The 123,373-nt window shown below is 38.5% G+C and overlaps 14 protein-coding genes and 2 long non-coding RNA genes across 25 annotated transcripts; 10 read left to right on the forward strand and 6 right to left on the reverse strand.

The window, feature by feature from the left end:
• Positions 1-1,378: 1,378 nt before the first annotated feature.
• Positions 1,379-2,767, forward strand: LOC137940033 (heavy metal-associated isoprenylated plant protein 47-like). The gene is made up of 3 exons (XM_068784934.1): positions 1,379-1,421; positions 1,530-1,608; positions 2,407-2,767. Exons 1-3 carry the CDS (start codon positions 1,416-1,418, stop codon positions 2,565-2,567), a joined length of 246 nt encoding a protein of 81 aa, XP_068641035.1. The 5' UTR covers positions 1,379-1,415; the 3' UTR covers positions 2,568-2,767.
• A 4,602-nt stretch (positions 2,768-7,369) lies between these two features.
• LOC137942221 (heavy metal-associated isoprenylated plant protein 46-like) lies at positions 7,370-8,247 on the forward strand. The gene is made up of 3 exons (XM_068787925.1): positions 7,370-7,439; positions 7,551-7,629; positions 7,763-8,247. Exons 1-3 carry the CDS (start codon positions 7,434-7,436, stop codon positions 8,056-8,058), a joined length of 381 nt encoding a protein of 126 aa, XP_068644026.1. The 5' UTR covers positions 7,370-7,433; the 3' UTR covers positions 8,059-8,247.
• A 4,306-nt stretch (positions 8,248-12,553) lies between these two features.
• LOC137941564 (uncharacterized) lies at positions 12,554-19,516 on the reverse strand. Of its 6 annotated transcripts, XM_068787029.1 has the most exons (7): positions 19,408-19,516; positions 18,670-18,787; positions 17,873-17,931; positions 17,601-17,723; positions 13,829-14,024; positions 13,215-13,234; positions 12,554-12,994 (listed from the first exon to the last, which is right to left on the reverse strand). In XM_068787029.1, exons 4-7 carry the CDS (start codon positions 17,714-17,716, stop codon positions 12,964-12,966), a joined length of 363 nt encoding a protein of 120 aa, XP_068643130.1. In that variant the 5' UTR covers positions 17,717-17,723; positions 17,873-17,931; positions 18,670-18,787; positions 19,408-19,516; the 3' UTR covers positions 12,554-12,963. The 6 variants fall into 6 exon arrangements, with proteins under 6 accessions (XP_068643130.1, XP_068643127.1, XP_068643128.1 ...); XM_068787026.1 differs by lacking the exon at positions 17,873-17,931; XM_068787027.1 differs by lacking the exon at positions 17,873-17,931 and having other exon boundaries at positions 19,404-19,516.
• Positions 19,517-20,013: 497 nt separating this feature from the next.
• LOC137940819 (protein STRICTOSIDINE SYNTHASE-LIKE 10-like) lies at positions 20,014-21,224 on the forward strand. Its single transcript, XM_068785943.1, has 3 exons — positions 20,014-20,261; positions 20,364-20,633; positions 20,744-21,224. The coding sequence occupies exons 1-3, from the start codon at positions 20,014-20,016 to the stop codon at positions 21,222-21,224; spliced, it is 999 nt and encodes a 332-aa protein (XP_068642044.1).
• A 7,443-nt stretch (positions 21,225-28,667) lies between these two features.
• Positions 28,668-31,660, forward strand: LOC137940250 (BTB/POZ domain-containing protein At1g55760). Its single transcript, XM_068785198.1, has 4 exons — positions 28,668-29,073; positions 29,515-29,660; positions 30,093-30,211; positions 30,829-31,660. The coding sequence occupies exons 1-4, from the start codon at positions 28,955-28,957 to the stop codon at positions 31,429-31,431; spliced, it is 987 nt and encodes a 328-aa protein (XP_068641299.1). The 5' UTR covers positions 28,668-28,954; the 3' UTR covers positions 31,432-31,660.
• A 668-nt stretch (positions 31,661-32,328) lies between these two features.
• On the reverse strand, positions 32,329-36,410 carry LOC137940820 (subtilisin-like protease SBT5.3). Its single transcript, XM_068785944.1, has 11 exons — positions 36,333-36,410; positions 35,682-35,791; positions 35,487-35,584; positions 35,188-35,352; positions 34,868-34,973; positions 34,022-34,562; positions 33,817-33,911; positions 33,476-33,721; positions 33,273-33,387; positions 32,955-33,168; positions 32,329-32,858 (listed from the first exon to the last, which is right to left on the reverse strand). Exons 1-11 carry the CDS (start codon positions 36,408-36,410, stop codon positions 32,329-32,331), a joined length of 2,298 nt encoding a protein of 765 aa, XP_068642045.1.
• A 577-nt stretch (positions 36,411-36,987) lies between these two features.
• LOC137940268 (uncharacterized) lies at positions 36,988-37,425 on the reverse strand. The gene is made up of 2 exons (XR_011110312.1): positions 37,344-37,425; positions 36,988-37,264 (listed from the first exon to the last, which is right to left on the reverse strand). It is a non-coding gene; the product is annotated as an uncharacterized lncRNA (long non-coding RNA).
• A 554-nt stretch (positions 37,426-37,979) lies between these two features.
• LOC137942127 (uncharacterized) lies at positions 37,980-47,232 on the forward strand. 3 transcript variants are annotated; one of them, XR_011110480.1, is made up of 6 exons: positions 38,150-38,248; positions 38,583-38,671; positions 38,792-38,905; positions 41,911-42,060; positions 46,844-46,919; positions 47,002-47,232. It is a non-coding gene; the product is annotated as an uncharacterized lncRNA (long non-coding RNA). The 3 variants fall into 3 exon arrangements; XR_011110479.1 differs by lacking the exon at positions 38,150-38,248 and adding an exon at positions 37,980-38,041 and having other exon boundaries at positions 46,844-47,232; XR_011110478.1 differs by having other exon boundaries at positions 46,844-47,232.
• A 1,288-nt stretch (positions 47,233-48,520) lies between these two features.
• LOC137940821 (subtilisin-like protease SBT5.3) lies at positions 48,521-53,071 on the forward strand. The gene is made up of 11 exons (XM_068785946.1): positions 48,521-48,697; positions 48,969-49,078; positions 49,181-49,278; positions 49,406-49,570; positions 50,140-50,245; positions 50,795-51,335; positions 51,503-51,597; positions 51,695-51,940; positions 52,034-52,148; positions 52,242-52,455; positions 52,545-53,071. Exons 1-11 carry the CDS (start codon positions 48,521-48,523, stop codon positions 53,069-53,071), a joined length of 2,394 nt encoding a protein of 797 aa, XP_068642047.1.
• A 4,001-nt stretch (positions 53,072-57,072) lies between these two features.
• On the reverse strand, positions 57,073-64,544 carry LOC137941094 (protein DNA-DAMAGE INDUCIBLE 1). The gene is made up of 16 exons (XM_068786346.1): positions 64,297-64,544; positions 64,041-64,073; positions 63,812-63,936; positions 63,552-63,660; positions 63,204-63,320; positions 63,010-63,075; positions 62,654-62,716; positions 62,530-62,574; positions 61,151-61,212; positions 59,171-59,264; positions 58,959-59,051; positions 58,809-58,878; positions 58,535-58,611; positions 58,315-58,357; positions 58,130-58,155; positions 57,073-57,401 (listed from the first exon to the last, which is right to left on the reverse strand). Exons 1-16 carry the CDS (start codon positions 64,360-64,362, stop codon positions 57,273-57,275), a joined length of 1,218 nt encoding a protein of 405 aa, XP_068642447.1. The 5' UTR covers positions 64,363-64,544; the 3' UTR covers positions 57,073-57,272.
• A 10,151-nt stretch (positions 64,545-74,695) lies between these two features.
• LOC137940822 (probable galactinol--sucrose galactosyltransferase 2) lies at positions 74,696-79,278 on the forward strand. Its single transcript, XM_068785947.1, has 14 exons — positions 74,696-74,988; positions 75,655-75,914; positions 76,091-76,181; positions 76,313-76,361; positions 76,469-76,560; positions 76,847-76,954; positions 77,054-77,164; positions 77,243-77,653; positions 77,747-77,888; positions 77,961-78,028; positions 78,111-78,245; positions 78,331-78,548; positions 78,721-78,809; positions 78,903-79,278. Exons 1-14 carry the CDS (start codon positions 74,696-74,698, stop codon positions 79,188-79,190), a joined length of 2,355 nt encoding a protein of 784 aa, XP_068642048.1. The 3' UTR covers positions 79,191-79,278.
• Positions 79,279-79,701: 423 nt separating this feature from the next.
• On the reverse strand, positions 79,702-82,851 carry LOC137941534 (cytochrome P450 724B1-like). The gene is made up of 9 exons (XM_068786988.1): positions 82,617-82,851; positions 81,957-82,281; positions 81,636-81,788; positions 81,283-81,522; positions 81,106-81,192; positions 80,874-80,952; positions 80,596-80,702; positions 80,351-80,475; positions 79,702-79,951 (listed from the first exon to the last, which is right to left on the reverse strand). Exons 1-9 carry the CDS (start codon positions 82,826-82,828, stop codon positions 79,765-79,767), a joined length of 1,515 nt encoding a protein of 504 aa, XP_068643089.1. The 5' UTR covers positions 82,829-82,851; the 3' UTR covers positions 79,702-79,764.
• Positions 82,852-87,730: 4,879 nt separating this feature from the next.
• Positions 87,731-99,786, forward strand: LOC137940966 (general transcription and DNA repair factor IIH subunit TFB1-1-like). Of its 2 annotated transcripts, XM_068786103.1 has the most exons (20): positions 87,731-88,005; positions 89,276-89,354; positions 89,744-89,799; positions 89,983-90,046; positions 90,296-90,437; positions 91,272-91,347; positions 91,782-91,877; positions 92,155-92,199; positions 94,640-94,696; positions 95,402-95,557; positions 95,661-95,726; positions 95,853-95,976; positions 96,264-96,320; positions 96,892-97,016; positions 97,091-97,282; positions 97,518-97,628; positions 97,942-98,019; positions 99,320-99,367; positions 99,438-99,506; positions 99,581-99,786. In XM_068786103.1, exons 1-20 carry the CDS (start codon positions 87,931-87,933, stop codon positions 99,659-99,661), a joined length of 1,797 nt encoding a protein of 598 aa, XP_068642204.1. In that variant the 5' UTR covers positions 87,731-87,930; the 3' UTR covers positions 99,662-99,786. The 2 variants fall into 2 exon arrangements, with proteins under 2 accessions (XP_068642204.1, XP_068642205.1); XM_068786104.1 differs by lacking the exons at positions 99,320-99,367; positions 99,438-99,506; positions 99,581-99,786 and adding an exon at positions 98,108-98,229.
• An 817-nt stretch (positions 99,787-100,603) lies between these two features.
• On the reverse strand, positions 100,604-101,410 carry LOC137942021 (uncharacterized). The gene has a single exon (XM_068787687.1). The coding sequence runs from the start codon at positions 100,990-100,992 to the stop codon at positions 100,786-100,788; it is 207 nt and encodes a 68-aa protein (XP_068643788.1). The 5' UTR covers positions 100,993-101,410; the 3' UTR covers positions 100,604-100,785.
• A 756-nt stretch (positions 101,411-102,166) lies between these two features.
• LOC137941879 (chlorophyll a-b binding protein CP24 10A, chloroplastic-like) lies at positions 102,167-103,661 on the forward strand. Its single transcript, XM_068787486.1, has 2 exons — positions 102,167-102,440; positions 102,858-103,661. The coding sequence occupies exons 1-2, from the start codon at positions 102,217-102,219 to the stop codon at positions 103,405-103,407; spliced, it is 774 nt and encodes a 257-aa protein (XP_068643587.1). The 5' UTR covers positions 102,167-102,216; the 3' UTR covers positions 103,408-103,661.
• A 3,725-nt stretch (positions 103,662-107,386) lies between these two features.
• LOC137940392 (enhancer of mRNA-decapping protein 4-like) lies at positions 107,387-120,579 on the forward strand. 2 transcript variants are annotated; one of them, XM_068785428.1, is made up of 12 exons: positions 107,387-108,364; positions 109,463-109,512; positions 109,601-109,757; positions 109,851-110,069; positions 111,304-111,432; positions 113,783-115,273; positions 115,981-116,340; positions 116,427-116,546; positions 116,931-117,101; positions 117,284-117,433; positions 119,136-119,261; positions 120,000-120,579. In XM_068785428.1, exons 1-12 carry the CDS (start codon positions 107,642-107,644, stop codon positions 120,318-120,320), a joined length of 4,017 nt encoding a protein of 1,338 aa, XP_068641529.1. In that variant the 5' UTR covers positions 107,387-107,641; the 3' UTR covers positions 120,321-120,579. The 2 variants fall into 2 exon arrangements, with proteins under 2 accessions (XP_068641529.1, XP_068641530.1); XM_068785429.1 differs by lacking the exon at positions 107,387-108,364 and adding an exon at positions 108,970-109,012.
• Positions 120,580-123,373: the final 2,794 nt, after the last annotated feature.

The raw sequence follows: 123,373 nt of genomic DNA on the forward strand, positions 1-123,373 counted from the left end.
TGATGACACAAGAGATGACATATACGAGATGATGACATTGTAGCTAATGTGGCAGATTCAATTTTTGATAACTTTTAATCATGAGCGGTTTGAGTTAAGCTTTGGTTCGATTTAATTTAACTTTAATTCGAGAATTAGTTAATAAATCGAGCTTGAGTGAACTCGAACCGATTTCTTCCTTTTCGATCTTCTTCCTCGCCGACAATTACCTCGATGGAAGAGGAGCCCGAGGTAAAACCTATCTTCCCATTTTCCCGAACAAAGATCGAAGCTAGAGAAGACGAATTTTTTTTCCTACCCGAGGTGTCTCCTGCTTTGCACTCCAAGTGCAGCACCAACGCATTTCCGTGTCGGGTCTGTACCTGATTATTAAGCCGAACGGGTGTCTGGTGCCTCATTATAACCCAGGGAATTCGGGATTCAACAGCAGCGACCAGCGAGTTCACGAGCAAGCATAAATGGCCCATTTCCGATTTCTTCCTCTAACAACAAAAATTTTGTCGCAAAAACCAAAGAAAATGGAAATTTTTAAAATTTTCCAAACCTAGGGCATCTGCGGAAAAATAAAAAAGTTGAGCTTGAAATTTTTTCCTACAACACCATCGCACTGCCGTGTCGGGTCTTTACCCGATTATTAAGCCGAATGGGTGTCTGTGCCCGATTATTAATTAGGTATATAAAATATAAAAAAATGTATAATATGAATTAAAATATAACCAAATTAATTTTAAGTAAATATTTTAATAGGTTATTCTCCTTTAGAATATAAATAAAAAATCTTTATTTACGCTTGTAGTCTTAAAAATAATAAAATTACCCTTCACTTTATGGGCCAAATATTTTGTAGAGTGTATAAATAATTTTATGTTAAGATTAATATACAGAGGTTATACCCAATTTTATGTTTAGGTCGTACTCAATTTTATGTAAAAAATATATATAATTTTATATACAACTTATTTGACATATATGCTATCCCACGAGTCACGTGTCGGTGTCTTGAATCTCAAGTATGGGAGCAGGTGGGGCGTTTGGCGGATGAGGATTGTCAAAGAGTCGTTGCCATCCAATTTGTCCAAAATAAACAAATTACAGCCACTCAACTTTGAAATCGTCCCACCGTGGAAATTTCAGGTCCGAGGTCTTTAAAAAAATTCCAGCGTGTGAAATCGTCCCACCATTTTCTTGCCTTGTTAACATCTCCTCGAGTCGCCTTGATCAAAGTCGTCTTCGCCGGGGGTCGGGCCCAGGGCTCAAGTCAAGGTCGTCGCAGGGGGCGGGCCCAGGGCACAAGCAAGAGAACATCAAGAAACAGCGGCGATGCTGTATATATTTTCTACAAGGTTAATAGGCATGCATATCTAGAGATTGGGAAGAATCCTCCTGATCTGCTGCTACTGCTCAAGGCTCGGAAGATGAAGGTATCTCTTTTTCATGCTTTCTTTCTTTGTGTAGTGAATTCAATTGCGAAAGATTACTAGGTTAATCTAAGCTTCTATTCGTGTTGAATTCGCTTCTTGATTTTACAGAAAAAGATAGTCATGACGGTGCAGATGAACTGCGAAAAATGCCGGGCCAAGGCTAGGAAAGTTGCGGCAGGAGCAGAAGGTATGCATGCCAAATTGCTCTACTTGCATTCGCGGTTATTGCCTTCTATTTTCCTCTTCCAGTACAAGTGTTGAGACGTCGCGATGCTGCAGCTTCAGTTTAAGATTACATCGATGGTCTCAGCCATAGGGATATAAATCTAGTAAACCCTCCGTAGAGCATTGCTCTAGGCATCTAATGCCCTTCTTCTCTGATTGCGATCTTACTTGTCCCATCTTCTCTTCTTCTTAGCGGCTTTCCCTGCACTCTCTCTCTCTCTCTCTCTCTCTCTCTCTCTCTCTCTCTCTCTCTCTCTCTGTCTCTCTCTCTTCCGTTTCCTCGTTTGCCTCCTAAGAAAATATATCTTGTCCCATCTGTGGGGCAATGAGCAATCCACAGCGAAGATGATAACCTGATACGGTGGTTTACCCAAGTGATTGGAGAAGTCACTTGTCCCGATTGTTGTAGTACCCTTCACTTCAGACTCTTTTGGAGAAGTCCTCCATTGATACCACTTGTTCTTATCCTTCGAATACATCATTGTAACCTGGATCAGAATTTTTCTTTTTACTCTAATCAAATCTCTGAAAGTTTCTGTTTTATATATCCAAACACCAAGACATCTATTTTATAAACTTTCAAATGCTGATATGTGATTTGAGTTTGGAAAATTTCTCGTTACTCTGGACCACATGATCTTCGAAAATATTGGGATAAGATTCAGTCCACCTTCTCATCGCAGACGAGACATCCATAGTAAAGAATTTAAATGTTTGATTTCATCGTCGAGTGTAATTTACTGATAAAACTTCTCCGCAGGGGTGGACGCAGTGGCAATCGAAGGGAAGGACAAAGAGATGGTGGTGGTGGTCGGTGAAAACGTAGACATCATCAGCCTTGTAAAACTGATGAGAAAGAATGTGGGAAACACAGTCCTACTCACTGTTGCAGACGTGAAGCCAACCTCGAAAAGTGGATGAAACCCCGAGACAGTTTACGGTGAGAACCCAAGCTTATGTACAATCCATGTGAGAGGGTTAGAGAGTGATGCGGGTGGCCTGCCTTTTGTTCATTTACTGGTTCTTTCTCGTTTTAGCACTAGTATCAGAATTTTCCCAGAGTATGTACTGTCATGGTTCATGTGATTAGACGACGTTCCCTAAAAACTTCTTTATGTCAAGTATTTTTCTGGTAAAATTTTATGGGAATTTTACCAAAATACCGTTTTTAAACAACTTATTTATGAAAATAACGAAGACCACAAATTATTTACAAAACTACCGAACTTTGACCGGTCCACTGTATATGTGGACAGTCAAAGGTGACACGTAAGCTTTGACTACTTACGTGTCGCTCCATCATCAGAGTGATGCTGTAGATGAACACATAGACTGCCACGTCATTATTATTGACACGTCATTTGCCACGTCATTATATGATAAAATTTTGAATAAATTTAAAAAAAAATAAAAAATCACATACACTTTTTATTAGCTTATATCTAAAATAAAAAATTATTTTAAAAAATTTAATAAATAATTAAAAAATTAACTCTTACTTATTTAACACCATTTAATATCAATTAAAATATTTATTAATTAAAAAAATTATCGTTACACTTTTTATTTCTTCATATTTTACAAAATAAAATAAAATAAGTAAATAAATTAGATTTAAAATATTTATAAATTAAAAAAATACAAAAAAAAATATTTTAGAGTTTAAAAATACAATTTATTTGTATATTTTTATCACCTTATTTACGAAATAATAATATTTTCAAATTTTAAATATTTATAAATTTAAAAAATCTTACTCTTAAGCCTTACCCATATATTATCGATTTAAAATATTTAAAATTTTAAAAAAATATACAAAAAAACTATTTTAGAGTTTAAAAATATAATTTATTTGTATATTTTTATCACCTTATTAATAAAATAATATTTAAAAATTTTAAATATTTATAAATAAAAATAATCTAACTCTTACCCATTTACTATAGATTTAAAATATTTATAAATAATTTTTATTTTATTTTTAAGTCTTACCCATATATTATCTATTTAAAATATTTATAAATAGAAAAAAATTTACTCTTAAATCTTACCCATATATTATCCATTTAAAATATTTATAAATTAAAAAAATATACAAAAAAGTTGTTTTAGTGTTTAAAAATATAATTTATTTGTATACTTTTTATCACCTTATTTACAAAATAATAAATTATTAAAAAATATATTATTTAATTAAAAATCTTACAAAACTTTACAATAATTTTAATTTGGCAAAAATTTTATTAACATAAAATCAGAAATTAAACAGTAAATCACATAAAAATCAATACAGTAATTAAACACCTAAATTCAAATTAACATTATAATTAAATACAATAATTCTATTCGATTAACAAAAACCTTAAAAAATCACCCTGTTTCGAGAGAAGGGCCGGCGAGAGGACGAACAAAGGGGAGGGGAACAGAGAGAAAGAACGTCGGCGGCGAGAGGATGAACAGAGGGGAACGGAGAAAAAGAACGAGCGATACGAAGAAAGAGTGCTTGAGCGGAGGGCGTCGAGGGCGAGGCCGAGTGGCGGCAACAGGGGCGAGGTCGAGGCCGAGGCAGAGCAGCGGCAGCGGGGACGAGGCCGAGGCAGAGCAGCGACCGCAGGCGAGCGGCGGCAACAGGGGAGGCGAGCGGCAACAGGGGAGGTGAGCGGCGGCAGCGGGGACGAGGCCGAGGCAGAGCAGCGGCCGCAGGCGAGCGGCGGCAACAGGGGAGGCGAGCGGCAACAGGGGAGGTGAGCGGCGGCAGCGGGGACGAGGCCGAGGCAGAGCAGCGGCCGCAGGCGAGCGGCGGCAACAGGGGAGGCGAGCGGCAACAGGGGAGATGAGCGGCAACAGGGGAGGCGGCAGAAGGCGAGCGACGAGAGGAGAGCAGCCGAGACGAGAGGCGAGGAGAAAATCGTGGAAGAGAGAATTAAAAACATATGCGAGGCTGACGTGGCACATGTTTACGTGGCCATTGATGACATGGCAAAAAGAAAACAATAAAAATGATATGGTAAGTTACGTGGCAGATGATGTGTCCATAATGATGACGTGGCAGACTCTGAGTTTTCGCTTTGATGATGGGGTGACACGTAAGCAGTCAAAGCTTACGTGTCGCCTTTGACTGTCCACATATACAGTGGACCGGTCAAAGTTCGGTAGTTTTGTAAATAATTTATGGTCTTCGTTATTTTCATAAATAAGTTGTTTAAAAATAGTATTTTGGTAAAATTCCCAAATTTTATTTCATTTTAACACCTGATCCAAGCCAGCAGCTATTTTAAAATTCAACATTTGCTTCTTTGAATTTAGCTCTGTCAAATTCAATTTTAATTTCTTAAGAATTTATTTATTTTTGACTCGGTTCCACTGCCCATGTAACAATCACAATGAAGCTTCCTTCATCACAACAAAAGAATCTGGAAGGTTCCTTCCTGACCAAGAAATTCAAGGCACATATGTGACAACATCCTAACTGTTGCGTCTTAGAATTGGAAACTGGACTCGCCCATCGATAGATTTGACACATTCTTTCATCTTTGAGAAAGAACGTGAAGTCCACGCGGAAGCAGAATCAACCTCTGCGACTTAGACTTTTACTAGATGCAGAAAAAACGGAAAATGTTTCTGGCTTTATTGTCATGAGTCACGACGACGACGACTACAAGTATGTATAAGTACGAATGGATCTTTCTTTTGCAGCAAGCAACACAGTGACGCGTCGCAGGGGATGGACCCGGTTAAGTTTCTTGGCATCTGCTGATTTTCTTGTCGGCGGAAGCTTCCGTGGGTGGATAAATAGAGGTAAATACAAAAACTTTTGACACGACCTCGAGGGGCATTAGAAAGCAGAACTTCAGAAGCCTGGACAGCTCTCCATGAAGGTATGTCTATCATTGGATCTTGGTAAAAAAAGATTACGAGAACTCAACTCATGGTTTGATTGCTTACTGCAAAAACTGGTGATCAGAGCTCAGATAAATGACCTGAAGAGCAGATCAAATATCTAGAAGATAGCTGTAGGTGTACCAGGTAAACACAATTCTTGGGAAAGGAAAAGTACCCATCGAATTGATTCACCCATTAACCCGAAGCCTCCCTGGCTCCCCAAAACTCCTGAAGTCAGTACTGAGTTTCTTCTTTACCACCCGATTAGCAAATTCTCTTCTAACAGCCAGTGTGGGTTTTACAGGGGTTATATCGGTTGCAATACAAGGGAAAGACGGAGTTCAAATAATCGTAATTGGCGAGGAAGTCGATGTAGGAGAAGAAGACGGAAAGAAGTGAGAAAACTAAGCAAAATATGGGATCTTGAATTACTTCATGCATCCAGCAAAATACCTTATATTTTCACCGTTGTTGCAAATAGAGTTATTTCTTGGCAAAGTCACAAATCCCTTTTATTTGGTTGCAAATTCCTACATTTCCACCTTCACGAAATCCCATCTTTTTCTTTTTGTAAAACTAGTTATTTTTAACTAACAAAAGAAGATCTTTCCCACAAAAATGTCGAAAGAAGAGAAGATTTTACCTTTTTAATGAAGAAGCTCAAACAAGAAACAGAGATACAAATTAGTCTTAGAGATTTTTTCCTTTTTTTTTTTTTTTTTTTTTCAGAAAGAAGACAAAAGTCTCGATGGCTTGGAAACGTAGAGAGGATGACCGGCCAATGGATGAGCCGCCCCTCTGGCCTAGTTAAAGATAAAGAGAAGAAGAAGGGGGAACAAGCCCCAGCGTTGCTCCGCTCGCAGAAAGATGGGGATGGGAGGGTACTCTTCCATCCACATCCTCTGTAGTTGTGATGAGAGTGGCTGCTCATCACTCTCGTTCTTTGAAAGGACAGATGAAAAGGTACTCTCCCTCTTTCGATTGAAATTATAAGTGGCCATGGAGAGCTCTGACCCTAACCAGTCCCTATCCGGAAAGACAGTGGCTGTGCCGTGGGGAGCTCTGAACTTGCTTATACTCTGTACTTCCTACTCCTGGATCTTTCAGAACCACATTATAGTAAAGGAACTTTTTGTTTGGTTAAGAAAATTTTTGATGTTTCCTGACCTCTTTTGCTTTTACTGGTGGCGCCATAGGAATCGTGGAAGGGAGCGTTATCTAGAATCCAAGCATTCTAAGAATGAAGACTTCATTTTAACCTCTTTTGGGTTTAAATCAAGAAACACAAGTTCCTAATAGTCGGTACATTCCTGCAAATCCAAACTTTCGCCCCAATGTGTTCTATCTCGGCCCCAGGCCATGTAAACGGCAGGAAAAAGTAATTAGCATTTCGAGTCAGTCTGGCTAAAGCTTTTGACTGTGTTATATAACCCGATCTAGATAAAGCTGGTAGTCAAAAGATGGGAAAATGATGTACTGGTATACGGAAGGGAGGCTCCACCGGGTCGTCACGGAGTAAAAGTCCTCCCGCTCCGGCAGGAAAATCAATGTTTTACCAGTTCAGCACTTTTGCAATTCCACGCGGAATCGGAATCAACCACTCTCTAGTCCGAGCTGAAGATTCATGCACTGGTGACGACGAAGACAAAAGGACTGCTTGCGTCATCATCTGCGTCCACGTAGCAAACACCCCGACGCGTCTCAGGGAACCTAGTTAGGTTTCCTCGCACCTGCTCACTTCTTGTCGCAACTCGTTCACCCTTTTGCTCGTGGAAGCGGATCGGGTGGTGGTGTATAAATAGAGGTAAATACAAGCACTTCCTTCCAAGGCGATTACGGAGGTCAGCAGAGAGCAAAGTTTCAGAGGCCCCAATACATCAGAATTTACCTCTGACAGCTCTCACCATGAAGGTATGTCCATAAGTTCTGGTTGGTGCATTCAGTTTAAAAGTGGTGGATTAGAACTTGATAAGATATTGCACGAATTCAACTCATCTGACTAAATGCTTTGATTTCTTACAGCAAAAGATGGTGATCAGAGCTCAGATGACTGACACGAAGGAGAGATCAAAGGCTATGAAGATCGCTGTAGGTGTACCAGGTAAACACAGTTCTTGGGAAGGAAAATTTATCAAAAGCCACCTCAAAACCCCTTTATGTCAGTGTTGAGTTTCTTCTTTACCATGCGTTTAACAAATCGGCTTCGACTCTAACTTCCAGCGTGGGTTTTGCAGGGGTTATATCTGTAGGAATAGAAGGGAAAGACAAAGACCAAATGGTCGTCATAGGCGAGGAAGTCGATGTGGTCGGATTGACGAGATTAGTGCGGAAAAAGATGTGTTTTGCAGAACTGGTGAGCGTTTCAGTGATAGAGGAGAAGAAAGAGGAGAAAAAAGTGGCCAGCACCGCTGAAATAGTAGCTTTGCCGGCGCCATGGACATACCCTGCGAACTGGAGCCACCCAGCAAACATACAATTATCAGTTTCAGATTACCCCGCAAAATACGATGATACCTGTTCCATAATGTGAAGAAAACAGATTCAGTTTGATGGCACGGCAGCAGCTTATGGGATCAAAGGAGATTTCTTTTCTATGAACAGTTTGGTTTAGTTTTTTATCAGCTTTAATTCTCTCCACCTCCATTTCACAAATAACCTCCAGATCCCAGTGCTCTCAAACGATTCAAAAGTTTTTGAATAGTCGTTCTTTGACTTGTATTCAAACAATTAGAATCACAAATTGATAATCATAAGTTACCTAATTTTATAATCTTCTTATTTGACTCGGCGTCAACGGTGACCCCAAAGTCAAAGTCCGTTTGGGTCAAGTTTTTAGTCCATAGTCATTCATCTACTATGCCGCCGCGGAATCTAGAATGTAGATTTCACATTCGATGACTTAGTATGCAGATTAGTAATCTACTCCCAAAGTATTTTCATTCACTATGTTTTGCATTGCCAAATAACATTTACAGATAACCATAAAGACCAATTATAATGCTGCCACATAGGGATTTACTCAACAACTCAATTGATTACAAAAACCTAATTTACAATAGTATACCCTCACAAAGATTTATAACAACAAACGGCACATACAAGTTGGACCCACAAATGGATTTTTTAAGATTTACAATAGTACACTCACAAAGATTTAGCTACCACATTCTGCTTCTTACTCTTCTAACTGATTAAGTTGCCACCCAGAAAGACATGATAGCCTATAGTTATTTTTTCGTCTAGCTTTGACCCAACATAGTCTGCATCAAAGAAAACCTCAATTTTTAAATGACCATTATTTTTAAAGAAAAAAACCCCGGAAGAATCTCAAAATCCTCTAAACTTCTTTGAGATGAATCTTTTGTGGGTGTTCCATAAATGGGTTTACTACACTCACTGCAAAAGATAAATTTGGGCATGAAATTGTGGCATATATAAGTTTTCCAACCAATATATTCTACAATGTTTTATCATTAAATTATACATTTTGGTCATCATGCAAATTGAGTCCAAATTCTATCGGAATATCTACCAGCTTAGCCTCCAATAATCCAAACTCATGTAACATATCGGTTATATACTTTCTTTGAGATAACACCAATCCTTCTTTACTTCTTGCAACTTTGACACCCAAGAAATCTTTCAATGCCCCAAGTCTTTAGCTTGAAAATAAGTAACAAGTAGCTTTTCAACATCTTCAATTCCAGGGGTATCACTACCAGACAGTACAATATTATCCACATATACAAGTAAAACTATGATCCTCAAAGGCCTTTTCATGACAAATAGTGAATGATCGCAGTGGCTCCTAGAAAAATCCATAGACAACAATATTTGGTTAAAATTTTCAACCAAGCACGAAAACTGTGTTTTAGGCCATAGATTGTTTTTTTTTTTTTTTTTTTTTTCAGTCAACATACCTAGTGCATCTCCCCCTAAGCAACATACCCGAGAAGTTGCTCCATGTAAACTTCTTCTTCAAAGTTACCATTGAAAAAGACATTCGTTAAGTCTAACTGGCATAAAGATCAACCCTGAGTAACAACAATAGATACCATAATGCATACCGAAGACGGTCGAGCAATTGGAGAAAAGGTTTCTAAAACATCTATACCATAAGTTTGTGTGTATCCATTGGCCATCCGATGAGTTATACCTTTCAACTGTGACATCAACTTTGTATTTAACTGTATACACCCATCTATAGCTAACCATTGTAACACTTGGAGGTAACTCACATAACTGCTAGGTTCCTCGCTCTAACAGAGCAGCCATCTCAGCATCCATGGCTTGCTTACATTGTGGAGATGACATAGCATTCTACAATAAAGAATGAAAAGTGCAAGCAGAAATATACAATGCAAAATTTATGTAGTTGTCAGACAAATATTATATGACACAAAATGAGATAACGGATGACACGTACCTTTCTAAAATCCTTTCCTTAAAACAATGGGTAGGTTTAGATCACTTATCTTAGGATCCTTAGACGGAGACCAATCATGGTCAAATATGAGAGAGGAAGTCGTGAGCTGAGAAGGATTCACATGTCAACACTGATATACCTGCAACGGTTTCTCAACAATGGTTTTGCATAGGTCTAAGACAATCATCAACCAGCAAGGAAATAACTAACTAATGAACTGGAAAAGAAGATGGCACATCAAAGGAAGTAGTAGACTAAAAAAAAAAAGTATCCTCAATATGACATCTGCGGATACAAATGTTTTCAAGTAGGTGAACAAAATATTTGAATCCCTTTTGTGTACGATAGTACCATAGAAAGACACTTAACTACACAAGGAGATAACTTTGGATGATCCCATAACAAGTGAAGCAAACACATCCAAAGACACAACTAACAACAATGGAGTTGAATGCAACATAATTTGAATGAGAATTTTACCGTCAAGGATAGATGAAAGCATCCTATTGATCAAGTAGCATGCAATAAGCATTACATCACCTCAATAGTGTTTTGGAACCTTCATATGCAACATTATAATGCGAGTTTCTTCTAGTAGATGACGATTTTTACACTCTGCGACTCCATTTTGTTGCAGAGTAGACACACAAGAGGTTTGATAAATGATCCCTTAATTTTGACAAAAACTAACAAACTTATAATTTTTAAATTCAAGAACATAGTCAGTACACAGAATATGAATAGAGGCTAAAAACGGATTCTTTATTTCATTGTAAAAAAGTTTAAATACATCAAAAGCTTCGGACTTCTCCCAAAGTAAGTAAACCCACATACACCTACTGAAATCATCAATAAATGAAATAAAGTACCTACAACCAAACAGACTTGTTAACGTCTAAATGAATAACCTCAAATAGTTGACTTGTCTTATGATGTGAGGTTGGAAAGGAGTTTCAGTGATGCTTACCCAACTAATACGACTCGCATTGAAAAGTAGGACCGGAAGGAAATTATGGAAAGACTTGAATCAATTTTACCAATGAAGGATGACCTATTTGCATATGCCACATACAATAAGGTAATAGATGTATGAAGTACGTGTAGTGTATTATTTGGCAGGTGACTCTCCAAATAATAAAAGTAATATGTGTGGAGTCAATCGTGCTCTTCGTCACGAGGTCCTAAAATTGGCAATGAGTAGGATAAAACGTCAAAAAATAATTCATAGACTTAATTAATTGGTTAACAATGTGTGCAGATTTAAGAAAAATTTATGAACTAGTAAAGCGGACTGAGGAGACAAGAAGGATACAAGGATAACAGTACCAACACCCTGAACAAAGAAAATAGATTTTACTTATTTTATATGTAATGACACTTTCATGTTAGAAAACAAGGATAACATACCTGACATGTGAGTAATAGCTCTAGAATCAATGACCCAGGTAGGAGAAGAGGACACATGAAGATAGCAGTAGGAGTAGAAGCATGAACCATGGATGTCAAAGATGAACCAAATAATAATTGAACGAGATGCTGCATAATCTGTTGTTGTTGTTGAAACAGATGTTGTACCACATCAACTTCCACTGAAGGGACAAGAGCAACAATCTTTGATGTTGTTCCATGGTCTCATGACCAATAGAGTTTGCCTGGGAAAGCTTTCCAAATTTTATCCAGCACCTATCAGAGTAATGGTTATTTCGTCCACAATGAACACACTTCCTCTCGGAATTACCATCACCTTCGCCTGAACTATCTCTACTTCTACCTCTCCCAGAATCTGTTCGGCCTTGAGATGAGTTTGTCAGACTAGGACTAGGGCCCAAAGTATTAAGTACAACAACATCAGTCAACTTACTCCCTTTTTTTTCTTTTTTGGATACCAAAGTTGTTTATGCCTCACAATTATATTAAAAGTAGTAGGTAACGAAGGTACCTCTTCTGAAGCTAGGATTTGTACCTTAATGATACCAAACTCACCACCTAGACCATCAAGAAACTTTGCCACCAATAGTTGGTTCTGTTGTTTCCTTAATTCCTATTCATCCATAGTGAATGGATGATACAAATTAATTTCCTATCACAGTTCCACAAATGCACTGTATTATTATGTAATTGTTTTGTTACCCGTTTTTAGACCAAAAAAATTGGTATACAATTATAAACTCCGGATAAGTTGCTCTCTTGAGCATACAAATACTCCGAAAAAACCCACATAGCCTTTGTAGTTTCACAATGCATCACTTGATTCTCAAAGTTTAATCAATATTGTTGACAATCTAAGTCATAACTTGGTTATCTTCAGTTTCCAATCATCATCAGTTGTTGGGACTGGAGGATCGTCTCAGATATAGTTTATCCTACTTCTGCCATTCAAGAACATTCTCACTTATCTAGCCCAATTGAGATAATTTGGTCTTGTCAACTTTTCGGATATCATAATCATATAATCTTTACCATTAGATCCACCCATTTCTCTAAACAATACATAAACAATTAGTAAAGATTCACAAATGGTGCTCCAGATTAGTAAGCTGGCATTTTTTAAGGTTAATAGTTTGATCTTTTGGACTGAATCTTGGCAAACTAATCACTTCATTAAATCCATCATAGACACAGAAAAATGTGATCAGATAGTTAAAAAAGGGTTTTATGAGTACTACTTGTAACAGGGGGAGTGACTGAGGTGGTAATTGAGGTACGAGAATTAAGAGTTAAAAAACTGTGATAAAGATGCAAAGATCTAAAACGAAAGGAATGATTTGTACCATCCCACTCAGAACTGATTCAATAATCGTCTGATGTGATTGTGAAGATTCAGGAAGTTTGATCCTCATAAAACAAAGAGAAATGAGGAAAATATAAGAGAGAATCAACCCCAAAAACTTTGTAAATGACGATAAAGGTAATCACTCCCATCTTCAGTATCAAACCGTCTGAGTCCTTAAGAAAATGCATGGCCGAGAATTCAAAGTGAATCCCACTTCTTACAACCTTGAGACATCCTCAGAAGATGTGCACAATATCATAAGCGAAACTGTCTTACGTTAAGGATCCAAATTCAAACAATCAACTCAGTGCAATACAGTAGTGCATATTGTTCCATGACAGTTAAAGGACAGGAAGGTGAAACCAACCAAAATTTTGATTATAAATGACCTCCTTAACGTCAATATAAAGTGATGAATAAAATGGACTATTTTACTGGTGGATTTCGTATAATCTAATTATGTTGCTTAAAGAATCGAAAAGGATACGTCCAGAACAGCACGAACGACTGCAGAACACCACAAAAAGATGCAAGTAGTTTCAGTCAGCAAAAACTAAAATAGGGCAAGTTGTGTGAAATAAATAACTTTCAAATAAAAGGAAAGAGCACTACTTTCTGCATATATTCAAACAATATCAAGAAACTCATCTAAAGTAGAAAGTGGATCTCTCAGATATAAGAAACACATTTGCATAACATGGCAGATGCCCTTGAAGATCTACTAAATGTCCTCATTCGAAAGTATATTATTGCAAGTTTATTTAGATCTTAGTGCAAGTGAAGCATAGTCGGGTCTTTAAAGTTGCACCTCAAAAGGACTACAAAGTAACCTCAAAATTGTGTTTTTGGTAGAAATGGAGGAGACATCAGACAAAACTTGGAAGCTCATTTTATTTTTCATGTAATTAAAATGAGAATATAGAAACTCTCCATGATGATCCTAATTCCTAATAGCAACTAAGAGGACATGGATATCCACATGATGATACATTTTAGTAATTCTGCACAATGAAAATGACAAACTACAGAGGCAAAAAGCATCATAAAAATAGCTCCATGGAGAGCAAGCTAAGAAAACACCATGACAGTTGGATGTCATACCAGGAGCCCACCAAGAAAGCCTTCAAACACAATTCGGTTCCAATAATCAAAATATGAATTGATGGAGAATTTTGCCTTCGCAGCAAGTCCCAAGGAAGTCATGGCCATAATAAGGAAATAGACAACAAAGGCCATGAAACCAGTAAGTCCCAGAATTCCCGCAACCACTCCACCAATGATTGATAAAAAAGTCCGGCTGAAGTCAGGAAATCATATTAAAGCATATAAATAATCAAAAGTAACACACACCAACAACAATTTAAAGCAAAAACTAAAAATAATTGTCACTACACATTAGCTAGTTATTTCTGTTGATGGCCACCTTGAATAGGACCATAAAAAACGACAAGGTTAGGAACACAGTCTTATGCCCCCGAGGGGCAAGAGGTCCATCCTTCTCATTTTAATAGGAAGGACAACCTAGGGCTGTCAATACAAATATGGTAACTTCTGCTGCAGCGTTTGTACACATTCCCCAACATACGGACCTTCCAACCTCTGACTTCCCTCATTTTTCCCTTACTTTTCTTGTCTTTTCAATGATTTTGCACATTTTCTTAGACATTAAAATTATTGTTATTAAAAGTACTTTATGATACCCTCTCAGTCCAACAGGTTTTAACCAAACACATCATCTCACATCAATCCAGACCATCTTGCCATTAGATCTTGTCTGGTTAATCTGATAAATCATTGGCATTCCAGAGTTAGCACCAATCGCTTTTGAGACAGACATCTCAAGTCTCAAAATGTCACAAAAATCATGAGAGAATGACTCCCTACCCTAATGTGCTGGCTTCCTGTGGTGTACAGCTCATGTAAAAACTAAATGCTAGCATTCTTCTTGCAAGAAGTGCTTATTGCATGGCAAGCAACTGCCATGTAACGTAAACTGCTGTATGTGCAGCTTTGGAGATGAATTCAGATGGCCACCTTTTACTCACTGCCCCTCTCCCTCAGAATTTGGTCTCAATTTGCACATGAGTTGATTTTCAGTTTATTCATGCCTACTTTTGATTGGTCACATGCTTTCTGGGATCCACCCAAGAGGTTATACTCTTTGTTTGTCCACCTCTCCATCTTCACTTCAAATATAAGGCTTGGGAAGAAAGGTTGATGCTTTTGGAATAAAGGAGCTTTTTCCTTCAGGGCTTCCCATGGGAATATTCATAGGTTTTCTCTCTATTGTTTTGAGGAAGTTTGAGGGAAAATTCATTAAAGGAAGAGAAGATCAACAGGTTTTTATTTTTTTTCGTTTTTGAGAAAGTGTGAGGGAATTCATTAAAGGCAGAGAAGATCTGTACGTTTTCTGTAGGAGCTTTTGGCAACATTCTGTATTGCACAGAAAAGGAATCTCAAGGCGGGGATTAGACGCTACCATAGCTCCAAAAAATTGAATGTCAACAACAACTATCTTGCTAATTTAACCTATGCCAAAATTCAACCACAATGGAAACTTGTTGATATATAAATTTAGGTTATAGCCCTCCTAAGTGGTTCGTCATTTTGGGATACAATCAAGTTATCAGAACTAGTTTGAAACTAAGCCCATTAGCTTGTTTGTTCTGTACCCCATCTGTACAATCCACATCGCTAGCCCATCTCTCTCTTTTCTCAGGCCTGGACATGGAAGGAGTGTGTTAGGATAAGTAAAAAGTCACACTTCTGAAAATGGTTTGAGAGCCTGTTAATGTAAAAGGTTGGCCTACAGGTCTCGTAAGTAGCTAGTCATTTGAGATGGAAGCAGATCCACTCTTAACACAGGAAAAAAGGAAGCTCAAGCAGGGGATTGGTACCTTCCTTTTGTTAAAGGAAAGCACTTTGTTTACTACTATCAAAGGAAGCAATTGGGTCCAGTAAGTGCAAGGATCATTCACCATTTTGTTCCAAAAAAATTAAAAAAATTGAATGTCAACAGGTATTCTCTCGCCAATTTTGCCTTTATGCTTGTAAGGCGCAATCCAAAACCACACAAGCACTCTCCTTCTCTTTCTTGAAAAATGGCGAAGGATATACGTGATACACGAGACAGGAGATCTCAGATTACAAAGGGAAGAAGGTCCCATGACTAGATGTTCCTGGAAAACTCCCTTTGTAGCCAGAAAATAGGAAAGGCTATTTGCTGATCTTGGTATATGTCTCCACTCAATCTGCCATGTGGAGGAGAAATCTATAATTTCATCAAACATGTAGCCTAGCCTCATGGATGTGTAGCTTTCCCAGCTGCCCATGAGGTTACGTTTGCTGAGCCCCCCTCTATGATGAGGGGATCAGGATTGGTTCTGTGCTGCTATTCTTATGCCATAGATCATCTGTGCAATCACTGTCCCCAAGGGGACCTGAGTAGAGAAAGAGAATTAATCCATTGTGATCTTTCAAGCTTCCCCCAAAGCCTGCTGGACCTGACTTTCCAACAGATGAACTGTCAAAATTTAACTTCCTCCACCCTTGTGGATGAGGTTTCCATTCCACAATTACGGGGGGTGGGTTATTCCACAATTACAGGGTGTGGGTTGTCATGGAAGTTATGATGGTCTTCCAATGTCTTCTTATGGTGGAGCTTGGGAAGGGTGGTATGTGATAAAGAGTTGAGGCCCAAAGTAGTATTAAATGGATGGATGACTCTATAACATGTCCTTGGAGCTGCTTGAGTGCTGGAATGTCTCTTCTTACTTCCTAACACAAAGGAACAGTAGCTAATGATGTCTTCTAAAGAATATTTCCATATTTGGAAAGAAGGAATAAATAGTTCTATTGAACAAACTTCGTAGAGGTTTTGGAAAGCAGATAGGAATATTTAATAGCATGTGATGGATGTTTTTCTTCCTTTTCTCCACTCTCCTTCTCTTGCTCCTCAAGAACAATCGGTTCAATTTAAGGCTGAGGCTTAGTGCCTCCAGAAGTGGTTGATTTTTCAAGAGTATTGGAGGATAAAAAAGTTCTACCAGTCTAACATTGTACATATGCTCCATACCTCAGGCTAGTTGTCTAAGAGTGAGAGATGTTCTGTGTGAGAGAAACTTTAAAAAATCCTATACTTATTAGTTGAGAAAAAACCTCCTAATTGTTACTAGTCATGTTCAACTTTAACATGGTATAAGAACCAATCCAAGCCCATGTAGCTCTTGGGTTTGTACTTTGTGGCCCACGTATTGCTCTCCATATCTAAAGCCAAGTTCTCAATTTAAGCATTGGTGGATACAAAAGTCCAATCCATAGTTGTACATGTGCTCCACATCGCAACTAGTTGTCTGAGAGCGAGTTTTGCATAGTGGGAGAATAGTCTCACATTTGTTTAGGCTTGAAAAACCTATGATTATAAGTTAGGAAGAGATTTCAAAGTTCCAATAATCATTTTGGGAGGAACCAGCCCAACTTTAACACACAGGAATAATCTAAAACAGGAAATAGATGGACCAAAATCTTGATGAGATTATTAATGAAATTTTGGATAGGGGACTAGCCGTTTACAAATCAAATGTTCCTCAAGAAGCTAAAAAGAAAAGATGAAATGGCTTTCCAGAAACTCTCTTGATGTTTATAACCTAAATAAATTTATAGCCCTGTGCATTGTTATTTCCATTATTTAAGCATTTCCTCTCCTTTAACAGAAGTTTGCAAACCATCTAATGAAGAGCTTGAGAGTGTCCTCGATGTATGACAAGTTGAAAATAAATCTTTTTGTTTTCATTTAGTTCCACACTTTGCAATAATTAAAAGGATTTGAATATATCTTATTTATATAATAAACAGTAGACTGGTAGAAACAAACCTGTAGTAGATAACTTTTAAGTTACTTTGTAAATTCTCAGTGCTGAAGATCGGGAGATCATTGCCAGATTCACTGGATTTTTTCACAGAAGAGCCTGAATCCTCATTAGTCGCCATGAGTTATCTGCATGAGACATTTGTTGTGATACTCTCCATACAGCTCAGTTCAAAGCTCAACAGAAAAGAAAGTAAATAACATTAATGAATTGGAAAAAGTGGACTCTCCTCAAAGCCGCATGACACCGTTGCATAAGTCGGAAGCAAAATATTCACCTTTTGCTTAGTATCTAAATTAGTAAAGGAGTGCCAGTTTTGTACACTAGTAAGGAAGCCTGTCCAATGGGCGGGTGATAAGAAAGATAAATCTAAGTAATGAAGAAAGTAAAACCCAAGATAAAAGAAACCTACCAATTTTTGCAATGATAGAAAGACCTTCACAGAGGGATGGCTATAGCCACCAAACTATGTTAAGGGAAGAACATAATTGATAGAAAACAGAGGTGTACATAAGTTTGAGGTGAATCGATGATTTCACAGGGAGCACAATATGAGCATTTTTTCATAGCTGTACCGGTTCATGGTCTCTTTTTCCAATCTAAGCTTTAACGAATAAATTTCAGTTAAAAACAGCAAGCTGCACAAAGTCTCCATATCCTATTAAGTGTTTGGCCAAGAAGTAACGCAGAATTGCCAAAAAAATTAACATTTAATGAACATAAACTTCAATAAGAACGTCACAAAGCCCTGTTACAGAACTTCAAGAAAAACCAAAGAAAAAAAAAGTCCCAAAAGCCTTTATTATGATCCACAACAGGGAAAAAAACAAATAGATAGAAGATAAGTCATGAAAAGCAATAAAAAATCGTTTCAGGGAAATAATTCGAGAAGAATAAAGAAACAGAGCAACATCAACTGGAAATCTTACAACCAACAGAAACAAACTAACCTATGAAATTACCCTTTCAAATTACTCTCTCAGAAAAATTAAAAGAAAAACCATTTGAAAAGAGGCAAACCGAAAAGAGTTTCTGAAAGGAAAAAAAAAAAAAGATAGTGGAATATAAGACTACCTAGAAATGAGCTTCCGCTGCAGAGCAAGTCGGCAAACACCGAATCCAAGCCTCGTCCGTCTGCCCGGCTGGCAAGAAAGACAACAACCCGGAGACGAGATTCCGCTGCAAAGCAATTCTGCAAACGCAAAGCAAGTCGGCAACCCAGATGAGAAACGGAGACCCAACAGAAACGGAGAAATAGGGATTGAGCTTACAATTTGAGAGACCGAAGGAAAAGAAAAAAGTAAAACAAAATCGAACAGGAAGGAGAAGATCGTAGAAATGAGAAGCAGATGAGAGAATTTTTCTCTTATTCTGCTATTAATTATGTATAATTACCCAGCTCTCCAATAAAAATAATTCCGAAGTCTGGGACAAATAAAACAGCAAAATAAAACGAAACCATTCTGTTAAATCAGTGAGAAGTTAACACAGATGTGGGACTTTGATATAGGGAATGGCTGCTCAGCTAAGAACTGAAGTACGAATAATAGATCCGTCTTCAAGCATTAATTTAGAATCTTTTTCAAACTGGCATAACTAACATATTGAATTCGAGAAGAAGAAAAAAATGAATTCATAAACGTAGATTAGAAAATAAAAATAACTAACAAAGGCAGAAAGCGGCAAATTCAGCAACCACACTGGAGAGCATCTACGGCTCTACGGTGCAAAGCTTAATAAGTTAAAAGTCCCATCCACGGGGCTTTAGTTTAATAAATCAAAAATGATAAAAAGATAAAAAAACTGACCGACCTAGTCTGTCGAGCTCGAATCTTCACCAAAGCTGTCGCAAAGCATGGGTTCGGAGATGGCGCCGGAACAGGCTCGGAGACGACGAGGGCAATTAGGAGGAAGCGGCACAGTTCACAAGTCCGCTTGCTGTCGCTCCCAAAATTAGCCCCCTTAAATGTTATTGTTACTAAAATACCCCTACTCCGGGTTGGCCCATTTGAACAAGATGGAAACCCTGGATCAAACCACTTGGCCCGTTCGAATGAAATCCTTGCAACCCATTCGCTGTGCTTGTTGGCTCCCAAAACTGGTCAAACTTCAAAGAGCGAAATTACTATTTTCCCATCGCCACGAAGGTTCCGACTGACTTTCTAAGAACAGGAAATTTTTACATCTTCCGCCCCTTCCTTAAACAGAGGGTGCAGCATCAGAAATTTAGATAGTAATGACCGACTCGTGATCTAATTCATAATTTTACTTCCAAGTTACTTTCCAAACTTATACTCGTCCTTCTTCCACTAGGATTAATATTTTCAGAGCACCGCACCTATATAACTGCCGCAGAGCTGCTTCTTATTACTTCAAAACCATCTTACTCCTTCGTTTCTTCATCACTTCTCATTAGCCATGGCGATAGCATCTTCTAAACCTGTCCTTCAGTTCTTCTTTGTCCTCTTCGTCACCACCTTGTCTCGCTCCCACGCACAAGAAGCGCGCTATCATCGTCTGAACTTCACCGGTGCAGTTGGGCCGGAGAGCGTTGTGTTCGATAATGCCGGAGGAGGACCCTACACCGGTGTGTCCGACGGCCGCATTCTCAAGTGGGACGGCTCAGCTAACAGATGGGAGGAATTTGCAGTCCCTTCCCCAAACAGGTAACAAATAACTCTCTTTTATTTTGTTTGATCATATTTTTTCTTCTGTCTGATCTTTTTATTTATATATATGATAGAAACTCATTAACGTTGATTCTTTAGGCGGAGAGAGATCTGTGATAACTCAGATGACCCCGAATTAGAAGCAGAATGTGGAAGGCCACTGGGGTTGCAGTTTAACAGAGCAACCGGTGATTTGTACATAGCCGATGCCTATCACGGGCTTCTGGTAGTCGGTCCCAAAGGCGGAGTTGCGACCCCAGAGGTGGTCAATGTCGAAGGCAACCCACTTGGATTTGTCGACGGAGTAGACATCAACCAAGAGACTGGCATGGTCTATTTCACAGACGCAAGCACCGTCTTCCAGAGAAAGTAATTCCTTGACTACTGTTGTATAGTTAGTTTGTTTCTTTTAAACAGGAGTTGTAGTTAATTAGCTAATTGCATTGTTTAACGTCTTCTTCTTCTTCTTCTTCTTCCAGGGACAATAGTATGGTTGTTTCGACCGGTGATCGAACAGGGAGGTTAATTTCCTACAATCCCATCACGAAAGAAGTGAAAGTTCTTCTAAGAGGATTACCCTTCCCCAACGGAGTGGCCATGAACAAAAACAACAGTTTCCTTCTCATAAGCCAGACGTCTACTGTGAGCATCATGAGGTATTGGCTCGAAGGTCCTCGACTCGGATCCTACGAATTCTTTGCATGCGTGCCGGGCTACCCAGACAACATACGGAGGAATACGGCAGGAGACTTCTGGGTCGCGGTCGCTAAAGGCACGATGGTTACTCCAGGAGATGGAACAGTGGTGGGGATAAAATTTGATGAACAAAGCCGTCCTTTAGAGGTGATCGGGGACAAGCAGGCCGGCGGCATCGTCTCCGTAAGCGAAGTCCATGAGATTAATGGTACTATGTGGATCGGCTCTGTCGACGTTCCGTTCCTTGGTTCTTATACGCAGTAGACAATATTAGAGTAGACATGAACACATTACTACTTTTTCTTTTTCCTTGTAAGCAGTGGGTGAATTTATTTTTCTTTTTGTTCGCAATCAGAGCTTTCCTTGATTTTTTATTGGATTTACCATCATGAATATAAAATCTGTAAAATTTTCTATTTTTTAAGTGCAACTATGTGCAAGTGGAGTTTCCATTTTACTTTCTTCGGAAAATTAAGTTTAGTGAACGATGGGAGCTGGGATGTCCCTAAAACAAAAAGAAACCCTACATATAGATCTAGAAAATTTAAGAGCACCATTCCAGTATAAGATCTCGATGAGCAACAGGGTTCTTTCACAATAAACAGCATTTCCAGACTTCAACTATGAAAGCAATTGCAAGTAAGATTAGTCTTTCCAGGTGAAAGTTTTAGTGGCAACTCGTATGGGATACGATCATTACAATAGGGTTATTAGTTCATGAAGTCAAAAGCCTCCATTTATATTAAACCTTGGCTCCGTTTCTCCATGCACACTCTCTCCTTCTTCCTCCTCTACCTCTCTCTAAACCCTCTCGCCTTGCTCAGCGTCCATACCCCATGCCCATGGAATCCCCTTCCATTAGGAAGTAGATTATTTAAATATAAATTTTTAATTTACTAAGTTTTATTAATATAAATAATTTTTTATCAATAAATAAAATAATAGTAATTTAGTTCATAATTTTTATATAACCAAATTTGTGTTATATATTATTTCAAATTTAAATTTATTTTATTCACAGCTTAAATTTTGTTGTATTTGATCTTTTAAATTTTATACCAAGCACTAAACAATGATCAATAAATATTTATTGAAATAATATAAATTATAAATATTTAATAAAAATATCTACTAAATTACTTTCATAAATTGATCAAAATTTTAATTTATTAAATTAAATTAATTTTCTAAGTAAATAAAATAGTGATTAATATAGTTTATAATTATTTATTAACCTAAAGTTAATTAATTTAATTGATTTAATTGTTAATTAAATTCATAATTAATTGATCCATCACCCAAGCATTCTTATCTTTAAAAAATTTAAGTGCTCAATACATAAATTTTAAATAATATATATTTTAAAAAGATTTTTTGGAATTTTTATTTAGTGGTATCAAATGTGCATGAGTCCCCATTTATTATCTTTCTAAGAAATCCATTTATTAACATTTTCTTAGATATGTTCTATATAATCTCACTAATAAAATAAATAGCATCGATTTTGACTACGGCATTTCTACTGTTCCAAAGAGATGAAATTTTCAGGACACACGACGAGCTTCACGTGGAAGGCCTGAAGGAGGTTCTGTCACGCCTTCCGGGGACAAGGTACTCTTTCGGCGAAGATGTGCGCCGTATGCCAACAGGTCTGGAGAAAGGAAGTCTTCTCGGTTGTACGACGCGTGGCCTTCATTAGATCATCAGGCTGCAGTCATCCGAGTTAGCCATATCTGACTCCTTTCCGTAGGAAATTTTCCGCCAAACCGACATTTTCAATCTTCAAACCGACCTAATCCACTCTGATTAAGGACAGGTTTGGATGGCTCGCGACACGGCTCTAATTGGTGTGCCCACCGGGACTCTTGCTGATGCTCTCCAGGCTTCTCTCTTCGACGACCACTAACAGAAAGCAACGAACGCACGGGGAGCCCACCGGGGATGCTTGCAGATGCCGCTCCCTCACACTAACGGTAGAGACGAAGACTGCGAGAGCCACGGTACTGTAACAAGTCCAGCAAGCCGACGTATGCTCTCTACCTATTCGATTCATTTTCCTCGTTCCACCTAAAAAATTAGGCTCGCTGCGTAACTCACAGAGGTTGCTTCTCTTATTTCTTTTTTTTGACCCGACAACATCGTCCCTTTCGCTGCGACTATTCCACGAGTGCAATGTGAGATTTGGTTGGTATTAGCGTCTTGCCTTGGAACTCCCATGCCCATATATATATATGCAGAGGGTAAGTTGGATGGTACATCGTCCACTTGCCGGGATTTCCTGTATTACCTAGCTTTGGAAAGTTTCTCCTGTTGTAACTGAGGCCCGGAGGAAAGAATTCAAATCGCGTAGTTCCGCAAGTGATCAAGAAGATGAAGGTAATAAGCTATGAATGTGGAACTCTCCTTTAAATTTAGGGATTATGCATATTCTCTTACTCCCCGGGTTTGATTCTATTGCAGCAAAAGATAGTCCTGAAGTTGCAGATGTGTGATCCCAAGACTCGTAGCAAGGCCATGAAAGTTGTAGTTGGTGTTCCAGGTAAAACCTCATTATCCAAGTCTTTTCAAGGTCTCCAAACACAAAGGGATTTTGTTCGCAAGCATTGTGGCGTGTTCACTTCCGAGTGATCATATTTCAGCTTCGGGTCTGTTCATTGTAATTAACTGGTTTTAGTGGCGCTATTGCAGGAGTGCTATCAGCAGCTATTGAAGGCGAGGAGAAAAACAAAATTGTTGTAATTGGGGAGGGAGTCGATTCTATTTATTTGACAACGCTTCTCAGGAAGAACATGGGTTTTACGGAACTCGTTAGTGTCACCCCAATGGACCAGAAGAAGAAGAAGCAGGAGAATGATTACAGATCATATGATGAAACCAAGACCGTTAAACCAACAGTTTGGGCTAACCAAGCTAGTGTTCCACATTATATATACCACGTTCAAGAACCACATAATGACCCTTGTTCTATCATGTGAACTGATACAGATGTTCAACTATCAAGAGAGGCAAGCACAGATCCTGCTCTTCCATTAGTTATGCAGATTGGAATTTGCCATAAAAAAATATAGTTAATCAGGTGGAGAACTCAAATCCTTGCATGTCGATGTTCCAGTTTTATCACAGAAGCCATTGAATCTATCTTCTCAAATCCTTTGAAAGTACTGTTCCAGTTCCTTGTCGCCTTCCTGTGACAAGGAACTCAAATCCTTGCATGTTTATGTTCGATAGTCTATGCACCCAGCGGCGAACAGTAACCTTGGATCAATCTTCTGATAATTGTAAAAGATTGAACTTGATCACTGGAGTAATCAGCTTGTTGACTGTCCCAACAAACAGTAGTGTATATAATCACCTGTACTTCAGTTAAAAAGCAGATCACATTGGAACAGAAAAATCTGTTTCCATCTGCTAAAAGAGTTGTGTGGCAATGGAATTAAAGAAAAACATAAGCACAAGATGTTAAAACTGCTCCTTTTCTGATCGAGCTATCATGAGAGGCAAAAAGAAAACTCGTATTGGAAAAACAGAGAGAACTGCAAGTAATCTTTCTTGTTTCACCCATTTGAATAATGACATTAGAGGAGATATTAATTCATAGCGTGCATTGGCAAGACAAAACTCACGGAAATTGCAGATATTTTAGAAGAAAAATTAGTCACCTGAACCTGCAATATGCATTTCTATTTGGGTCTGCATGGCTCCCCTTATGCCAACTAGGAAGTGTATCAACCTTCTTGACAAGCTTCTTAGATGGCATTCAGGGAGCCAGGCAGATCGATTACAGGTTAGTCATTACTCCATCTGAGCCTTCTGCTTACCGAGAGACTTGCCAAGCCTCTCTACCTACAGAGTCCAGAAAGAAGAGTTTAACGTTACATCTGGGTGTATGATAATCAGATTCAGAGAAATATATACCCAAAAATGAATTACTTAATCACATCCACGCAAACAGTACTTTGCAAAGCTAAAAAAGAAACAGTTTTCGTTGCTGTGTTGAGGATTTCGAGTACAGGGATGTAATGAAACAGGTGTTTTAACAATTACCCATAAAAAAACTGTATCCTGAGATAATTAAACAACAAGAAGCCCCATAAAACTTCATAGAGCTACACTGGGGTGACTGATGAGCCTCCTGAATCAGATTTTTTCTGGTCTAAGCCGAGGCGAAAATAGTTTCTAAATTGAAGCAGTCGACTTGTGCAGTCAGCGACACTGACTTCCCAGACAAGTTATTAAAAATTGCAATAAGATGTAATTGATGCTATTACTGATAACTACACACTTAATGGACCTATCTAAGAATTGAACAACTATCGACTTTTCACAGAGCTTCGAAAAGAAGATAAGCTTGCTGAAACCAGGCCTGCAGTCTATACTCAGCAACGAAAAGAGGATTATCCAGCTGAAACCAGAGAAAACTTAAGATGTAAAGAGAAGAAATTAGCTCAATTGAACTCACAATCTCTTGTTCGCAGCAAAATATGGAGCAAAACTCCGTGCGCTGTGATGCAAGAAGCAGAAGTTTGAGGAAATTGGAGAGACATCGATCCGAAATTGGTCTGTTTCTCTTCGGCTCAGCCCCTCTCCCATTCTCGCCGTATTTCGATAAATGGCTGCAATTTAAAGATTGAAAAAGGAGAAAGTGAAGAAGAGGAAAGACAATAGAAAATCCATGATAGGATGAAAGGCAGCTATTGGAGAAGGGCGGCAGCAGGCCTTTATTTCAACAACATTTGGACGAGTCGAGCCAAAGCAAACCTGGGTTTTGCAGGAAACAGAGTTTGGAGTTTTCTCCCACCGGAAGAAGGTTGGCACTGGCAGTCTGCAGTCTGCAGTCTGCATCTTTATTCAAAATTCCCAATGTTCAGTGTCGAATTCTTTTTTCTTTCACCGACAAGTTGACCGGAATCTGACCGCTTCTGGACGGAGAATGAACGAGAAACGATTAACGATTAACGATTAACGAATTCCTTGACGTCCGTCGGAAGAATATATTTGTCACCAGAGATTTTTTGCAGAAACTTAACAAGAGAGTCAGATGAGAGCTCTCCGTATTCCTACAATCCTCTTCCATCCCCACTCAACGAGCTTCTTATGTGAAATGTATAGAACGAAATAATGTGCTTCCACCAAAAGAAATATTTAAAAAATTTTAAAAAGTGACAAAAGAATAAAGTTATCCTTCTCTTTCGGCTCGGTAGGAAATAGATTTAAATACAGAGGACCGAGGGAGTAAATACTAATTACTGGATGACTTACAGTGGGTCCCAAGAGAACGTGGGAACTGACCACGTGTCTTACAGCGGTCGTGAAGCCGCCGCGAAAACCGGACTTGACTTCCAATTTAAATTGGGTTAGTAATGGTGTCCGCGACTTGACTGCTATCATCACAAGTCAAATCTGTCAAACCAAATTGAAGCTGCTTGCTTCAATTCCAATCGAACCCCTTCGATTCCGTCCCGCAGGTTCAGCCATTTTTGTGTCGCACAAGGCACAACCTAGAGTTTTTACCCGTCGTTGTGGTTCCAGAAAACTTGGTTAGGTCCTCACTTGCTTGCGTTTTTTTGTTTTTGTTTTTTAAAGTTTCAGGTTTCCGAGTCAGGCCACGGAAGAAGAGAGTTAAAAACTTAAAAAAAGAGAGGAATGATGTAAGCGCTTACATGGGATAAGGAATGTAAGCAAAAGTTACAGAAGAAAGTCCGCGACATGTGAACAAGAAATGGAGAAAAGATGGTGATTGGAGTTGAGCTTCCCCAGGCTGCTTGTCTCCATCTTTCAAGTGGGATAAGTGAAGACAGGAAAGGCTGGAGGCTATTGTTTTCACGATTGTTATTTAGTGATTCCTCTGTCCCCTAATGCCAGAGGGATTAGTCGACCGATTCGATTTGAAACTCGCTGGCTAGTTCTGATTTGTATGAACTGGATCACCGGCTTCAATGTTCCAATTTCCAAATCAAACATGACTTTTGACATTACTCAAAAGGTACAATCTGTCGTCTCGTCTCTATGAGATTCATAATTTGAAGCCACGGTCCATGGGCTCTGAAGTGGGGATGAGGCTTTTGGAGCTTTCAAGGGAACAGCTTTGGGTCAAGTTGCCCACATTTGGGCCGTGGGTACAAAATTAGTTCCAGTCAACCATCCCGTAACAGTCGTATAACATCATTAGTTGCGTCGCATTCGACAGATCCGGCGTTAAGTGTGGTGTCAGGTGGCATTCCAGTTGCCCCTTCACCGACGGCACCGTTACTTATTATTGAAATGGCAGCATCGTCAATCGTTCTTAACACCTTTCAAGTACGGAAAGCACTGTACACTTCCCTTCTTTACCCGCTTTCTTTGAAAGATGGCGATTGAAAAGGGATAATTGACCTCTGTAATGAGACTTTCAAAGGGCTGAAGGCTCACCCTTGGTTCAATAATTGTCTTCAAAGTTCAATTCCGGCCCCATTCCTAATGACAACCAATTCGGTGGAAGCCAGATTTGGACTCCACCTGTCCCTGTTCATGTCATTGAAGGGGCCATTACAAAGAGGTGACCTGACCTCCCATAAGCTGCCACTTCAATGGATCCGCCAACGCCACGATTAGTTGTGGCAGTGACAACTGACAATAAAGTCGGGTTTCACTAAGCCGCTGCTCTGACTATTAATCACGGACAAAACAAGGTTTCAACAATTGGATTAATTCAAAGATGTACTTGAATTAGTTGAGCAGCCTCCCACCAAACGCAGACCCTTTGGATATTTATTTAAACAACAAACATCTCAACGTCAAATCAAAGCTATCAACCAAATAGATAGGCTTGCTTTTCTGGCAAGCCATGTGTTCGGACACGTAACCCAAACCCAATTGCTCACCACCAGACCAGAATGAGATTTTAGATCTCCCTTGTTCGGATAATCGGATTCCTTGTCATCAATCATCGAGTCCAACAGAATCTAAGACGATGCAGCTGATGCGGGCCAACCACGTGGCGTTCAGATTTTTTGTATCAAAACTAGGTAGAAAATCAGTGAAAGCGTGGGTGATCGGAAAACAATTTTCTACTAATGAGCAGCAAGTGGGATCATTGCCTGGAGAGAAACGAAGATTGCTTGCAAAGCTGTAGATTGTAGCCAAAAAAGCTTGAAGATTCCGGTTGGGCTGTCCCACGCAGATACGTTTCTTGTTCACTTGGATCTTCATTATCCCTTCTAAACAATGAAAACAAGCCAAAGGAAGGAATACAAACAAGGCCAAGATTCCAAACTTCCCCAATCAATTTGTACAAGACAAAAATCCTCCAACTTTCTTCCCTCGCGAATTATTATTGCCTGAAACACCCCACTCTCGAATCAAACTCGGGAACTGACCCAGTTACTAATACACCCCGAGTCTGATCAGCCCAAATCAAGCCTCATTCCACCTCCAACTCAAACTCAAATCGCTCCTGCAATTAGGATAACATCGGGGCTCTTAGTCAGAGACCATTTGAAATGGCATAATGACCTAAAGGATATTTTTAAGTAGAAATGTTTCAATTGGGACTTATTAGGAATGAAATTCTTACGACGGGCCCACTGGTATGCGGGTATAGCTTTCCCTGATTTTATGCTTTACTTCGAAGCCTTAAAAGCCATTATTTCTTAATTTATCTTTTATAAAATTAAAAGGAAATAATATAAAAACCGAATCCCCTTCTCCCCTTCCAAGTCGACACAGTCTACTCCAAACAAATCAGCTACGCTCTTTCTCTCTCCCCTCAGTAGCGTAAAGCAATCTGAAGACCCTTGCTTGCACAGAACAACCCCCACAATCGAGCAAAGAGGAGAGGCAATAAAGATAAATCGACTAGGGTGGGGGCTTCATCTTGGAAGTCTTAAGGCAGTCGGAATTTTCCATGATTCTTTCGGGGTCGATCAGTGCAAGCAAACCTGGGAAAGCCCGGAGACTTGTTGGATGGCATCTTCGACTGCATCAATGAGATCACGACGGCACTGGCGTTCGCAAGGATGAGCGATAACGCTTACAGAGTAGAGACCACATCCAGACTGGCCCAATGGAGGATCGACAATCTTGCTTCCTGCACTTATCGGAAATCCGATCCTTTCAGAATGGGAAACTGGAATTGGTTAGGCTCTCTCTCTATTTCTATCCCTTTTCCCGATCATTTAATTTCGAACACAACTATAATCATGTTTTCAGTGTTACACAGCACTGGGTTGCTCCTTTCTTTGCCTTTTTCAATTTTAGGGCTTTACTTCCGGCAGTTATCAAGCGTGGAGATACTGTCATGCGATTGATTTTTTGACCATCCTCTGCTTTCCTGAATATATGATCAAGAAATCTCGGAGAGTTCAGTTCTTTGCCATTTTCATTTTTTAACGTTTATCTTTGACTGGGAAGATGCTGTCAATTGATGAAAACTTTTCTGTAGATCATCGGGTGAAGACCTAAAATTCTTGGCCTTTCTTCTTTGCTAATTACTAAATTACAGATGAATTGCTTGAAACGATGCTCGAAACTCTTCAATATGAAGATTAATACCGTTTATGTTTTGATTTCTTGGAAGGTATTTGTCAGTGGAGAAGAATCGGCTGCTCTACGTTAAGCTGTACCCGGTGATATCGAATCTTAATAAAGACCAGCCACCGATCGCATCTTTCTTCGCTCGAGTCCGTTCTTCACTAGGAGAGAGAAGGACTCTAATTCATCCCGGTTCGTTTCCACTTTCCTCTTTCGTCTCTGCTTTCCTATCTATTCTATTTCAACGTTCCAGAACCTCCATCGGGTCGCCCGTGGCGTTTCCAATTTCCAATCCTGGTATTACACTTGGATGTCGATTCTGCCAACTGACGATAGGGGGTCACGATCGGATGGTCGGGATCATTGGTTGAAACTAGTAACTGCTAACAGCCTGACTTGACGTCGTCATTTCGAAAATAGGCCACTTGGATTTTGAAGTATATGGGCCTGTGGACCTCTATGTCAAAAGTCCAACACTTCGGACTCCCAATTCATTTTTGGTGACTTCGAGCTGCTTGGCTCCGGTGATCTGTACTTCAGGGACAGGGCTGCACAATTTTTGTTTAAATTCCAGAATTAATGGATGGAATTTGTGCTAATATCTCTCGTGTTTTTTGAAAGTAGGAATCAAAGACAAACAGCTCAAGAACAACGACGATTTTGTGTGGCCGATTGAGACTCTTCTCGCAGGGAAATTCGTCATCGACATTGAGTTCGTGGATCTGAAAACCGCTAGCACTGACGTAAGCCTCTTGCCCTTACGATTCTTCTTCTTCTTAATTCTCGGATGAAACTGTGATCATTCGTAATTTAGAATAGCAACGTTGAAGATATTTTATTGGAAGGTAGAAAACAAAACACGGTTGTTGACTAAAATTTTTCAGTATCTGTGTTATTTTTTAGTAAGGGAAAATTTGTTTTGATTTTTTTTTATTCTTTTTACCATTAAGAAATGTTAAAAAGAATAAAAAACTTTTAAAAATAAACCCTAAAGTCACTTTACCTTTTACTTTTAATCTTATTTTCATTGGTTATAAAATTAATTTATTTCTAGTGTAAATACGATTTAATTTTCCTTTGTTTATTATAGTGGCACAAATGCAAGAAAACTGGTCAAAATAAAAATTTTCCACAGCACTAACCCGCTTCCAATTGAGGTCAAGTCCAATACCTCTGAGAGGCTGTCATGGGAATTCAGGGCCCAAAGGGTTTTCAGTCAGCATATGTCTCTGAGTATCTTATCATTTTCTCTACCAACCACCTTTTGAAATATATTCTTACTGGATCATCTTCTGGTTTCTAGTTTCTGAATCACCTGCATCTTTCTTAGTAGCAATTTCTTGTGCTTGAATCGAAGCAGGGAAGTGAGCCTTCGTCCATCTGGGCCAAAGGTTTCATCGACTCTCGTTCCAGTGTAACGGCTCTGTCTTCGCTTGGCCGAATGCTATCTGAAGATATCCACACGGACATCACCATTAATGCTTCAGATGGAAGCATCAAGGCTCATCGTTCTGTTCTTGCCACGAGATCACCCGTCTTCAGAAGCATGTTCTCACACAATCTCAAGGAGAAGGAACTGTCCACCATTGAGATCTCCGATATGTCCATTGAATCCTGTCAGGCTTTCCTTAATTACATCTATGGTAACATCCAGCACGAGGAGTTTCTAACTCACAGGCTTGCGCTTCTGAGGGCTGCTGATAAGTACGACATTGATGATCTTAAGGAGGCTTGCCATGATAGCCTTTTGGAAGATATCGACACGAAAAATGTTCTCGAAAGGCTCCAGAATGCATCTCTCTATCGGCTACCTATACTCAAGAGTTGCTGCCTCCGGTACCTCGTCAACTTTGGGAAGATATTCGATATTCGGGATGAATTTAATGCTTTCCTGCAATTTGCTGATAGGGAACTGATTACAGAGGTTTTTCAAGAAGTTTTAGCTGCCTGGAAAGGTTTCTAAAGTTTTAATGAAAACCAAACAAGGAAGAAGAAAAACCGGTTGTTCGTTCATAAACAGTGTGCTGTTTGGTACTTGAATCCCTCTGGTTAGCAGTGAAATCGTCGAAGATGGGTAGCTGAACAGGATTTGTTTTCTATAAAGGAAATTCCTTTTTTTTTTTTTTTTTTTTTGTTGTTGTTGTTGTTGTTTTTTCATCTTCTATCTATCTCATTAAATTTTATATAACCGATGTATAGTTCTGATTGAATGAAAAGACCCACCCAGTGCAAAAACTTCTTCTTGTCTTTGAAATTGCTCAATGTAATGATACTTGGGCCAAATAAGGCAAGAACCAGGAAACGGATCTACCTCCAATAAATACTTGTATCGGTCATGTAATGAATTAAAAAAAAAAAACGAGTGGTAAAAGGAACGAACAGAGAAGACGACCTGATGTTAGTAGGTTGAGTTAAATGGAACCAAACCTGATGAGATTTTCTCCTCATCCTAGTAGGGCAGGGGGATAAGTGAAGTATGTACCAACTACACAAACAATCCAACAGAGAAACAAAGAAAGAGGGATGAATCTGAAGAGCTAAAAAGCAGCCAGCAAGTTACCGTGTCCCCTTTTCCTCTTGCAAGGAGTTTGTCGAAAAGAAATTATTTCCTAATGTCTCTGTAATAAAAATTATTTCGAGAATCACATCTGAGAGTGCAAATTCTATCTTGAGAATCGTTAATAAAAGTCTCTTTTACCTTCAATTATCTGTCTTCAATTTTTTTGTAAGTGTGAGGCTCACTTTTGCAACCCAGAAATAAGATCACTTACACAAATCCCCGCCAAACACCTAACTTAAACTGACTAGAACCCAACAGGAAAATCGAGTATCTGGTCTCAATTGAACTGAGATACGTTTCTCATGAAACCACAATAGGACTTCGCACATAGTGGAGACCGTCGGACCATATGATTCTCCCGTAAACGTAATCACCACCCATCCTCCCATATTTGGGAGCCAGAATCATCTTGTAGCTCTTCTCCTCGCCCATCTTTTCAAACGTCAAGCTCTTCGGTTCAACCGACACAGATACTCCTTCAGGATTCTCCAATCGAAGCTTGTACGTTCCTGGCGTGCCCACATTCTTCAGCGTTCGAGTAACAGTTGTGGATTTACGGAGATTAGGGACAGTGATTGAGGGGTAGTTCATGTCCAGAATACTCCATTTCTCTGGGCATTTGTATCCTTGTTTGATAAAAGAGGCCATCTGGGAGGAGTTGTAGCCATAATTGCATAGGAAATTTAAGTAGTCAGTGGTAGAGATGTCGTAAACAAGGCCGGGATCTTGTGCACGGTTGGGTCGGATGTGACCGCCGCCGTAGCTGAACGGCGTGGCCTTCACTAGAGAAGCGTTTCTCATTGGCTCCATCGCATTATCCCTTGATCTTGCTGTGAATGAGAGACACAAATACAAACTGTAATAAGAAGGGTGAAACGGACGCTAATGTTAGCTTACATTGGAGCCTACGCCGTACTTAAAATCACCTGTTGTCATGATTGCGGAACGCATCATTGAAGGGCTCCAATCTGGGTGAAGTGTTTTGAGAAGTCCCACGACGCCGGCGACGTGAGGACAAGCCATGGACGTGCCAGAATCGAGATTGAAGGCCACTCGCCTGTAGTCAAGGGGATCGGAAGTAGGGTTAGCTACTTCAGAGAAGGCCGCAAGGACTGACACTCCAGGTGCAGTTACATCAGGCTGCAAAAGAGTTATGCTACAGTCAGTAGAGTAAAAGAGGGCACTCGTTGAAATTGTTAGGCAGGAAAAGAGGATTGGCGAGGTATTCCGCTATCGGTGTTTACCTTGAGGATCTCCGGGGTTATGGTGTTTGGACCTTGAGAAGAAAATCCCGCCATGATTGGAGATGGTTTATATCCAAAAGTCGTTCTTACAGGCTCTATAAAAGCGACGGGTGACCTTAAAAAAAGAAGAAATAGAGGAAAATTCATCACTATAAGCATGGTCGAAGTAGGTGATTATGATTAATTGAACAGGGGAGACTGACTTTGTGGAATTGATATAGGCATAAAGATCAAGACCATCTGCATAACTGATGTGCGTAGCAGGGAGGAAGTGTGCGTCAGTGTCCACAGAGTTTCCGGTCTCCTCATCATTGGCAAGGATCATTCCTACGCCGCCAGCGAGCTGAACTGCTAGACCCTTGTCCAGCTTGAAATTCAAACCACGAAGACAAGCCACCACTTTTCCTTTCACCTTCTGCGGGTCGAGGGCACCTATGAAACAAAATTGTCTGGAAAACAAAAGCCGTATATTAGAAATGCGAAAAACACTATAGACATCCTTGATGAGAAAGACAAGAAGATGATTCTTCAGTTAGGTGCTTACGCAGCAGTTGCATTTGCAGTGTCAAGCTTTGCATCAATGGAGTTGATTAAAGGATGATACTTTTGCTGCATGTGCCCGCTTGAAAGACTCTGTCCCTGTGGCTCGACAAAAAACAGGAATCGTAAATACTAGAACAAATAACAAATAACAAAAAAAAAAAAAATCAGAAAGGAGACAAACCAGCGAGGCCTATGAGTGAGATAACCTGGAGTTGTTTGTGATTGCCGAGGTTAGCAGCGGAGGTGAAAGACCTGTCCAAAGTGCTGGCCCCTACAGTGATAATCCAAGGGGCGAGATTGGTGACAGTTCCAGGCGTGGGCCCGTCATTTCCAGCAGCACAAACGACAACGATCCCCTGCTGAACGGCGTGGAAAGACCCGATGGCGATTCCATCTTGGAAATAGGCTTCCGTGTCTCCACCAAGAGAAACGGAGATGACGTCGACGCCGTCATGGATGGCCTGATCGAAGGCCGCAATAATGTCGGTGTCTTCGCAATTCACGTTACCACTAGGTTTTTCGGCCCAACAGACCTTGTAAGATGCGACACGGGCGCGGGGAGAGCCACCCTTGGCGGTGCCGTTGGCATTGCCGAAGATGTTCGCATTGGCAACAAATGCGCCTCCGGCCGTCGACAGAGTGTGGCTCCCATGACCATCTGTATCGCGTGGAACCCGCTCTGAGGCGTTCAGTGGCGAGTCATAGGCTTCGAAGCCCTTGCTGTATGACCTCATTCCGATCAGTTTCCTGCCCACGCATTGCCAAACCGTCAGTCGGAAGTAAAACTGGACAAGGAGGTGCATATTATGGAGTATCGAGAAAATGAGTTTCTTCAACGAGGATACAAACGTAACGAAGCACGCAGACTTCCAGTGGTTCTTGTAATGAAATGGAAACAGAAAACAGCAATAGTCCCATTTAGATAATCGGCCATTTCCAAAAAATTAGCGAAGAAGAAGCAATTGGTCGCTGACTCTTGACATAGAAGTTAAAGAGTAGTCTCGGATCAAAGAGTCTCAAATCGTAACAGCTTCGAGAGGAAGAAAAACAACCTGTTGCAGTGAGTTCCTGTAGAGTCACTCTCACATATTCCTTTCCACCTTGAAGGAATGGGTCCCAGTCCATCATCGCTAAAGCTCTTTGATTCAGGCCACACTCCTGTCCACAGGAAAAATCACCATCAAGATGTGAAAACCGATAGCAATCGAAAGTGCAACAGTAGCTCATACGTTCTTCAATCATTAAATGAGTAAGTTATTGATGAAATTAAGATGTAATCTCGTTGCTTTCCATGGAAGAAGAAGTTGACTTAAATAAAGAAGATTCGAAAGTAAAGCGCACGTCGCCGATGGAAACAACAAAAGCATTATACCAGAATCAATATTGGCAATAATTGTATCTTCGCCAAATCTGGCATTAATCCATATGGAACCAGCTGGAACTGTGCCATCTCTCTCAAGATCCATAAAAGCCCAAGTTCGAGTCGTGTGTAATCTTCTGGTTCTGCTTGCGAAAACTGATACGACATTCGGGTGGCCTACGGATTCAAGGAAGAAGCAGAGATCAGGAAAAGCCAGGGCCGTAAGGCCAAGTTGCCACATGAATTATGGATAAAATAAATATTCATTTTTCTCTTCGAACGACATGATTTTTACAAAAATTTCTTCTTACGTGCAATAGCCTTTGCTTCTTCTTCTTCCAGATACGCAGCAAACCCATTTATATGTTTTGTGTAGGAGTAGATGAGAGCTTCTTGCGCCTTCTCAATGCTGGACGGGATGCAATGGCACATATGAGAATCCGGAGAGCAGGGCGGCAAGGCGCATATGTATATATATATTTATTTATAAGCTCTTCCTTGTTTACCTTCCCAGATATGATCCCAGAAAGCTATGATGTGACTCAGTCGCTTGTTCGTACTCGACTGAAGAAGCTTCAGGACCGTGAGAATGTCCTCCCAGGTAGACTACAAAAGACTGCAACGATCATTAGATGAAAATCAAAATCTCAACGAGAGAAAAGCCAGAAAAGATATGTCAGAACAATGCAGGCGTTACTAAAAATTCAATGTCAATAAAAATAAATTTAGCCTGAAAATGAATTCGTCGCGGGTTACGCGGCTTATACAGTTTCAACTGCTCCGAACCCAGCTCCATGAAGAAAAATGAAAAGAGAAAAACGAAAAGAGAAACATAATGATGAAATTTTTTAGAGAAAGGATTAGAAAGAGTGAGAAGAAAACGAAGTTTGTTTTCTTAGTTGAGTTTCTATTATTTTCGAAGAAATCGTATCTTGAACAAAGGAAAACCCATGATATATTTAAAAAAGATGTGGGACATCACCACAAATAGATCGATCAACTCTTTAAAATGAAAATATTTGATATTTGTCCATCACAACTGAAACTTGTGAATGAAAGATCGTAGAATTGACAACAAGTTAGTAGCTATTGAAAAAAGAAAATGTCAAGATTTGAAGCAGAAAATGAATCAAAACATGAGTTGTTCAATTGCTTGCCTTTTTCAAAGCAAACACTGGCGTCTGGAGCAGAACCAGAGAGAGTAAACAGACAAAGAGAAAACGAGAGAACCCCATATTCGCCACTATTTTTTCTTCCCCCTTCTGTAATCTGTATCTCTCAGAGAAGTTTATTTTGTCACTCCCCACTGTATCATCCAAAGAAGCTTACCCTTTTAGCCCGGAGATAAAAAACCAAAAAACGTTTCTAAAGCCAAAACGGATAGCGTTGGAAGGTTTTGGATTTGCTTGACAAAGCTTGTGTTTACTAGTTATACTCTTCAAAAGAAAAACGATTGGATGATTAAGAGAATGAGGATATCACAGTAGAGTTTTAATGAGTATCAGGAGAAATTAGATAAGAGATTACAGGTTCAAAATTCGGGTTAGAAGATGCCCTCCCGAGATTTACGAGCTTCGTGAGTTGTACTGATAACCAAGAAACCTTCCGCGCGATTCAAAGTGACCTTGAGTCTTTTTATCCTTATTCAGAGTGACCAAGAAACCTAATACTAACCTCCTTAATTCAACAGAACCTAAGTTTCTTTAGAATCACTTTATTTAGCCTGGCTGAGGCTGGAACTACGAAGTCCAGACCCTCAACATTTTTGAAGGTCAGACATCGACTGCTGTAATGAAAAGCATAAAAATAGATAAAAAAAAACTCTTTTATTAAACGATTGATGTGAAAATCACATAATATTTGCATTGGTTATTCGCCTCTTACGTGCAATCACAGTAACACTGTTTTCCATCGTTTTTCAGAACACAGTTTGGCGGGCAATCCGTTGGGCATATCAAGTCGTCGTTGAGATTGTAGCCTATGTTACAATCACAGTAACACCGTTTCCCATCGTTCTTCTCTACGCAGTTTGGTGGGCAGGCGTCCGGGCAATACAAGCGGCTGGGCTTGTCGCTGTGTCGCATTCCGCCTTGAAAAAAAATACGTTTAAATTAAATAAATAATATTTTGTCAAAATAAAAAAATATAAAAATTACACTTATCTGCACCTGCATATCCTTGAGCTGCGGCAAGGGAAATGATCAAAAGAACAGCAAGAATCGCCACTACAGTCTTCATTCTGTAATCTCGGTGGATGTCTGTGCAGGCTTACAGATCGATAGCTATTTATAACTGAATAGGGGAGACCAAGAAATCCTCAGCCCTCTTTTTTCCTCTTTTTCCTTCTCCCCTGAAAACCATCTTCTCAAAAAACGGTAATGAATTGGAAGATTGCATTTGAATACTCAGATCTCTCCTTTCTCCTTTCATTTTCTCCAAAAAGGTAAATTTTCATTGAATATTCAAGTAAAGTTCTTTTTTTTGGCAGCGAATGCATGGGAAGATTCGAGTCCGGATTCTCAGCTCTCTATTTTCTCATTTTGTCTTCTCAAAAAAGGTAGCTTCTATTAGTAAAGATTTAAATCGATTTTGGAAGATTGTGACCGAATCCTCTCTTTGTTTTCTCATTTCATTTTCTAAACAAAATTGAAGTAAGCATTTACTGCTTACTCTTTGAAGCTACGAGTAATGAAAAAAATCTACTCTTATTATGCTCGTCTTTGTTTGCCAGTGCGGATTTATTGAATCTGACAATCCCCTGCTTATTCCCATTTAGCCTCAACCCAGTCCGGGCACGGTCCACGCCTCCTCCAGCCCTGGCCTATCGTCATGCATCCGGTCAATCGACATACAGCGGTTAAAGAAGGTACGAAAACTCCAGTCTTCTCCGCCTTCATTTTATTTCCTTCAGCTCCGTTCTTTCGTTTCTCCCTGCTTCTTCATCGAATCCTTAGCGTCTTCCTCTTTATTTTTCTTTCCTTTGTGTAAACCTTTTGAATCACCCATTCCGTTTGAACTCTTCCTCCCGAAGCACTCTGTCATCGCTGTTACTCCGTCCTCCCTTCAGCTGTTGGTATGTTGATCCTTTAACTATGTAGTCCGTAATAGTATCTGTATTGTATAACAGTTGCAAGTTTTGGTGTAATTTGTTAGTCATTGGCACAGAATTGTTGTTATTATTATGCACTTTGTGGTGGAGTTTGGTTCTTTTATTGCTCTTTGGGTTTTCGGTGGTTCTCGTTATATTTGACGGCTTTATTTGTGAGTTCTAATTTGGTGTCTTCGGGTACCTGTTTTCTATAGTCTAGCTGTCTTACCTAAGAACCACCACTTTGTGCTTGATGTTCAGGGGTTTCTAAAGTTTTTTAATGTTGTTCTATGAATTCCTTACATGATATTCACTTCAGAGGGGGAGAACTCCGGCGGGACGACCGTAAAGCAAAAGTTCCTTTTCAGACTCACCGAAGACGTCACAAAACCAGTTCTTCGAGACCCAGTAATCTTCGTCTTTCTTAAGCTATTTTTGTACACATTTTCTTCTTCTCATGTGGGCGCTCGTCTGCGATTGTCTTTGTATCTTGAAGTGACTCAGAAAAACACTGGGTCTTATCGGCAGATTCTGCGGTTGGACTAGACTGAGAGAAGCAGGCCGTCCTTCGATTGCTGCCTTTCCCAGCCATGGTGCCCAAGCCCCATCCCAGTTGACGAAGAAGAACGCTCCTCTTTTGCAGTAGGTTTCTCCTCTTTTTATGTGGCCAATGCTGAATCCGTGGCCATGAAATGGGCTCGCAGCATGTGAACCGCTTATTTTGAATTCTTACTGGGCTCAAGGAACTTGATCTTACAAATTTTGATTTGGCAATCCAGGGGTCGAGGATTCTATATGCTGATAAATAGACATTTTTAGATGGATTCTGGTTTGAGTTTCCAGAAAAACTAAACCTTGATATCTAGTAATTTCTAAAGCTGTTTTCTAAGAGTTTAATGTCTCTACCATATGAACTAATTAGGGAAGATGCAATGCATTAATTCCACTTAGTTATTACATAAAAAATAGAATTTGTTTGCAAGTAAGCATTCCACATAGACAAACCTACTTCCATATTGGATTTTCCATCACAATGAGTTGTCGGAGTGACCCAAGTGAACTTCAGACGGAAATGTATTGAACTCAGTTGACAACCTCCGTTCTGTTTGACAAGAAACCAGAAGTCAGTAGGGTTGATTGTACAGAATGCCACGAGCTACCTATGTTTGCCATTAGAACAAAATGAAATTGCTGAGTGGAAGCATGAGTTATCGGTTGACTAGTATATGCAAGCAAATCCTGAAGCTCAACCATGCCCAATTTTTTGAAGTGTCCTTCCTCCAGCTCCTCCTTCCCAAGTTGTTGAACTACTCCCTCTCTATTCAAGGTGTAGAGGAATAGAGAGAAGGCAGCATAGGTCTCTTTCAGATCCTCATCCCCTCACGTGGAATCAAACCCAAAACCAGTAACAATTTATGAAAAGTAGAAATGAATAGATTAAATCTGCAAAGCTTGATTTGGGGGAAGAGGTGGATAGCGGCATTCTTTCTGCTTTGGCAAGGGAAGGCCTCCTCCATCAGGGCATGTGCCAGTCTCTCATGGCCGGCTGGTTAGTGTTCAAGGCTCTGTGGCAGGTTCAGGCTTGACACAGAATTTTTTTTCTCCAGTAAGGAGAGAAGAAAGAAGACGAGAGAGAGGAAGAAGAATAAAAAGAGGGGAAGGGAGGGGAGTCCGATAAAATTTTCTCCCCTCTTTTCTCTTTGAATTATGCTTTTAAGAGAGAAGATATTATAACTAAGAGTGAAACTCACTTGCTCTACTATTTTCTTTTCTCTCCAGGATTATTTGCTTCCAGACAATGAAAATAAGCTTTTTCTCTCTATTTCTTTTATTTTATTTTTGGTTTCTCTGCTGCTAAACACACCCTAAATACTTCTAGAAAAACCTGTCCAAAATAATGGCTCCCCATTATACATGATGAGCAAAACATACTGGCTAATTGCAGATAATATGCTGTTTTATAGGCTACTCTTTTTACCTTTCCCCCAAAAAAAAAGTCTAGCAATTGTCTACTTTTCTATCTACTATGGAGAACTTTAAACTAGCCACCTCTCTGAAGGTCATGACCAGCTTCACAGCTAAGATCTGAAAGATAATTCCATAAATATCAAAGAAAAATTATTTGGCTCCATCTTTGTTATGTTATTTGATTTCATAAATAATCTTCTCGATTGCTATAGACATCCATGCTTTGAATTTTTAGAAGCTTCACATTAAAGTGATGTCATTGTGGGTGTAGAACTTTAAATTTGCACTTCTCCACAGCTTACCCCCTTTCCTAATCTTATCTTCTAATTGTAGTCTATTTGAACCGGCTAAATGTGATTATAGTCCTTTTAATTATTTGAAGTTCTCGTTTACACTTTTGGCATTTATGATTGCATTTAATTTCATTCTGTATCTACCTTGCTTGTGTTGTTGTTGCAACGTCTCTCATTTTCTTCTTTTCTTATTCAATAATTTTCTAAAAAAGAATTTTCACCTTATTTAATGTTAGTTTCTGTATTTCTTTTTACCTTTGGAAGTCAACCAATAGTCTTTTGTGGCAAAAAGAAATTTTGGAGCTCTGAATGCTTCCTTTGGTTTTTATGTTAAGTCATGAAAAGCTCTGCATTTTTTATTTTTTTTTGGGTTTTGGACAATCCTGATATTCCTCATCTGGTTCCATGTAAATTTCATTTGTTTACCGATTTATATTATTTTTCCTTATGAGCATGCTTCTTGCATTCTGTAGGTTTATTTACTTTCAGGAGGATGTCTTCTCTAAATGTTATGTTGCCTTCATTCACGGTTTTGGCTCGGAGGCCTCAAGTTACACAACTGTTTAATATGATTTGTCCATTTCTGTCTAATATGATATTAAATGTCTGCATAATTCTTCCAATGTGATTTTATTTCATTGCCCTCCACTTCACTCAAGGTACAATTCTTTTATTGTTTTCCCATAGCGAACAAGGCCGTAATTGGAGTAAAAAATTGATTGCATGGAGAACTTTTACTGTAGACTGCAGTCTAATAAGAGGATTCCTGTGACCATTTCAAGTTTTTACTGGAAGGTCTTATTTTCACACCATATATAAACTATTTAAGAAAGAATTATATCCAAAGAGTAAGAACATTTACCTAACTGGTAATGGTTGCTTAATCTGGTAATTGTCGGTCATTTTTATGTGCTTAAATGTTTCAACTGGTGATGCCTTTTGGTATTTACCTTGTCTTTCAGCTACATGGAACTGATGGACTAAGTTTTTTATTTTTCAGGAAAAACATAAGTTTTTTTTTTACTTTTTTGTAATCCAATTCTCCAAAGGGCTGTTGGTCCACTAAATACGCCTTTGACTTCAGCAGTTGTGATATCTTAACATTGTCTTGGAAGCAGGCAAGCTGATGTAAATAATGATTAGGCAATGGCAATTTCAAATTCCTCAATCGTTCCAAGCCTTGAATTCTTGTTATTAATTCCCTTTCTGACTGATTAGTCATCTATGTACTATGCTGTCCCGGGTGGTGGGCTAAATTATTAAGTGCAGTTTATTGTTTTTTCTTAAACCTTCATTATTCAGATCTTGACTTTGGTGTGGTGAATAATCATGTTTTAAATTATGGTTTTGCTCTGTTACTAACTTTTCTGTCATTATTGGTTGCAGGAAAAACAGGAATCTGTGATAGGGGGACAGTTCAAGTTACTAAAAATTGTCTAGGAGTACGTGGCTTGTGTTCTCAACCATTGCAGACCTGCTTACCTATTTCACACTCATCGATTGGCTTCATCTGCAATCATGTGTGCTGCTGCTCAGGTGAGTGGTCATCTTTTTTTTTTTTTTTCGTTTATTTCCTTGTGTTTTTTTCTTTCCATTACCTGGCTTCTTGTATGCACTTTAGTCCTGAAATTGTTCCTTTTTAACTTTTATTTTTTGAAAAATTGATATTGTAAAATGTCTGCTAAAAGTTAATGCATAGAGCGGAAACTTAAGGGAAAAGGAAATAGAATTGGGAAAACCTGATGATTCCTGAACCAGCTGCTTTCTACAGCATTTCTTGAATTTCCTTGACCAGCTGATTATGACAGCTTCCATCCATGTCAGAAGTGGTAAGCACACTTCCTTTTGGCTAGAGACCTAGGTTGGGTGGCAGAAGCTTGCTGACTCCTTTTCCATCATATGCAGGCATGTTAGTGATAGCAATATATTCATAGAAGACTCCCTCATCATTGCTGATAGCTCTCTGCACTTAAGACGTGCTTGAAGGGAAAATGAAGCCAGTGAGGCCCAAAATTTCATATCTTTGCTGACAAGCCTCTATATTACAGGCTTTGGGGACGACATTATGATTTGGAACTGCGCCTTTTCCAGTTCATACACTTTCGCCTTCCAAAGTGGTTATGACCATGGCTATGATTTTAATCAAAATTGCCTCTTGGTTGTCTCAAGCTCCTCCAAAGGTCAAGCACATCATCTGGTGTGCTGCAAAGAATAGAATCCTCACCATCAATCAATTACAAAAGGAGGGAAGCAAATTGAGGACCAAACTTGCAAACTTTGTTGAGGGCAGCTTGAAAGCGTAAATCATCTCTTCCTCCATTGTCCTTCTCTATTTAGTTCTGGAATGCCTTCACCTTTAAGTTTGGCCTTTAGTTGTGTATCCTGGATTCCATTCTTAGCCTTCTCGAGACCAGCCAGCATCTGTCACTTGGGAGAAAACAGGAGCAAAATTTTGGATGTTGTCTTTTGCAGCCATCGTTTGGAATATTTGGAAAGAATGGAATAGGCAGATGTTTGAGGGCAAACCAGGCTTCCTAGGGTGAGCTATCGAAAAAACTATGCATTGAACTCTCTTTTGGGCCATCATGTTGCTAAAAATTTCCTACATCCGGAGCTCTATCATTAGGAAAATTGGAGGATAATCATCAATCATGTTGACCACTCCATCCCCACTCTTTCTGACTAGGGTTTAGTTAAAGTTAAATTTTCAAGGCAGTTCTTAGGGAACCTTGGTCCTGTTGGAGAGGGAGACGTCATCAGGAACTCTTCAGGTTGCTGGTCAGTGTGACACTGCAGTGGCAGAGTTGAGGGCTCTTCTTCAGGGCCTGAGGCTCTATGCCAGCCACTTCTCCCTTCTCATTGCAGAAGGACACTTTTCAGCAGTTATCTGCTGGGGTAATAGAAGCAAGAGCCTGCCAGACAGATTTTTAACATACTTGATGAGTTAGTGGATGTTTGTTGCACCCTTAGGATGAATTGGCTTCTCACTCCTAGGTGTGCTGAGGGCATCACTAATGCGCTGGCTAGAGAGGGAGTCACCCGACATATACTTGTTTTCGGGTCTTTCTGCTCTCTTTGATTTTCTGTAAATTTTGTTTTTCCCTTTTATGTTTGTTCTCATGTTTGTACCTTCCTCTAGGGGCTCTCTCCTTAATGAATTCTCCTCTATCTTGCTTTAAAAAAAATGATGCAACAAAAAAGAATCATAATTTTGATTTTTTGAGGTTTTTTTGTGCCTATTCAGTTTCCACATGTCCAAGTTATAGTTAACTGTTGAAATTTAATGACTGGTGCATGTTGGTAATTTATTGATGATGTTATAGGGATATGTATGTACACATTTGAAACCCATGGGTGTGTAAGTACTTATGCTACAGTTTAGGCATATGTAGGCTATTAAGTCAAGGGTTATTCCTGAATACAGCCTGTTGGATGACGTAATTTAGAATATGGCCTTCTAGATGCCCTATACCCAAATAAGTCCTCATAATAAAATTTAGTGCCAATTATAAGCTTGCTGTTAAGTGAACTTAACCGAAAATATTACTATAATACTTTTTATTTTATAGAAACATAAATATAATCGATAGGTCAACTTCTCTGGTAGGCCTCCTCCCCCTTCCTCTCCTCTTTTTGCTCACCAGAATTGGGGGGTGGGGGGTATTTTATTTGATAGTTTTATTTTAATATTTTCTTAATTGTAGGCTATCTTTAAATGCGGATTCCGTTGGCTGTATTCGTAATTAGTCACTTTCCAAAATATAATACCTAGATGGTTTCACTTGGAAATGTAGCATTTATGGAGGCCATATTTGAAAACACCCTTCAATAAAGAAATCCAAAGGTAAGCTTTGTTGAGAAGAATAGGGCCGTCAAGTGTTAGGTGCACGGCCAGACTAAGACCATCATGTCAATGCCATGGTTTACTGACTTGCAACTTGGTCCAAGTCTGAGCAGAGTTGGTGGGACTGCACCCAACTTGGTTGAGGGCCTGTGTCTTGCTCTGTGCATACTGTCAGACTCATGAGACATAATACTTTTATGTCTGAATTAATTCATTTTAAATAATTTAACTAACTTCCGGGAGGTCTCTTACATGATGATGTTTCTATGCCTAAGTCTGCAAAAACCATAGATTCTTGTGTGCTTCTCACAACGTCATCAGTCCATCTCTTGTAATACGTTGTTAATGCTATTAAAATGATTTGTTAAATTGATCCAGACTATTATAAGTTTTAATTCATTATTGTCCAAAAAATGCTTTAATTGTTCTTTAATTAGTTGATCCAAGGTTCAAACATAATAATATTTTGAAAATTGTATGCATTCACATGATTAATGCAATATAATTCAAATGATGAACATAAGTATCTTTTAAGCATTGGAATGCATTCAGACATTTAATTTTTTGCAGCAATCCATAGTAGAGTGTTTAGAATGAAGGAAAAATATTGTCTAGACGAAGGGATTAAGTGCTATGCAACTTAACTCATATTTGTGGCTTCCTTCTTATAGTTTTACCAATGTATTTTATTATACATCACAAATATTTTATAATTGGCTAGGTTTACTTTTTTAACTTTTTTTTTGGTAGAATTTTGACACACACACGTGCACACTCACTATATATATATATATAGGTGATCAGGAGTTGATCCTGATCACTCTCTGTTTCTTCCTATACAAATTATATCGGGAAATCTAATTCAGAATCTAGAGGAATTGATATCAATCGTATGCCAGAGGCAGTGAACTATGACTCATGCATCTGTCACTTGTAATATGGTTGCCTTATATGTCTGTTTATTGGATAACCGGTTCAAACGGAATGGGATCATAAATGCCTCACGTATGTGCTGGTATAATTCATAGAGTTGTAGTCTCTCTGGTATAAATGACCAAAAAGCTATCCACGAGTGACTTCTCTCTTTCTTTCTCTCTCTCTCTCTCTCCTTAGATTGGTTACAACTAATTTGTGGTGATACATGAGCTAAATCTACCAGGTATATCGACCGAGCCTTTGGATGAATGGCCACACCTGCAAGACTGCTTTCAGGATTTCATAATCTTGCCACTAAAAATAACTTCTCAGCAGGATCCTTTCCTTGCTTTATCCACCAGATGGTTGGGTACAATAAAATATATTTGCATGTTTTCTGTATGGGCGCTATAGGTATTAAAATATGGGAATATTCAATCATGAAATCGATGATTCATAAGTCCATTGATGTCCGGTGAGAGTTGTAAGTTGTTGGGCCGAAATAGATTAGGTATGTATCAGCTCAATAGGTGGTATGATTTAGTAATTTTATAAACAATTGGTGGGTCATATTAGTTTTTAATGCAAATATTTTCTATACTTCCGCTGTTGTTATGTGCTACAAGAAACCTTGTTCAATGCTTAAAACCTTGATTGATGAATGAATTATGGTCTGTTTATATTATTATCATACTTGAAAAGCTTACTGTGGATTGTGTCATTAGAATCAATTCAAGCAGTAGCTGTGGAACACGTTGAGATGTGTCTCAAATGTGGTTTCCCTACCTGTGCCTGTTAATGAGACTGGGGATGGTTTTTCCACATGGAAACTGCCTAATTCATCATAATGCCAAGCATGTACTACAGAGTGGAATCTAGGCAGATTAGGCATAACACAGAAGCATAGGCCCTTGCCATTTCTTGTATTTTGATGTAACCAACTACATTACCACTCTGATGGTTGTGTCCACTTAACAGCTGGCCCATTCGCAAGCTTTTATTTTCACGGATTGAGCTGGTTCGACTAAAAATCTGGGACATGAAAAGCAATCCCAAGTTTCGGAAATATTCTTTTGAGAGCACTTACATTCATAATTCGGAGGATTAACAGCTGTTGGATCTTAGTTGATAGACAATGATTTCTACATTGATGGGCATTGGTGAAAAAGGGAGGTTCTCTGAAATCTTGGTGGCGTGTGGATAGGTGATTCTATGAACTTGGCCCTCTTTGGTTGGAGAAAAATGAGAGAAGAAAACTAGAGTGACTACACTTTCAAAAGAAACAGGGTCTCGTGTCTCAAAAAAAAAAAAAAAAAAGGGTAACTGGACCTTGTGGAAATGAAGGGACAATGATATTAGGAATGAGCTGAGCTTTCTCTATGTTGCATGGAGAAACTGAGAAATTCTTTAAATTTTATGCTGCTTGGATTCTTTAAAATTGTTTACATGCATCCGTATACATGTACATATACATATATATATAATATGTACATACACACATACATACATAATACATTTAAAAACAATTGTTTACATAATTCTCTAATTTTTCCTTTGCAGAATGCTAGATGTGGAGCAGAACAAACCCAAACGGTTACAGGGCAATCGTCAACTATTACAATTGCTCCAGTACAAGGTAAAACCCCACTTAAATGAGAGTTTTTCTGATAGAGGAGTTTGGACCTGATCGTATTATGATTCACAACTTACTCATGCAGCCGGGCATTTCTCTCTACTCCTTGAAGAATGTGTTATAAATACGAATTTAGTTCTTTATTGGTCTTGTGTTGCTCGATCATTTAGGTACTGAAGTTTGGCCTGTTTTTCTCTATATCTGTAGTATTTTCTTTTATGGCTTTTGTAAATTCTAAGAGTCTGTCTGTTCATTTCACTGTTATGGTGTTTGCACACAAAAACAAAAATAAGTGGAAATGACTATTAGATCACCTATTTTGATGGCGAATTATATTCTCAAATTATGATTATGTTTTGTGTTGTTAAACATCTAATATAAGTGAATACAGGCAGAGTGATACGATTCAAGGGAATGACCGATTGGATCACTTAACGTGATCAAAGCAATCTTTATAGTAATGACAACTTTTGCTTTAAACATTCTCCGTAAATAAGAATTGTATTCTGATTTAGTACATCCATCCGTGCAACGCTCTCATTCTATCTCATTAGGGTACTTTTAATGCTGTTTAAAGAGAAATCCCCAGAACTCGATGATGGTGGAACTGGATTTCCCCCAAGGGATGATGGTGGTGGAGGTGGTGGTTGGGACTGATGGTCTGGAGGCTTCTTCTTTTTTCGGCCTCGAGTGGTTCGTCAGTTTAATCCCTTTCCTAAAATAACTTCCAATAGTCCTCAATCATCGTCCTAATCTCCCAAACGATGGCAAAATTTTTGCTTCACATATTAGATAATAATTTTAGTCACCCTGAATTTCCAGTAGTGATACAATTGCAAAGAAGTTTTGTTCAAAAGCATTAGCAACCACAACTGGGAAATCACTACGTTAAGTTCTTTAACTAATAGGAACAACCCAGTTATTATCAAATTTCTAGACCCACTTGACATCAATCAATGGATTTCTTCCTCGGAGGAAGACTGGTGGGAGTCCATGTGTCTGGAAAAGATGGGACTCCAAAGTGGTGACTTTAACAGACGCTTTCTAGTCCCGCCGGTTCAGTTTTTTGTCTGAAAAAGAAAAAAGAGAATTTAGCAGATAAGGGAAAGCCGAATTGTGAGTAGATCGACTTAATAAAGCAATGGAATGGCTGTTACTTCCCCCCTTCATTATGACCTGAAAACGCCTCTTCATAACTTCTGATTCGGAAGTGCAAACGTTTTCTTGACGTCCGGCTGATGGAATTTCCGATTTGATGGCCTCTACCTTTTGTCGGACCCACGTACATCCTGTGGGCCCACGCTGTGGAATCTTTCTCAAACTCCCTAGTGGTGGTCTAAGATTCAAAATTATCCTCGACCCATCGTCGCAGTGTCACCTTGATAATTAATTTTTTTAATTCAAAATTTGAGAGGATGAGTTGTCGATGATTGACGTCGAAGCCCAAAAGGCTCGGCAGAGGATCTTGTGACAGGAATTTCCAGCATGTAATCTTTCCTCATAAGTCAAAACCTTCCCGATTTTCTTCAAAACTTTTGCAATTATCCTTACTCGCTTTCAAAAGAATCAAAACCTTGGGTGGCGTTTGTTACCGATGACTATAAATGTATAACGTAAAGGCGTTCAGAGCTGGGGGAAAGGAGAGGCGATTTAAGCTTCTTTCAGAGATACAGGAGGGGAGAAGAACATTAGTTGGTGGAATGGGTGCCTCCTATTCTTTTCTCTTTGTTTGTTTACTATCACTAGTTCTGTTCCAGATGCCCGTGTTTGCTTTGAAAAAGGCGAGCAAAAAACCAACTGTTTCATTTTTTTGTTTCTTCAACCGCTTCTTTGGTGCCTAGATTTGTTTTGCCACTAACAATTTTTGTAGTTTTTGCTATGGAGTGCAATTCTATCATGTCCATCGATAAGTTTCTGTATATATTAAGAATCCTAATTCCAAATCTTCTCGTTTAGTGATCGAATTGTGATCATGTTTGGATGTTCTATCTTTTTTATTGAATCTAGTTTTTCCCTCTTTGAGCATCTAATATCTTCTGATGATTGTTGTAGCCTTATGTGGTCTACTTCGGAGGACATTCTCATGGCGTTGAAGCTTCTTCAGTTGACTACGAAAGAGTGGTTGAATCGCACGATAGCTTTCTAGGTTCATATCTGGGAAGGTGAACAAGGAAGATCTTTCATATCCTCTCACTTGCGACATAATCTTTCTTACTTGAGCCTCTATATCCGGATCTTCACTTCTGCCTTTGCATACTTTGCAGCACTCTGAAGGCTCAAGAAGCCATCATCTACTCCTACACAAAATACATTAACGGATTTGCTGCTTCTCTAGAGGAAGAAGAAGTAAACGATATTAGACGTAAGAGGAAAATACTGTATAACTTTTGCCGTCTGCATGTTTTATATTTTTTATTGATCACACATCACTTCGCAGTTCTTTTTATATGCGTCTCTTGACTTCTTCTGCATCTTCCTTGGCTCCGTAGAGAACCCAGAAGTCATATCAGTTTTCCCAAGCAAAACCAGAAGATTACACACGACTCGAACATGGGCTTTTATGAATCTTGAGAGAGATGGCAAGACTCCAGCTAAGTCCATATGGTCTAATGCCAGATTTGGTGAAGATACAATTATCGCCAATCTTGACTCTGGTATATATAATGTTCTTACTTCTTATTCAGATTTTCAGTAGTTATTTCATTAAATCCGTTGATTATTTAATTCTCGGTTCACTTGTGACAGCCCCTTATCCTCATTTTTTTAAAAGTTTTAATATTCATTTAGATTGAGCATCCGTTTCATTTTATTTTATTTTTTTCATTTGTTTATACAAATTGGGATGAGGTCACCCACAGTAGATATTGAATTTGAGATTGTCAACGGATTTCGAAGTTATAACTCCATAAAACAAGAAACAGGATTTTCCAATTAAGTAAAGTGAATCATTCATATTTATATTCTTTCCTTTGACAAATGATTTTGGTTGTCTGCTACATACAATGATCGCCCATCGTCGCAATCTCAAAATATATACTTGCGATTCTATATCCAGTCCTTGATTTGATTGATGCATCAATGCTGTAAAAGGTGTAGGGAAAGACTGCATCGACCACTTGATGTCCTCCTTTCCATTGTATCTCTGTATAATAATAATTGCATTATACTGCTTCCGTGTCGATTTCTATCCTTCACATTTTGATCTTGCTTTTGCTGTTGGAAGGAGTGTGGCCTGAATCGGAGAGCTTTAAGGATGACAGAATGGGTCCTATTCCTTCGAGGTGGAAAGGAATATGTGAGAATGACGCTACAGGTGCTCACTGCAACAGGTTGTGTTATCTTCCTTGGTGTCTTTCCTATTTGTCTATATTGGTTCAAAGCATCATGCAGTGCTTAACGATTTCTATATTATTGTTTTGAGGGGCATATGGTGGGTCATTTTATTAGTTATTCATAATAGTTCTTCACTAAATTTGAGGAAATGATCCATTTTGCCTTTGAAGCTCATTAATCCTTGTAAAAGTGGTACTTCACTATCTAAGTCTTTACTGTATAAGATTTAGAAACGCTTTAATTTTCTTCTCCATTTTTCGTTTTTATCTTTCATTACTATGTTATCCTTGTTGCAATACGAACCCAGGATCTCCAACATTGTCCATTATGGAGAAGCAAATTTCTCATACTTGTTGAGGTGACCACCATTGTAATCCTGTGCTTGTACTCCATATTATGCTACTCTGCGTGTTCATCAGGACAATGTTCATAATCGTTTACCCTTTTTTTTTTTTTTGGATCAGCTCCTTTTCGAGTTATTGACGCTTCAAGATAATGGGAGCTTTTTTAAAGTTACTGACAGAGGGTCGACAATGCACTGGCAGGAAATTGATCGGAATAAGGGCCTACAGCAAGGGCTTCGAAGCCAATGAAAGGCCACTGAACGCCTCAGAAAGGGTGCCTCGCGATACAGATGGTCATGGGAGCCATACTCTATCGACGGCTGGAGGCGCATTCGTTGCCAACGCGAGCATCTTTAGCTTCGCCAATGGCACCGCCAAGGGTGGTTCTCCCCGTGCGCGTGTTGCCTCTTATAAGGTCTGTTGGGCCGAAGCACCTAGTGGCAAGGTCAGTTGCGACGACGCCGACATTCTTGCGGCCTTCGATCAGGCAATCCATGACGGCGTCGACGTCATCTCCGTTTCTCTTGGTGGAGACCCGGCAGACTATTTTCAAGATGGAATTGCCATCGGGTCTTTCCACGCCGTTCAGCACGGGATCGTTGTTGTCTGTTCTGCTGGAAACGACGGGCCCAATCCTGGTAGCGTCACTAATATCGCCCCTTGGATTATCACTGTGGGGGCCAGCACTCTCGACAGATCCTTCCACTCAGTTGTTAAGCTGGGAAATGGTAAACATCTCCAGGTAACAAAAAGTTCAGATTTGTTAGTTCCTGTACCCACTAAGCAGATCTAACCCCTGTAGCAACTATCATCATTTTTTTCTTCTAGTTTTTGGTTTTCCGATTCTGTTCATGATTAGTTTTTAGGCTTTTAATATTTAGGGTTCACTTTTATGTTCGTGATCCACAGGGACAGAGTGTTTTTAGTGGAAACTTGCATCAAAAGTATTATCCTTTGATCAACTCTATTGATGCTAAGCTCGATTCTGCAAATGTAACTGCTGCGTAAGCACCACACTCAAGAATCATCTTCTTCTCTTCCTCATCATGGATGTCTACATTGTTTTCGCCTTTCTTATATGCAGCTCTGCGTGTTTTGCAGACAGCTTTGTTTTATAGGTGCCCTTGATCCAAAGAAGGTGAAAGGAAAAGTGGTGGCTTGCCTTCGTGGTTTGAATGCGAGGACAGACAAGGGTCTAGCAGTTCATCTCGCCGGTGCCGCCGGAATGATCCTAGCCAATGATGAGACGAGCGGTAACGACTTGATCGCTGATGCACACTTCCTTCCATCTGCGCACATCACTTACACAGATGGTCTTGCTCTTTATGCCTATATCAATTCCACAAAGTAAGGCTCTCCTATTAAACTAATTATAATCCCTTCTATATTTATCGTAACCTCCTAGTTGAGCCTGACGAACTTCCCTTCTTCTTTTTTAAGGTCGCCGGTCGCTTATATTGCTCCTCTTGGACCCAGCTTTGGATTAAAGCCTTCTCCATTCATGGCTGTTTTTTCTTCTCAAGGTCCTAACACGGTTACCCCGGAGATCCTTAAGGTATTACTCATGCCAATTGCCAATGGTGATTGATTCTTATTTCGTGCTTGACAATTTTTCACTGTGCCTAAAATTAATGTAATATCTTTGCAGCCGGATGTTACTGCACCGGGAGTAGCCATTCTTGCTGCCTATTCAGAAGCTGTTGGTCCTACTGAAAATCCTCTCGACAACAGGCGAGTGGCCTTCAATATCTTGTCAGGCACGTCCATGTCTTGCCCCCATGTCTCCGGCGTTGTGGGTCTCCTGAAAAGTCTTCACCCAGATTGGAGTCCTTCGGCCATTCGATCTGCGATCATGACTACTGGTCAGTACGTTCTTATTTTAATTCAAGGGGACACTAGTCTTCGTCTTCTTACCTCTTTATCGCTCGAACGTCTCTTGTCATATTTACAGCAAGATCAAGGGATAACGCCATGGAGCCTATTAGAAACTCTACATTATTGAAGGCCACCCCATTTAGTTACGGCGCCGGTCATATCCGACCCAACCGTGCACAAGATCCTGGTCTTGTTTACGACCTCTCTACAAATGACTACTTGAAATTTCTCTGTAATATTGGGTACAACTCCTCGCAAATGGCGGCCTTTTACAAGGGTTACCAATGTCCACAAAGATCGAGTAATCTTGACTTGAACTACCCCTCCATTACTGTCCCTAACCTCGACAAATCCACCACTGTCACCCGAACTCTAAAGAACGTGGGCTCGCCGGGCAAATACAAGGTTCGACTGAAGCATCCTGAAGGGGTATCGGTATCGGTGAAACCAGAGAGCTTGACGTTCGAGAAGATAGGCGAGGAGAAGAGCTATAAGATCACTCTGGCTCCCAAGCATGAGAGGATGGGTGGTGATTATGTTTATGGGAGAATCATATGGTCTGACGGTGTCCACTATGTGAGGAGTCCCATTGTGGTTTCATGAGACAAATGAGTTTGTTCCTTCACTTTGGTAGTTGTTCTTGCCAATACAAAAATAAATTTGCCAAATATTTTTCAATATGACTGTTAAAACGAAGACATAAATCCGAGCATATAATCTAGGATATCAAACTACGAAGCATATAATCAAAGAGAAAAAACGTAAATAGGTGCAGAAATAGTAAATAAATCACAAACGAGAAGAGACACAGGGTTACGTGGTTCGGCAACAGCCTACTCCACGGGTAGAGGCGACGATTCCACTAGGTCGAGCGAAGAAGAGAGCTTTGCGGCTCCAAGCATACAAATCGAACTCGATTTCTCACAATGAAGCCCTCTTTCTTCCCAAACCTCTTCCTCTCGATAAAACCCTCTTCCCCGATGAAAAACCCCTCTTTCCGAAATGTCTCAGCTCAAAACCTCCCGAAAACTGATTTCCCGATTAAGTTATTTCATCGGGAAACATACGTGGGTCTGAAATTGGTAATCGGGTCGGGTAATCGGATTCGAGACACCTGATTAACAATGACTCTTAAGAGACAAGGATAGTAAAGAATAGACAAGAATATGTAAAGTATGATCTTGCATATGCGACTAGATAGCAGGGCACCAAGTTGAAAAACCAAAACATCAGGGTTTTCAATGTAGTAAAGCCCCCTGATGTGGATGGTAAACCAGTGAGGATAATCCACTTGTCAGAAAACCCCATACCTCAAGTCTATGCTCCCTAATAAAGTTTTCACCTATGATGAAAATACCAAGATAAAAAGTTGAAAAATCATGTAATGTATAGTACTATCAGTATAGGCTTCTTCTCAATCAGCCATCATGAAATGAAAATTTATTAAATAAAACTAAAATATTTACAAGGAAAAATATCATAATGAACAATTATCCAATACTAATTCACCTTTTTAATGTGAATTACGAGTGACTCTAAGGGTACTATAGAAATGGGAATTGCAAGGATACCTTTTGTCATCTTATATAGTACCTAATATTTCCAAGTTTTTTATTTTCCACCATTCTAAAGAATAAAAAATATGTTGTTAAGTCTCCTCATAAGGTATTTACATTAAGGTATTACACCATCCTGATGTCTAGTGCAAATGCTTACCTGTTTAATAGAGGCGAGACATATAAAATAAATTCACTTAGAATTGATGCTCCTATTGACTACCATCTAAGCTTCCGTAGTGATTTAGCAACCAAGGTTTGCTTGGATGGTTTCCAAACAACAACACCACCACCTAGTGTAAATACAAAACCACTAGTGACATTTGTGTCACCGGAATCAAAGATCCAGTTAGTATCACTATACACTTTAGTACAACAAGAAATCCCAAATAGTGTATTTGTAGTTAATGGTGGCTTTCAAATCTTTTAGAAGTCTCTCAGTAGCATATTAATGAGATTTATCGAGGTTATTCATGTATCTACTTAAACTTCTTGATGCATAGGAAATGTTTGGCTTGGTGCAGCTCAACAATTGTATAAGACTTCTAATGATTTGAGAGTATCTCAATTGTTAAACATTGTCTCACTATTTATGAGTTAATTTTAACTTTAGAAAAGTTACCGAGACTTTAAAATACTTTAAACTAGGCTGTCTACCCACTATAACTCATGTGGTATTTTTTATTGTCTTTAAATAGATATAATTCAGTATTTTATATGCTGAAGTAATGCCTCTCTCCACGAATTGTTTGATAACCAGAACTAGATAACATAGAGTTAACAAACAGTTTGTGATTCTGATATATATTGTGGGAGATATTGATATCGGAAGTACTAAAGAGAGTTTTGGTCAGAATTAATCACTCCATGATGTGTTTGTTCAAGGTATGCAAATTATTTCTACTTCTATGTTATTTTCAATTGTGGCATTTTTCTTACTTGGGTGCACATCTTACACATCGTCAACTCCAAAAATTGTGGTCAACCTCAAAAATTATACTTGGTCAAATTTATTAAGTTATATAGTTATAGTCTCCCCTAACTTTAAAAAAAAAGGTCATATTCTAGATTCGTTTGGAAGTATGAGTGTTTTTAGGTGTTGCATTTTTCGTACTTAGTTGCGTATCTTACGCATCATTAGCTCCAAAAATTGTGGTCAACCTCAAAAAATTATACTTGGTCAAATTTATTAAGTTATATAGTTATAGTCTCTCCTAACTTTAAGAAAAGGGTCATATTCTAGATTCGTTTAGAAGTATGAGTGTTGCATAGTTGCCTCCTTCTGTTTAAAGTTATTTTCATCTAGTATTTCTTTAGTTTATCTTCTTGTGTTTTCATCACTTTAGAGCAATACCTAAACCCATAACCTAAAAAGTATAGGAGTGCCCAACATCCAGCTTGAGTCAAGACTTTTATTCTTCACCTAAGAGGTGATTTGTGTTTGAGCTACCATTAAAAAATGAGTAGTCTCTTTGTTAAGCCCTAAAGTCGGGTTGTTTTCTGCCTTTAAAATTGAGCGGAGTGTGTTTTAGACTATGACATTTTTAATGGTTTATGGAACTTTGTTGTACGGTTAGGAGTGATTTTTTTCTCTCACATTGTGTTTTATCCAAGCTGAGGTTCTATTTCCTTTTCATGCCCAGCTTAAAGGGGAGAAGTAGAAGAAAGTTACAAGAAATAAGTATTTTGTTCCACATGTTGTGGTAATTTTTATTTGACCAAAATATTCAAGAAAAGTAGAAGAAAAAAAGTGAATTTTTTCAACAAAATAAGATTTTAGACCAAGATTGAAGACTAATAATCATTTTCATTTTAAGTTGAAGTTATAAACTCCAATTTAAGGGAGAGTGTTGTAAAGCAGATATGGAAAAGTCTTATATGACTCTTACAGAGCCAAAATTAATATGGTAGAGTCTTACAAATGTCTCGTAGGAAGTGGTCTTACAAAAGAGTTTTAGTTAATAGTATTATAGTTATATTAGTCTTCTATTTATGTTCAGTTATTAAATTATTATAGGATTTATATTTTACTGTTTAACTTTGGGTGTAACTAGGATAAGGGTAATTTAATTATAATTGGATTATACTTGTTTTCTCTATTATACATAAAAAGGTTTATTGTACCCAAATTTCATAAAATCAAAGAAGTTTTCCCCTTTTATAAAATTCGACACCGTTAAATTTTCTTATTTGAACGTGAGGTATGAACAGAATTTTTTTATTGAGTTGAGTTCCAATTTGCTTAGCTGTGTACCCGTCACTCATTCATCCAAAAACTGTGTTCTTATTCTTAAGTTTGCTCCATAAGGTTAGATTTGCCGTGAGACTGCAGGTTAATGTTTCCGTGATCTCAGTTGAGTATCTATAAAAGTGGATGGCTAGTGAGTCAGAGAATTAATCCATGGGAGACTTATTGCAGGAAAACAAATTAAAAAAAAAAACAACAAAAAGTAAAACATAGTGCAACTGTTGGGTGTTGTGCCAAAAGCTATATTGTGCAAGGACAATTCCAACTTGAATCAACTAGATGTAACCCTATTTTCCAGAACTATAAGATCCAGAGGGGGGAGCGAATTTGTTTGACAATTTAGTCTGAATTTTATAATATTGACTTCAAAAAGAAAATCGCTCAATGGAAAAACCCTCGGAGGATGCCCGGTAACGACGCTGCTTTTCAATAGTAAAATGAACTCAACACAACATAACGAAATGCGCCTGTTTTTTGCCCCTACTCTCCATGCAACAGTGACTGCCTCAACCGTCTTTCTTCTATTTTCTTTTTTTTCCTCCTGTTTCAAAAAAAGGAAGAGGTACACATCCCGTGATTGAAGAAGCCAAGCTAGGGAAAATCAGGGCAGAACAAGGATAAGGTTGAAATCCACTCTTGCGAGAGAAGAAAAGGGGAAGACTTCGCTTTTCCTAAAACATTCAAAAATTCGAAACTCGACCATGGCCGTGAAAATAACTGTACGACGATTTAGGAGTCGCTAATATTCAGTGTCGTAACAGCTATCTGTAGCTCTTGTTGATCTCGCGGATTTAATACAGTTGTCAGAGTGAATTGGCGGTGTCTAATAGCATCAAATTATTGAACACATACATGACGAGAAAGAAACCCACCAAAAAATAATTGCAATGTCCCCCACTCGAGCAAACTATTTAAATAGATGTTTGGCATAAATAAATTAAACAAACAATAAAAAATTAATGCCAGCAACATTTCCTCCTCCAGTAATAATATGCATACCCTAACCACCAAATAAAAACCCTGCCGCCTGTTCTTCGTTACCATTAAACAGAGTGAGTGCTTGTATTACTGCTTCCCGTCCAAATCCAAGCTCCACAAGCTTTGCAATTTTTGCCTCAAAATCAGGCCCCTGTACAACGTATAATAACTAATCAGGAAATAAATGCATATTCATGTCTATGATCTATGACATTCTAATTAAAACTGCTCGGAAACAACTGGTTTCACAAATCACCTTACAAACTAGATCTTTTTTCTTGGATATTTGCTGCATTTAATTTGTTCTATGGCTGAAAAAATCAACGAACTAACAACACCTCATTTTCCTAAAAATACTCTTTGAGTGACAAAAAAACAGAAAAGATTCCTTGAATTTGACATAATAAACACTTGATACCCCTTTTTGAACCTCGTCATCTGCTTAAAGGATTTCTTAGGTCATATGAAATGCGAACATGCCAATATCTTCCTGAAGTCAATTTACCAGAAATTCAGATAAATATTCAATTTTATAGGCTTCACGATGATTTCTACATAATCTAGCACCCCATGTACATGCATATTATCATGGACCCTAGCCTCGTCTGATGGCTCCCAACGCAGTAATCCAAGACCTAGGGAGCCTAGTGGTACTTTGGCCAGTGACAATGCTTATTTTTAAAAAGCATGTAGTGGTAGTTCTTGGTGTAGAAATTTGCAATCGAAAGGGTAACGAACATGCTTGTCCAAAAAATCCAGGATCACACGAAGTGTCCATGACATGTGCACCCAATGGTGGCAGATACGGTGGCTGTTCTGTAACAAGGCTGTCTGAAAAAAAACAAAAAAAAAGATGGAACTGGCTGTAGCGAGTCTTACCTGTGTAGGATTACTTGGTGCTACACCTGTAAAATAGAAAATCATTTAATTTGAAAGGTTAAAAACATCATATACATTCCAAGTGGAAGTGAAAAGTGAGATTCTAAAGCAAGTGAGAGGTTATATCACAGAAAATGGATTCAAGATACAAGTAACTTTTTGAAACTGGCTTGGCCTTTGTTCACCTGGATTTGAACTGTCATTCTTCTGCCTTACTCCAGATGATTCCTGGGTAAACGTTCCATGTTAAAAAGGAAGTAAGTAGAGTAAAAATCTTTGGTTAGTTAACTAACATTGCAAGATGAAAGAAATAATACAAAAAAAAGCTATAAAACAAACACTTTGCCAGCAAAAAATAGACAAATATGACACTGCCAGATACATAGGGCTTTATTGAAAGCTTACAGGTGCAGAGTCAGAGCCTTGAAGACCTTGCTTAGAGAATCTTTCTTCATCAAGGAAATGTGAAGGAATGTCTTTCTCTGAAAATAGCAAGATTTTGTCAGACAAGTTCAGAATAATCAGTACATAACGTGTACACTACAAAGAATCCAACAACCATCTAATCTGATTCAACACAGGCATAGAAAACACAGAAAAACCTTGTGCAATTGTTGGAGAAAAATTAATAACCATCTGAATCAAATACACGTGGAAATGAAAAGAAACTTAGATAAACCTTGCAAAAATGGCACTGAAACTTCTCCTCCACCAACTCTTAGGACATTCTCCTTCAAGTCAATTATACACTGTACAGAAACATTGGTTACATAATAATTTTTGTATATGCCATGTAGGCATAAATCAACCCACCAAGCATGTCTGATACCTGATGCTTCCGGAGCATATCAAGCCCAAATAGGAACTCCATATTTGCAGCATCCAATACCGTGAAGGTACAAGGGTAAAAATTGTTACCTATCTGTCAAACAACGAAAGCATACTAGCAAATTGAACTTCAATCCACCATTGTGAATTTAGTAACCAGTAAAAGATAATACCTTGATAGGTGAGAACTTAGTAGCTAGAGAAAGATAATACCTTAATGGGTGCAACATGAATTCGGCCAAGTATCTCCGATTGACCAACACCATGAGCAATGCCTCTATAACGTCTATCCAGGAGTCTCAACAGCCTGAAAGAAATTTGTCAAATGATTGCAATATTCAATGAGCACAATGTTTGAAAACCAACAACCACTGCAACTTCTGGAAGCTCTTAAAATCCTAGACTGTGTCGTGTGGACAGCATGAGATCAGTTGGTGTCTTTTAATCTAGTCAAACTGGGCAGAACTAACTGTGTAAAACAAATAAAAAAATAAAAAAACTAGCAATCCAAAATCAAAGCTGCCTTAGCACACTCTCTTTCCTGCATTCTCTAATGCAATGAAAGTGCTCAGAAGAGATAATGGAATGAAGCACTATTTGAGACACATAAAGTAATTAACAATATAGAAGGAGAAGAATGACAGATTGAAAATGAAAAAACTATAATCTCAGTTTGTGTTAAATCTGATGATTGCTGTAGTAGGCCTTGACTAATTGAAGTCTTGGAGAGAGTTAGATTACTAGTTATACATTTCAAAGCCCTCATACACGCTGCATACCAATCAACAAACCAATGAGATCTTGCTTCCGTTTAATGATCTAAAAATGATGATTTTTTTTTCTGAAGCTTGAAAGAGCTAGATTCTTGATGACTGTCAAAGACTCTTGCTCTAAACTGCAGGGTGCCACTGTAGGGAAAAAAGAATAAAAGAAAAGAAAAAGTTCAGATGCACAAGTTTGAGATGCCCTTAACGGCATAGACTTGTGGGGCTGCTGCTTTTCGCCCTAATTGACATTTGAAAATGTCATGAAGCAAAACAAAAGAAATTTGTTTCATTTTCATTCATGTGCTTTTATACAACTAATACATCTAATGGATGCCCTTGAGGCTGGCACTAGAATGACTTCAGCAACTAGGCATTGCATTGGTGGTTTGAGTTTTGCTTTCCTCTTCCGATTTATGACATTAATGACTTGGAATGTAAAGGACGGATATTGATGATAACTTTTTTTTTTTCAATTGACATGCAAAGTTTGAAAACAATTGTTTTTAATGTTCAGGGATTTGTGCGGTTCCTTGAATGTCCTTACTGGATTTGATTATAAATGGATCACGATTTTCCCAGTGAGTTACTAATGCTGGATCATTTTAATCAAATTCTGTCTTAAACAAATCTTTGAAAAAATCTTAGTGTAGTGCTGTTTTGGGATATAAGTATCAATACTGGCACCTAAATCAGTTCATTACATTGTACCAGTGAAAACCATTTCTATTCAGAATTTATAAAATAATCATTACAGTCACTATTTCAGTTTCCTTAAATATAAAACCTAGAGTATCATTTTCACATGCTACACAATATAAATCAACCCAAATGGACAACTTGATTATTCCTTGTATACATTTTTATGATCAGTGATTTACCACTCGTAAGGGTTTTCAACTTAGAAGGTAGGTCAATGTTTGTCTTAACCAAAATCGACATTATTTTTTAGAAAAATGAAATTTCAACATTATTTATGATATAATACAAGTACTTGTCAAACAAAACATTTTTTTTTCTTTACAAGGTCATTCACGATTCACTCAATGCCCCTTCTTATCTAATCCTTTTGGAAGAGAGGCTAGAGTTCATATATATATATATATATATATATGAAATTTTCATCATTTCCACATTCTTTTTATTTAAGGGAGAAACTAAAATTCAAATTTATGACATCATCAAGGAACCAACCATACTCAAAGAGCAGTTGAATTAATTTGGCCTGTACAGACAACTTTTCAGTTTTTAAACATTGGACGTCTCTATAGTGTCTGCAGACAAAAAGTAGATTTTAATGAACACAAAGAGGCCAAGTGAATGATTTAATTTGGCTCATGCTACGTGATGTCTAAATCCATAGAGAAGTCCTGTACGTAATAGCACTAATAAATGCATATTCGTTTTCAGAAAACAGAATATCACATACCCACAGCGTTCAGCACAGCTTTTTGAAATAATTGTTGACTGTGCTCCACTATCCACAAATGCCTGAAAACAATGGAATTGAAATTGGTCACAAAGAGAGCAGCATGTCGTTTACTTGTACTACAAAGTTGAAGAGAAATGTTAACGCTTTAAAACAAGTTCAATACTGATCTGCTACATTAACAGTATAATGTATGGCTAGTTATCTAACCCTATTGTGAGGAACAAAAAGAAGAAATAAATTGAGAATCTTAATTTGGAGGTCAAGAACACCTTTTTTTTAAATGAAAAGGAGAAGATAGATTTCATTAAGAGGGCTTCCTGAGGAGAAAAATACAAAATTAAAGCCCAAACATAAGAGCTACAAAAGTCAAAAGAATTGCAAAAACAAAACTCAGCATACATCAAGCAATTGAACTAATCAATTAGAATGGAGCTCCCGACAACATGTTGACAAGAATCTCCACTTTTGGACAAGGAATCAGCCAGCAAGCACAGGAACACAGGTCTTCAATCTTGTCAAAATATGTCAAGAATCAACTGGGAAGGGGCTGCTTCCCAACATCCAGCAAATGACAATTGTCAAGTCACCCTCAACATGTAGAGGCAGAGTAAACTAAGCCACATATAACCCAAAGCCGCAAAGAAGAACCCTCATCTCTGCCTCAGATGACTCACACAAGCCATAAGGGCGGAAAGAACAAGGTAGACAAGCCATGACATACAAAATCACAAGACCACCACCATCACCATCGCCAGACCCTGAATTTCCACCGGAACTACCATCAGAATTGAGCTTGAACCAGACACAAGCAGAGGCATCCAAGGAGTGGGCTCAGTGATGATATTTTTGGATGTCCATATGATAGACCTCCAATTCCCTCTCACGAGAGCTATAGGGGGTAGCATATGATAGACCTCCAATTAACTCTCACGAGAGCTATAGGAGATAGCATATGATTGACCTCCAATTCCCTCTCACAAGAACTATAGGAGGTAGCATATGATAGACCTCCAATTCCCTCTCACAAGAACTATAGGAGGTAGCATATGATAGACCTCCAATCCCTCTCACAAGAGCTATAGGAGGTAGCATATAATAGACCTCCAATTCCTTCTCACAAGAGCTATAGGAGGCAGTACATGTTGGGGAAATCAATACCCCATAGTTGTCCTAAAAGGTTCATAGCAGTTCCGTGTTCTGATGCAGCTGAAAATTTGAATGTGATAGATCTTTGGTCTTCCAAAAAATGTTCTACAATGTACATTTCATGTAGCTAAAACTATCAATATGAAAGGCATAAGGTCTTCAGACAGTTCAATTGTATATCTTGAACAAATGATTTCTATTAGTCCAACACAAACTTAAGATGCCCATACCTTGATAGGCACACCATTGACCTCCATGTCAACATATAGCATGACCTAGAGAGGAAAAACAAGACTTGTGAAATTTATTGAAAATACAGAAAAAAAAATCACATTTTAAAGCAAAGAGATATACCACACGAGCAAAAGCTTCAGGGTTGTGTTCTAGTGCAGCTTCCCAGTTCTCATCAATACCTTTCTGGTGTCAACAGGAAAAAAAAATGTAACCATTAAAAATAGAGAAGAACAAGCAAAGTCGCAGAAGATATAACAACTACTATAATTTAAATGACACAACACAACAATATGTTAGTCATTAAAAGTGACCCAGTCAACATAATTATATGGAGTACTGAAGAATAGAAAAAGCTGTCTGAGACCATCAATTGAACATTTTAATTCTACCAACAGGTGTATTTGAAACTTAAATAAACAATCACAATAACCCAAAGTCCATTTTCATACAAACAACATGACCACAAATACACTAACCTGTCGGATAGCAGCTTCGATTCTTTTCTGTGATTCAACATCAAATGGATCTGAATTCATAAGAGCCTGGAAATAGAACAAAAAAAACTCAATTTTCAATCCTAAAATCATTACAGTCATCCAACCCAGTGAAGCAAAATTTAGCAGGATAAAAAAAATTTAACCATAGCCACAAGATATGCCAAAATTTTTACCATTTCCTCCTCTTGCTGGCGTTGCAGCTCCAGTCTTTGTTGATGGCGCTCCTTCAAGAGGTTCTGCATCTTGTCAAGATCATTTCCAAGAATAGCTTGCGCAAGTGCAGGATCTCTCTGTTAGTTTAATAAAACTGAGGAAGTTAATCAAGTTAACAGGATAAAGTGCACATATAGTAAAAACTGAAGAGATTTGGATTTTAACCATCTTAGTTATTTTGAGCAACTGAATCTATCATCAGAAAGTTCATATTACCAAAGCATGTCGATGGACAAGTTTTTAGTATAGAACAAGATAAACCACAATGTAGTAAACGTTAATATAGCAATTGAGGAATGCAGTTTCACCTGCAGAAGTTGTGCCATTGTATTTGAATCTCGACTAACATGCTGCTGGAAGACACCAGGATTCACAGCAGAACCATCCAAGTTAAAACGAAGGTCATTGGTGGACGCACTGAAATAAAAGAATCGATGCAACGAGTATCTTATGAAAACTGTTGAGACAAACTTCCAAAAGAACGAACAACAAAGAATAGTAATTTCTTCAAAAGGGCGGAAGTTAGAATTAGTATGCCCCTCTTATCAAAAGGAGTAATTTTCTATACCGAGAAGTGCTTGACATCATCATAACCAGATCGCCATCTCTTACACCAATAGAACTCAAGCGCTCAGAGTTCTTCATTTCGCTTCCATTGAACAGTAACTGCTGCTGCTGAAGCGACACCCTCGTCTAAACAGTACCATTCAGACGTACTTAGGTGAAAAGCTCAAGCACTTGTTTATTTTTAAAAAATCATAAAGAAAAGAAATAAACACATAATTTCAGACTCTCACCTCCACCTCCAGAAGCGCTTTCACATTCTCAACCTTTAATTATTCCGCAAAACGGAAACGACGAAGGAAAAAGATCAGGCAATATCATAACAAATACGACCACGCTACAACCCTAAAGCTTCGTAAGAAAGAAATTAAGCGAAACCTCTAAGGCAGAGAGTAACGGAAGGGAAGCAACGTTAATTTGAAGAAAAAAAGAAGAAAGCGCTGCATCCTCCAATAGTAGGGCTTCATAAAAAAAGATACATGAACTTACGGATTCGTCGGGATCAACATCTAAAGAGATGAACTGTTCATCTCCAGTCATTACAGTGATCTTCATCTCTCTGATTAGTTCGTTTTGCCGCTAGCCGATCAGACGCCCAAAACACAAGGGCTTCCTTCTTCGCTCCGTTGGTTGGCAAAGCTTGTAGACAGACGATCTAAATTTGCAAAGCGTCGAGGAAAATAAAAAAACTTCCATTTTCTTTGATTTTTAATCCTATTGATCTCCACCGTAGTAAATGCAAGTCAAAGACGGTCTACGACAATCTGATCCGTTCACCGCAGAGACGGCCGCCATCCGAAACTTTGCCGCTAAAAGTGAAGGGCAATGATTTTAGCATGCTTCCAAAGTCAATTTCATGCTTAAGAAATCAGAGGATGTGACAAAATGAACATTTTCTAAACCATGGAATATGTCTAAACAAGGCCTGTGAACGGATTGCAAATGGAGTTGGTTTTGGACATGTCTAGTACTGGAAACTGAACACCAAAAGTGGGGATGATTACCGCTCAGTGTTGATTAGGTGTGGAAGCCATGGATGGACGCCCACCAAACTAATTTGGTGGGGAATAAAGACATTATTTATCGAATCGGAAGTGGCTATGAGATTAGGATTTTAAAGTCCAACTACACTATCTACGGCGGCCAATTGTGGGGCATTCTTTGTCCCCGAACCAGGCCAAAGGGGCCAAAGGGGCATTAACACCAACCAACTAGGAATGCTGCAACATAAGACTCAATCCAAACGAACCTGATCCTTTATTTTAACCGGAGAGGGAACTCCCTGGGAACGGATCGAAGTTAACCGGAGTGGAGCAAACCATAATATTCTCCTCTGGAATGAGAAACCTGAAGAAATGAATCTATAGAAGATGCAGATATGCGCAATAAATGCGTATTTATTAGAATTTTTGGAACCCCGGTCAAGAGTTTCCAGAGTCGAACAGAATTCGTGGCAACGACTGCCTACCTGCTTCTCTGGTGGGTGGGTTGGTGGACACTCGCCACTCGGCATAATTATTGCTATTTATTCAAAAGATAATGGGCTGGGTTGAACTCTTTCACGCTTTTAAAGTAGGATCACGATTCATGGTTTAAATAAAGCAGTAATTGCGGAAACTTAACGAAATCAATGGAAGAATGCTCAACGTTTCGCAAAAGCAGAGTTAAAAACTACAACCTTTCCAAAGCGCACTGCTTGTATGATTTTCCGGCATAAATTGGGAGCGATCGCGAGCAAACGACTACAGCAACCAACAAAAGATAGGGATGGAAATGGTTAGATTTCTCGCACCCCGCTGCCTATGGAAATTTATCTTAGCAGTGCTATCTCTTTTCTCATCTGAGCCCTCTCTCCTCCTCAACTGCTTGCCCCTTCCTCATTCTCCACTTTTTCGACTTTCCAATAGCCGTGGTCACCACCACCACCACTATCAAACATCTCCTTCACCACCGCCACCGGCTTGGTTCTATTTTAACTCTCCTCCTCCACCTAGTCCACCCAACTCACTTTTAGTTCATCGCCGCCCTCCACCATGCCACGACAAAAACCACCACCACCCACCACCATCGCCGCCTCGACATGCGCATGGATCTCAACCTCCTCCACCACCAGCTTGGTTCTATTTCTATTCACCTCCTCCACCTAGTCCCCCATTCTCTCCTTCACTTCCTCACCGTCCTCCACCTCACCACCAAGAAAGATCCCCTCATCCATCATAGACATCATTTGCGGATCTCCACTTCCTCTGCTACCAGCCTGGTTCTGTCACTTTTTTTATCCACCAAGCGCGAGGCACTACTTCATCATCAAAATATTCCACACGCTGGTCAGGTGCAGTCATTACGATTGTGTACGTATCTTCAGATTTTTAACATGTTTAAACAGCTGGTTTTGAGGCATTGAAAGTTAGTGCTTCTCCCATGCATGAATGTCATCACTTGCGATGGAAAGACAAAAGTGATTGAAATCATTTAAACACTTCTATTAGCACAGTCATGGATCACCGAATTCTCTAATTGTTGATTTCCGTAAGGCTGAAAAATAATTCAGAAGACTTTCCAGAGGAGGTTTCCGATTAAACGCAAACTTACTGCTACCATTTTCAAACAAGCATATACTTTTCTCTCTGCTTGATCAGAAGAAGTGTCTACATCTACTGCATATAAACACCTAAAACATCCAGATATACTGCATATATACTGCAAAGTAAAGTTAAAACAAGGTCATAGACAATGGAGTCTCTGTTCTGTCTTGACAGTCTGACACCCACAATCCTGCAATTATCTGATTTATATACCAAAGAAATGCAAAACGATAGCGCTGTTGCCTCTGAAAAATCATCTTTCTTCTCGGTTTGCCTTGTTTCGCAGGGGGCGTCGCAATGAAGTTTCGCCTCACAAAAACTTGAATGCCATTAATAGGCCCGTAGAAACCATTGATTATATAACCCATTCACCATTGGAAAGCCGAAGACGGTTCCTTTCACAGAGCCATAGGGTCCGTAGTTGCTACGATTGCTGATGAACTTGGAGTGATGTTACTAACGTCCTTCCGCTACTCAGTAATCCAAAAGTGCCCTCGATCCCCTCAGGTACTCATTTGGAACATCAAGAACGATCTACAGAAGCGGCAGACCAGAAGAATTTTACGATCTAAAATGATAAACTATAAATTCAAGACGCTAACAATACCAACATCAATTCTTGCTTTGCTTGCCAAAATAAAAGAAATTTCTGTTCAAAAAAGATAATTAAATCACTGGTTATAGATTGTTATAACGAGAGAGACCAATCCGAGCACAATAAACCGAGAATAACTAACCACGAAGCATATAATCAAAGAGAGAAAACATAAATAAGTGCGTAAATAGTAAATCAACTCAAACAGCACAAAAGGCAACGATATTACGTGGTTCGGTGACAGACTACTCCACAGGAGGAAACGGAATCTACTAAAATCGGAAAAGGGTGAAGCTTTGCGGCTTCAAGCATACAAAATCGAGGTCCGATTTCTCCCTCGACGAACCCCTCTTTCTCTGCGCAGATAATCCCCAAATTTCTCGTCGTCTTGACCTCTCAAAACCCCAAATCAGAGAGCTCCCGATTTAATTTCTTAATCGGGTCCCGAAGTGGGTAATCGAAATCAAGACACCCAATTAACAAATCTCCACCTTGGCTTGAATTCGATTACTCCTCTCTGAAAAACTGAACTTGTCTATCGCCATCTCCACCTTGCCTCTTAGGGCATCCTCCTCAGGTACTGCGAACACCAAACGAAAGTCCAAACCGTGCTTGAACTTGAGTGTAGAACCTGAAAGTCTAAATTGAGCAGCATCACTACCCGTGACAGCTTCACGGTAGTTAGAGGGCTCTGGAAACTGAACGGTCTCTGCCACAGGTAATGCATAAGCAACCATGTCAGCGTAGCTGTACTCATCACCCTCAAACTCCACCTGCTCACTGATATGCCCTAATCGAATATTCCACAAACGAGTCGTGTCAATATCTGAATCTGAAGATAAGGAACTTGTTACAGTACCTATAACTGTACTGCCCTGAAACACATAAAAGGTTACCAACCTTTTCTCTTTCATCACAACCAGTGTACCTATACAGACATCCAAAAAACTCTACCTTCAGCTGTATATCTGCAGCCAAGGTAATCAAGAGAACCTAGAGAAAACAAATCTGGTACATGTTGAACTTCTAAAAAAAATCCTCACTATATCGCCACACATCTCGATTTGAACCGTTCTAATCCCAAACAGTTTTACAGGGCATGTTGTTCCCCATCAAAACTGTACCACCATCTACCGACTGATGTCGCAAAAAAAATCCTTGACAAAACACATGTGGTAGGAGCGGCCCAAATCAAGTATCAACTCATCCTGTGAGTGTGTAGTACTCAACTGTGAAAACATATTCTGAACCATCAGAATGATCTTCAGCAACCCCAGCAACCTCTTCCTTTTCTTCTCTTTTCTCCTTCTCTTTGAGTTTTGGACAATCTCTTGCAAAATGACCTGGTTGATGACAATAATAGCACTTACCCCATTTCCCCTTTGACTTTGGCCTAGAACGGCCACTGCCTCCATAATCCTTCTCCTTCATTCGCCCTCGAACAAACAGATCATCTGCTTGCTCCTCACTCCCACTGGTAGACACCTTATTCCTCAACTCGTTAGAGTATAAAGATGCCTTAACATCCTCCATAGAGATGGTATCATGCCCATGGAGCATAGTCGTAACGAAGTGCTCATAAGGTAGGGGTAAAGAGCACAACACAATTAGTGTTTGATCCTCATCTTTAATGGTAACATCTATATTTCTCAAATCCATAATAATCTTATTGAACTCATTAAGATGTTCTTTGAGAGATGTACATTCCTTCATCCAAAGAGTGTAAAGGCGTTGCTTCAAATACAACCTGTTCATGAGAGATTTAGTCATATAAATACTCTCCAACTTCAGCCACAAACCAACTATTGTCATCTCATCAGCAACTTCCAGCAAAACCTCATTGGCCAAACACAACTGAATGGAACTAAGAGCTTTGATGTCAAGATCCTCTTTGGCTTCTTCTGACATCGTAGCTGAAAACTTATCATTTCCATTCAATGCTCTGTGGAATCCTTGATGTACTAACAAGGCACGCATCTTCACGAGCCACAAACTGAAACTCATTTGCCCATCAAATTTCTCTACTTGTATATTTCGCAGTCATAATTACCAAAATACCTTCGGTCACAAAAAAATGCTCAGATGCTTAAAGCTTCTCTCTTGACTTCTCTGATAAACAGAATCTCTCTTTTCACTTCCAGAATCCAACATTTAACAATGCCCATAAAAAAAAAAAAAAAATTCTCCTCGGCACTTCCAAAAACCACCAAGCAGTGCCCCCAAAAAAAAAATTCCTTCTCCTTTCGACACTTCCAGAAAACCACCAAACGGAAGCTTGGGACAGAGAAACTCTCTTCCCATCAGCGGAAATAGAAAGAGACAACCGAAAATCCGGCACCGACGCCAAAAAACCCTGTGGAAAACCCCGCTGTGATACCAATTTGTTAAAGCGGAGGCCCAATCCGAGCATATAATCTAGGATATTAAACTACGAAGCATATAATCAAACAGAGAAAACATAAATAAGTACGAAAACAGTAAATCAACCCAAACAGCACAAAAGGCAACGATCTTACGTGATTCGGTGACAACCTACTCCACGGGAGGAAACGAGAATCCACTAAAATCGGAAAGGGGTGAAGCTTTGCGGCTTCAAGCATACAAAATTGAAGTCCGATTTCTCCCTCAATGAACCCCTCTTTCTCTGTGCAGAGAATTCCCAAATTTCTCGTCATCTCGATCTCTAAAAACCCCAAATCAGAGAGCTCCCGATTTAATTTCTTAATCGGGTCCCGACGTGGATCCGAACCGGGTAATCGGGTTGGGTCGGTTAAATCGGATTTAAGACACCCGATTAACATAGATCATGTATTGAGTTTTTGTTTCAATTGATTTATTTTTTTATTTTTTTGCTTATGTATATCGCATTAAAGTTCACAAAAATATGATATATAAACATCGAAAGCAAAAGGAAGAAAAAACGGTGACCTTATCGGATTTCTTCCCTTGGTGGCCTCCATATTTTTTCATGAATTCTAGAGTCTATCTTATCATTCTTGTACCAACAGAGCTGTAAGGCGTTGATTGCCTCTTCGTGGACTGTAATAACATTCTCTTCGGTTCGGCTTTTGCCGTCAAAGTTCCAGTCCTCGCCACACCACGATCCCAATGTCTCTACCTAGCATAGTGTCGGAGAAACTCACTTACCCTAAATTAACTATCAATATCATATTGAGATTTTTACCAAATTACTCAATTTCAAAAACTTATTTCGATAAATGACTACACTTTGAATTTATTTTGAAAAACACCCAACTTTGATCGGTTCATTGTATATGTGTACAGTCAGATGTGACACGTAAGCTTTGACTGATTACGTGTTGCCACATCATCAGTACAGAGTGAGTAGATGGACACATTGATTGCCACATCACTATTCTGACACATCATCTGCTAGGTAAGATGTCACGTCATTACCTATTAACCCTCTCTTTCCGCTGTCATCTCGTGCCACGTAAACCTTCACTTCTTATTTTTTTCTCTATCTCTCTCCGCTCGATCTTTCTCCTCTCCTCTCCTCTCACCCTCTCTTCCTCTCGCAGTGCCTGCTGCCACTGCTCGGCCTCGACCTCCTCTCCTCTCACCCTCTCTTCCTCTCGCAGTGCCTGCTGCCATTGCTCGGCCTCGGCCTCCTCTCCTCTCCTCTCCTCTCCTCTCGCCCTCTCGCAGTGCCTGCTGTCGCCACTCCTCTGCTGCTACCGCTCCCCACTGCTCCCCTGCTGCCACCGCTCAACCTCGACCTCCTCTCTTCTCCTCTCCTCTCGCCTTCGCAATGCCTGCTCCCCTGCTGCCACCGCTCGGCCTCACCCTCACCCTCACCCTCGCCCTCGATGCCCCCCCTATCAATTAAATTTATTTAAAAATAAATAAATCGATAATAAAATGTGTTAAATAAGTAAGAGTAAGATTTTTTAATTAATTAGAATATTTATTTTATTTCTAATTATTTTAAATATAAGGTAATAAAAAGAGTATCGATAAATTTTGAAAAAAATGTATTGATAAATTTGATTTTTAAACTCAAAACTAAAATTTTCAAAATTTTAATTAAAATATTTTTTAAATCGATAATAAAAAAGTATTAAATAGGTAAGAGTAAGATTTTTTTATAACTTATTATTTTAAATATAATATAATAAAAAGTGTACCGATACATTTATATTTTAAACTCAATTAAAATTTTCATATTCTTTCAGTTAATAAATATTTTAAATAGATAATAAAAGGTGTTGTAAGATTTTAAATTAACTAATATATTTTTTTAATAATTTATTATTTTTTAAATAAGGTGAAAATTATACAAATAAATTGTATTTTTAAACTCTAAAATAACTTTTTTGTATAATTTTTTCAATTTATAAATATTTTAAATCCATAATAAATGGGTAAGAGAAAGATTTTTTCTATTTATAAATATTTTAAATCGATAATATGTTAGTAAAAATTTTAATTAATTAGTATACTAACATATTATCGATAATAAATGGTGTTAAATAAGTAAGAGTTAATTTTTAAATTATTTATTATATTTTTTAATAATTTATTATTTCATATATAAGGTAATAAAAAGTGTATTCATAAATTTGATTTTTAAATTAAAAAAATTATTCAAATTTTTATCATTTAATGACATGGCATCTTATTTGGCTGTTGAGGGGTGAGAATTATGATGTGGCAATCGATGTGTCTATCTACTCATGCAGTGCTGATGACGTGCAACACGTAATCTATCAATGCTTATGTGTTACCTTTGACTGTACACATGTACAGTGGACCGATCAAAGTTGGGTATTTTTCAAAATAAGTTCATAATGTCGTCATTTATCAAAATAAGTTTTTGAAATTGGGTAATTTGGTAAAAAAACCCTATCATATTGTTATATATTATTTTTTGTCATATACATAATCACTGCATTCTTCTTTTTTTCTTGAATTTGTCCTCTTCTTAACACTCTAATAATTGTCATAGTCTTTTTACATCAATCTCTTATTATAATCATCATAAGTACCAATGTCATCTCAATATATTCAAATCCGCAACTTATGTCAGTTATATCCATTACTGCACTCATTTTAATTAAATTATTCTCCAACAACTATCTGTTATAGAAAAGTCAATAGATTCATTGATAGATCTATTAAGCCACCTTAAAAATTATAAGTGATAATTCATCCATGATAAATCCATCATTTGAAAAATGGGAGCTTAGAGACCAATTACTTGTTAGTTGGTTCAATGCTACAATGGTTCAATAAGCCTTTTTGCCATGTGGTTGGAATCAAGACCGCGAGGTATGTATGGCAAAAACATGAAATCAATTTTGCAAATCACTGAAAGGTACGAAAGATGCACCTCTGTTTAGCTTTACAAACAATGAAGTAGACAGAAGATCAAACTTTAAATGATTATGTCACCAAATTTAAAAGAATATGTCACGTTTTAGCAGCCATACAAAGTCCTATTTCAAAAGAGAACAAATCTTTTTGGTTTTTCCATGGATTAAATGTCCCATATGAATCCTTGGTGTGTTATTGATACTCTAAGTTCATGACCTTTGGATAAGTCAAATACTTGGAAATTCATTTTCTGCCATGATGGTGAACAAAACTTTTGCCAACAAGTCATCAAAGGCAAAAATCAACAACTGATTTTTCAGCCAAAATTCAGGTAAGTCCCCTAAACATTACAACTTCACCTAATCCAGAAATAACACTTCTAATCAATTCCACAAACAACAAGAAGCAGCCATCATCCACTACGTCATCAAATGGGATACAATGTCAATTTTGTCATAAACCCAATTACACTATTGACACATGTTGTCATTGGTTCAATCAAAATTACAAAGCTAAAAATATTCCAAAGCGCTTGAGCAACTCTCACCGTATCTGAGTAGAAAGAGGACTCATAGTGGTTTCTTGATACTGGTGCTACAACACATAATAAATAATCTAGGTATGTTCTCAAACCTATCTCATTATAAAGGATAAAAAAGAGTACAAGTAAGAGGAGAGTAATGCTCTCTCAATTGAAGTAAAATGACAAGTTCAACTACCATTCGCTATTGGCTCATTTTACCTTAACAATATTCTTTTCGATCCATAAATAAATAAATAAATCCCATTTTAGTTTCAAAGTTTACAAAAGACAGTAATTGTTTTATGGAGTTTCATCCAAAATGTTTTCATGTGAAGGGCACACATAATGGAATAATTTAGGCTAGCGGGACAATGTCTGATGGTCTATAACTTTTTCCTTGAGAAAAAAAGTTTTTGCAGTCACAAAAGAGTTACAATTTATATTGTTATATAAACGACTTGGTCATCCATCTTCAACTTTGATTTCATCCTTAGTTAGACAAAAACTACTCCCTAATTTAAGTCCTTTTTTAGACGCTTGTGTTAGTTGTCGAATGGCAAAACTAACTAAATTGTCTTTTGATCGTATTGAACATAAAGCTACTAAGCCACTTGAAGTGGTTCTTTCTGATTTGTGGTGACCTTCACCATTAATTTTTAAATTTGTATATATATATTACAATAGATTTGTGTAGATGTATCATCCAAAGGCTAAGAATGAAGTCTATGGAACATTTGTTAAATTTTGAAATATAGTGAAAAATCAATTTTCTAGTAGGAACAATGTATTTCATTTAGATGGAAGAGGTGAGTACACAAACTCTCTTTTTAAAGATTATTTGATTCAATATGGAATTCTTAATCATCTCTCTTATCCTTATACTCTAGAAGTAAACGGAATAACTGAAAGAAAACACAATCACATAGTTGAAACATGTTTAACATTGTTATATGAAAGTAATGTTCTAACTAGTTTTTGGGTTGAAGTTTTTCAAGCTGCAACATATTTGATTAATCGACTTCCTACTGCTCCCTCACAAGGTAAAACTCCTTACTCTTTATTTCTAAATACTTCTCATACTTACAATCATAATCGTGTTTTTGGATGTCTATGTTTTCCTTGTGCATGACCTTATAACAAAACCAAGTTTGAACCATGGTCTATACCCTATATTTTTATTGGATTTCATGATTCTTATAAAAGTTATCAATGTTTTTGTCCTTCTCTAAACAAAGGGCAAGGAAGGAATCAAAGTCGAGAAATAAAAATTGTTATGGTAGAAAGGGCGCAACCACCGAGCTCCTGTGCATCGATAAAGTGGGACAGGGAAGCCTCTAACTCATCTTGTTAGCTTCCAATGTCATCATTATATATAGGACTAATCTAATTCGAAAAACCATTTGGTGAGCCGTCGGATCATGATCAACGATTATCTTAAAATATTAGAATTCTTAAGATAATAAGATGTAAATTGTTTGTACGTTTCCTCGGTTATTGGAAGGGTAAGACGGTCAGGGAACGCACATTAAATTTTGCCACACCTTAATAGAGGGTCATTTCGGCCACGTTGAGCTAAAAAGATTCCATGTGAAAGAGTCCATGAGAAAGATTCGAGCGAACAATCACTGGCGGAGAGACGGATAGAAGTTGAGCTACAAAGAAAGCCGTCAGAGTCCGAATAATGCATACATTGGCAGCAGGCATGTGCTCAAAGAGCAAAAGTGGACACTCTTCCTCCTATTCCTTAGCACTTCCAGAACCTCTCACTTCCCACCAAACATATCCTTCCCAACGGTCTTAACTTCCACACACTCTTGCAAATCTTTTTTGCATTTGCAGCTCGAAGCCATGATTTCTTCTTCATCCGTTCGCTCCCTTCAATTCAACTCTCATTTCCTGTCGCCAAGAAATGGAATTTCGCTCTCTGGGTGTCCCAAATTTCGGAAGCTTTACAAGCACTCGATGTGTTTATGTACTGCACCGATTCTCAAGGACGGGATTTTGAGGATTAATGGCAAGGAAGCGCTCACTGGGGTGCCGGAAAACGTCACTGTAACTACTTCAGTTAATGGATCAGCGTTCTTGGGCGCCATTGCCACGGAGAAGACCAGCCGAGGGGTGTTTAAGCTTGGAGTTCTTGAGTGAGTCACCTTATTTGTTTTTTGTTTTTTCTGGTGCTCTACTGCAAAGCCATTTTGAGTGGAATTTTATGTTGTTGGAGAGAAGACTTTTATGTTGCTGTCTTAATAAAAAAGAGAGCATTCAAGGTTGCTAAGCTTCACGTGTGAATTTCTGCTCCATGGTGTTAAAAAATTTGATTTGGTTGAAGAACGGTAACCGGACAAGTAACACTGTACTACGTTGTGGGGCCTCGTCCATGACTTTTTCTGATCCAACAACCATTATAAACTGACTAAGGTTCTCTGGTAACACCAGAGTTCTGGCATTTCAAATATGTCAGAATTGCTAAGTTGGATTAATTTTCAGATGGTGGAATTGTAGTTTAGCCATTTGAAGTTGCAGCTCAACCTTGTTTCTAAATCAGAACGAGAAATCTTATTCTGTAGCAGAACAGATTTCTCGATTAGAAGATCCATGTTTCACTCTATTGTTTCTTCAACAATTCTGTTTCCCAGTTTGTGAACTTCAAAATAATCCAGATGCAGTTCTCGTGCTCTTTGTTCTCCCAAAAATGTGATTTTCAGTTGCTTCCTTCTCATTGATTATGGCGTCAACTAAATCTGAGTTGTACTTTTAAAATGGAAAGAAGCTAATCTAACAGTGGTCTCATTATATTTGTAACGCAGGGAGCAGAGATTCTTTTGCTTGTACCGGTTCAAGATCTGGTGGATGGTACCTCGAATGGGAAAATCAGGAAGTGAAGTTCCTACAGAATCACAGCTGCTGATTTTAGAAGCAGTGGAAAAGCTACCAGTCGATGGGCTAACCCAAGATGTTTCTAACAAATCTCCATTCTATATTCTGTTTTTGCCCCTTTTAGATGGTGGCTTTAGAAGTAGTTTACAAGGAAATTCTTCAAATGAACTTGAATTCTGCACTGAAAGTGGTGAGTCTTGCCAAGGATTCTAACATCATTATTTGTACGACAATTACATAGCTTTTCTCGATGAAAATGATTATCATGGGTTTAATTATTCTGTCAAATCTTTGCAAATTCACTTGTTGAGATTATCTTACCAATTATCGAAGTTATGGAGTTTGATATATTTCAAACAAATTTAGGTGATCCTGCGGTAGTAGCTTCTGAGTTTCCAGAAGCTGTGTTTATAAGTTGTGGCGACAATCCATTTGAACTGGTGAAGAAATCTATGAAGTAGGTTTCGACCATAGCAAACGAAGTTGAACATCATCAAGCTCTTGAAGAGCTTTTCAGATTTAAACTTTCTTTCATTTCTTTTCTAGCTTTTGCTTTTAACATTTTACTGTGTGAAAACCTATTTACAGGCTTTTGGTGGAGCACAAGGGTACCTTCAGGCACATTGAAAACAAAGAGGCAAGTCTCTGACTGCTTGGTTTGATCAAGCAGGTTTAGTAACCCTCATAAAACCATCTTGGTGGGTGTAATGACTACATCATGTATCTTTCTAACAAATGATACAGATGCCAGGAATGTTAGATTGGTTTGGTTGGTGCACTTGGGATGCTTTCTACCATGACGTTAGTCCTCAAGGAATTTCAGATGGTTTAACAAGGTATGCAATGCTTTCTTTTTTTCGAAAATTTGAAGATAAAGAAGAAACCAACTTTGTTCTTCTAGTTTATTTTTTGTATTCCAGTAAATTTTTGCCTCTTTTTGGTCACATTTTTCAAAGATTAATACTATACGCTTGTCTTTATCTCCTTTCTATCGTTCTTCTTTCTTGGTTCTGCAACAGAGTATGTAATTAGATGTCCATTTCCTATTCAATTACATCTTTCTGTTCTCTTGTCAACGTCAAAATATTTCTTGCATTCTCTCTTTTTCTGACTGCTGTACAGTTTAAATGCGGGAGGGACTCCGCCGAAATTTTTAATAATAGATGATGGTTGGCAAGATACAGAGAATGAGTTCCAGAAAGAAGGGGAACCATTTGTTGAAGGATCCCAGTAAGTTAACCGGTCTTATTTTTCCTAAAACCCTCTCCTTCTGATTCACTTCCTGTCGAGATAATCAACATTAACCATCTCCTGCTTGCAAAATTACAGATTTGGAGGCAGAATTGTCAGCATCAAGGAGAACCTTAAGTTTCGTGAGAATGATGCAGCTAAGGATCTGAAGCATTTTGTGACAAAAATTAAAGATACTTTTGGCTTGAAGTATGATCAAATTGGACACCCCTGTTGATGGCTCACGTAATTTTGAATTTTGCTAATGATTTCATTTATTTCTGGTAGGTATGTCTATGTATGGCATGCATTGATGGGGTACTGGGGAGGTCTTCATCCAAATTCTCCAGGGACTCAGAAATACAACCCCAAGTTACTTTATCCAGTTCAATCCCCTGGAAACTTATCGCATATGAGGGATATATCCATGGACTGCATGGAGAAATACGGAGTTGGTGTTATTGATCCAACAAAGATTGCTGAATTTTATGATGACCTACACAGCTACCTTGCGTCTCAGAACGTTGATGGTGTCAAAGTAGATGTACAGAATATTACAGAGACTGTTGGTAGCTACTTCGGAGGACGAGTGCCTTTCACCAAGCAGTTCCACCAAGCCCTCGAGAAATCCATAGCCAAAAATTTTCAAGATAACAGCATAATCTGCTGCATGGCTCATAGCAATGATTCAGTATATAAGTAAGCCTAACACTGAGCATATTCTGGACAGTAATTTCTTCCCGATGCTTACATCCTACTTGATTAAGTGGCTTCTCTTGTTCATGATTTCAGTTCTAAACAAAGTGCAGTGACTAGAGCATCAGATGACTACATGCCACGGAATGAAACATCACAAACGTTACATGTAGCTGCTGTATCTTTCAATAGTATCTATCTCGGAGAAGTCATGCTCCCAGACTGGGATATGTTTTATGTATGTGTTGCTCTTGATCTTGAATCGTTATGTATGTATCTTGATCTTACTTTGGTCCTCTGTAAATTTCAGAGCAACCACTATGCTGCTGAGTTTCATGCAGTTGCACGAGCTGTTGGTGGTTGTGGGGTTTATATTAGGTATTTACTTAATTACTTGTGCTTGGATTCCTTACCAACTTTTGCTAAACATTACAAAACCACATTTTGGTTGTGCTTGCAGTGATAAGCCAGGCGACCATGATTTTGAAATACTTAAAAGGCTTGTACTTTCTGATGGTTCCATCCTAAGAGCAAAGTATCCAGGCAGACCCACGAGGGATTGCTTATTCAATGACCCAGTTATGGATAGGAAAAGGTAAGATCTTCATGGGATTTGAACTGATTAGGCTCATCAATAACCAAAGAAGCAGTCTTATTTTGGCTTCTTTTTCCTGCTGCAGTTTGTTAAAAATTTGGAATGTGAACAAACTTAGTGGAGTTATTGGGATCTTCAATTGCCAAGGAGCAGGAGTCTGGCCTGGTCTGGAAACCGTGGGGACTCAGAATAGTTCTCAATCATTCCTTACCGGACATGTTAGTCCTACTGATGTTGAGTATCTTGAAGAAATAGCAGGTGAATTGTGGACAGGAGATTGTGCTGTCTTTTCATTCAAGTCAGGTATGTAGTTCTCTTGCTCCAAATGGATAGTGAAGGTCTCTACAATTAGGAGAAAAAGTTCTATATGTTTTCCAAGTTTTTCTTCAGAATTTTTTTATGACACGACATTTTTCTCAATATTATTTCAATCACTTGATGTAATTTATTCGCATTTTTTTTTGCCCAAACACAGGATCCGTCAGTAGATTAAGTAAGACCCAGTCATTCGATGCTTCACTGAAGGTTTTGGAATGTGATGTCTTTACCATATCTCCAATAAAAGTAAGTGAACCCTCTTTATGGATCTTCATTAGTTTCATCTTTTTTGTGTTTTCTGTTAGATGGAAATGATGTTCTTCTAAACACATCCAACAGGTTTACAATCAAAAGATTGAGTTTGCACCCATTGGGTTAATCGAAATGTATAATTCTGGAGGAGCTGCTGAAGCTGTTGATGTCGTAAGTCATAACCCTGGTCTCCTTTTAAGCATTAGAGGCAGAGGCTCTGGTCTTTTTGGAGCTTATTCAAGCTCAAAACCTAAGTTTTGCACCATCAACTCAAAAAAGATAGATTTCGAGTTTGATCACAGAGTAAATTACTTGAAACTATTAATTCCCAAAGGAAACAGTTCCTGGGATATTTCTATTCAGTGGGAGGCTTGAATTTTAGGGTAAGCTCCACTCTATGCTACATTGGCATGTTGATTTAATAATACCAGACTAGATAAATGTGAGTTTTACCAGAGGAAATATTGTGGTATTTTATAGTTTTACCTGAGTCTTCTGCTTATTATCAAAGCAAACTCGTCTGAACAACAGATATTTGAACTCGACCAAATGAGAAAATAGATGACAACTATCTCTGCCTTCTAAAACTTGCAAGAGCTCCGAAGCCTTAACAGGCCGGCAAACAGAAAAATAGAAAAAAAACGATTTCAAAGCAATTTCCACCCAATGGATTACTGGTGATGCGTTAACAATATCTCAAGCATTCCAAGCTTTCAAAGGATAATCTTTTAACATACAAAGTTTCAGGGTTTCGGCAGAACTCAGCTTTTACGGACAAAATCTTCAAGTCAACTAATCGGGTTTGACGATAATTTATTGTTCATGATGTCATAACGATATTAGTACAAAAACAGAAAAGGAAAGATGCAGTAACGATACTTTATCATCATCGCGAAGACGAGAGGATCTTGTGTTTATGTACGATACAAAAAGAAATTTTTGCAAGAAGTTAAGAAATTACAACCAGACCAGGCTGAGACTCCTTCCCTGTTTCCTGTCCGACTCCAACTTTGGAGTCTCCTCTCTCCGTCCCAGAACTCGTCTCCCGTTCTATCGGCTCGATATTTACAGGCAACCCTTTGTGAAACTCGACGTAAGGATACGCCATCGGGTGATCCGCACCTTCAGTGCTCCACCTGCGCCAACCAAAACCAATAAACTTTTATCTCATGATTTTAAGTGGGCCCTGCGAAGTGCTCGCAGGAATGATGACTCGGGGGTAATATTGACCCCTTGAACCGGCCCCACCCATGTGCATCAACATGATTTGCTTTGCTAATCCATCTGGGCCCTGCAAGGGGGTTCAGAGTTTCTTATTGTCTAGCTGCATGCCACTACGTTAAGTGTCAGGATCGTCTCATCATTTGGTCTTAGGGATACCCCACCAAGTCCCTTGCACTTACCTGACAGAAAATGATGGACCCCACCCAGATTGCTTCTCTCTCCCTGCTTCAACAGTTTGGGACGACTGGGGGTAAAATTTCTCCGGAGATTATTTATTTGTGGGAAGGGAAAAAAATCTAGTGTTATTATACCTGAAGTTCAGCACAAGGTGGTGGAGGAAGAAGGCCGTCTCTACTTTAGCCAGCTCCGACCCTGGGCAGAACCTTGGTCCTCCACCAAAGGGAGTGAATTTTTTGCACGTTGCCTGGCTCTGATTCTGATTGTTGCCCATATATCACGCATTAATAGAACACAAATCTTGAGATAAGGTATCATTAATTCATGCATGGAAATTTGGATTTGAGTGGGATCATTTTCATGAGATGGTGTTCATTACCTCCCATCTCCAAGGATGGAATTCGAGAGCACTGCCGTGAAGAGATGGATCTAGATGTACAGCACTGAAAACTGGGAGGACCTTCCAACCAGAAGGAATAAAGTAATCTGCCAGAAACAACGAGAGCAGAAGCAGAAGGAGATCTTGATCAAAACCGATAATGCGAGTATTAAATTAAAAGAAGACGAGCTCATGCATGAAATCATTAGATGAAAAGCATGTATATGGTAAGATTATGCTTTCATTTTTTTAAGTTGCCATTTGGTGGAGAGAGAAACCTTTAAATCTGACATCTTTGAGAGCCTTTCGGTGCACAAACTTGACTATGTTTCCACATCGCAGAGCTTCATTAATGACCTTACAAATTTTAAAAAGGAAACAGAAAAAAAGAGGCGCTCATCATTCGAAACAGGCTAGAATGTAATCCAAAAAAACATAAATACGATAAAGCGAACAGCAGCAGCAGAAAAATGAAAACAAGCCGATCAAGGCTGGGTCATACACTCATACCTGTTGAGTGAATTCCATTTTCTTATAATCGTCCCAGTTCAGATACTCGTTTTCCAGCTTACAGCTTCTTATGTTCTGATGTTCTAACTGCAACGTGATGGAAAAAGAGCTTACTAAGCAGTTGGTCAAATGTCATATAAATTTCTTGCACATCTAACAGTCAGGGTAGGGTGACACCTTTAGCTGCGCTAAACCTGGAGGCGACTGACCCATGAACTGGACTACCATGGCCATCAGCAGAGAGGTGGTCTCATACCCACCCAGTAAAGAATCCAGCACAAAACTCACTTTTTCATCTTCGGATAAGGTATTGACTGAGAGGAGCGTATCCAGAAAATCGCCCTTCTTGGAATAATTCTCTCCAGTCCTTCTTTCTTCGACGATAGCTTTAACTGTGGACGATATCCTAGTCCTTGCCTGTAAAGATACAACAAAAGGTAGTGGAATTATGAATAGGTTCACGCGTAAAGTGAAGTAAAGGCACCGATACTTCGAAGTTTTCGATAAAAAAGATGTTTAGAATCGAGTACTTGAACTGCTCTTGCATATGGAGTGCCGGGAATATAAAGCGGGAAAGAGATTAGTCCCTTCATAAAAGCGAGAAAATCTTCTAGAATTTTTGTCGTCTGTGGTTCATCCGGTGCCAGTCCAAGTATCTGCTTCACTATCACGTTGAACGTGAACTGAAGAGAAGCAGAAAGGGCGGAGAAAAACAGTAAAGCTCATCAGCTGAAGTCAGAATCTGTAAGTTACTAGCGAAAACCAAAAAAGCAACTTATGTGTTCCACGTACTGAAAAGAGTATATATATTGGATGCTCTCTCTAGTTCTGTAAGACTTTGGGGCGTGTACCTTTCTAGCTTCTTCGCAGAAGATAATTTGTTTCTTGTCTTTCCATGAATCCATGATCTGAAGTGCAGTTCTTTCTATATCGTGGAGATAGTCAGGCTTTGATTTAGTTGTGCCGACCAGCGTCAGAGCTAAGCTTCTTAGCCTCTTATGGGTGTCTCCAACCACGACAAGCATGGAGGATTTCCCCAGTATCCCATGGATGGGCCTTGGGTAACTGCATTGAAACAGTTTTTCTTCGTTTTGTAGTATGAAATTGTTGAGCTCCTGATCGCAAGACACAATTGTTGGAGAGCAGAAAAGATGAGACCTGAACACTTTGCCGAACCTGCAGAGTGGACACCATCAAATTCATCACCATTTTTCTAATGTTCTGACCTGTTAGCCTTCGCTCTATTAAACCAGTGACGCAAAAAGAGGTTCTAGATACGCTTAAACTACACTACACAGAAAACATGAAACTCATCAATACTGCATGCATTAAAATTAAGCATAAAATTTCAAAAAATTAGAAGAAAGAAAACCCGCATCAATAGATATCTTCGTAAGACTCAAAAAAAAAAAAAAAAGAGAGAAAGGATGAAAAAAAACCCAAAAAGTGCATCAAATAGCAACTCCAGAAAGCCAAAAAAGCATGAGAGAATTCATGGGGAATTCAATCACCTAGCACAGTGATCTTCAAGGAAGGTCCCAATTGAATTCGAAGCATGAGGTTTGAGGAAACTCAAGGTTTCTCCAAGAACAGGCCAACCAAAACTACCCTTGGGAGTGTCTGTGTCTCTAAGATTGAAGAACAAAGGCAAAAAATGGGTGAAAATGAGACCCAGAAGAAATCCTATGAACCCAACCAATGCAACACAGAAACCCAGAACCATGGTAGCTTTATTGTTCCCAGCTAATAAGCTGAAAGAAGGCTGATAGCCAACAAAGCTATTCTCCGGTCTCTATATATAGGACGTGAGAGCTCGCGAGAGCTTCTATTATCGGGTCAGAGAGAAAAGAAAACAGGCTTTTGGCAGATTATTACAGCGGGTGAAAACCCTTTATCAGAAGCCTAGGAAATGAAATCCAGCTTAGAGTCTAGGATCTAGCCCTCTAGAGAGAGAAAGAAAGGTGAAATCCTATTCAAACTCAGACACGAAGACAGCTTCCAATGCAAGCTCAGCCCAACTTATGAACCACTGCTTAATTGCTTTTTAAAGCCCGTAAACGCGACTGTACGATGGTCTTGGTGCTGTACTCCTGTAAGTGAATCCACACGTGGGGGATGGTGGGTCCAGTTTGATGATGTGATGCCCACACACATGGGTGTATTGGGTAAAATCGTTTTTGGGTATTAATCTAGTGGGGGTCACTGATCCAGTAGCTCATCATTTTATGACATTCTTCCTTCGGCCCCACAAGATCAAGCTACCCGCAAGATGGATGGTTATCATCATAGCTCTTAAATGGGAACCCACAAACCGAGCTAGATCTAGACTTGCAGCAAGTGGTAGCCCTAACGTGACCCTTGGGTCTTTAGGCGTTAGAGATCACATGGACTCACTTAATGGGTCCCAGTGATCCAGTAGAGTAGGCTTGAGCATCCCAATATCCGGTGGGCCCATGAGATGAAATTCTCGAATACTGTTCCTGGGGTGTCGGGAGGGGTTGCTTTGAAGACCGACGGAGTTTTTTACTAATTTTACGGCTTCTTTATGAGCCGCACGAGTTGCAGTGATGTTTTTTCATTCATTTCCTGTACTCCACCTTAGCTTCTTCCTCTAAAACACCTTTGTTCACGTGAGCCCCTTTTCTTTGTGGGAGAGTGTCTGTCAGATGCCTTCGGTCTTCCTATCCCTTTTACAACCCCGCTGGTCTGCAACGTTGACGATCGCAGAAGAGATCAAAATAGGAATTTCTTCACGGCATGAACAGGCGCTTCGCTCTTTCCTTACCCTTTTACAACCCCACCGTCTGGTGGCTTACGTACGTATAAAACTGCCCGAAGCAGCTCACATGCCCTCTAAGGCCACCTACTCGTGAGCTTCACATGTCTTCATGTGACGTCAGAATTTGACCAAGAACCCTATTGGTTATGTGGGTCGCACTCCGGTCCTATAAATCTCAGCATCCTGCATGCGTCGCATTAACCAAATGGAGGTGGCAGTGAGCACCGATGGATTTTTCGTTCATGGATTCACATTTGAGTTGCACGTAAGGAAGCTTACTGAAACCTGTTTATTGTGAGAGACAGACCCAGGTTTAGCCGTTTCGATCTCTTACTCTATAAACGGTTTGTTCATTTTCAATCACATAAAAAAAGGCGAGCAAACCCATTTATATTTGGAGACGGATGTTTTTCACCTTCGGTATGTGATAGGAAATCAAGATACCAACTTGAATATTAGTGGTTTAATAGATTTAACCTAAGATATCATATATTTCACAAGTTTCTCTTACTAGATGGGATTTGAGGACTAACATATTTAAACTCGAGATCATATTTTCTGATAGGGATGACTGAGACCCACTTCAATGGAGAAATGAGCTGCATTCATCTTCTTCTCCATAACATTCGAAGGGACTAGTCTTGCCTCGTCGCTCTCGCGACTTTATCTTCACCTGGTCGTTCGATCAAGACACGTGATATGGAGCCCTGCAAATGAGTATCCTTTTTTGTATTAGATGGAACATGAGAAAAGCCTTCTTTCCCTTTAATCTTCCTTTTTTAAGCTAAAAGCGACTTTGTTCATGGAAGCGGGGCGCATGAGGATGGGCAGCGCTGTGATTTGCCATCCGAAAATCATAGCATGTTTCGTAATGCATGGACACGAGAGACTGTTTTCAGCTCGCAGCACTTTTGCTTACGTTTTCAAATAATTCACCCATAAGTAAGTTATTCTGTTGCTTTTACTCTTTCGTTGCCATGATCCATTGATCTCCTCTGCCACAACCTCCAAGAATTTGGGACTTAGGAAGTTAGTCGCCCTTTAGTAATTTTGTAGTAAAATTCAATTTAATTGGGATGTAATTGGCACTCAAGCAGACTCCTAAACGAAGAAGAGAAAGCAGTGCCTTCTCTGTAGCTTGATTGTTCCTTTCAAGTCAGGCACAGAGTGATTTCAGAGGCTTTCAAGAAGCTCGGTGGGTGTGATTGGTGGTCAGCATCTCGAGCTGTCGTTTCATTCTCACTATCTCAGTACTGGCAGCCTTCTGTGCCACTGATTTGTCATAGGGTTTTGCAGGTTCTGCTCGAAGGAGTTGAATCGCTGGGGGTCGAAGATCACATGATTCCATCGAGTCAAAGAACAATATGTAATGAATTTTCCTTGGGTTCCTCAAATTATTAGTTTCAACTTTCAAGGAATACCATATCACCCTGTCTTTTTCCCTTGCGGATACCAATAAATATTCCTGAGATTTTCTTGGACTTCTGCTGCAGATCTGTCGTATAAACGATGCAGTGATGTCACCAGTCACCACCCTCCCTATGACCTATACTTCCATTCGAAGAAACAAAAACCTAATCTACTCTGCTCTCCTCTCGAATCCAACTTTACCGACCTCTCGCGTCGATCGACTTCTGAATAAAATAACAGCTCTTGTTCAAACCAGGGAAAGTTTTGAGCCAAAATCATTTCTTAAACTAAGAGCTAGGCACTAAAAAGAAATAAAGAAATAAAAAAACAAAATCACGCGATTAATTTCCAACGGACGACTCGTTTCGATGACCGGATTGAGTCAAATGTGGGTTGTTCCGGCTGGTCATGGAGAATCTGATAAGAAGCGAGATCTCTGTCTTCACATTGTCCGAGATGGCACGAGGAGATGTCGGTTGGACCAAAGCTCTCCGACTTCCGACTCTCGACACGACCCCATTTCCTGCAACAAAGAGGTCCTGCTTTCGATTGATTAGCAACACACGAGGGTCTCTTACATAAAAAAAGTCGTAAACAATGAAATCTTTTCCCTTTTGTTATCATCTTCTCCTCTTGTCAGCTCGACATGCACGGAAAAGCTGGCCACGGAAAAGATGGAGACGCTCTCATGCAAGACTGATTCGCCGTTTTCTGGTTGGAAACATGTGGACGTGAGTATAATATCAGTTTAATATTAATCTTTTTACATGAGATGCTCCAATACATTTTCAAGTACAAGAGCTCTTTCCAGTTTCCACTCCTTCATTCATAGCACTGTTGACTCCGCTGTCGTCCTCTCTCCTTTTCTTATAATCTTTCATCGTCTTCTCCACCTTACTGAATTAAATCAAACTCACTGTTTTCTTCGCGGATTTTCTTCCGTTTTACACAGGCTCCACTTCAGACAAGTGAAACCCGATTTCGAAATCTCACGCGAGCATATCTCTACTGCAAGTAATCATACCCTCTTTTCTAAAGTGAACAGGTCGCACGGTGAAGCAGCTTCTATGACAATTTCTTCTAGGATCCAGCCCCTCCAATACATTAATGATCATTCCATAATTCGATACGACTGGATTGAAACCATGTTTACCGGTGGTTTTGTTCAATGAAAGGTAGAGCTTCTTTTAACGATGAGCTGACACACAGTGAAAAGGATTAGAAAAGGTGTAAAGATGAATCTAGAGAGAGAGAGTGTTGGCGTGGACCACCGTGTGTTTTGCTTCCTTGCACGCTTGCTTCCTTCTGTAATGATAAAAAGACGAAGCCCCAAAGATTATATAATAATATAACGAATATTAAAAGTAGCTACGGGCATGAGAGTTGTTGTCCCCTTGTTAGTTGTCTCTACTCATGTGCACGTGCAAGCAACCATGTGGATTGTGGGGGGTGGTGAATGATTACCGAGGCCAACTGGGGGGGTGCCAGGCCGTACACACGTGCGTGTGGGATAGGCAACGCCAAGGTAAAAGGACTAAAGGTGAAGTTAGGAATCATCGCAGGCTTGGCCTTGCCGGAATTATTTGTCCTTGGCTTTTAGAGCCTATCCTTGAGCCCCATGACCAACTTGGCTTCTCTTAAACTCGTTTTGGAATAGTATTAGGGTTGATTACTTAAGCTTATGCCTTACAGACATATACGAGAAGTATTAAAGATAGAGAAAAACTCATTGTAATCATGCCGATACTTTTAATTTGGTTGACTTAAGGGAACAGTAACAAATCGACACGTGTCCTACAATTAGCTTCGTATCCAAAGAGTGTCCCCTTCCTTCTCATTATTATACCATGATGCACTCGAGTACTTGTCTCCAATTATTTCCAGACATGTGTCCTTAAAATTGTTTTTTTTAAGGCAGATTGGGTTGACATGAATTTTTTAAGTGGTGCACCTGTTTTCAAATCGTGGCGTGAACTGTTTCAGCTTCAATGGCCAACTCGATTCCTTTAAATGTGGGACGCGGCTGTTGAAGCTTGTCTTCTCATTGTTATCATTCCCATCAAAATTATTTGAGTGACAGTCGGACGGAGATATCACTAGGTCCATCAAAGGCATTTTTTTAGTAGCTAATTAAGTTACATTAACCTCTTGATTAGGCAAATTTAACGATACAAGCTAAATGGAACATAATCTTGAAACATTAAGTAGCAATTCGTTGATTAATTAAGTTTCTTCAGAGATCAAATTGGTGTCAGGACTTGTAGAGGCAATTTCGCCGAGGAAAAGGCTGGCTCGCACTCAAACCGAGCCCAGTGTCTCACGGTTGTCGCCAGAAGGCGAGCGCATTGTACGAACTACGAATCCACTCGAATATGAAAATGTTTGTCTTCCATTGTTTCGACTAGAGAGCGTAAAAGCCTCGCTCTACACAAAACAGATAGCGAGAGCACATTGCACGCACTCCTTCCTCCGCTGACGCATCCCTTAATCGGTTCAATGCCGTCCGAAGCTGATGAGTGAATGAAAAACAGTTAAAAAGGGGAAAAAAGCCCTACATCCCGGGGAATAACTCTCTTAACTTCTCACCTGTTATAAATTTCCGTTTGCCGGTATTTCTATCCTCTTCGTTCACGACAATGGCGGTTGTTAATATGCGAGCGAAGTACAGGGTCAACACTAAGGCGCCGGGGGTTCCCGGGGTGCTTAAGATGGTAAAGAGATTTTGATCCTTTCTGTTATAAAACTCTTAAAATTTGTTAGTTATTCAATGGTCGATCCATTGCCCATTACAGCCCTTCATTGATTTTTTGTCCTTTTTGTACACACTTCACTTCTTTGTTTTTGAAATTCAATGAAATAAACTTGCATTCTAAGAGAAGGAACCTAATATTTGTGTAACTTAGTGTCTGGGCGATTTGTATTAGAAAGTTAGGTTGACTGCAAACTGTGACTTACTTTTCACTGGACAGCCGAATTCTCCTTCTTGCATTTTTTGACAGCTTATCGGGTTCTTAGTAATGAGTATTTGACGCATACGTGTGACTTTAGTTCTGCATTATAATGAGCATGTTTTAGATTCATTTTGTTCTCCTCTTTTTCATAAAGATATGTGGTACTGTACTCTTAAGTGTCGGCAATCCTTATCTAGTAATGTTTCTAAACGCTAGTCTGGCCATGCTACATTTCCCTGTTCTATCTCTTAGCTACAAACATAACTACAGACACAAGTAACTACTATTTTTCAATTATGTTTGATATTTCTTTTATCTGTAATTTTCAGACTTTTTAGTCTTACTAAAGCGTTGGAGGAGAGAGTTCCTTTGTTCTTTAAAATTTAGTGATACCTTCCTTGGAATGGGTGAAAATTTCTGAGAAGCACATATTATTATATTTACGAGGATGCAGTGAAACCCTCCAATGGTGGCTGGAGACCATAGAAAGATAGTCCTCGTAACTTCATTAGTTTGTGTTTTACTTTATTGGTTACTTCCCGGGACATGACTCCATTATATCGGTAAATATTATCAAGTTTGATCATCAATTTGATTGTCTTGAGTTAAAATTTCCAATTTTCTTGGCTATTATTTTCATGTAGTAGTTTGGATGAATTGTTAGAAAAAACTTTTAGACTTAAGAGAGCTAGAATTTTATCTCCCGAGTGACCCTTTCTTCCCAATTGGACCATTGAAAAGTTTTTTGTTTTTTGAGAGTAACATCTCAATCCCACTTTCATATGATGCTGGCAGTTCGATTTGTTAAAACATAATCATGCCTTATTTGAAGTACTTTTGTGAAGGGATTATGGCAGTATATGTATGCCATGTCTCTATTAAGAGCTTTATAACATTTTTTTATGATGTGCAGGTGTTTATAATTCAATAGAAGAAAGGAAAGAAACTTGCTTCTTGAGTAACTTTGTCGAATGCTTTTATTTAAATCTGATTTTTTTTTCATTTTTTTATTTTATTTTTTACATTGAAGACAGAAGATAAGTTTACTTTCACTCCTAATGATCCAAGGGCATCAGTCAAGCTTGATGTGGGATTTAGGTGCATCAAAGGTGAGAACCTTTCTCTCAGTTCCACTTGTTACTTTGGATTTGTGAAAGTTTTAAGAAGCTATAAGGCTGCTTCTTAAGTTTTTGCTGTACTAGATTGAGTGGACCTGTAAAAATGAAACAAGGAATTTTCTCAAATAATGTGACCAACAACAGTACTTATGCAGGTCCAGTGTATTTTTGTTGATCTAGTCACTAGTTGGTAAAAGTCAGTACCGGTTCCGACAATAGGACTTTTGGACATGCTGTGGACGCTAATGCTGTCTACATTTTAATATTAACAATTGTTACATTTCTTCTGAATGCAAATGACGTCCATTATGTTTTCACAGTTTATTTGGTGTGCTTTGTGTTGTTTATTGATTTTCTCTCATATGTCTTGTGTTTATCAGGGCATAAATTCAGCAAAGAGGGATCAAAATTAGCTCTTTTGAATCTCACCTTAGAGGTTTCCTCCAACCAAACACTAGATATTCTTTTTGAATCAATATTTGAAAAGAAAATTTTCATTCTGTTTCAAGTATATTAAAATTAAAATTGTTTATTTCTGGCCATAGTATTTCTTATCCTTCTTTTCAAGCTTAGTCTATGACACCTGAAAAACATCATGACTGATGGATCATTTATACAGGAGGGAGGTTATATTTTCGAGTTTGACAAATTCTCTGATCGTGACGTTTGTCGAGATTTTGTTGGTAAGTTTTAAAGTTTATAGCGATGTTACTTTTTAGTTTCTTGATTGGTTTATTGGTTTGTAGTTATGCAAATGTTTTGCTTCATGGCTGAAAGTTTGGCTTATCTGATGTTTTGCCACAATTTAAGTTCATGTCTCAAAATCTAAACATCTTTCTTTCTCATGAAATTACCTGCACTTTGTGGATGTCCAACATACCTAGCTGGATGTGGATTACCTGAGGCTGTATTGGCTGATATTCTTTGAACAGCTAAGGTGCTTGGGAAGTTGCAGGCCATTTCATCAGGAAAAGAGGACACTCAAGTAGTCTCTGAAAAATCTGTGCCTCTATTTGATGAACAACTCAATACTTCAGAAACTGAGCATCGAATGAAGCTGCTTCAAGAGGACAGGTGATTACTTTGTTGTATTTTGATTTTCAAAAATGTTATACTATACTTCTATAGTCTGCTGGGAATATAGAATTCTTTTTCTTACACTGAAAGATGATTGAAATGATGCAGGAATTGTTCTTTACAAAATTTTTATCCTTTATTAACATGAAAATTTTGAAAATCTAAGTTAACAGCAAACAGTTGATAGTTTTATTAACCTTCTGATTAAATCTCATGTCAACCTTGATGGTTTGAGCAAATGACAGTTCAGCTGGAAATCAAGAATTAGCCCCTTAAAAATTTTGTTTGTTACTTTGAATTTTTCTCGGTCTAGAATGTTAGATGTGCTCCCCCACTCAATATATTTCAGGATTCATGTGACTTTGATCTCTCTTTTTCGGTTTTAAAAACATAAGAAGTAGGTTGTGTCGTTTTTTTGAATGTGGTTAAAAAATGCTGTGGTGAGCTTTGTCGTTGCGGTCATATCAGGACTTGTTCTATATTTGAGATAGCTTCCTTAAAGCATCAGTTTCTTTCTCATGTTCAATGCACAGAGATCAGGAGTTCGGCAACTGGGTGTTTAATTGAACTTTTTTCTTTTGTTTACCTTACTTGATAGTGACCATACTTTAGCCAACAAAATAGTACAGTAGTACCTAAGGAAAAAGGAATAATGCTTAAATTACCAGATCCTAAATGTAGAAGTTCATGTGCAGGGGTTCATCTTTCTGAATAACTAAATACTAGTTTGGAACCGGAGATTTAAGTCTTCATTGCCCCCACCTCTCTTTCTGTCTCTCTCTATCTGTCTCTTTCTTTCTTGTTAATGTTACTGAAAGGCATTGTGCACAGTGAACTGCAGAGACTGCACAAGCAATTTGTCATGAATGATGTGTTGACTGAAGCTGAATTTTGGGCAACAAGAAAGGTCTATAATTATCTTGTCCCAGAGCTTGCATTATATTCCTGATCTGGTTAGAGTTAAATCACAACAATGTATGTGCCATTGGGCAAAAGGGAACAGATAGTGGGTTTTTGAAGTGTTATTTTAGAAGCACTGGCTTAATATTCTACTATCAAGCATTTTCAAGAAAAGCATATTCTATTATAAAGGTCAATGCAAAAGCTTCATATCAAACATGATTTATGCCAAAAAATATATGGAAGTTACAATCGGTAATGCAGTCATGCTATCTGCTATAATAATTTATATAGTTAACCACTTGACTGAGGTGAGATATGTGGGTCATCAAATAAAAGTATATTGCCCAGAAGTTGTACCTGGATTGTTACCATACACACTATCTTCACTTTAATGGTCAACAGCTACCTGATATTCTCTTTATTTTCTTTTGGAAGCAGAGATTGCTTAATTCTGAGGCTAATCAATCATCACAGCAGCGAGTGGGATTTAAAAGTGCTATGCTTGCTGATGTCAGGCCATTAACTGATGGTCGGGTACAAGATTCTCTTCATTTAAGTTTTCTATTCACATTCTAGTGCTTTATGCGACCTGAATTTGAAGATGTGTTACAGTTTTCTTTAGTGCATTTACTTTGTTGAAATTATGTCTGTTGCATGCATTGTTGAGTGTATAACACATTGATAGAAGTCATTCAAAATTGTGGCTTGCATGTGCAAATTGTCTGATCTTATTCTTCTGTATCCTTTCAATTTTTATCTGAATACTCTACTTGTGGACTTTCTAAGAATTTCAAGGGTGTTGTATTTCCAGACCAATAAAGTCACATTCAGTTTGACTCCAGAGATCATCCATCAGGTATGGCTGTTTTGTGCCTTTGCTTCTTTATTTGTATACTACTGATTTTCTTCTGCATTGAGTTCTTTTTTTTTTTTTACATTTACTTTTAAAACAGGATGTCCTTTCTTTCTTATGTAAGCGTTTTTAAATATACATTCTGTTCTTAAACTAGAAACTGCTTCTTCTATTTACCTCCGTTTTTTTGGATGATGAATAATTGTATTAAATTAAAAACAAGAGTAAGAGATTACAAGAATATGGGAAATGGAAATAGAAAATTTTTTTATAGAAGAGGCCAAACAGAAAATACAATGAATTAATGTGAAGTGAGGAAGCTCATATTCATATCACAACTAGGGGTGGCATCAAGCCGAGCCAAGCTCGAACATATGCAGGTTCGAGCTTGGCTTGATCTGAATACTTCGAACTTGAGCTCAGCCTCAAGCTTAAAATTGGAATTGAGTTCGATCCCGACCTACATTTAAAACTTCTAAAATAAATAAAAAATAAATAAAATAAAGAGAATATTGTGATAACCTTGGTACCATTGAACTGCAAGGTATCACAAAGGAGTCCAAGACTTTGCAGTGGAGCATACTAATGTATAATAACCAACTTGATAGACCTAAAAGAAAGAGCAAACACCTCCATCAATAGTGTTTATTCTATTGGCAAACAACAACATTGGATGTCGAGGGCCCAAAAGGGTTGAATGATCGATCGTCTTTGAGGTTTGAGGTAAATAAGAGCAACTATCAACCAACTAAAGAGGGAATTTACGAGCATAATTAGATTAAAGGGTATTTTTGTTAAAAAAAAATTATGCTAACGAATCGGCTCACGAGCTAACAACCTGAACTTGGAAAATCTCGAGTTTGGCTTGTTATACTTAACAAGCCTTATTTCAAGTTTGAGCTCGAGCCTAGCTCAAGTAAAAACTGAACTGAACCGAGTTTTTTTCGAGTCGAGCTCGAACAGTTTGTGAACCGTTTTGGCTTAGTGTCACCCCAATTCACAACTAACTGTTGAAAGGAGATTCCATTTTTAGCTAAGGAATCTGCTACTGAATTTCCATAATGATGGATGTGCCGCCATGAGATCTGTAGAGTCATTAAATCTGTAATTTGAAGGAATTGCCTATAAAGCACCTGAGGTTCAGTCATCCCTTTTCCCCAAAGATATTACAACCAGAGAGTCACCCTCTATGATTAAAGGTTGTGAAAACATTCCCGATATAGGCGAAAACTTTCAAGAACTTCTGTCACTTCTGCCATTGTAATATCCACGTCGCCAATGGACCCTGAAAATGTTAGAAGAGAAACACCCTAATGATTTCTGACAATGCTGCCAACTCCACCTGGTCCCGGATTGCCTTTGGAGCTCCCATCAAAATTAAGCTTGAAGTAACCAACAGCCAGTGGTTTCCATGCTTCCTATGAATCACCCTTACTGGACGACAGACGGCCAAGCTTCTCCAATTTAATCCCGAAGCCTATCCAGAGTAGTGATGAAAATGCTGGCAAAGCTGATGCCATGAAAATTTCTAAATGCACTGATTTTTCTATAAATACACCTATGGAGCTACTCTTATTAGAGAAAATTCTCTCATTTTGCTTCAGCCTTATAGCCCATATAACAGCTGACCTGTTAGTTTCCAAAGAGATTTTCCCAAATGTCGCAATGGGTAAGTAGAGAACTCTGAAATCCAATCCACAAGATTAGCTGGAAAAGAGTGGAAAGACCAAATTGATAACAATAAGCATCCCATATTTCAGTTGCAAAAGGACAATGAAGGAACAAATGATTGATTGTTGTCTGTGTTCACAAATATAAATACCATCAGAAAAGACCCCATCCAAGATAATTATTTTTAGTTGCGTTTGGAAATTTTGAAGAAAAAAAGGAAGCCAGTTGAATCATTTGATTAGCGGATGAATTTTCCTTTTGAGGAACAAGTTCCAAAAACAACAGAGATAAAGCCTTCTTCACTTCCCTTATTTATTGCAATGAAGACTGATCACAAATAATCTGTTTTCCCAAATTCTAAAGTAACAAGGACCTGCCTGGACATCTATTTCTGGAAGCATTTGATGGAATGCTAAATGACATGCCATTACAAAAATCAAGCCTTTCTAAAAGATTCTTCTTCCATTTCGTTGTGGTGGTTCAGTGTGTTTACTGTTTAGGAATATGAATACCATCAGAAAATAGTCTCTCCTGGATAATTACTTTTATCTCTGTCTTATTTTCAGTTCAACAAATAGAAAATAATAGATACAAATTTTATGTTTTATGAAACATCAGCTGTCACTATTTTATTCTTATGATAATTTATTGTCAGTCCTTGTGCTAGCTGTGCACCTTATTCACCTATTTTGATTTCTCTGTGCCTGGTAATTTTTGGTCTACAATTTTCTTTAGAGATTGTTTTCTCTTAATGATTGTGATTTACTTTCAGATTTTTGCTGAAAAACCAGTTGTTCATCAGGCATTTCTGAACCTTGTTCCCAACAAGGTTAGGATACTCTTAACTTAATTGCTTCACATGAAAGAATTATTTTTTGGAGAGATGTGTTGAAGACCAGGTGTGGAAGAGTCGTCTTACATGACTCTCACAGAGCAAAAATTAGTATGGTATAATCTTATAGGAGTCTCATTGGAGGAAGTTTTACAAAACTTTTTTCTTTATAGAGGAGTTTTTGTTATTTTAGTTTTTTATTTAGGTTCAGTTCTTTAATTATTCTAGGACTTATCTTTAGAAGATAGAGTTTGGGTGTAGTTGGGATATGGGGAGTTTAATTGTAATATAATTTTTCTTTGTTTCTTTTATTATAAATAAAGACTCATTGTACTCAGTTATGAAATCAGTTAGTGGTCGGAGCGATTGTGCTCTTCCCACCCCCCCACCCCCCCCCCCCCCCCTGTGGCACCATTGGGACATTTTTTCGAGAGATTCTAGAAATTGCCTCTCAATTTTTTTGTATTTGGTCTCACATTCCGAGATCTGCAAATTCGGCAGCAGATGTGCTTGCTAAGCAGGGAGCAACCCTTCAATCTATTATTGTTAAGGATTTGCTCCTTTGTCCTTTATAATTTTCTCTGTATATATACATCATTTTCAAAAAAATAAAAATAAAAAATGAATCAGTTAGTGAATTATTTTCTTTGCCAAAATTTCAACATTTTGGTTGGATCCTACATTTTATTTTACCGTCTGCAGATGACAGAGAAAGATTTTTGGACAAAATATTGTAGAGCTGAATATCTTCATAGGACCAAAAATGCTGTGGCAGCTGCTGCGGAGGCAGCTGAAGATGAAGAGCTTGCTGTTTTTCTTAAGCATGATGACATACTTGCAAGTGAAGCTCGCAGAAAGGTGATTTCTCTTGTACTACATAATACAATTTATAACTTCTTTAAATTCCTTTTAGAAAAGAACATATTATTTAATTTTTCTTATTTGCATGTGCATTGTGCAGATCAGACAGGCTGACCCAACTTTGAATATGGTGGCTGATGTAGGGGATGATTATTTGCATCTTCCGGTACAAAAGACCCGTGTATACTTTGCAATATCAACAAAAGCTTTGTCCATCAAGTAAAATTTAAATAAAATTTTCATGCTATTTTATAATCTGAAAATATTCTTATCCATATTGTGTTGTCTGTAGGACCATGGAATTCGCCGCGATGGTATTAAGGAGAGTAATGATGCAGAGTATGAGCTATATAGGAGGACACTTTCACAAGATCTTAATCGCCATGCTGCTGTTGTTCTTGAAGGGAAGGCCTTAGGTAGGACAAGTATATGCTTTCTTCATACATGTTAGTAATCTTTAAGTGTATTAAAGATTAATAATCTTTTAATTGTATTAGTCTCAATTTTACATTTATTAAACGGATTTTAATGCGAGATAACACCAACTCAGCCACATAGTGCAGTTCTTGGTGTTATTGCTTTTTGACTCGGACTGTTTGCTGTTGACACAATGCATCTGAGTCTACTGAGTGTGTTCCTGGGAGCAGTTCTGAATGTGAAGCTAATACTTTTGTCCAATGATTGGTTCATGATGTGAATGCAGATGTTGAGTTGGGTGATACAAGGACTGTTGCAGAAGCACTTGCAAGGTCTAAACAGGGTTAGCAATGCTGGTGCTCATTTTAATTTTGAATCATATGGTTTTTTCAAGTTGTTATCTGATCTTTGCACTGATCATAAATATTTTGTTCCTCTTGAAGTCCCATTCTTGGGTTAGTGAGTTGCTTTATTTTGTACTTGTGGCACTCATACGGCTAGCTCTTGCTTTGCCATATTAAAGTGCAGCTGATAGACATAGAGCACTTGTAGGTACCGACCCACGACATGACTCAAAATGCATTTTGTTGGTCTATACAAGGTTGTGGTTTTCTGTTTCATAAATCTCTTGTCCCATATCTCTAACAGAGTTTGAGTACTGCCACCATGAAGTGAATAAACATAGTTGGTAAAATGTGAAAAGTTTTTCTTTTTGCTTGTTCATTGATGGAATGCAAGATTAATGGTCTATCCTTGGTGATCTGCTTCAAGTGGTGGCTCCTAGGATTGACCGCACGCATCTAATATTTACAGATTTGAGTTTTGTCCTGGAGAAAGATCATGCCTCAAGAGGTATTTATCATTTGGAGGTTATTTGAGATCTGAATCATGTTTGGTTTAACTTTTTGAAGCAGAATTGGCTGCTGAAGCTTCGGATGACAATGTGGACCAGGAACAGTCTGAAAGGGTATCTCGAATGACTGAGATCGAGGATCTTCAGGGTCCTCGAGGTCTTCCCATTGCACCTCTATGTATAAAGGTATGAATCAGTTGCCACAAGATGCTTCTTATATGTTGCCTTCGTTGAATAGGTACTTCTGATTCTTCTGCCAGGATCCCCGAGCTTACTTCGATTCTCAACAAGCCAATGCACTAAGAGCCTTAAGGGATGCTGGAGCAAGTCTTAAGTCAGCAAACTGTAACCTGAGCCCGGAGAAGACATTTGACTCATTGGGTCAACAGATTTCTAAGTTGAAATCTGTTGGATTGAATGGCCCTGTTGTTAAGCCCGAGGTGTCCCTGAAGGTAAAGCTTTGCAACAAGTTTTATATTCCCTCAGAGAGAAGCCCAAGGATAGGACTGCATTTGATCAGTATAAACATATTTTTGGGACACCAGTATAAACATTTCATAACACTTTTTTGTTGTTCTTATGCACCCTTTCTCAAAAAAGAAAAATAAATAATACTTTTGTTTACTAAAACATATCAAGATCATTAACTCTGACACTTTCTGGCAATTAATGTTAATATTGTTACAGGTAATGAATGCCTTAACTCAACCCTCTGGAAACAAATTTATTCTTGGGAAGGATTGTCAAGATGAGGTCCTTGATAGCCTTCCTCGTGGTATAAGAGATGAACTCTTGCATGTGAGTGAACATTATTTCTTTGTCCTTGTTCTGGCATAAACCATATGAGCTACTTTATTCCTTATTGCGTATCTTTTGGTTTGGTTGCAATATCTTGTTTCTAGGAAGTTTATGTCTGACTATATTTATTGTCCTTTATATCAGTCTCTTTTTATGTCTAGATTATTTACTTGGGGGCTCTATTGAACCACTCTTATCTGCTTACTGCAAAATGTATTGGTATTTTAGTCTGTGTTGATGGAACAAGTAATCTGAGGTGTAGATTTAAGTAAAAATAAATGTTTGTGATATTCAACCTTTTTTTAACTTTCAGCATTGGAAGTCAATGGAGGAGTTACTTCGCCATTTTTGGTCTTCCTATCCAATTACAACTGCATATTTATATGGAAAGGTAATTCATAATTATCACTTTAGACATATTTTTAGTGATACTGGTTGAAGGAGCTCATTAAATTAGTCCATCCGTCATGGCTTTGCAGGTAAGACCCTAATATTGCATACATGATTTCCTAGCAATAGTTCATTTTAACAATGTAACTAGTTGTTGTCATAGGAAGTATAAAAGTTTTATCTAAACGGTGGTCTCCAGAATTGGATAATTATCTGGCCTTGTTCTCATGAGAATGCCTGGATGATTTGCCTATTTAACAAGAAAATCAACAATTGGTTGAAAAGCATCTATTAAAACCCTAAAAAGTTTTTAGGGTTGACAGTTCATTTACTTGCAAAGTCGTTTGCAGAAAATAATGAACAGTTAGTTTATAAGAGAGGGAAAGGAGGCTGTAAACGCATCCGGATCTAATATATCCGAGAATATCCCAAAAAAATTGGATCTTCGAATCTTGTTCGGATATTCGGATCCGAAATAAAAATTTCGGATTTAGAATCAGAATATATATAGATCTGGATCCAAAATGGGGAAAACCTCAATTCCCTTAATTTGTCCCAAATTTTACCATTTTATCTCATGTTTCTTTAATTTTTTTTATTTAAATAATTTTTTACTATTTTTTTTCAAAAATTTAGGTATTTTTTTATTTTTATTTCTTTTTTATTACAGAAATTCGTATCCGAGTATCATTCGAACAGATCGGATCCGAATGTCTGATTTTAGATAGTTTTCCGAATCGGATTTCGGATATCCGGAAATCCATAATTGGATCGGATCCGGAATTCCAGGATTTGGACCCGATCCAATCCTTTTATACCCCTGCCAACATAACTACACCTAATTTTTCCTTCCTTAGAAAAGTCATATTAATGACAAGAAGGACATTGACTTTTATATATTTATAATAATGTTATTATCTTTATTTTATCATTAAAATTAATGAAAATAAAAAAATCCCAATCGTGATTTCTTGGAATTATAAATAAATGTTCGATAAAAATAAATCAAGTTTTAATTTGATCTAATTCGAATTTGAAAATTAAATTAAAAATTGGTACAGTTAGTGAAGTTGAAATAATTTTTAAGAGCTCTCTCTCACAAACACAGACGCACACAATGTAAAAGCCAATATACATTTTTATTACTTGACTCTCGGGTATTATAATTTTCATATTATTCACTTCACCCTACCTTTGAAGACCTTCATTCACCTTATAGTGCATGCAGATCAGTTGGTTGCTTCATTCGAAAATGATCTTCCTTTCTGGGTATTTTCACTTACACTGGTTTTGAACTACAGGTGGACAGATTGAAAGATGCTTTGTCAAAGATCTACACTAAGCTTGAGGTATGGTTGGCCAAAGTGTAAAATGGTTCTTTGCTTATGCTTTGATATCTGAAATTATTAAAACTTGCAGGCATTGAGAGACTCGATCCAATCTGATTACCGCAATCAAGTGGGTCTTCTTGTTCTACCCATGCTTCAGGTAATTTTAATTCATACTAGTTTTACTAGTGATAACCTACTTTCATCTAATGAAAAACACTCTGGCGGACACAGGCTGTTGATGCTGCTCTTGCCCATGCCGAGTCAGAAAGTAGATCAACAAAAAGTGGAGCAAGGCCAAATGGATTTTCTTAACCAACTCCTTTTTGGAAAATATATTGTACATTAAATCAAATTTTGCTGATTCACTGAGCAAGTTTACAATATACTCTATACTAGTGATGTTTTTATTGACACTGCATCTTAATATTATAACCTATGGTCTGATGAATTATTAGATGGGCTTTTGTTGATTTTTTAACTATTTCTACAACTGCTTTTTGAAAAAGTTGAAATGGCACCTTCCGTGACGAGGTCAGGAGGGCCCTATGGGCAGACACCCTTTAAGCAGAGTTTGGAGTAAACTGTTGTAGCGATGAGTAGCCATTATTGGTTTCTTTTGGGTGTCGAGTCTCTTATTAGAGTCAATGTACGTACGTGAGAGATTATGATAATTGAACACCGTTAAAGCCATCAAGACTTTGCGGGAGTTCTTTTTGACACTGCTAGTCGGCCCAATTGATGTTGCTCAAGCAATTCCCTTCTCGAACATTAGTTAGAAATATTAATTCTCTGACGTTTTATTTATTTTTACTTTTAACCCGCTTATAAAGGTAGTTGTTTGCTGGGATCACAATTTGTATTGTAGGGTGGGCAAGCCCAGCTGCTAATTTAACTCATGAGGGGGTTCGTTTACCAACTCAGAGAGCTGTTCCACCGGAAAAGCGGGAGCAACAACAACAAGAAGCCCTCTTGGATCTTCACTTATTGCTTGGATAGGTACCAAGCACATTATCTCTACAAACCCTCTCTATTCCACTAGCATTCCAGACGACCAACGGAGTTGTCGACAATCGAGCCCCAGTCGACTAGTAACGCAGACTTCGACTTCCCATTAACAAAATTTCAAGATATTCCGCAACGTTGCTGACAAAGTAAAATTGGTAGGAACGAGATCAAACAGGGGAATCTTTCGATTTGCCCAACGCACGTACATGACTGTGTAACAGAAACTCGAATTTGCGGAAGATGAGTGTATCCAATGCATTGTCCAATAAAAACAATCCCTTTGAATTCCCAACATCCCATTACAATATCAGAAACAAAACCAACAATTATTCACAACGAACAGAACCCTAAATCCAAAGAATCGAGGGATACCCGAGGCACTACAATAAAATAGATGGTTAAAAAAAGGAGAGCAAAACGAAACCATTGAATTAATGAGCAATTGGAGCTCCGAAGCCCAAGAAGGGTCTGCCTCCATCATAGAGGAACGGCTGGTTTCCTCCAGTGCTTTCATGGAAAACATCCTTCAACCTGTGAAATCCATCGGTGAAAACGTGAAACCCGAACAAGAACGAAATCAAAACGACCACGAGAATCAAAAAAGTGCAGCACATGCAGACCCTCCCGGAGCAACACATCTTGATCCGGCTTGAGAAAGAGAAGAGCTAAGTCTGATTAACTCGCGGCGAAGAAAAAAAAACCAAGGGTCTTCAAGTACAGATCTGAGAGGAGTGCGCGTAAGGGGTTTGGTAGCTTCGGTTGCAACGCGGAGTTAGTTTTTGTAAGCGGAATTGGAAAAGAGTGCAAGGCAAGCGTTCTGGTTGTTCGTGGCGATAATCATAGAGGCGATAGAGACGTTCCCATAAACGTATCCTTGCCTGATTTGAAATTCGGGTTTGCTTAATCAGCGAGAAGAAGAGGGTATTTCTGGCATTTCAAGGAGGCGGATTTGCAGCTTTTCAGTGTTTCTGTTTGCAGATCTGCTACGGCGGCTGATCAAAGAGCCGTTGGAGCTGCGAAAACGGAGACTAAAATGGAGGATTAATCGTGATGGGATTGGCGAATTTTTCCTTTACTGACTGATCCGGTTTTAAAAGACGAGTTCGTATAAAAAAAAAGCGTGTGGCCTTTCCATGTGATGTGACTAGGTTTGGAGACCAGAACTTTCCGTAGGCTTTTCTTTCTTGTTTGTTCTCCAAAAGCCTTGTTGTTGTTTCTTTGAAGCAACCTCTTTTAGTCTGCTCCCTCGATCATCCCAAGATAGAAGCCCATTAGAAGCCTTAATGGATCGCCACAGAGTCTGATGGGCTTCACTCAATAAGTTCTCCATTACAACGAAAATGGCGGAAATGAATACAGAGAGGACATTGAACAGCAAATGGGATCGGAGCCCTCCCACCGGACTATCTCAACCGCGAATCTTTGTTTTAGAAAAAAAATAAGATTTACTATTATTATTATTATTATTTTTTTTTTTAATCATGATATATCTATTTATTAAGATATCTCTTTTACTCATATTTGATCCGAATTAAAATCCAATTCATCGGACCGTCCGATCCGGTTCAAGATGCACAACAAGGGCCGGCATGTCCGATCTGGTTCAGATGCCGGGAGAGGGAGGGGAAGCTGGATATTCTAGTTTTCGGAACTGGGAGACAAGTAAGCGGCTCAAGTAAGGTCCACGTGTATGGTGCAAATCGTGAGATATGGATGTAGAAACCCATCTCATTGGTTGGAAATCCACTCGCAAGATTTCTCCAGATTTTTCTTCTCTCTCCTCCGCATCGATAAATCGTCACACTACAGAGCGAGCTTAAGTGCTCACCCTTCACCATTCTCAGTCCGATCAGCTCTCGATCATGGCTGTGGCTGCAACTTCTGCTGCAATTTTGGGGTCCCCCTTCTTGTCAGGAACAAAGAGTGGCCGCACCTTACTATCGTCTTCCATTGCCGGAAGCACGGTTGGAGGCATAAGCCTTGCCCCTAAGAGATTCATTGTCGCCGCCGCTGCCGCCAAGAAATCTTGGGTCCCCGGTGTTAGGGGTGGTGGCAACTTCGTTGACCCAGAATGGCTCGATGGCTCGTAAGTTACTCCTACTCAGTTTTCTTGAAGCGTAATTTTTTGGAAGACGGTTGCTCTATTCGACGAGACAGCCGATCGACTGTAGCATTCTTTTTTATTTAACAGTACCATATAAGTTCCATTACTATGTCCGAAAAGAATGCCACCGCCGCTAGACGCCCCTGCTCTGCTTTTCTTCATTAATTTTCCGAGTTTGGATTGTGGAGAGCTATTACGTTATACTGGAAAATTGACTTCGTATTAGAGACAGATAATGTGAGTTATAAGTCATAGTCTGCTCAAATTGAAATGCCCCCAGCTCGACTGACATTTCACCGATTTCATTCATTTCAGCTTCCGTTTCAGTTTTTTTTTTTTTTTTCTCTCTTTTTCTTCACTGCAGGTGCCAACTGTGTGACCTATGATGAAATATTGCAGGCTTCCTGGAGATTATGGATTCGACCCCCTGGGTCTAGGCAAGGATCCCGCCTTCCTCAAGTGGTACAGAGAGGCGGAGTTGATTCACGGCCGATGGGCCATGGCCGCCGTGGTCGGCATCTTCGTGGGTCAGGCCTGGAGTGGCATCCCCTGGTTCGAGGCAGGTGCTGACCCGGGCGCCATTGCTCCTTTCTCCTTCGGTTCCCTTCTCGGAACCCAACTCCTTCTCATGGGTTGGGTCGAGAGCAAGAGATGGGTGGACTTCTTCAACCCCGAGTCACAGTCCGTGGAATGGGCCACCCCTTGGTCCAAAACAGCGGAGAACTTCGCCAATGCCACCGGCGACCAAGGCTATCCCGGCGGCAAGTTCTTCGACCCACTGAGCCTGGCCGGAACGATCAAAGACGGTGTTTACATCCCGGATGCGGAGAAGCTCGAGAGACTGAAGTTGGCAGAAATCAAGCACGCCCGTATCGCCATGTTGGCCATGCTCATCTTCTACTTCGAGGCCGGGCAAGGAAAGACGCCCCTCGGTGCCCTTGGATTGTAAACTCTATTATGATTCAGTCTGTGATGAGAAACCCACCTTTCCGTGTCTGTTGAGGCCTAGAAATCAGATTCTTTCTTCTATCTTGGTCTGTTAGCGGGGCGGTAATGCAGAGAGAGAGCGAGAGATGGACTGTCAGTTCCTGTGAAAATGTAAAGTAAGCCCACACCAAACCTATCTGTAAAATTCTATTAGGGATCGTAATATGTTACTTTTCCGGATTATAAATATATAATATTTGACTTCCTTCTCACGAATTATAAGCTTGGGATTTTCTAAATATATAATATGTCTAGGATGTATTTAAAAATAATTTTTAAATTATTTTGCTTGTGATAGCCCACACTAAATGATAAGAACTACAAAATATTTGAGGAATTATTCGACACCCATCCTTTTATACCTATTTTAATCCTCTCCTCAATTTATGATGTCATCCCATGCTATTGATCAGTCATTTAGAGAGTCCTAACCAATTATAAAGAGAAAATATTTGTTGTTTGATCTATCAATTAGAAATATTGATTTAATTAATCGATCATTGATTGATCAAACATAGTAAGTCATAGCTGTGTCTACTACTATTGAGGTTGCTTCAAAAATGCTCAAGTTGATGTAAATGAATGACAAAAAATTACTTGGTATGGTCCAAAGCCATGAGAATTTTCCTAAAGGCCTAATGTAAAAAAAATTGTTCTTAGGGATTTCACTGTATAGAGTCAAGTAATATTTTTTTGCTATTGCTAAGGAGATTCGAGAAGTTTTAAAATAGCATATGCCCATAAGAACAATTTGTCTGAGTTGTATGAAATTCTTTCCAAATTGTCAACGATTCAATAAGGTCAACAGAGTGTGATATGTTACTTAGTAAACACTTCATCACAAAGAACTTTGCTTCTATCAATACGTTAAACAATTTATTACAAGAGTTTTGGTCTATTATCCACACATTATTGATAATACAAAGTTGAGGCAACAATAGGCTAAGTTGGATGTTGTAAGGTTTTTGCATGGAACACAGTAAGAAAATGTTTATGTTCTCAAGATAATTTTGTTTTATTTACTTTTGGAAAAAGTAGTGGCGAAGGTTGTGGTAGAGACGATTACAAATGTTATGGCAGAGATGATAGAACTTATTATCATTATAGCAGGGTTGAACATACATAGTGTTGGGAGAGGTTTTATAAGTCATCGGTGGCTAATAATAGTGTAGTTGGAGTTCCTGAGAATTCAAAGGGGGAGAATAATTTTATTGATGAATTAGTTTAAGTTATTTAATAAATGGAAAAGTGGGTCATCTACAACAAGTCAACGTAGTTCTTAAAATCAACCAAACACTTTTCTAATGCAAATACTTCATTTGTTAACATAGGTATTACGATTTTTAGGTAGCTTTTTCAAGTAGTTGGGTCTTTATTTTGGTGTCTCAACACATATGACAAATAATAATTTGTATTTACTCTTTCATCCTTCTTCATAAGTTGTATATGTTACCCTGGTTGATGTGTCACAATCTCAAGTCGATGATGAAAGTATTATTGAAGTGTCATTATCTTTTGTACATGTACCTAAACTTCCAATCACATTGTTATCTATTGTTAAAATAATCTCTCAATTGAACTGTTTTGTTTTAAGTAGACAATTAATACAAGATATGAGAAAGGTAACATTTATTACTTTGATACAAGTTGAACTTCTTGCCACCTTGAATTAGCCACTTCTATATCAACATATGATTGACGTTTTCTATTGGAGCATCCATTTGCACAGAAAACTTCGTCCAAGTGGGGTAGTTGAGAGAGAAAATAGACATTTGTTTTATGTGACTCATATTTATTTTCTCCAAATGAATATTCGAAAGTCATATTGGTGGAAGCAACATGTACTATGTGTTATCTAATTAATCGAGCACCATCTTTAGTGTTGCTTAGTAATATTCCATTCAATGTCATTAAACCTTAGTCCCGATTATTTGATCTTCGTCTACGAGTTTTTTGGTTGTGTTTGTTCAGATTGTTAGAGTTTCCCTAGATAACTTGTTATTGTGGGCGGTTAAGTGTGTGTGTGTTTTTGGTATTCAGAAATTCGAAAAGGGTATAAGTGTTATGATTCTATTTCTCATAAGTATTTTATTTTTATTGATGTTATGTCTTTCAAGAGTACTTATTTTGTTGGGTCTTCTCATGTTGATCAGCTATTTTATATCTTTCTAGCATTATTTTTTTTAATGATATTTCTAGTCAAGGGAGTATGATACTTTATCCTCATCACATACTAATTTGGAAGTAGATCCTTTTGGCCAACAGTTCGGCCCCTCCATCTTTTCCACTACTATTGTCCAATCCGTTAGATGCACCTCTAGTGAGTTGAACATGTCTCTGATAATATCGATCATTTTGTAGCGTTATGTAAACCAGCATAATCGAACTCTAGTAACTAATACCCTTTATTTTTATATACCTTTATTGTTTGATCATGTTGGTTTCATGTTTTTTTCTTTTTCTATTCCTAGGTTCTTGTAAAAAAATTTGTTTGGAGTAAGTAAAACACATGTTATGGATGAAGAGATAATTACTTTACTTTCATGTGTTACTTGGGTGTTATGTCACTTGCGTGCTGGTGGTACAATCATTGGTTGTAAGAATATGTGCATATGATAACGTATCACTTTGATGGCTCTATTAATAGATACAAAATACGGTTGGTTGCCAAGGGTTATACACATACTTATGGTGTGATTATCTTGAACTTTTTTTCACTTGTTGTTCATCTTTATTTGGTTTGTATACTTATGTCAACTGCAGTTAATTAGAATTGGTTATTGTTTCGGTTTGATGTTATGAATATGTTTTTATATAAAAACCTTCATATAGACGTGTATATGAAATAATCGGGTAAATATATTGCTCAAGGGGAGAGTCCTAAGGTTTGTTGGCTTTAGAAAACAATTAATACTTTGAAACAGACATGAAGATGTGGTTTGAGAGTTTTAGCAATGGTCACCAAGTTTGGTTTTTCCTGGAGCTATTATAATAGTTTATTTATTTATTTTGAAGTGATAAACAAGTATTAATGTTTTATTTGTGCATGATGTTTTATTGGTCTTTAAGGGCACTTTAGTCTTTCTCCATACACTTATTGGATTATTAATCTGGAATGATAGCAGATGCCATATCTCTCAGTTATTTAATATATAGCTAAGTTATTAGTAATTATATAAAACAAAATATCCGTGATTTTTCTCCAAGAATGCTTAGTAGGCTTTCGGTTGAACAAGATCGAGTGATATTCTTGTTTCCAAATTGAAACTTCCTGGCATTTGTCGAATCGATTCGGCTTTAGTTCGCACTATCCATTCGCGATATCCCTTTTTTTGAGTTTAATAGTGAATGTTCTTCTCTATCGGATGTACATATCTGACCTGGCCTTGTAGAATTGCTTCCTTTTGTAGACTCGTTTGCTTATCTCTTAAGATCCGTTGTTCTTCTTCAAGTCTGATTCTTTCTTAGGTTCTCGTCTCGTCTGCACACTTTCTAAAGTGAAAACGATATTGCTTGGATTATATATTTTTGGATTCCAAAGCTCACACTCATCTTAACTGAAACACGAACAGGAAATGAATCCATTCGTGTTTTACAGGAAATGAATGGTATTTTGTTGTTCAAAACTCCATGGATGTACCGGATGCTGCAGACAAGAAGCCAAACATGGCGTAGAGCAATGAGCAACCCTTAACGTGCTGCGCTGCCCAGACGCCTCACTTCACGCAGCCGACGATATATACATGGATCTTGGCATGGCAGTATTGACAACGGGATCCATCCATTAAATTATTACTAAGCTAGCCCAGATTTAGGCTTCTTATGATGCTCTCACATTTAGGCTTCTCATTTAGGCTTCTTATGTTGGAAGTGTTTCCTTGTCCTGCTCCCTGTCTTTGCTTTACTTTTTCATGTTTCCTCGTTTGCCGATTCTCTCTCCCACCTTTCCAGTTTCCACAGTAGCTGTTCTTATTGGGAGGAGCTGCTGGTTGGGGTGGCGCTCTTTGCAGCTTTACACCGGTCTAAACTCTTCAAGGCGGTGAGACCTCGACCATGCTCCGATCTCCCCACTCTTGTAACCTGTGCATCGTCGCCGCACAATAGCGAATCGTCTTTCCCAGCTCTCCTGCACTTCGGCATTTCCTTGTGTCTTTGCAACTTTACGCTCTCTACTTCTTCTGTAACTTTCCTCCGGCATGGCTTCTGCGGGAAACCCTAACCAGCCAACCCCTTTCGACGTGCAGAAGTTCTTCAAACCTTCAAGCCCCAGTCCCAACCCTAACAACCCGCCAACGCCCTTCCCTCCCCCCTCTTCTTATTCTCCAACATCTACGTTGTACCCTGCGCCACCGACCGGGCCCTTCTCCTACCCGGCCCAGACTACGGCTTTCCACCACTATCTCCCTTACCCACCTCAGGAACCCCTCCCTAGTACGCGCACTGTCTCTTATCCCACGCCCCCTTCTCCGGGCCCTAATAATCCAGGCGCGAGGCTCATGGCCCTTCTCGGCAACTCTCCCTCTCCCAACGTTGAACTTCCCTCCTCTTCGATGGGCTCATCATCCGAATTCTCTGTCCTTCAGAGCAACGCCACGATCTTGCCGGCTGTGCCCTCTGCTCCGCCTGTTCCGCAGCCGTCACCTGCGAGGTTACTCTCGAGTAGTAAGGCGCCCAAAGGGCGAAACTTGTATGGTGCTGGCAAATACATCAAGTATGATATCGACGTCAGGCCGCCTGGAGAATCTCAGCCGCAGCTCGAAGTGACGCCGATTACCAAATACGTTTCGGATCCAGCCTTGGTTTTGGGCCGTCAAATTGCAGTTAATAGGACATACATTTGTTATGGGTTGAAGTTAGGGGCAATTCGGGTTCTTAATATCAACACAGCACTGCGAGCTTTGCTGCGAGGTCATACACAGGTTGTTACATTTGCCATAATATGGAAACAGTATCTTCACATATTCTGTATGCCTCTTGTTTTTGTGCTGATTTTCTGGTCATTTTCTTGGATGAATTGTTTCAAATGTTGTAAAATTTTCGTTATAGAGATATTACGTTGTGTTTTACAATTATTCGTTGTTTACTGAAAGATATTCGTATTAGTTTTTTAGTTTATCTTGATTGATGAGTAGCTTTACATTGATGGTACTTCTATGTTTGTCACACTGGCTATGTCTTTTCGTCTTGGTTCTTGGTTTTATGCGGCCAATAAATAAATTATTTTCTCGTAGTAGTTACTGGTTCTTGCTGTGAATGGTGCTCTTTGAGTATTGGTTCTCTCATGGGGTTAGCGCTAAGAAGTCATGGAGACATGTAAGCATTTGAAATTTGCATTAGTTCATTGTGATAATACTTATGACCATTGTTGCACTTGTTATGTTGCAGTAAACTGCTGGTGCAATCATTAAGCAATCAAAATCTCTAGTGTAAGTTGAAATTTTGTGATGTGCTATTTTCTACAGCATATATCTATGTAGGTCTGAGATATTTGGTGATTAAGAGCCAAATGGAAGAGGGGATTCATATCACTGGCCCAATGTATTCAGATGAAAGCTCTGATGATCTCGGTGAGGAGTCGTGCGAGTCTCTGTTAATTGGTCTATATCTTCTGTTTGAGGTAGCATCTGATTTTAGTTGAACAATCTGTGAATACATGAAGCTAAGGACCATTTTTGAAGTCTACAAGGATGCATAAAGTGAACTGAACCAAAACGATAGTTCTCTTGTCTTTGGACTCGATTTTGTTCAGAGATCTGCTTATAATGTCACTTTGTCTAGAATTCAGCAAAATTTGTTAGGTTTTATTTCATCAACACTGCTTTCTGGTGCTTAATTTTTGAACCTCACTCTTTCTTCAATTTGTCTTTAAAGTATGGCACTTTATTCGTTTTCTTAAGTATAAAAACATAAGTCTGTGATGCTTGAAAAAGACAAAAAGAGGATAAGGCCATGTATTTTTTTAACCTGGTCCTCTCTTTTTGTGCTTCTTTATTAACCGAGTAACTCTATTGTATCAGCGAGTGACCGACATGGCTTTCTTTGCAGAAGAAGTTCACCTTTTGGCTAGGTACTCCTTTCATTTGTAATATCTCTATGTTTACTTCATCCCTTTTGCAGAAAATGCACTAACTATTGATGTTTCTACAACCTTATAGTGCAAGCATAGATGGGAGAATTTTTGTATGGAAGATTGAGGAAGGGCCTGATAAGGAAGACAAACCGCAGATAACAGGAAACATAGTAATTGCCATTCAGATAGGGGGAGATGGGGAATCATTTCACCCTCGAATATGTTGGCATTCTCACAAACAAGTAAATCTTGTGCTTAGTATGAGGAAAATTTTGTCATAAGCATTTTGGTAGGATCTTGTTTATGTATGTATTTTCTATCTCACTATTGGACAGGAAATTTTAGTTGTTGGAATTGGAAAACGGGTGCTTAGGATTGACATGACGAAAGTTGGTAAAGGTGAATCCTTTTCGGCAGAAGAGCCCTTGAAATGTCCCACTGAGAAGCTGATTGATGGGGTTCAGTTTGTTGGTAAGCATGATGGGGAAGTGACTGATTTGTCAATGTGTCAATGGATGACTACCCGATTGGTTTCATCATCAATGGATGGCACGGTGAGTACTGTTAAAGTCTTCATAATTCAGTTCTCACTTACAGGGATAAAGGTAGAAAACCATTGTTTTGATATTCAGAAAAAAAAGATTGTAAAGATATTCATTAATCTTTCTATGAATCTTATAACTTTCGTAGAATGACATAATCTCAGATTTTAAAAAAATAAATTTAAAAGAGACTTATACCATTTCTTATAACGTTTTAAAAGTTAAAGGTAGAGCCTTGCAATTTCTTATCTTCATTTAATGGAAGTTGGGAGAGCCCTTCACTCATAACTAACTTCTGATGTATATTTTATTTATTATCTATTCTATTTGGTGTCTAGAATTGGGCACTTGGTGACTTTGATGGGATTTTTTAAAAATAATTTGTTTTCTTTTTCTTACTTGAGATAGATCATAATTTTTTTTTTGGGTCTTTAGTTCACGTTTCAATAAGCATGGTGACTGTGTCTAGCCAACAGTCCCCTCATCCCTCCCTCCTGATGTCAAATTTCAGCTTATGGTTGAACATTCTGACAGATGATTTTGCTTTATGTTCGTTAAGTGGTTGTTACAACTGCAAGTACTATCTTCCTTCAAAAGTTTATATTTATAAAATCTTTCTCTATCATTGTTGTAAAAAAGCATTGTTAAATTTGCAAGCAATATCAACTGTTTAAAATGCTGCAACTAAAACTAGAGCTGGTTGACACTGCTTTAGATTACAATTTGATAGTTTTAAGGTTATCAACAATTTTTCAACAAGATAAAAAAGAAGTAAAATCTTAGAGAAGATGAGTAATCATATATGCTGGTAACATAATAAGCAAATAAAATATGAGATGAACATGCCAGTGATATTCCTCCTGAAAAAAAGATAAACAAACGAGTGAATGCTGTGAATCTGAAGGGTTTATTGGGTGTCATAGTTCCAAGTGCAAACTACCTATTTCAGCAGTTCCTGCCTGGTTCTGTGGGTACAGGTGATTCAGTCTATGGCAGACCATTGTTAGTGGTGCCTCAGGTCTCAAGGTTTCGTCCATGCCATCACAAATCGATTTGAATGGGATATGCTTATGGGTGTTATTTTGTTACATCTAGCAGGTTTAAGGATCTTCTGACAAGCCTAGAGGAAAAATCCGCTAGAAATTATTTGATTCATACTGTGATGGTTTCTTTGCGGTTTGTTGTTTAGTTTAATTTTGCTATGGTTTCTCACCATTATATGTACAATTTTGGTTTTTATGAACAGGTTAAGATTTGGGAGGATAGGAAATCAATGCCCCTTGTGACACTGAGGCCACACGATGGTCAACCTGTTAATTCAGCGACATTCTTAACATGTCCCAATCGCCCTGATCACATTGTTCTGATCACTGCGGTATGTAGGATCTTGCCACAAGAGTTGTGCTGCTCTCTTACCATAATTGTGGTCATCATCGTTGATAGTGACTGAAGTGAAAAATTAAACCTGAAAAAAGAAAGAATAGGAAAAGACCTTGAAAAAAGTTGATCTAAGTCGACCTTTGCAGAGAATAAGAATCTCATGCAGTCCAGATTTTCTGTTTGGTTGAATTCCTTGCTTCTTTTGTTAATAACTTACTGAATGCAAAAAAACATAAGATACCCTTAAGTCATTACATGAGCTCCATTTGAAAAAAAGTACATGAGACAAACCTGCCTTAGGTCACTCGAGAAATACTTGTAAATGCTATGATTAGTTATTTTACTTTCAGTCCAAACCTTGGTAGGAATGCTTCTTTATGTTAATAGCTGGGGTAAAAAATCTTTGTCAACACTTAATTCATGAATCCTGGTCTAAACAGTGTTAAGAACATCTGAAATGTCGAATTACGGCTTCTTTTTATTTAGAATCTTAGGAAATGCATTTGAAAGGTCTAAATCCAAATGAGCCTCATGTTTAGTGAAACCTCGCACAATAGGGCAGGACATTTGGCAAATAATGTCATATTTTTTATTTTTTATTTTGAAATATTCACTGCTTCTCAGATGGGTTACTTTTCTTCTGGGAAAGACATTTTCACTAATCTGAGGTGATCATAAACCTTTTCTTTGTTATGAAGAGTGCTAATGGAGCTGTATTCCTAGTGTTGGGTACATAGGGATATGGGCACTCAATTAAATCTGCTGATTCATTTTTTTTTTTATTATCATGACTGGAGCTGGTATCTTCTTTTCCGCTTACCTTTTAGGTTGTTTAAATATAAAAATTATATTAAATATTAGAATGAGTCCTCATGCTAAGAATTTCTCAAATGAGTTTAGTGTATTTTAATTAAAAATGGAAGGTAATTGAAAAATAGGTGATTTGGGGAGAAAATAGAAGAGAAAATGGATTTCTGGAAGAGGGGCAGCTTTGCTGCATTGAAATCCGTGCCAGAAAGGCCCATCCTGCTTCTTTATAATCAGGGTTTAAGTGGAAATTTACAAAAGGACAAAAATGCCCCTCAATACTCAAAATTACATGTCTCTTAAAATACATGTCTAAATTGAATGAAAATTTAATTAGAGATAAAATAAGACATTCTCTATCCAATGTCCATACTATAAGAGAAAAAATGTAATATTGAAAACATAAAAAATGACCAAAATACCCCTGAACTTGTATTTAAACAATTGGTGTTGCTTTTCTTTTTTCTTGCTTGAGACATATTATCTTCCTTTTCAGCATCATAGGTTTCAGTTTCCGGGAATGAAGGGTAGTGCTTCATTCTTTAGATGTGAATTGTGAATATGATGCTGTGGCCTTTTGGTTTTCTTTTAAAGGCAATAGCTGTTTGATATTTAAGATTATTTTTAGTTCTAATGTTTGGATGATTAAAAGAACTGGAAGATGTGTTAGAAGTGGAACTTATTAATTATGTTATAAAAGTGATCTAAGTGATGAATTTTCAGTTGACATAGTTGTGTGGTTAGGGTTGCCTCCCTCTTTATTTTGTCTATGATGTACTTGTGTTGTAGGAGTTTTCTTTATGTTATTACCTATTAGACGATAATTTTTACATGTTACACGGGAATCTTTTTTCTTCAATTGTAAAATATTTCCTGTACATATTCACAAATAAATGTAGTAAGGCGAATTCTCTAAATCAGTAGAATATCAACACTTATATATTTAAAATCAAGGCATTCTTAACATTCTAACAGGAAATAAAAAGGTATCCTTAACATTTCAACAAAAAAAGGAGACCAAAGCATCCTTGTAACCATATGAAATTGGCATCCATTAATAGTTGAAGGGAGCCACGGTATCTTGATCCTGGAGTTGAAGTGTACTGGTGCATTCTCTTCATTTCAGCTGCTAATAAAAATGATTCTGTTCCAGTAGTTGGCATCCATCTGATGGTTTTCATTTTATCACATGTGCTCACTAAGTTGTCAATATTTCTAATGTGCTACGGTTAAATGATTATTCTTATCTTAAAGTTGTGGACATTCATAATTTTTATTGTATATACTGGTATCGTTAAAATAAATATGTAATTTGGAAGACATTAAAATGGTTGAAATGCCATACTCGTCACAAGCAATGTTTTGTTAACTTATGTTCTTTCCATCATCAAATGTATATTTTGATTTCTTTGGCCGTATTGAAAGTAGTTTGCTACTTAGGTCTGAATGGTTTGAAACTTTTTTTTTATAATGCCAATGGGTTGAAATATATTCAAGGAAGAATGCTTTCTAGTATCTCATCGTTTTTTTATTTCTAGGGTCATCTGAATAGAGAAGTTAAAATCTGGGCCTCTGCTAGTGAGGAAGGCTGGCTTTTGCATAGTGATGCTGAATCGTGGCAATGCATTCAGACATTGGAATTGACTAGTTCTTCTGAATCTCGACCAGAGGAGGCATTTGTTAATCAAGTTGTGGTTTTGCCTCATGCTAGCCTTATTTTACTTGCAAATGCTAAAAAAAATGCTATTTATGCAATTCATCTGGACTATGGTTTATACCCCTCAGCTACCTGTATGGATTATTTATCTGAGTTTACTGTCACAATGCCCATTTTGAGTCTCACGGGAACAAGTGACAGCACCCCTGGTGGAGATCAAATAGTGCAGGTTTACTGTGTCCAAACACAGGCCATTCAGCAATATGCTTTGAGCTTATCTCAGTGCATGGCATCTCCACTGTCTCCTTCAGAACCTGAGGTGGCCGCTGATCTGGATAATTTCCTTGATGCAACTGAGATGCTAGCTGAGATAGATCAGGTTCATGAGAAAATGAAGAATATGCCTGATCCATCAAAGCCTCCTGTATCTGTGTTATCCGGTGGTCTAGACCTTGCCAGTGTTGAAGTGGCTGCTTCAGGTGCAGAGTCTAAGCAAACACCTGCTACTACTGTTGACAGTGTTCCTGCTGGATCATCATCACCTCTGCCATTGAGCCCTCAATTGTCTGGCAAGCTGCCAGGGCTCAGGGCAGTGTCAAATGGATTTGATCAGGGCCTTGAAGTTGGAGATCAGTCAGTATTTGACAGGATAGTGGATGCTGTTCATGCGAATATGCCTGACATCCCTCCTTTGGAGAATTCACAAGGAGGTGAAATTCAAGTGGGGCAAAACAATATTTCTGTGGTATCGGCTCTTCCAATTCCTTTCAAACACCCGACCCACTTGATAACCCCTTCAGAAATATTATGTATGGCCGTCTCTTCATCCGAGAAGACGGAGGTTCAAGATGTGGTGGTGAACAGAGATGTGGAAAGTGTTGAAGTGGAAGTTAAAGTTGTGGGTGAGGCTGGAACTACTCAGCATGACGAATTTGAATCTCCTGATGGAAAAAAAGAAAGAGCTATCTACACTCAGAATCAGGTTCCCCTCAATGACACAGCTAGGGATTGCTGTGCTTTACCAACAGAAATTTTAAATGTGGAGGAAACCCGCCATGTTGAACATGTTAGCGCTACTTCTGAGGCTTTTGAACCTCTTTCAAATGCCAGTGAAGAAGAGGCTCAAGAAACTGCAAACAAATCTGCAGGAAAAGTTCCTGAATCTAATTCTTTATCAGAAATTACACAATCTCCTTTGGCTGGGAAAGGGAAAAAGGAAAAAAGTAAACCAACTCAACTTTTGGGTCCACCATCTTCCATCAGGCCTTCCAACTCAACAGATTCTTTTACTAAACCAGGTCCTAGCTCCAATGTTCCAACATTAGAGGGTGCTTGCTCACAGCTCTTGACTATGCAGGAGACATTGAATCAGGTATATTTGAGTTTTATTTTTTTTAATTTCTTCTATAAATTTGTTGGGAGAGCAGATCTTCCCTGCCTTTGCCTTGTTGTCAATGTCTTTTTTTTTTTTTTTTGAAGAAGAAGAATTTAAAAACTATTATAAAAGAGGGAGAGAGTATACAAACCTAAGTAAGCAGGTCTTCCTCCACAACAAGGTGTTGGAATGAAACACCCAGCTTAGCCTGAGTGTTTACCAAATGATTGGCAGACCTAGGGATGTGGTTCCAAGTACAGTTCAAAAGAGAAGTTATATTACATATTTCAAAATCTTGAGTGTGGTAACTTTTAATTTTGCTGAAACACCAGTGAGATTAAATCTTGGTTTGCCTTTTGCTCTCATTTTTGTTTTGCTAAAATGAAAAAAAGAAAGAAAGAATAAGACGTAGCTTGTCTGGAGTTAACCCCAGATAAAACTTTTTAATTCCCTTTCCCACTATATTTGGAACATCAAGTTAAAAACACCGGGTTTCATTTCTGCTCAATTTTTCGGTGTCTGATTATTGTCCGCTTTGAGTGGTGGTTGATCATGTGTTCTTGCTTCTCAATTTGATGATGAGAAAGAAGGTTGAAGAGTAAAGGATACATTCAAGGAGTAATGCAATCTTAGTTGAAGAAGTAAAGCAACCTTTGTTCAACTTATCAACTTAACTGGGCATGATATACTTCATTTCTTTGTAGATTGTGGTAATGCAAAAGGAAATGCAGAAGCAGATGAGTACGGTAGTAGCTGCTCCTGTTACCAAAGAAGGTAGAAGAGTGGAGACAGCCCTTGGCCGCAGCATGGAGAAAATAGTTAAAGCCAATATTGATGCTTTGTGGGCTCGCCTTCAAGAGGAGAATGCAAAACATGAGAAGGTTGAAAGGGAACATGTTCAGCAGATACTGAGTTCGATCTCAAATTTTATGAACAAAGACTTGCCTGCAATACTAGACCGTCTATTGAAGAAAGAACTCTCTGCTGTCGGACCGGCTGTAGCTCGTGCGATCAATCCAGTCCTGGAAAAAGCCATTTCTGCTGCTATTACAGAGTCATTCCAGGTCAGATTCACATGCTCTTCTCAGTTGCTTTCTGTTCTGGTCCTGTTATTCTGTCTTAACCGAGTCTTGACTGTGCTTATGCGCAGAGAGGTGTTGGGGACAAAGCAGTTGGTCAGCTGGAAAAATCAGTTACTTCAAAACTTGAAGCCACAGTAGCAAGGCAAATTCAAGCACAGTTTCAAACCTCTGGCAAGCAAGCTCTTCAGGTGAGTTCTCTACCTGAGTTGAACATGGTTAAAGCATTTTAACTGGAAAAATATGGAAGCAGTAATTTGGCTCAATAAATCACTACCATCTGTTTATGTCCAGTTACTTTCCCAAGGGTTGCAGACATTGATCTAGAATCAAATTTATTTTCTTAATAGAATGAGTTACTTAGTCACCTTGTTCGAACTATTCGGTTTTCAGTGTTTCACATCTGGATAGGCTAACTGAGCATTTTGTGCTTATGAGTCATCTAGTATCTTTTGTGCAGCATGACGCCTCTATGGGCATATCTTATGCAGTTTATTCTGTTTAATATTTGTATCTGATCTTTTGGTGATATAAAAAGATCTGTCTCTTTCTCTGATATTTGATTTCATATTTAGGACGCATTGAGATCAAGCCTGGAATCATCAGTGATACCTGCATTTGAAATGTCCTGCAAGGCAATGTTTGAGCAAGTGGATGCTGCATTTCGGAAAGGGATGGCTGAACATACCACTGCAGCACATAAGCAGTTTGAGTCTGTTCATTCTCCATTAGTTATGACTTTAAGGGTTCGTATACTTTGGTTGGAAATCCTTATGCTTGATTTAATATGCAATGTTAGCTTGGTGTTGCAATCACACTGGCAGTGTGAACATGAGCTGTAGTGATGGTTCAAACTTTCCATGAGTGAGCCTGAGCACTTTTCTACCCCTGTTATATAACTGATAAGTGTGTATCTTTCCTTTTCTAGGACGCAATTAGCTCTGCTTCATCAATGACTCAAACATTAACTGGTGAATTAGCCGATGGCCAACGCAGGCTTCTAGTTCTTTCAGCAAATCCAGAAGTCGTGAATCCCTTGGTAGCATCGCAGGGCAAGCGACCTTTGACTGCTCTCCAGGTACTATCTTCTTATGCTGTCTAGTCCCTTCCTGTTAATTGTAATAGTTTGTGCCTTAGCTTGAGGTGCTGGCCTAGCATATACATGCTTCCAAGTACTCTTTGTTAGGCAATGAGAAATAATATAACGTAGTTATACTAGAATATGGTGAAATTAATTGAAAGTTTGAGCTTTGGAAATTAAAGAATCATGGAGTCCATTAGGGGCTAGACATGAAAGTATACAACTTCCTGAGCTTGTCAAACGTTTGTACTGGACTCCTGGCTGGTTACACTGTCAGAAGAACTTGGTTCCAAGTAGGTAATATAGGTAAAACACTATGGATTGTTCTCTGTAATGAATCTTTTCCTAACTAATCAATTTTAGTTAAAAACTTAAAGAGGACCTGGATGAAAAACATGAGTATGACTGATAGTCTTTCGAAGTTGACTTTCTAGTATATTCTTTGTTATTGGAATTGTATTTTTACTGATTTATGTTATTATTAATGATTAGAAGAATTACCTTCCATTTTTCTTAAAAACTCAAATTTGACCTCTATTGAGTTTGGTAAAGAACACCTGCAGCAAATTCTCACAATAATGAAAACATATGTTTAAGAAATCAAAAGAATTAGTTTCATTCATAAAAAAATGTAACTAGAAAATTTTATCCATCTAATAATGTGGGTCCAGTTAGCATTTATGTTTCCCTTTGCAATCTTTTATTTTTAAGTTAAAAAAATTGTAATCTTTCAGTTTCTAGTTATCTTGGACTTGTCATAGAAATGCAACTTTGCTCCCAAAAAAGCCAAAAAATCATAGAAATTGTACCTCCAGTGAAGATTCTTCTTTTTTATTTTATTCGAATTTTGAATTTGTCCTAGTAGTCAGCATATTTCATTGATTTCATGTTTGAAAAGAGCACTTCTGTCATCAGGATTAAATGTTTTTTATTCTTTAATGTTGATTACACTCCTTAATGTTGATTAAATGGTTTTTATTCTTTAATCAACAGTCTTTAATGTGTAATGTTGATTACACATATATTACACCCTTTCCCTAGTGAGTCTTGAACCCAAGACCTCATAATAGATTAGTAATATACTATTTTCTGTGAGATGGTATCATATGGCTTTATGAGAAAATCTTTTCAAGATTCTTGATATATTTCCTGCAAAATTTTTTTTTTTGATATTAAATTGCTTTTAATGTTTTACAACTGGTTGTAACTCTTTTTCTTGTTGATTGTGACATTTAGGGTCCCCAAAAATAATCTCTGACTTGAGCTGATAAGATGACCATTGGTAAACCTTATTATCAGCTAGAGCAAGAGAAGCTGATTATTCATGTAGAGTGTAGACTTGCTAGCTGCACGTCTCCAAAAAAACATATTTTAGAAGGAAGAGAAACATTCTGCTGTTTAGAACTAAATGATATCTCATTGATTTAGATTTGAGGAGATCTGCTGTTTCCTCTTCTGTTTCTTTTTCTTATGTATCCCTTTTATATATTTCTTTTGTTTCTTAAGTTTCTCTAATATGTTTCTTTTATACTTGTTGTTTGTCTTCATTTTATGTTTCCCTTTTTAATATTCATTTTGAGAAATTGTTCCTTTTTCTTTTTGAATGCATTAGAATTATATATACATCATTTAAAAAAAAAAAGGAACTAGAACTTTTTGCTGAAGCTACAAGTAATAGTAATTAATGTCCTTCCAACAGGTTGACCCCCGACTGGATCCAACACAAGAGCTGCAGAGACTGATCTCAGAACGTAAATTTGGGGAAGCCTTCACTGAAGCTCTTCAGAGAAGTGATGTATCAATTGTATCCTGGTTATGTTCTCAGGTGAGTTGAACTTCAGTTTGGTGATATACAGTTTTTCTTATCTGAAAGTGCGACTAATCTATTTCTGTTTCTTCTTGTGTCACATAATTAGAAGATTAGGCAAACCTCCTGTATTTATGATTTGTGCTACTCACATTCCAAATACCTTTTTAATGTGACTGTCCTGGCTTGAACTGTCTATTCTAGAGGCTTAAAGACTATAAACGGCAGTTCAACTATACCCTCTTTAGACATTCAGGTTGAAACCAAATAAACAGATTAGCCTCTGATGTGTGATTTTGTAATGTGGCTATTACAAGCTAGACTAGACTGTTAGTCATGAATTTCTGGCTGTTCATTTAGTTCAGGAGCTTTCTTTCCTATTGAAGATGTTGACAATCCCTTTATTCAGTTAAAAAATGGTTTTTGATCTCTTTTTTGGTTGGTCAGCTGCAAATAAGGAACTTACTGTTTCTTTTAAAGTATATTCACCCTGTGGAATCTTTCTGGAACTTCTCTGTTCTCTGTTATCTAGGAAAGATTCCGTTTCGGTTTTGATGATATGAGCTTTATTATTATATTATTGAGATATTTGAGGTCTCAATCATCGTATAGCAATTGATAATTTTGCCAGCAAAGTTTGGGAACACCATTCATTTTCTTTTCAAGCTTGACTTCATATATTGTCCTGGATTGCCTAATGCAGTAATAAAACTAGTGACACATTATAAGATAAAGCAACGCTGTTTCTTTCTTCAGGTTGATTTGCAGGGAATTTTAACCATGGTTCCGCTTCCGCTGAGCCAAGGAGTTCTTTTAGCTCTTCTCCAACAGCTATCCTGTGATCTTGGGAACGAAACACCCAGAAGGCTGGAGTGGATGAGAGATGTTGCCCTTGCCATAAATCCTCTAGATCCTACCATTGCTCTTCATATACGCCCCATTTTTGAGCAGGTATACCAGATCTTGGGTCACCATCGCTCACTCCCCACCATTACACCTGCTGAAGCAAATAACATTCGCCTTGTCATGCATGTCATCAATTCTGTATTGATGAGCTGTAAATTACCTGATTTGTAGATTTACAGGAAACCTTTTTCTTAATTCAAAATGACAGGAGAGCTTGTATAGAGAACCAGAAATTCTGCTAAATATATTACTTAAAAAAGGAAGTGACTGACCATGCAAGTGTTAAGAGTAGTGATTGCAGGTTCTTGGGTATTTTGGTTTCTCGAGGCAGATAGTTCCAGTGAAAACTGGGTTTTTTTCCTTCATTGATGTAGTAAATGACTTATTAATGGTGATCTATTTATTTGATGCTCAGGCAATCTTTGCGCAATGTATAAATCTCGTATTTTTTTTTGTTCTTTCTACAGAAATTATTGTACCTAGTATGCCTATGGTATCCGTAACAAGTTCAAAGAAGGCAAAACATCATTGTATAGATTTATAGAAGAATCTTAGATAAATCCCTTGAAACCAAGCGTGGCATGTCAGCGAGAAATTCTCCTTGTTTCTGCTGAAGGCCCATCTCAACCTCTGTAATCACGTGATGCTTAGGAATATTCTGACTGGTTGCCTGCTGAGGGTTTACTTGGGATTTAAACTGCGAATAAAGCTTTCTTAAATTTGTTTTCGTTATTTCCAGTTTTTAGGTCAAAGATCGGGTCCAGATTTTTCTTGGAGGGCAAATCTCTGTCCAGTCTCCACCGTAGTTGGTAGGCTATGAACGGGAAAAGCTCCACTTGAGACTGCAACCTTCTTGATTGTTATAATAAGTGGCCTAACCACGAGGGTATTTTCGTTCAGAGACAATCAAACTAACTGATAGTTAGCTTTACAAAAACAGAACGACATTTAAGCCCATTCCACAAATAACAAGCTAAAATTAAGCACGATGTTTGATGGGTTATTCTAGATACATTTAGGGCTATACTTCATAAATTCTACGTCATTCACTGTTCTTCTCTTCTCTGAATCGTGAACAGAGTGATTGTTTATGTGCAATCTTTTCAGTCGTTTCATCTCCAGCTGAGCTCGAATAAAGCACCGTCCGTGACGACCAGTGGCTATCTCGGCCAACGATCATACAGACCTGCACGTTGTCAATCCGCAGCCGACGCAAGCTGTTCAAATTTCCCAAACATGAGAGCAGCCAACGCGCCGGAAGCTAATGCCCCACGCCTTGACGTTACCAACATTGATCCGTCTCCCACCGTTTCGGCCGGAATTTCATATAATTCCGGTTAGATACCGCACCGAAGCTGTGGTTAGTATCCCTCGATAAAGAGAACCGCCCAATAGAGCGATCGTATTGCGCCCTCGCCATCGGATCCGTTAGCGTGGCGTAGGCGTCGTGAATCTGGATGAAATCTTGACCATCCGAGACCTTCGAAATCGCATCGGGATGAAATCTCTTCGCCAGATTCCTGTAAGCAGTTTTGATCTCGACCACGGACGCCGTCTCCTTCACTTGCAGGAGCTCGTAGAGGTTCGCTGTCCTCGGAGCTCCGATAGTTCCGGCAACCGCAGAGACAACAATCGTCCTTCTTCTTGCGCTAGAGATATTCGTCGGATACCGGGACTTCGATAGATGAACGGTCGACAAACTCCGTCCAGCAGAAACGCCTAGGTTCACAAACATTTGAAGGCTTTGGCAGAACGATAAGAAAGAATACCCTCTGCACCAACACTGAGTATGAGAGAGAGCAAAAGAAGCCAAATATATAAAGGAGAAGGACAGAAACAGCATTTGAGTATTGATAAGGGGTATCGTCGAGACTTCTGAACCGCGAAGCAATGGGCGGCTGGGCGACGGTTTTGGTGGCCAGTCTGTCCTAGAGCTTCTAGAAGGTATTGATTTGTCTGTTCTCATATTTTTCGCAGTAAAGGGCCGCTTCCCACTGAAAGTTCTAACACGAAAGAAACGCACCATTATTGAGCTTCCAGAAGCCATTCTTTTAGGGGGTAAATTGCAGTGCGCCTATCGTCAATTTCATCTTTGTGCTCTGTCTTGTCCCGCTTTTATCTCTAAGATATGGTGGTCACGAATTGCTGCATTGAGTAGATTTCCATTATATTCTTTTCTTTCCCAGGTCGATCGATTCGACGGTGACTGGAAATGTGAAAAATTTCCTAAACATGATTTGTGAGTGACTGTGACTACTAATCCTGACTTCTCGCAAAAGTAAATGACTAATGATCATAATTTATTAAACAAAGATTTAAAGTCTTTGCCACTAAGTTTCGTTTTTCTTTACTATGATTAGTTTTTAACAGAAGCAGAAGCAGCAGAAGGATGGCCCAGTGAATTAAGAAATGGGAGTGACGAAGTGGTTGGAAGGGACACAGAAGTCGTATACTCTTGTCTGGGTGTCTTGTTTGCAGAGCTGTTCAGCTTTTCATCACCAATGGGGGAGTTGCAACTCTCTTCTCGGAGCAGTCTCAGCCCCAAATTTCTAAATCCTTGTCCCATTCCTCAACCAGTTTGTCTAATATTGTCATGTTTCCTGTGCGCGTCTTACAGTCCGGTGATTATTCATACCTGTGGATTGACGACAGTACGAATTACGATATTCTCAAGAGAGATCGTGTCAGTTGAGCTTCTCTCTCACAATTCACAAGAATATGAGACTAGCAATTTAGGTGTAACGTAACCTTAATTCGTGTAGAAAGATGTAAGAGAAGCGGAATCTGATCAGAGATTAGTTTTGTAGGCCGCCGGACTCGAAACAGACGAGATTTTGATGTTTTTTTTTGTTCAAGGAAGACGGCTAACGGAGAGCATTAGAGTACTCCGGAGCTGGTCAAGTCGAATCAACATAACATAAAAAAATAGGTTACGGACACATTTTAAATACGAGAATCGTGAGATAGAAACATTTGGAGGAAATTACCTGAGACCGACTCAAAATATGAATTACAGTACATTACGGGTTATTGGATCAAAGGAGTCGTCTTTGCGTTTTCCAAATGAAATTTCTGAAACGGAAGGTGTGTCAATGGCGATAATGTAGAGAGCATGGCAAATCGCTTCCTGGACGTTCCCCGCACGATTCTTCTACCTTCAGGGGAGTCTTTTGTTCTCACTTGTCCTTTTTCTATGCCTTAAGAAACTGTTTCACAGTGGTCTC

The sequence above is a fragment of the Aristolochia californica genome, unplaced genomic scaffold (assembly GCF_029961685.1).
Source record: "Aristolochia californica isolate CCGP_79_NKW_82.1479 unplaced genomic scaffold, dmAriCali1.0.hap1 SCAF_9, whole genome shotgun sequence".
Lineage (NCBI taxonomy): Eukaryota > Viridiplantae > Streptophyta > Magnoliopsida > Piperales > Aristolochiaceae > Aristolochia > Aristolochia californica.

Excerpts from the sequence above, each read along its gene's own strand:
- LOC137940822 (XM_068785947.1), top strand. The coding sequence starts at position 74,696 with ATGATTTCTTCTTCATCCGTTCGCTCCCTTCAATTCAACTCTCATTTC. Across the intron at positions 78,029-78,110 it reads GGTTGTGGGGTTTATATTAG|TGATAAGCCAGGCGACCATG; the intron begins GTATTTACTTAA and ends TTGTGCTTGCAG. Across the intron at positions 78,549-78,720 it reads TGTCTTTTCATTCAAGTCAG|GATCCGTCAGTAGATTAAGT; the intron begins GTATGTAGTTCT and ends GCCCAAACACAG.
- LOC137940821 (XM_068785946.1), top strand. The coding sequence starts at position 48,521 with ATGTATAACGTAAAGGCGTTCAGAGCTGGGGGAAAGGAGAGGCGATTT. Across the intron at positions 49,279-49,405 it reads AGAAGTAAACGATATTAGAC|AGAACCCAGAAGTCATATCA; the intron begins GTAAGAGGAAAA and ends TTGGCTCCGTAG. Across the intron at positions 50,246-50,794 it reads ACAGGTGCTCACTGCAACAG|GAAATTGATCGGAATAAGGG; the intron begins GTTGTGTTATCT and ends ATGCACTGGCAG.
- LOC137941564 (XM_068787030.1), bottom strand. The coding sequence starts at position 17,716 with ATGGCGACTAATGAGGATTCAGGCTCTTCTGTGAAAAAATCCAGTGAA. Across the intron at positions 14,025-17,600 it reads TTAAAAGTTATCTACTACAG|CCGGACTTTTTTATCAATCA; the intron begins GTTTGTTTCTAC and ends TCCTGACTTCAG. Across the intron at positions 12,995-13,214 it reads TCGTTCGTGCTGTTCTGGAC|TTTCGCTTATGATATTGTGC; the intron begins GTATCCTTTTCG and ends AACGTAAGACAG.
- LOC137942021 (XM_068787687.1), bottom strand. The coding sequence starts at position 100,992 with ATGTGTTGCTCCGGGAGGGTCTGCATGTGCTGCACTTTTTTGATTCTC.
- LOC137940392 (XM_068785428.1), top strand. The coding sequence starts at position 107,642 with ATGGCTTCTGCGGGAAACCCTAACCAGCCAACCCCTTTCGACGTGCAG. Across the intron at positions 108,365-109,462 it reads TGCTGCGAGGTCATACACAG|CGAGTGACCGACATGGCTTT; the intron begins GTTGTTACATTT and ends CTATTGTATCAG. Across the intron at positions 109,513-109,600 it reads GAAGTTCACCTTTTGGCTAG|TGCAAGCATAGATGGGAGAA; the intron begins GTACTCCTTTCA and ends ACAACCTTATAG.
- LOC137940820 (XM_068785944.1), bottom strand. The coding sequence starts at position 36,410 with ATGGGGTTCTCTCGTTTTCTCTTTGTCTGTTTACTCTCTCTGGTTCTG. Across the intron at positions 34,974-35,187 it reads TATTGCCAATATTGATTCTG|GAGTGTGGCCTGAATCAAAG; the intron begins GTATAATGCTTT and ends TCCTGTGGACAG. Across the intron at positions 33,722-33,816 it reads ACTGCAAATGCAACTGCTGC|ACAATTTTGTTTCATAGGTG; the intron begins GTAAGCACCTAA and ends TTTGTTTTCCAG.
- LOC137942221 (XM_068787925.1), top strand. Across the intron at positions 7,630-7,762 it reads GATCGCTGTAGGTGTACCAG|GGGTTATATCTGTAGGAATA; the intron begins GTAAACACAGTT and ends TGGGTTTTGCAG.
- LOC137940250 (XM_068785198.1), top strand. The coding sequence starts at position 28,955 with ATGAGCGATAACGCTTACAGAGTAGAGACCACATCCAGACTGGCCCAA. Across the intron at positions 29,074-29,514 it reads AGAATGGGAAACTGGAATTG|GTATTTGTCAGTGGAGAAGA; the intron begins GTTAGGCTCTCT and ends ATTTCTTGGAAG. Across the intron at positions 29,661-30,092 it reads AAGGACTCTAATTCATCCCG|GAATCAAAGACAAACAGCTC; the intron begins GTTCGTTTCCAC and ends TTTTGAAAGTAG.
- LOC137941879 (XM_068787486.1), top strand. The coding sequence starts at position 102,217 with ATGGCTGTGGCTGCAACTTCTGCTGCAATTTTGGGGTCCCCCTTCTTG. Across the intron at positions 102,441-102,857 it reads CCAGAATGGCTCGATGGCTC|GCTTCCTGGAGATTATGGAT; the intron begins GTAAGTTACTCC and ends GAAATATTGCAG.
- LOC137940819 (XM_068785943.1), top strand. The coding sequence starts at position 20,014 with ATGGCGATAGCATCTTCTAAACCTGTCCTTCAGTTCTTCTTTGTCCTC. Across the intron at positions 20,262-20,363 it reads GCAGTCCCTTCCCCAAACAG|GCGGAGAGAGATCTGTGATA; the intron begins GTAACAAATAAC and ends TTGATTCTTTAG. Across the intron at positions 20,634-20,743 it reads AGCACCGTCTTCCAGAGAAA|GGACAATAGTATGGTTGTTT; the intron begins GTAATTCCTTGA and ends TTCTTCTTCCAG.
- LOC137940966 (XM_068786103.1), top strand. The coding sequence starts at position 87,931 with ATGGCGGTTGTTAATATGCGAGCGAAGTACAGGGTCAACACTAAGGCG. Across the intron at positions 91,878-92,154 it reads GGCCATTAACTGATGGTCGG|ACCAATAAAGTCACATTCAG; the intron begins GTACAAGATTCT and ends TTGTATTTCCAG. Across the intron at positions 95,727-95,852 it reads ATGATTATTTGCATCTTCCG|GACCATGGAATTCGCCGCGA; the intron begins GTACAAAAGACC and ends TGTTGTCTGTAG.
- LOC137941534 (XM_068786988.1), bottom strand. The coding sequence starts at position 82,828 with ATGGTTCTGGGTTTCTGTGTTGCATTGGTTGGGTTCATAGGATTTCTT. Across the intron at positions 82,282-82,616 it reads CTTGAAGATCACTGTGCTAG|GTTCGGCAAAGTGTTCAGGT; the intron begins GTGATTGAATTC and ends TCCACTCTGCAG. Across the intron at positions 79,952-80,350 it reads CACCTTGTGCTGAACTTCAG|GTGGAGCACTGAAGGTGCGG; the intron begins GTATAATAACAC and ends TGGTTGGCGCAG.
- LOC137941094 (XM_068786346.1), bottom strand. The coding sequence starts at position 64,362 with ATGAAGATCACTGTAATGACTGGAGATGAACAGTTCATCTCTTTAGAT. Across the intron at positions 63,937-64,040 it reads AAGCGCTTCTGGAGGTGGAG|ACGAGGGTGTCGCTTCAGCA; the intron begins GTGAGAGTCTGA and ends GGTACTGTTTAG. Across the intron at positions 58,358-58,534 it reads AAGGCTCTGACTCTGCACCT|GAATCATCTGGAGTAAGGCA; the intron begins GTAAGCTTTCAA and ends ACGTTTACCCAG.
- LOC137940033 (XM_068784934.1), top strand. Across the intron at positions 1,609-2,406 it reads AGTTGCGGCAGGAGCAGAAG|GGGTGGACGCAGTGGCAATC; the intron begins GTATGCATGCCA and ends ACTTCTCCGCAG.